Source organism: Mobula birostris, chromosome 9, assembly GCF_030028105.1.
Source record: "Mobula birostris isolate sMobBir1 chromosome 9, sMobBir1.hap1, whole genome shotgun sequence".
NCBI classification, from domain to species: domain Eukaryota; kingdom Metazoa; phylum Chordata; class Chondrichthyes; order Myliobatiformes; family Myliobatidae; genus Mobula; species Mobula birostris.
The window spans coordinates 83,696,290-83,840,468 of record NC_092378.1 but is presented as its reverse complement, the minus strand read 5'-3'; the positions used below and the strand labels follow the sequence as shown (position 1 = coordinate 83,840,468).

Below are 144,179 nucleotides of genomic sequence, written 5' to 3'. Positions count from 1 at the left end.
TGCCTTCATCAACTTTCCTAGTAACTTTCTCGAAAAACTCTACAAGAATGGTTAGCTATTACCTGCCATACATGAAGTCATGCTGACTATCCTTGAGCAGTCCATGTCTATTCAAATACTGATATATCCAGTCCCTCAGAATACCTTGCAATAACTTTCCCACAACTGATGTCAGACTCACTGGCCTATAATTTCCTGGTTTATTTTTAGAGCCTTTCTTGAACAGTGGAACAACATTGACTATCCTCCAATCCTCTGGTACCTCACTTGTCACCAAGGATGATTTAAGTATCTCCTCTATGGCCCCAGCATTTTCTGCACTTGCCTCCCAGGGTCCGAGGGAGCATCTTGTCAGGCCTTGGGGATTTATCCACCTTAATTTGCCACAGAGCAGTAAACATCTCCTCCTCTAATCTGTATAGGGTCCATGAAGTTGATACCATTTTGCCTTACTTCTTTAGACTCAGTGTCCATCTCCTGAGTAAATACAGATGCAAAAAATGTATTTAAGATCTACCCCATCTCTTTTGGCTCCACAAATAGATCACATTCTGATCTTCCTGAGGACCAATTTAGTCCCTTGCAATCCTTATTCAGGTCATAATATTCATATTCATATGCATTATTATTATAATGTTTGGGTCTATTTCTTTCAGAGCAATGACCCCCCCCCGCCGCCACTTAGCAGTACGTATTGATCTGATTTCCGTGCTTGCACATTGTGTTCTCTCTCTCCCATTGCAATGTGAATACACCAATTAAAACCATCTCCCATGTGTGTGCTTTTATTTAATTAATATGTAGTTGTACACAGGTACAACAATCATAATCTACATTTTTGTTTGCTTAAATGCTATTAGTACTAGAATTGTCCAAACTCATAAGACCACACGACATAGGAGCAGAATTAGGCTATTTGGCCCATCGAGTCTGCTCCATCATTCAATCATGATTGATCCTTTTCTCCTGTCTTTGGCCTTTTCCCTGTAATGTTTGATGGTGTGTCCAATCAAGAATCCATCAATCTCCATCTTAAATACACCCAAATACCTGGCCTCCACAGCTGCCTGGAGTAACATATTCTACAAATTCACTAAAGAAATGTCTCCATATCGCTGTTTTAAATGGACACACCCTCTATCCTGAGGCTCTGCCCCTTTGTCCTAGAACCTCCCACACCCACCATGGAAAATAACCTTTCCACATCTACTCTGTCTAGACCTTTCAATATTCGAAAGTTTTCAGTGAGATTCCCCCCCCCCATTGTTCTAAATACCAGTGAGTACTGGCCCAGAGCTATCAAATGTTCCTCATATGATGACCCTTTCATTTCCAGAATCATCCTTGTGAATTTGCTCTGAAGCCTCTCCAATGCCAGCACATTTTTTCTTAAAAAAGCAGCCCAGAACTGTTCACAGTACTCAAAGTGAAGCTTCACCCAGTGCCTTATAAAGCCTCAGCATCACAATCCCTGCTCTTGTATTCTAGACCTCTTGAAATGAATGCTAACATTGCATTTGCCTTCCTCACCACCATCTCAACCTGCAAGTTAACCTTCAGGATGTTCTGCACAAGAACTCCCAAGTCCCTCTGTATCTCAGATTTTTGGATTTTCACCCTGTCTAGAAAATAGTCTGCACATTTAGTTCTACTACCATAGTGCATGATCATTGACATTGTATTTCATTTGCCACTCTCTTGCTCATTCTCCTCATCTGTCCAAGTCCTTCTTCAGCCTACCCATTTCCTCAACACTACTTGCTCCTCTGCCAATCTTCGTATCATCTGCAAACCTGGTAACAAAGCTATCTATTCTATCACCTACAGCATAAAAAGAAGTGGACCCAACACAGACCCCTGTGGAACACCACTAGTCACTAGCTACCAACCAGAAAAGGATCATTTTATTCCAACTCGCTGCCTTCTACCAATCAGCCAACGCTCTAACCATGTTAGTAACTTTCCTGCAATACGATGGGCTTCATGTGTGGCACCTCTTCAAAGGCCTTCTGAAAGTCCAAAAATACATCAGCCGCTACATCCCTTTTATCTATCCTACTTGTAATCTCCTCAAAGGATTCCAATAGATTTTCGCTTAAGGAACCCATGCCGACTTGGTGCTATCTTGTCCTGTGTCGCCAAGTACTCCATAACCTTATCCTTAACAATTGACTCCAACATCTTCCCAACCACTGAGTTCAGGCTAACTGGTCTATAATTTCCTTTCTGCTGCCTTCCTTCTTTGTTAAAGAGTGGAGTGAAATTTGCAACTTTCCAGTCCTCTGGCAGCATGCCAGAGTACAATGATTCTTGAAATATCATTACTAATACCTCCACAATCTCTACCGCTACCTCTTTCAGAACCCTAAGGTGCAGTTCATCAGGACCGGGTGATTTATGTACCTTTATTCTTACAGTTTTTTTGAGCACCTTCTCTCTTGTAATAGCAACTGCACTCACTTCTCTTCCCTCACACTCTTCAACACCTGTCACACTGCTAGTGTCTTCCACAGTGAAGACTGATGCAAATCTTCTTGGATCTCGTTATTATTTCACCTGCCTCATTTTCTAGCAGTCCTATATCCACTCTCCTCTATTTTTTTTAAAACATACTTGAAAAAGCTTTTACTATCCACTATCATATTGTTGGCTAGCTTGCTTTCGTATTTCATTTTTTCCCTCCTAATGATTCTTTTAGATGCCCTCTGTTAGGTTTTGTCTGTCTTCTAACTAATTTTTGCTTTGTTGTATGCCCTCTCTTTTGCTTTTACATTGGCTTTGACTTCCCTTGTCAGCCACGGTGTATTATTTTGGCATTTGAGTATTTCTTCATTTTTGGAATACATCTATCCTGCACCTTCCTCATTTTTTTCAATAACTTACACCGTTGCTGCTCTGCTATCATCCCTGCTAGCAGCTCCTTCCAATTTACTTTGGCCAACTCCTCTCTCATGCCAATGTAATTTCCTTTACTCCATTGAAATACTGCTATGCCAGACCTTCCTCTCTCCCTATTAAATTTCCAGTACAACTCAATCATTCTGTGATCACCCTTCCCAAGGGTTCCTTCACTTTCAGCTCCCCAATCACCTCTAGTTCAGTACATAACACTCAATCCAGTATAGCTGATCCCCTAGTAGGCTCAATGACAAACTGCTCTAAAAAGCTATCTCTTAGGCATTCAACTAACTCACTCTCGAGATCCATTACCAACCTAATTTTCTCAACCTACCTGAATGTTAAAATCTCCCGTGACTACCATAACATTGCCCTTTTGACTCGCCTTTTCTATTTCCTGTTGTAATCTGTGGTCCACATCCCAGCTACTGTTGGGAGGCCTGTATATAACTGCCATCAGGGTCCTTTTTACTTGCAGTTTCCTCACTCGACTCTTCCGATCCTGTGTCATATCTTTCCACTGATTTGATGCCATTCTTTACCAGCAGACCCACGCCACCCCCTCTGCCTACCTTCTTATTCCTCCGATACAATGTGTAACTTTGGGCATTCAGCTCTGAACTACAACCGTCCTTCAGCCATGTTTCAGTGATGGCCACAACAGCATACCGGACAATCTGTAAAAGTGCAACAAGATCATCCGCCTTATTTCTTATACTCATGTATTGAACACTGAGTACTGTATTTGCTACCCTTTTTGATTCTGTATCCCTAATGCACTGATTCTCACCCTGCTGACTGCAATTTTGTCCGATCATCTGCTTACCCTTCCTGACAGTCTGACTGCATGCTGTCTTTGTTTTTATACCATCTGGCCTACCTGAGTTCCTTCATTCCAATTCCCACTCCTTGGCAAATTAGTTTAAACCTTCCCTAACAGCTCGAACAAACCTGCCCGCGAAAATATTGGTCTCCCTCAGGTTCAGGTTGAACCCATCCCTTTTACACAGGTCATACCTCCCCCAGAAGAGATCCCAATGATCCAAGAACCTGAAGCTCTGTCTCCTGCACCAGCTTCTCATTCACATATCATCTTGTTTCTACCCTCACTGGCGCGTGGCAGAGGTAGCAATCCAGAAATTACTACCCTGGAGGTCCTGCTTCTCAGCTTTCTACCAAACTCTCTAAATTCTCTCTTCAGGACCTCACTGCTTTTTCTTCCTATGTCTTTGGTACCAATACGTACCAAGATATCTGGCTGCTCTCCCTCCCTCTCCAAAATGCTGTGGACATGATCAGAGATGTCCCTGACCTTGGCACCTGGGAGACAACATACCATCTGGGTATTCCATTCCCCTCCACAGAATCTCCTATCTGTACCTCTGACTATTGAGTGCTTTATCACCACTGCTGCCCTCTTCTCCTCTTTCCCTTCTGTACCACAGACCATGCTTAGTGCCAGTAACCTGGTCTTCATGGCACTCCCCTGGTGGGTCATCCCCCACAAAGGTATCCAAAACAGTATATTCATTACTGAGGGGAATGGCCACAAGGGTCCTCAATGCTAACTGCCTATTTTCCTTCCCACTTCTCCTGGACATCACCCAGATAGTCGCCTCCTGCAACTTCGGGGTGACTACTTCCCTATAACTTTGATTGATGATCTGCTCACTCTCCCGTACAAGCCAAAGGTCATCCAGCTCCAGATCCTTAACACGGTCTTCAAGGAAACGTAGCTGGATGCACTTCGCGCAGATGTAGTTCCCTGAAAGACTCTAGGTTTCACGACTCCAACATCCAGCACGAAGAACACACAGCAGCCATTTAAACTGCACCTGTCATACGGGGGCACTGAAGGAATGGACCCAAATGCAAGACACAGACACTAAGGTACTGGGAACTGGACTGGACTAGAGTTAGGGATGGGACTGGACACAGACTAGGAACTGGGACAGGAACACAGACTTGGGCTAGGACTTTGGCTGGGAAAGCAGGACCAGGACAAGAAACTGGGAACTAGGAGCCTGGGCTTGGACCTGGATCTTGACTTGGGCTCGGACCCCGGAACTAGGCGAGGACAGGGTTCTTCGAGGCTTGGCAACAGGACTAGGCGAGGACAGGGTTCTTCGAGGCTTGGGTTCTTCGAGGCTTTCCTGGGCAGGACGAGGTACTCCTTCTTAGAGCACAGGGCTGGGATGCTTTTGCAGGGCTGGGCCCCTTCCTTGGACGCCGAGCCGGGATGACTGCCGAGGTAAACCACCAAGGAAACTGACAGGGATTCAGATGGGGAAGGGAAGAGAACAGGTAATGGCAAAGACAGCCTGGTTTACCCAATGGAGGCAAGAACAGAAAGGGACAGATCCCACGATAGGGTAATGGCAAAGACAGCCTGACTTACCCCACGGAGGCAAGGACAGGAAGGGAGCTCAATCCGGGGTGGCTCCAAGTCTCAGGGCAGCCAGCAACCTTGGCTGGCTATGGAAACAGCCGAATCCATATCCAGCTCAGAGTGGCAGACGGCCAGTCAGCTGGCCCCAGAAACAGCTGAATCAATACCACGATGATTGCTCCGATGAGAGACAACAAGACTCCTTGAAGCGGTGGTCCTCTAAACAGGCCTAGAGATCACAAATGGCTGCTCTAGCCTTCCACCAGCAGGTTGCTTCAAGGGGATACTGACAAGACAAACCAGCACCCACACTCGCTCCCAGGGCCACTTATATTCCCAGCCCCAAGAAGAGTATCAGGTGCCAACTGAAACAAGGGACAGCCGGAAGACCTGGAGTCTGGAGTCCACGGACCAAACCGTGAACCGAAAGGCGAATTTCACGGACTGGACCAATCCAGTACCCCTGACACAGTAAGAAAAAAGGAAACTGAAACTTATCGAGACAACTTACCCAGAGCCAATGACTCTTCCGAGCTGAAGCTTCCTTTGAGCCAAAAGGTGATACTTCTGCACTTTTATTTATTCTTCTCTGTGCTACTCTTGCCAACATGTGAGAAACCATGTCACTGTGCACTGCTCTCACCGCTACTGCGCTGCCGGAATGATATCAAATGCCTGCAAAGCTCTCTTTTTAAACGAGCGTCGCCAACCTGCGAGGGAAAACCTTGCTGCTCTCGCCACCCATATAACGGTTCCTGATGTATCCAATGATAACATAATATTGTAAATGCTTTTAAGAACATGTGTACTCTTTGATATTATGCAATTGAAGTTGTTTTTGATTATTCTGTAATGTAGATATTTAAGTATTTGTTTTTTAAAATATTTGAGATATTTAAGTATTGTGTAGGTAGTCAGAGGCTTTTTCCCAGGGTGAAATGGGTAACACGAGGGGGCATATTTTTAAGGTGCTTTGAAGTAGGTGCAAGGGAGATGTCAGGGGTATGTTTTTCACAGAGTGGTGGGTGCATGGATTGTCACCTTGTCACGGTGGAGAGGCTTGTGTGGTCCTGAGATCCTGAGAGCGATGCCATCTGGAGCTATGCTTCTGATAGGGTCATCCATGGCGGTAAGGTCGAGGGTGAGGTCCCTGACAAAGAACAATCCAACCAAGACCTCAACTGTGGAACAGGCGGACGAAGTTACTTTGAACTCAACGGCTGTGAAGGTGGATGAAGGCCGCAACAAATCCATCAGCTCCAATCGTCATGGTTTCCATGCCATTGAAATCAGTTGGTTGATTTGTGAAGTATCATGTGCTTCTTGGAGTGCAACACCAAGTACATGTTAAACAAATACACGCACAAGTGTCTTCACTCTGTGTGCCACTTCTTCAAGTCTTTTGGCGATCAGGGGAGGCCGACGGGAGCAGGCAATGCAAGAACCGGCACAAATTTGAGGAAGGACGTTCTTGCTATTGAGGGAGTGCAGCATAGGTTCATAAGGTTAATTCCCGGGATGGCGGGACTATCATATGTCAAAAGATTGGAGTGACCGGGCTTGTATACTCTGGAATTTAGAAGACTGAGAGGGGATCTTATTGAAACATATAACATTATTAAGGGATTGGACACGCTGCAGGCAGGAAGCATGTTCCCGCTGATGGGTGAGTCCAGAACCAGAGGCCACAGTTTAAGAATTAGGGGTAGGCCATTTAGAACGGAGTTGAAGAAAAACTTTTTCACCCAGAGAGTGGTGGATATATGGAATGCTCTGCCCCAGAAGGCTGTGGAAGCCAAGTCTCTGGATGCTTTCAAGAAAGAGATGGATAGAGTTCTTAAGGATAGCGGAATCAAAGGTTATGGGGATAAGGCAGGAACTTGATACTGGTAGTGGATGATCAGCCATGATCACAGTGAATGGCGGTGCTGGCTTGAAGGGCCAAATGGCCTACTCCTGCACCTGTTGTCTATTGTCTATTGAAAGCGGTGAATACTTGATTCAGTCGCTCAACATTTGGACAGAAGCGGGAAAGTTGTTCAGCAGCAATATTCACATCTGAGCAGCCCTATTTAGGAACCACTCTGCTCACCCTGAACTGGGAAGGGACTAGGGAAGGTGCCCTAGAAATAGTCTGCCTCACCCTATTCTGTCTGGAAAGCCACATCCAGAAGGATCACCATCATGCGGTCCAAAAACATCGAGAAGTGAAACTATGAAATTTGGAACCTGGAATATACGAACTCTGAACTCAAACTCAGACTGACCAGAGAGGAGAACTGTCTTTGTTGCCCGGGAACTCCAAAAATTCAACTTTGACTTTGTTGCTCTGAGTGAGACCCGCAGAGCTGGAGAAGGGCAACTAAAGGAAGAGCAAGGTCAATACACCTTTTTCTGGAAAGGACTTGATCCTGAACAACTGAGGATCCATGGAGTAGGTTTTGCCATCCGAAACAGCCTGCTTCAGAAGCAGACAGAGCAACCACTGGGAATCAACATTGGTCCCAAGAGCCATAAAGAATGGGTCTTGTAAGGTTCTATGGTAATTTTAAGTCACCATCAAACCAGTACTGAAAGTAGATCGGTAACTTCTGCTCAGGATAGAGGATATCTTTGCAAACCTTTCTGGAGGAAAACACTTCAGCAAAGTGGACTTACCGAAGACCTGCATATAGATGGAAATGGTATAAGAGTCCAAAGTATTACTCAGTGTAAGCACCTGTAACCCTCAGGCTCGCCCAGCTCATGTTCGTCTAGGGGAAATTAGCCTTCGGCCCCGCCAAACGTTTGTGTGGATGCTGTGTAACATACCCCCAGTTACAAACCCACAACGCAAAATATCAGACAGTACACCATATGCAATTAAATGATAGACTTTATGAATCTTAATCTGAATATAGGATTAGAAATGAAAACAAACAAAACAAAAAAAAGGGCCTAAGTCACAGTCAAAATTACGTTGGAGCTCTCTCAGTAGTCATTCTTCCAGCATATGTCTCCGCCGAACGTCGCCGACCTTCTTCAGATCTCAGTCCACTCCGTCCGGTGGTCTACCAGCTCTCTCCACATGCGTCTTCCCTCTTCATCTGTCCTCGACAAAAGACCGCGAAAAACCCGGCTCCCAGACACACAAGAAAGAACATTTCTCCCATTGGATAGCCACTGAATTCCAAAGTCCTGTTATCTCTAAACATTGCTGCTGTAGAGAAACCATTACCTTAATAGTGGAACATTACATAGAAGCCATTACATTAGCCTTAGCAGTGAAACCTTACAGGATTCCTTCAGTTTCCATGCAATCTAGCTCAATGGCTACTTTATCACAGATGGTATAAGGGACTGGATGGGCTTTTGCAAAACATGGATGTGGCATTTTCATTTAGCACTATTTTTACCCTTGGTATGTTTGAGTTAAAAGTTCAGAGTTGAAAGTACATTTATTATTGAAGTATGTATACAGGCTACATCTCTGAGATTTCATCCTCCTGCAGGCAGCCACAGAACAAAGTTTTCCCATATCATCCTTGAACACTGCTGTGGCATCATCCAGTACCTTTGTAAGTTCACTTTCAGTTGACTCTTTTGCAGGGAATATTGCATGCAAATGGTGGATGGATTGCCAATCAAGTTGTGGTTGTCTCACTCCAGCCCTCCTGTTTTTACCAAATACCAGCCCAATGTGACTTATTGGTTGTTGCATTTCACTGTCATTCCCATAGGAATCACCTTTTCTCCGGTATAAATTCTTAGTTGGATATCTGCAGGCATCTTTGAAATGCCATTTTGTGGAATGATTGAAACAGTTGAGCCAGTTTCCAATTCCATTTTAATTAGTTTGCCACACATTTCTAGTGTAAGCCATATTGCTTGTCTTTTATTAGTTTTCACATTGTAAATCTTAAGACTCCTCAGTCCTCTGTCATTTTCATCATTATCAGATTTTTCATCAACAGCATGCAGATGAGTCCTCTTTTTGAAACTGTAACTTGACTTTTTATCTTTATCTCTTCCCTGTGCAGTTCATTTATTTTTGTTGCCCAACATGCTCTTTGTATGTGTCCTTCTTCAGTTAGGAAGCATTTTAATTGCTTTCTTGTAAGATTCCATAAACTATACAATCTGTCATGAAGCCCACTAGCAAACAGACAATCTCTTCAAGTTAGTCACATATGCTGAAACAAACTCCCCTTCCTATTGATTCCGCTTATGAAACCTAAAATGTCCTGAAAATAACAATAGTTTCGGTTCTAAATGTCCTGCATTACTTTCACAATATCAGCAAAACTCATTTAGGCTGGCTTGGTTGCAGCAAACTTCGAAGCAAACTGTATGTGTTTCTACCCAATGCACTCAGCAAAACTGGTAGTTGTTTCTCGTTGGCTATTCCATTAGCTTTAAAATATTGCTCAATCCATTCAGTATGCAAAATTCAATTTTCTCTTCTGCAATTGAACACATTTATCTTTCCGCTATAGCCAGCTATTTGTTCTTTTTTTTTTAAAATTATGATTATCACATTGTACTCACGGTTTATGAATCAGTGAATTTGTCCATTTTCTGCCTTATTAAAACTTGACTGCCTTTCTCTACTTGCGATGAAAAAAATGTGCTGTGCTGCGTTAGTTTAATGGACTATTTTCACTGCATTTTTTAAAAAACTTGAACATCTTGCTGCACTTTAACAGGGAATCATCTCAGATTTATTTAAAACTTTTTTATTGCAACTTTGTCTTCAATCCCGCCCCGGCAGCCGAGCAACAAGCAAAGCCGAGGACTTGGGGCCATTGTCTATCTTTATTATTTCTTCAAAGAATTCAAACAGATTTGTCAGGCAAGATTTCCCTTTAAGGAAACAATACAGTTTTTGGGCTATTTTTTTCCATGTTCCTCCAAGTATCCCAAAAACTCATCTTTTACAATGTACTCCAAAATCTTCCGAACCACTGAATGAAGGCTAACGGGCCTATAATTTTCTTTCTTCTCCCTCCCTCCCTGTAGTATTTACTGTGTAGATCCTGCAACATCTCATACTTGTCCAGTTTAAATTCCATTCATCATTCCTGGGCCCACTTTTCCAATAAAGAACCAACAACCCTGTGAATATAGATGGAATTAGACAATGAGCCATGCACTGTGTTTTATACTTGTATATATTTTGTATATACTTGTTTATACTTGTATATACTTGCAGCATGGGCAACTGCTGGTCTTCCATACAACCTTGCCCAGGCCTACGCCCTGGAAACCTTGCAAGGCGCAAATCCATGGTCTTATGAGACTAATGGATGCCCATATATATTTTGAATGAATTAAGTCTAGTTTTGAAATTTAAAAAAAAAGATCTTTGTAGTGGGGTGGCTCTGTGGGACTGAATGAGCCCAGACCTGCTGATATGTACAGTGATTCCAGCTGGCAACATGTCAGAATGCATGTGGAAGGGCACTGAAGTGGGAGAAGGTGATGACTAGATATCCAAGACACCCCTCACTGTTAAATGTAGATTATAAAATTCAGTTCAAGGTCATTAATAGGCAGGATAAATTTATTCTGGGACATATGACCCACCTAGACCAGATCTATACTGTATCCCGAGCTCTTGAAAAGCTCGGGGATATCATCACCGACATGGAGGACAGGGGAGACAGGTGTCTGCTCAAAATGGAATAGAAGGCCCTTGACAGAAGCCTGCATGGAGGAGGAGGAGAAGATGGCGGCGCGACAGAACGCGCAGTGGTCACTCCGGTGAATGATATCTATAATCTGTCAAGTAGGGTGCCGTGCACAATCCTGATTTGATGGAGACAGGTGTGAGAGCACGGAGGAACATCTGAAATGCCTTCTTCGCTGCTGCTGCTACTGTGTGATCCAGAATCTCCGGAGGAGAAGGCCCCAAGTCCTCGGCTTTGCTTGTTGCTCGGCTGCCAGGGCGGGATTGAAGCGCTCGGCAGAGGATGGTGCTCGGGAGGCTGTATTGGAGGGGCTGGTCGGAGGCACGAAGACTTCAGACGGACTCAGAGTCGGCTGTGGTCGGGTACTTCCAATGCATCGGCAATTGTTGACGCCTGGAGGTTTATGGCAGGGAGAGCTTCTCCCTTCTGCTGCCTGCTATGGAGACAATTGGGAGTCGATCGGAACTTTGAGACTTTTTTTTTTTACCGTGCCCGTGGTCTGCTCTTTATCAAATTGCGGTATTGCTTTGCACTGCTATAACTATATGTTATAATTATGTGGTCTTCTCAGTGTGAGTCTTTGGTTTGTTCTGTTTTTTTGTGATAGCACTCTGGAGGAACATTGTATCATTTCTTAATGCATGCATTTCTAAATGACAATAAACGAGGACTGAGTGTCCTCATAATCTAATCTAATCTAATACGTACATGATATTTGGACAGGAAAGGAATGGAGGGTTATAGGCCGAGTGCAGGTCGGTGGGACTAGGTGAGAGTAAGAGTTCAGCATGGACTAGAAGGGCTGTTTCCGTGCTGTAATTGTTATATGGTTTGGTTATGATAGACAAACTCTCTAAAATAGGCTTTGATGAGGGAATCAGCAAATGCAACAACTGCTCTACATGAGCATCAGTAGCATAGACCAAACTAATGGGAGTTCCCCTTTTAATGCTGGATTCATGCAAGGCTCGCCACGTTGTTTGTGCATTGTTTCAAACCTTTTCCTGAATCAGTAAGACCATGGGCATTAGAGAGAAAGATGATGATGTCGCACAGTGGGGGTCATTCAGATCAAAGCCTCTCTCAACATGGACAATGTCACTATATTCTACTTAGATCCACAGTCAGTTTGCAGATGGTGCGGCAATTGTGACCTGGAGGGTCAGAACCAACTACAGCAAGAGGAAGGCCACATTCTTTGGCAAATAGCCCATCTGAAGCTCTGTTCTGTTTGCCATTAGGTCTGACTACCTGAAGATGTTGGGAATCTGCAGCACAAGAACTTAGGTCTGTGGCAAGAACTGACTGAAGCAGACAGCAAGCAGAAATAGAAACTGCAAATGTGGGAGTAGTTCTCTGTCTCAATGGTGTTCAAGCACCTGGTCAACTGCCAGGTGCTCTTGTTGTCACTGTGCATAATGCAACCATATCAAACCTTAAACTATGGCCAGCAAGAAACTATGGAGCATAGAATCCTTGGAGAGCTATTGGCTCAGAAGTAGGAAGAGGGTGGTAGTTGAAAGATGTTCCTTGGAATTGGGGTCGGTGACTAGTGACAAATGCCACGTTAGCATTCATTTCAAGAGGTCTAGAATATAAGAGCAAGGATGTGATGCTCTTATAGTCAAGGATGTAAGGCACTGGTGAGGCCACACCTTGAGTATTGGGAACAGTTTTGGGCCCCTTATCTTAGAAAAGATGTGCTAGCATTGGAGAGGTTCCAGAGGAGGTTCACAAGGATGATTCCAGGAATGAAGAGGTTATCATATGAGGAACGTTTGATGGCTCTGGGTCTGTACTCACTGGAATTCAAAAGGATGAGGGGGGTCTCACTGAAACCTTTCAAAATATTGAAAGGCCTAGACAGAGTAGATGTGAAAAGGATGTTTCCCATGGTGGGAGAGTTTAGGACAAGAGGGCACAGCCTCAGGATAGAGGGTGCCCTTTCAAAACATAGATGCCGAGAAATTTCTTTAGCTAAATAGTGGTGAATTTGTGGAATTTGTTGCCACATGCAGCTGTGGAGGCCAGGTCATTGGGTGTATTTAAGACAGATTGATTGGACATAGCATCAAAGGTTACTGGGAGAAAGCCGGAAACTGGGGTTGAGGAGGAGATATTAAAAAGAAGGATCAGCCATGATTGAGTGGCGGAGCAGACTTGATGGGCCAAATGGCCTAATTCTGCTTCTATGTCTTATGGTCTTGTTATTTATTTACATAAGTGGCTTTGATGTGAATGTAGGCTAGATCAGTGTGTTTATGAATGACACAAAGTTAGATGTTGTTGATAGTGAAGAAGGTTATCATAGATTACAGGGGATCCTGATCAATTAGGCAAGTGAGCCAAGAAGTAGCAAATGGACTTTAATACAGATAAGTGTAAGGTGATGCAGTTTGGAAAGTCAAACTAACATAGAACGTATACCAATAATGACAGGGCAGTGAGGAGTGTAATAGAACAGAAGAACTCAGGAATATAAGTGTATAGTTCAGAAAAGATCACAGGTAGAAAGATTGGTGAAAAAAGCAATTAGTACACTTCATCAGTCAGTGCATTGCATATAGAAGCCAGGGCTGACTTTGCATGCTAGGACAGGTATGTCCCCATGCCACCAGGACATGAAACCACTGGCTACACCCAGTTGTTGAAGCACTGAGCTGTGGCTGCTGTCACATGCAAACAGCTACTTGGAGCCACAGGTGACAGCTGAGTGTCTGTTGGGGACCAAAGGTGAGCAAACTGCCCCGGATGAACAAGACAAACCCCTTCACCAGAGGTGCTACCCCATGCGCCCCAAAGAGGAGGTACATTAGAGTCATAAGGAAGTACAGCACATGAACGGGCCCTTCAGCCCATCTAGTCCATGTCAAAACAATTTAAACTGCCTCTGCCTATTAACCTGCACAGGGATCATAGCCCTTCAACCCCCTACTATCCAAACTTCTCTTAAACACTGAAATTGAGCTCGCATGCACCACATGCTAGCACCTCATTCTGTACTCTCATGGACCTCTGATTGAAGACGTTTACCCTCATGATCCTCTTGGATTTCTCACCTTTCACCCTTAAGCCATGAGCTCTGGTTGTAGTCCCACCCACCATCAGAGGAAAAAAGCCTGCTTGCATTAACCCCATCTATTCTGCTCATAGTTCTGTATAGCTCTATCTGAATCCTCTAAATCTTCTACATTCTAAAGAATACAGTCCTAACCTATTCAATTTTTCCTCATAACTCACAACCTCCAGACCCAGCATCATCCTTGTAAATTTTCTCTGCACTCTTTCAACCTTTCCTGTAGGTAGGTGACCGAAACTGCTCACATTACTCCAAATTAGATCTCACCAATGTTTAGATTATGAGAACACTCAGTCCTCTTTTATTGTCATTTAGAAATGCATACATGCATTAAGAAATGATACATTTCTCCGAAGTGATATCACAGAAAACAGGACGAACCAAAGACTGACACTGACAGAACCACATAATTATAACATATAGTTACAGCAATGTAAAGCAATACCATAATTTGATGAAGAACAAACCATGGGCATGGTAAATAAAGTCTCAAAAGTCCCCGAGTCGATCAACTCCCAAGTCCCCGATAGCAGGCGGCAAAAGGGAGAAACTCCCTGCCATAAACCTCCAGGCACCATCAACTTGCCGATGTCTTGGAAGCAGCCGACCACAACTGACACAGAGTCCATCCGTCTGAAAACTTCGAGCTTCCGACCGGCCCCCCCCCGATACAGCCTCCTGCGTGCCATCCTCTGCTGAGCGCCTTTGACCTCGCCCCGGCCACTGAAACACGCAAAGCTGAGGATTTCGGGGCCTTCTGCTCCGGAGATTCCGGTTACCACACAGTAGCAGCGACAGCGAAGTGGGCATTTCAGAAGTTTTCCAGATGTTCCAACGTACTCTCACGTCCGTTTCCGTCAAAGCAGAATTATGCATGGTCCCCTACTTGACAGATAACAGACATCACCACTGAAGCCTCCATCTTCTCCTCCTTAATGTCTTATACAATTTCAACATGACATCAATTTATGAAGGTCAATGCACCAAAAGCTTTCTTTATGAACCTATCTACATATGACACATTTAGTCGGGCATGTGGCCAAGTGGTTAAGGCGTTCGTGTAGTTATCTCAAGCTCGCTAGTTCGAGCCTCAGCTGCGGCAGCGTGTTTGTGCCCTTGAGCAAGGCACTTAATCACACATTGCTCTAGTCTGTGTGAGGAGTGGCGCCCCACACAGACTTCCAATATGCGCCTTGTAAGGCATGAAAATGCCCAACGCAGGCCTCTCATGGTCTGAGTCAACGTTCCCTCCCCTACCTATGACGACATCTTCAATGAATTATGGACCTGTATTCCCAGCTCCCTTTGTTCTACCCTCTCCTCAGTGCCCTACTGTTCACTGTGTACCTTATGGAGGTTTATCAAATTATGAGGTAACAGTCTTTTCATCATAGTGGGTGAATCCATATCTAATGGGCATAGATTTGGGGTGAGAGGGACAAGAAAGTACCTGACAGGCAACTTTTCCATGTAAAGGTTGGCAAGTATATGGAACAAGTTGCCCGAGGGAGGTACCGCAGCATAATTTAAGAAGCACTTTGAAAGGTACATAGAGGGGTAGGTCTTAGAGGGATATAGCCCGAACATAGGAACTGGGACTAGCTGGATAGGAAGTGGTCGGTATAGACGTGTTGGGCTGAAAGACTTGTATGTGATGTACATGTGCCTTAGGGTTAGGCTCTGTGGGAGATGTCAGCAAATTCTGTGGGGCTGTTTCTCTGTCAGAACACTGGAGCAGGCATCCAATTGCAGACAGTACTGTGCACAGAGTGATATTAATTGAGTAACAGATCCCGAGGTGCAAACAAAGTCAGCGTCAAAGTTCAGGCAGAAACCAAAACATCTGGAGAAATCCAAAAAACCAGAATTGGAAAATAGGCAGAGTCGATATTCAGACTGACAGAGTACAGATACGAATGCTGGAAAGGCTCAGGAAAATTCACTGGCACAATCTGGCAACAAACAAGTGAAAACACAGGACTGAACTACATTGAGCAATAAACAGAGAGGAAGATGATAGGTGGAGCACAATGAGACACAGGTGGCAGCAATACAGGTAATAATGAAAAACAGATGACAGACAGAGTACTTCCATCTAATACAGGGGCTGGAGTAGAGCAGGAGAGTGGACAGGAGCATATTGCAATACAAAACCATAGACTGACAGCTAGGGGAAAAACACACAAAAAGACAGTTCAACTGAAGGAACACACATAAAAGTTGCTGGTGAACGCAGCAGGCCAGGCAGCATCTCTAGGAAGAGGTACAGTTGATGTTTCGGGCCGAGAAGGTTTGCGTTCAACTGGAGGTACAGACGGTACACCACCCCTTCTCCCCCCGGACACCTCCTGACATCACAACAGGTAGAGGTGGGTGCTGGCGATGAAAGTCTCTGATGAGAGAGGGGTCCAGGATGTTATGGGCAGGGACCCAGCACCTCCCCTCAGGACTGTAGCCCTTCCAGTCCTCAAGGTACTGGAGGCCACGGCCCCGGCGACAAACATCCAGTAGTCGACGCACCGTGAAGGTCTCTGACCCATCAATGAGCCGTGGAGGGAAGATGGTTTGGGGACAGGACACAGGGGGTGGCTCATGAAAGGCTTGATCCAGACACATGGAAGGTGGAATGAATGCAGTGGAGAGTGGAGGGGAGCTTGAGACAGACAGCAACAGGGCTGATGACTTTAGCAATGGGAAAGGGGCCAATGAAGCGAGGGGCGAGCTTGCAGGAATTCACCTTGGGGGGCAGGTCTCAGGTTGAAAGCCACACACGCTGTCCCTGGTGGTAATTGTGGGGCGACGGCGGTCAGCTTGACACTTGATCCTAGCAGAGGCATAGAGAAGGGCCTCCACGTCCGCTGACAGATGGAACGCCAACCTCCTCCTCCTGGGTAGGAAGCAGTGGAGGTTGGTAGCCAAGGCAGCACTCAAAAGGGGACAGACCGGTGGATGAGAACAGATGAGAGTTTATGGTGTACTCGGCCCAGGGTAGCTGCTGACTCCACGTGGAGGGGTTCTGGGAGTCCAGACACCACAATACAGTCTCCAGCTGTTGGTTAGCCCGCTCGGTCTGTTCATTGGTCTGTGGGTGGAATCCTGAAGACAGACTCACGGAGGCACCCAGAAGATTACAGCCCTCCAGAAGTTGGATGTGAATTGAGTGCCCCTATCTGACACAACATCTACAGGTAAACCATGCAGTTTAAAAAAACATGCAGTGCTAGTAATTTGGTTGTTTCTTTGGCCGAGGGGAGTTTAGGTAAAGGAATGAAGTGTACAGACTTGGAGAAACAATCAACTACTGTGAGAATGGTGGTATTACTATCTGATGGGAGAAGACTAGTGCAAAATCCAAGGCAATGTGGTACCAGGGTCCCTTGGGAATAGACAGGGGTTGTAACAGACCAGCAGGTGACCGGGTAGAGTTCTTGCCTTGAGCACAAACCGTGCAGGCTGAGACAAAGTTGCAGATGTCATCTCCCATGGAGGGCCACCAGAACTGCTGATTGATAAAGGCCTGAGTACACTTGTTTCCAGGGTGACAGGATAACCAGGAAGAATGACCCCACTGCAATACCTGTGAGCAGACAGAGCTGGGAACATAAACACGGTTAGTGGGGCATTGACTAGGGGCTGCCTCGCTCTGTTGAGCAGTTTGCATCATGGGTTCAATGTCCCATTGCGTTGCACCCACGAGACAGTGAGCAGGGAGGATGACATCGGGGTCTCAGAGAAAGGAAATCTTCGGGAGAGGGTTTTTCATTCTTGGAACTGGGGCGGAAGGACAGGGTAAAATTGAATCTTGAGAAAAACAGGGATCAACGAGCTTGATGGGAGTTGAGATGCTTGGCCTTGCAAATAGACAATAGACAATAGGTGCAGGAGTAGGCCATTCAGCCCTTCGAGCCAGCACAGCCATTCACTTTGATCATGGCTGATCATCCACAATCAGTACCCCGTTCCTGCCTTCTCCCCATATCCCTTGACTTCGCTATCATTAAGAGCTCTATCTAACTCTTTCTTGAAAGCATCCAGAGAATTGGCCTCCACTGCCTTCTGAGGCAGAGCATTCCACATCGAGAACATGTTTCCTGCCTCTAGCATATCCAATCCCTTAATAATCTTAGATGTTTCAATCAGATCCCCTCTCATCCTTCTAAATTCCAGTGTATACAAGCCCAGTCGCTCCAATCTTTCAACATATGACAGTCCCGCCATCCTGGGAATTAACCTCGTGAATCTACGCTGCACTCCCTCAATAGCAAGAATGTCCTTCCTCAAATTTGGAGACCAAAACTGTACACAATACTCCAGGTGTGGTCTCACCAGGGCCCCGTACAATTGCAGAAGGACCTCTTTGCTCCTATACTCAACTCCCCTTGTTATGAAGGCCAACTTGCCATTAGCTTTCTTCACTGCCTACTGTACCTGCATGCTTACTTTCAGTGACTGATGAACAAGGACACCTAGATCTCGTTATACTTCCTCTTTTCCTAACTTGATACCATTCAAATAGTAATCTGCCTTCCTGTTCTTGCCACCAAAGTGGATAACCTCACATTTATCCACATTAAACTGCATCTGCCATGCATCTGCCCACTCACCCAACCTGTCCAAGTCATCCTGCATTATCGCAACATCCTCCACACATTTCACACTGCCACCCAGCTTTGTGTCATCTGCAAATTTGCTAATATTACTTTTAATCCCTTCATCTAAATCATTAATGTATATTGTAAATAGCTGCAGTCCCAGCACCGAGCCTTGCGGTACCCCACTAATCATCACCTGCCATTCTGAAAGGGACCCATTAATCCCTACTCTTTGTTTCCTGTCTGCCAACCAATTTCCTATCCATGTCAGTACCCTATCCCCAATACCATGTGCTCTAATTTTGCCCACTAATCTCCTATTGGGGACCTTATCAAAGGCTTTCAGGTACACTACATCCACTGGTTCTCCCTTGTCCATTTTCATAGTTACATCCTCAAAAAATTCCAGAAGATTAGTCAAGCATGATTTCCCCTTCATAAATCCATGCTGACTCGGACCGATTCTGTTACTGCTATCCAAATGTGCTGCTATTTCATCTTTTATAATTGACTCTAGCATCTTCCCCATCACTGATGTCGGGCTAACTGGTCTATAATTCCCTGTTTTCTCTCTCCCTCCTTTCTTAAAAAGTGGGATAATATTAGCTGCCCTCCAGTCCTCAGGAACTGATCCAGATTCTATAGAACATTGGGAAATGATTACCAAAGCGTCCACGATTTCTACAGCCACCTCCTTAAGTACCCTGGGATGCAGACCATCAGGCCCTGGGGATATATCAGCCTTCAGTCCCACCAGTCTATCCAACACCATTTTCTGCCTAATGTTAATCTCCTTCAGTTCCTCCGTTACCCTAGGTCCTCCGGCCACTATTACATCTGGGAGATTGTTTGTGTCTTCTCTAGTGAAAACAGATCCAAAGTACCTGTTCAACTCGTCCACCATTTCCTTGTTCCCCATAATAAATTCACCCGTTTCTGTCTTCAAGGGCCCAACTTTGGTCTTAACTAATTTTTTCTTCTTCACATTCCTAAAGAAGCTTTTACTATCCTCCTTTATATTCTTGACTAGCTTGCCTTCCAGATATATTCCAGATTCTTGTGATCAGTCCAGACTAAGAATGGCACCTTTGCCTCCTCCAGCCAATGCCTCCACTCCTCCAGAGCTAGTTTCACAGCCAGCAGCTCCCAGTTTCTAACCGTAATTCTGCTCCGTGGGAGTGAGGCGGTGAGAGAAGGCGGCACAGGGGTGTACCTTCTCATCTTTGGCCAAGCGCTGAGAGAGAACAGCTCCTACACCAAAGTCAGATGCACGAAAACAAATTGGTTCAGCATGTCCCTAAGAACATCATTTACCAGGGCTTGGAAGACGACAGGGGCATTGGTGAGACCAAATGGCATGACCAGATACTCGTACTGGGCTCACCTGTGTACTTTTCTGGAGGAGGCAGACGGGGCTCTTGGATGGGAGGAGCATGCAAGGACACGGAGGGCAGGGTGGAAGGTGCAGTCGCAGAATGTTGATGGGTGCTCTGGGACAGCTGGAGTGACTGAGTCTGGGCCACAAGATTGGCTACATTGGCAGAAAGCGACTCTACTGCCCTGAACATGGAGTCCAGCTGGTTCTGGTGTCTCCACAGCATCACTCCCTGTTGTTCCAGGGCAGCTCTCAGACAATCAGGGTCTGCTGAATCCATTCTGGCCAGATTGTACCGTCAGGACATTGGAGCAGGGATCCAATTGCAGACCCAATTCTGTGCACAGAGTGATATTAATTGAGTAACAAATCCCAGTGCAAACAAGGTCGGCATCAAAGTTCAGGCAGAGATCAAAACATCCAGAGAAATCCAAAAACCAGAATCGGGAAACAGGCGGAGTCGATATACAGACAGACAGACACAAATACTGGAAAGGCTCAGGAAAATTCACTGGCACAACCTGGCAACAAACAGGTGAAAACACAGAACTGAAATACACTGAGCAATAAACAGAGAGGCAGATGATAGACACCGGTGGCAGTAATACAGGTAATAATGGGAAACAGATGAGAGGTGGAGTACTCAGTAATACAGGGGCCGGAGTAGAGCAGGAGCGGTGACAGGAGCACATGGGGCATGGAAACAAACAAGAGCATATGGCAATACAAAACCACAGACTGACAGCTAGGGGTAAATATACAAAAAGACAGAGTTCAGCTGGAGGCACTGACGTTCCCATATAAAAGTCAAAAGTCCTTGCTAAAACAACAAATCCAAGATTTCCCCATTAGATCCTCCCAGCATTGATTGGAGTTCTCAAATCCACTGCCCTCGAAGTGGCTGTGATGTGGATGAGGCAATCGTCCACTTTCTACTAGAAGTTGCATTTGCCATGGTGTGTAAAGGGATGCAATGTTCCTCATCAAGGTTGATCTGAGCAGCTGCATAACACAGGAATACAAATACCAACTACTGCAGGAAAATCATCAACTTCTTAAAGAGCACATCCTAGTCTGCCCAAAGCCCGTTGGAGATGTAAGGAATGTTGTTGCCTGGCACATTTCAGGGGTTGCAGTACATGCTGAGGGATGCACTGAAGCTCATCTGTGGGGAAGGACCACAGTCAAGTGTCCTGCTCCACTAGAGACTGAGGTAGATCTGTGTAACAAGGATCTTCAAGGAGGCATTATGTAAGAACGAGAATGCATTGAATTGGTTACAAGAAGAGAAAATCTGCAGATGCTGGAAATCCGAGCAACACACACAAAATGCTGGAGGAACTCAACAAGCCAGGCATCATCTACGGAAAAAACTAGTCAACGTTTCGGGCTGAAACCCTTCAAGAGGACTCAATTGATGGTAGAATTAGTAGAGAGAAAGATATGTCCTGGTTGTAAAAAAAAGTGGCCTTTGGTCATGGAGAGTGACCTTGGAGCCAATCATATGTTGTTAAGTATTTTCGCTTCTTTATAATTCATACAATATAGCGACAGACTGGATTACGTTCTAAGTGTCCTTTAGTTTGGTAGGTGAGCTCAGTCCCATGGGTAGTACAGCTCAGCAATGTGGGGATGACTTAGGAAAGGTGAAAAAGTTTAAAGGGAACCTAAGGGGAAACTTCTTCACACAGAGGGCTGTGAGAGTGTGGAATAAGCTACTAGCACAAGTGGTGCATGCAAGCTTGATGTCAATGCTGAAGGGACATGGATGGGAGGGGTATGGAGGACCATGGTCCCAGTACAGGTCGATAGGAGTAGGCAGTTTAAGTGGTTTTGGCATGGACTAGATGGGCTGAAGGGCCTGTTTCTGAGCTGTACGTTCAGATGACTCTGCCCAAGTGAGTATATCTGCAGAATGCACCTCCAATTTAAGCACTTGGTTTCAGAACTTGTGTGGCACATTTAGTCAAGTTTGCTGCCTCTCAGCTCCAGTGACCTACATTCAATCATGACCTCTTGTGCTATCTGTGTGGAGTTTGCATGCTTCCTGTGACTGAGTGGGTTTCCCCGGGCTCTGGTTTTATTCCACGTTACAAAGTTGGTTAAGTTAAAAAGTCACTGTAAGTTGCCCCTAGGTGAGTAATAGAATATGTGGGGAATTGATGGGAAAAGGGGAGAGTAAAAATGGGATTGATGCAAATGGATGTAACTGTTGTGGCCTGTTTCCATGCTATGTGATCTATGACAGAAGCACTACAATTCACCGACAAGGCGACAACTTAGATATGGAGAGCACAGTCTGATTACTTGGGAGCTAGAGGAAAAGCATCAGAGAGAGAAAGTGTAACCACTGGTCAGAAAAAGCAAGGCAGAAACCCTTTGAATATAGTACACTTCCCTTTGAATATAGGACAGGTGACAAGTTTTTTTTTTCACAGAAGTGTACAAAACTAGATGGTGAATGAGGTTTAAAGGTGTTCAAAGGGAATCTCAGAATGAACTCCCCCCCCATCCCCGAGGTAGAATCCAGAACAGATTACATGAGGTGGTGGTAGAGGCAGAGACTCTCACAACATTAAAGTATCTGGACAAGCACCAAGTGGGCTACGGACTGGTGCAAATAAATTGTATTAGTATAGATTAAAGAAGGTCAGCTTGGACGCAGTGGGCCGAGGATTTTGCCTCTGTGTTGCAATACTGTTGAGGTGCAGAAAATGAGCAATGGGAAGCAATGAGCCCATCCTGGTGGGGCAGCTTGAAAGTCCACCGGGCAAAATACCTCTCGCAGATGAAGGGAGCTGCAGCGTTACCATTGAGGAGGAACATGGCCTGCCCTGGTGGGAAACGTAAGGTCACCTTACCTCAGCTCCAGCGGGGCTGATATTAGCCAACCTGGACAACATGTGGCTTCACAACATGAGGAACTGCAGCAAAGAATACTTTGCTTCAGTATTCACTACGAGAAAGGATCTTGGCAATTGTAGGGATGACTTACAGCAGACTGAAAAGCTTGAGCATGTAGATATTAAGAAAGAGGATGTGCTGGAGCTTTTGGAAAGCATCAAGTTGGATAAGTCACTGGGACTAGATGAGATATACCCCAGGCTACTGTGGGAGGCGAGAGAGGAGATTGCTGAGCCTCTGGCAATGATCTTTGCATCATCAATGGGGATGGGAGAGGTTCCGGAGGACTGGATGGGTTGCAGATGTTGTTCCCTTATTCAAGAGAGGAAGTAGAGATAGTCCTGGAAATTTCGACCAGTGAGTCTTACTTCAGTTGATGTAGAAGATCCTGAGAGGTAGGATTTATGAACATTTGGAGAGGTATAATATGATTAGGAATAGTCAGCATGGCTTTGTCAAGGGCAAGTAGTGCCTTACGAGCCTGATTGAATTTTTTGAGGATGTGACCAAACACAAGAGCAGTAGACGTAGTTTATGGATTTCAGCAAGGCATTTCATAAGGTACCCCATGCAAGGCTTATTGAGAAAGTAAGGAGGTACGTGATGCAAGGGGACATTGCTTTGCGGATCAAGAATTGGATTGCCCACAGAAGGCAAAGAGTGGTTGTAGACGGGTCATACATGGAGGTCGGTGACCAGTGGTGTGCCTCAGGGATCTGTTCTGGGACCTCTTCTCTTCGTGATTTTTATAAATGACCTGGATGAGGAAGTGGAGGGATGGGTTAGTAGATTTGCTGATGACACAAAGGTTGGTGGTGTTGTGGATAGCGTGAAGGGCTGTCAGAGGTTACAGTGGGACATTGATAGGATGCAAAACTGGGCTAAGAAGTGGCAGATGGAGTTTAACCCAGATAAATGTGAAGTGGTTCATGTTGGTAGGCCAAATATGATGGCCGAATATAGTATTAATGGTAAGTCTCTTGGCAGTGTGGAGGATCAGAAGGATCTTGGGGTCCGAGTCCATAGGACACTCAAAGCAGATGTGCAGGTTGACTGTGTGGTTAAGAAGGCATACAGTGCATTGGCCTTGATCAATCGTGGGTTTGAGTTTAGGAGCCAAGATGTAATGTTGCAGTTATATAGGTCCCTGGTCAAACCTCACTCGGATACTGTGCTCAGTTCTGGTCACCTCACTACAGGAAGGATGTGGAAACCATAGAAAGGGTGCAGAGGAGATTTACAAGGATGTTGCGGAACATGCCTTATGAGAATAGGTTGAGTGAACTCAGCCTTTTCTCCTTGGAGCAATGGAGGACAAGAAGTGACCTGATAGAGGTGTATAAGATGATGAGAGGCATTGATCATGTGGATAGGCAGAGGCTTTTCCCCAGAGCTGAAATGGCTAACACGAGAGGGCATAGTTTTAAGGTGCTTGGAGAAGTCAGGGGTAACTTTTTACATGCAGAGAATGATGAGTGCATGGAATGGGCTGCTGGCGACGGTGGCGGAGGCGGATACCATAGAGTCTTTTAAGAGACTCCTGGATAGGTACATGGAGCCTAGAAAAATAGAGGGCTATGGGTAACCCTAGGTAATTTCTAAGATAAGGACATGTTCCGCACAACTTTGTGGGCCAAAGGGCTTGATTACGCCGTAAGTTTTCTATGTTTCCGGCGATGGGCGGGGAGAAAGGCGCATGTCACCTTCGCTATCAGGGACCTGGCGGGAATTGTGACGTCACAGCCCCTGTGTTGGGCTACGGGAAACCCCTGGCGTTATTGCGTTGGAGACGCCATTGTTGTGGAGGTGGTGTTGGTTTGAAGGTGCTGGAATTTGCTGTCTGCCGTCCGCTCCCTGCTCCTGGATCGTGGAGATTGTTCGCCTGCGCCCTTTCACCTGTTTCCGAGTGCGGTCGGCGGTTAAGGCGAGTGAGCGCTGCACTGCGACGATGTACGTGGGAGCACAGGGCCGGCCTTTGGCCCACAGCTGATCCGGGCGCGGCCCTGTCGTCTCGCGTCCCGGGTCCTTGCCCACTCTACGTGCCCCCATACCCCTGCTACCGTCTGCCCGCTTGCCCATGGAGCTAGCTGGTGCATGAGGATTCGCCGAGGATTAGGAGCGCGGGGCCCGCCCGCTGCCGTCCGTGAACCTTCCCGAGAGAGGCGGTGTTCGCCCGGAGCTGGGCTCCTCTCGCCACCCAGTGTCCGCGACGAGTAGCACCTGGAGATCGCCGCTGCAGCACCGTTCCGAGGAGGGTACGCCGAGACGCAGACGTGGACCTTTTTGTGTTAGATTTAAACAAAAACTCTGGCCAGACTTGCTGCATTGCGGCTTTGTCAGAAAACAGACCGAAGGAAAACTGCATTGTTCGGATTATTTATTTGGGAGATAAATCTTTTGGACTTCTTGGACGTTTAAACTATACCATTAAATTTTGAGCTATCTGGTTTATTAGTGAGTAAATCAGCTAGTATATAATTTTTTATGCAATGTGAAGTTAAAAAGGAAGCTGGTTGCTTATTGATTTCGGGCAAGATTACTACAGATTATTTTCTTAAACATTACTATACAACAAAGTCTAAATACTTGAGTTTCACATTTGGGAATTAAATTGTGTGTTTTGCCAGTGTTAAAAAGGGTAATTTATTTTGTGGGTAAGGCTTGTCCCATTCAAAAAAAATGTCGTGTATACATTACAAATTTCTCTTAAACTGAACTATGACACGGTCACTTTCGATGGGCTTCACATTTCTTTGAGTGATCTAAAGAAGACAATAATGGCCCGAGAGAAGCTGAAGGCAGCAGACTGCGATTTACAAATCACCAATGCACAGACGAAGGAAGGTAACTGAACTACCGTAACTTTATACTATTTCAGGATTTTTCTGTCCTTTTGTTTTATTTTCTCAAACCGCGTTCTGTGTAGACAAGATGGCGCGTGTTGCTGGACTTGCCTCATTAGACATTAGCTTACACGTTTGAAAGAGCAGCAGTCCAATACACAGGAAGCCGAAAGCTTTAAAAATATACTGGATGACATATTTGTCTTGCTCCTTTCGATTTACTTAGCAGTTCTTATTTTTTTTATTGTTACTCGTTTTTTAAAATATGAAAATGCTTTATTCACGGATTGTCTTTCTGCCTTGGAAGGGTTTATTTAGAATACTATAGTAAGCTTTTCATTTACCCGAGAAAGAGCTTCGTGGAGGTCACACAGTCTCTGCGCCCAACTATAACTCATCAGGATGACGGATAGGAAATTACAAAACGCCTAAACAAGGCTTCGAGGCATGCTGGAGTTGTAAAGATGATTTGAATCCTCATGAATAAAGTAGTTTTGAAAACTGGGAAGTACATTCTGGATAACATTACAAGTTACATGTAATTAGGTTATGCAGGTTCAAAATTCATAAAGGCTGCTGGTTTAGGTGCTCAAGTATTTTAGAGAGACTGATAGACTTTTATTTTTAATGACTAGTTAGTAAGATTAGTTTGTGGTAAGGTTGACTGAGTCAGAACAGTATGTAAAAAACACAATAATTTAATAAGGACTTGTGGCAGTTAATATTTAAAATAAAGTTGCTCAACTTAGCCCATTTCTTACTAGATGCAAAGATCTACATCACAATTCTTCGACTCCATATCCTGGCAATGCACTATTTGTGCATCTTCCAGCAATACACTACAAACTACCACTGGATGGGGAGGGGGATATCTCTCAGTGCCATCCCAATTCTTCCAATTTTCTGATTTTTGACCCCTCTATTCTTTCTTATTTTTATGGGATCATTTTAATTTAGAAGATCTCCATTTGGTCTAAGACACTTCCAAATAAGTTCTGTTCTCTGTCTATCCAATTTTTCTGTGTATATTTTTCTAGTGATAGCAACAAACGAGTCTCCTCTATGCCATCTTTAGAGCAACCACATCTTATTCTACACTCAGTAGCCACTTTATTAGGTACCTCCTGTTCAGTCTTCTCTTGCAGTAGCCCATCCACTTCAAGGTTCAACGTGTGTTCAGAAATGCTCTTCAGTACACAAAGGTTGGAGGTGTTGTGGATAGTGTAGGGGGCTGTCAGAGGTTACAGTGGGACATTGATAGGATGCAAAACTGGGCTGAGAAGTGGCAGATGGAGTTCAACCCAGATAAATGTGAAGTGATTCATTTTGGTAGGTCAAATACGATGGCAGAATATAGTATTAATGATGAGACTCTTGGCAGTGTGGAGGATCAGAGGGATCTTGGGGTCCGACTCCATAGAACGCTCAAAGCAGCTGTGCAGGTTGACTCTGTGGTTAAGAAGGCATACGGTGTATTGGCCTTCATGGCATTGAATTTCGGAGCCGACAGGTATGTTGCAGCTATATAGGACCCCAGTCAGACCCCACTTGGAGTGCTGTGCTCAGTTCTGATCGCCTCACTACAGGAAGGATGTGGAGGCCATAGAAAGGGTGCAGAGGAGATTTACAAGGATGTTACCTGGATTGGGGAGAATGCCAGGTTGAGTGGACTCGGTCTTTTCTCCTTGGAGCGATGGAGGATGAGAGGTGACCTGATAGAGGTGTATAAGATGATGTGAGGCATTGATCATGTGGATAGTCAGAGGCTTTTTCCCAGGGCTGAAATGGCTGCCACAAGAGGACACAGGTTTAAGGTGCTGGAGAGATGTCAGGGATAGTTTTTTTGCCCAGAGTGCATAGAATGGGCTGCCGGCAATGGTGGTGGAGGCAGATACAATAGGTTCTTTTAAGAGACTTCTGGATAGGTACAAGGAGCTTAGAAAAATAGAGGGCTATTGGTAAGCCTGGTAATTTCTAAGGTAGGGACATTTTTGGCACAACTTGGTGGGCCGAAGGGCCTGTATTGTGCTGTAGGTTTTCTATGTTTCTAACTGGTGTAATGTGTGGTGGTTAGAATTAGTGTTACCTTGCTGTCAGCTTGAACTACTCTGGTCATTCTCTGACCTCTCATTAGCAAAGCATTTTTGCCAACAGAACTGCACTCACCAGATGTGTTTTGTTTTTCACATCATTTTCTGTAAACTAGAAATGTGCATGAAATCCTATGAAGTCAGTCGATTCTGAGATACTCAGAACACCCTGTCAGACACAAACAATGATTGTATGTTCAAAGGCACTTGGATCACATTTCTTCCCCATTCTCAAGTTTGGTTTACACAACTACTGAAACTCTTGAGCATTTCTGCATGCTTTTATGCAATTGAGTTGCTGTCACATGATGGTGTGAGTAGATATTTACGTTAGAGGTGTTCCTAATGAACTGGTCACTGAGTGTATAACCTTCTAAAGTCAAAATGCATTATTCTTCCTGTCAATTAAGTGACCAACATTTTGTCTGTAAATTTTGTATCAATTTCTCAATAATTAAGTCTAAATCATTAATCTAAACAAAAAAAATTGAGTCTTGAGCCTTGAGGAATCCCACTGTTAAAGAGCCTGTCAGCCATGAAAAACATCTTTTCTCTGCCAGTTTGCTACTTCCTTGGATCCCAGGTACATTTGCTATTTTGATAAACATACATAATGTAATAAAAAACTTCAGTGAAACCTGCATAAACTGCACAAAACAGATTAGTACTCATCTTTTAATATTCAAAACAAAATTGAATGGTTGTTAGAAAATCTTTGCATTCCAGAAGTGGCTGATTTTATTATTCTGCCTTTCTAACTGAAAACATCAGATTCTTTCTCATCAGGTTACGAAAAGTTGCCCCCCCCCCCCCCCCCCACCAAAAAGAAGTTTTCAACTGGCTTGGTTCATCCATTGCTTTTTAAACAGTAGTCCTGATGATCTCAAGTTTTCCGGACATGGCTATGCATCCTCTTTTTAAGACACTTGATACTTTTGTGTCTTATTGATGTTATAATTCACTCATCTTCCTTAGCAAATAGAGGGACAATGCCAAACTTTTTTTAAAAAAAAGCTACAGGATCCTCGTCTTGAGAACCCGATCAAACAGTCTTGACACAAGGTTAAGACTGATCCATTGGTTCCTATGGACCTACCCTTCCTTCAATAGCCAGCCCTATTGTGAATGCTCCAGATGTGCATTACTGTCCTTTTTGTTTGTAGTACCAAGTTTATGCTAAACTATAGTTTCCTCAAATATTTCCTATTTTTCTGAAGCAAGAAAATATTTGGTATACATTGATTATCATTCTGAATCTGATCATATTAAATTCCTGCTTCTCATTTGTCTTCATTATTTGGTTAACTACATCATTCATTTCCAAAACTTCATTGCCAACCAAGTAAGAATATTGTCACTGTAGGAGGTTTTTTAAAATCTTGATGTATGTTGAACTCAAACTGATCAGTTGGTCTCTTTTTTTCTTACTCTGATTAAACTCAAGCTTGCCATAAACACTGCAGTTTGTCCTAATTTGTACAGTGTTCATCTTCCCACCATCTCTAGTTGCCTACATTGATAGCCTCAACATCTCACTTTTTAGACTTTGGGTCTGTTTGTGGTTTTGTTTCTTCAAATGAGCAATCCAGATAAGTACTTTATTCTTTTGTGCTGCATCCTTTTTGGTTTCCTACCATATGCAGGCATCCATACCAAGTGTTCCCCAGGTTTCTATCCACTAGCTTTCTACTTTTGTGACATTTTGAAACCTGACCTATCATATCACTAGAGCTAATTTTGTTTCAGGTTGTCAGCATTCTCCTGTGAAATGTTTTGCACATTTTGTGATTGCTGCATACTACACTACATTGATAGTTCCATAAATGTAAATTGAATAATCAGGGTTAAGTCAATCAAGATGCATGCTCTGTTACATCTTATTGTATGTGCGGTCTTCTAAGGTGTCTGTAGTGTTATATTCTGTTCAGGTTAATTGTGCATCTTCTTTGAACTTGGTTTTACAGGTGTAGGATTGAAAAATGTGCTATCTGTCATTTTGCATTCTGCTGATTGAAAGGCAGGCAGACTGGACATGGTTGTTATTTTATGATTTTTGCATGTTTTTTGGGGCTGTTTTTGCATCCATAATTAGATGGACTGTCTAGAATTGGCAAAAACACATGGATTAATTTGATGTCTTGAGGCAAATTGAGATGGCTAGGTCTCTTGGACTGATAAAGTTCTTCCTTGGGTCTTGTAGGAGGTTAGTGCAGAAATTGTAGGGGCACTGGGAGGGGTATTTAAACTGTCCTTAGCCACAGTTGAGGTGCCAGCAGACTGGAAGATAAATACTGTTCAGTTGTTCAAGAAAAGCTGTAAGAATAGGGTGGGAAATTATAGGCTGGTGAGTTTGACACCAATTACGGGTAAATTACTGGAACATTCTAAGGGACTGAATATATATGTAGCTGGATAGTCAGAGTTGTAAGAGATTGTTGCCCCTCTAACTGCAGACCTGCGATTGATGGTGTGCTGCAGGAATTGGTGCTGGGTCTGTTGTGTGTCATCTATATTATTGATATAGATAACAATGTCTTTTTATCCTTTTTTCTCCCCTGTGCACTCCATTTATTTTTGTCTACCTGACATGATCTTTGTATGTGCCATACTCTGTTGCATTTTCTGCAAGTTTCACACTGAAACCTGCATTGGTCTGGTGTATATGAGCCCCTACCACAACGGTAACACAGTTTGTTAAGCTAGACTGGTTTCTGTTTAGACGTTGCAGTGTTATTCACACTCATTTTTATTGACTGCAACTCAATTGTGTCTGCTGTTTCCATTGATACGGCAATTTGAAATGTAAGTTGTGCTTCAGTTAGGGACTTTTTTTGAATGCTTGCTTGTAAGAATCCACAGATAATCTCTCAGTCCTTCATTAAGCCCATTACCTAATTGACAATGCTTAGACAACTTTAATTCAGCCATTACACTGAAGTAAACTTCCTTTTGAATTCACTTATGAAACCTAAAGCATTCTGCAATCAAAAATGGTTTCAGTTCTATATATTCAAGCATTACTTCCATGATACCAGCAAAGCTCATTTCGGCTGGTTTGGTTGAAGCAGTTAAAATTCTACATGAACTGTATGCATTTAAATCCAGTGCACTCAACAAAGTTGTTACTTGTTTCTCATTGGCTATTCCCTTTGCTTTAAAACACTGCTCAAGCTGTTCCGTATATAAAACCACTTTGGTTGTGTAATCAAATGCGTTGATTTTTCCATATCCAATCACTTCTCTTTCGATGATTATTTTCACCCAGTGCTCTATGAGCCTGTGAATTTGTCTGTTTTCTACTTTTTTTTAACTTGACCAACTTTCTACCTTTGCAAAGGGGGGGGGGGGGGGTCTGCACTGCTTTTTTTTACCGGAATGCCTAGCTGCTGTTCCAACAGGTAAGTAGTGGTTTCAGGTTTGATTAAAGTTTTCATGTCGCTACTGATATGTTCTGTAACTCTAAAGCATTAAAACTAATTAAAAGTGGTATAAGGAGCTAGGAAATGCTCATTCACATTTGTCTTTAACTGTGTGACCTGGTAGCATCATGACATATTCAATTTACTTAACTATGTATAGCCCATAAAGAATTATTTAAGCAAAGAATGCTTAAGCAATATATTTACTCAAGCAATATTACTCCAATATTGCTGAAATATTAAATGCTCAATAGAAGTGAGTGGGTTGGGATGGGAGATGAAATGAGAAGCTGGGAGGTAATAGTTGGAAATGATAAAGGGTTGAAGTAGTAGTTGCTTGATTGTGTAGACTGAGTTTGGGAGAAAGGGATGGAGGAGGGGTACCAGGTGAGGGTGTTAGGCAAATGAGAAGAGCTGAGAGTGGGAAAGAGAGGAAGGAATCACCAGAAGTTGATATTCATACCGTCAGGTCAGAGACTACTCAGATGGAATGAGGTGTTGCTCCTCCATCCTGAGAGTGGCCTTGTCATGGCTATAGAGGTGGCCATGGGCCACCATGTCAGAATGAGAATGGCCAGTGGAAGTAAAATGATCAGCAACGAGGATATCCTGCTTGTTATGGACGGAGCATTGTCTTATCACTGCATGAGCCTCTAGTGCATCATTCTCTGCAACATCTATCTTCAATGGGATTCTATGAACAAACCCATGTCTTCCCCCCCCCCCACCACCCGAAAACACACATCCCACTTGACACAAGAATCATTCTTTGTGTTTCCCTAGTCCATTCATCCTGCCACTACTCTCCCTCCTATCACTTATCCCTGCAAGCAGAAGACAGGCCACCACCTCCCCCACCACAATTCAGGGCCCCCAACCAGTCTTTCTAGGCAAGGCAACAATCTGTCGGGGTCATGTGCTGTTTCAGGTGCAGCCTATCTACATAATGAGACCTGACATAGATAGAGGGATTGCTTTGTCAAACACATTTGCTCTGTGCAACAAGCAGGATTTCCTGTGGCCAACCATTTAAATTCACTGCCCCTTCCCATTCCAACATATTGGTCCATGGCTGTTTTTGCCATGATGAGGCCACTCTCATGACAGTATTTAGTCTGGAAAAGCGCCAACCTGATAGCTTGAACATTGATTTTTGTAACTTCTGATAATTTCTTGCCCTTCCACCTTCCTTTCCTTTTTTTTGCACTCACCATTCTAACTCCCTTCTTACCCTATTTCTTCTTAATTGCTTTTGACCTTCTTCTGGTGCTTTTCCTTCCCTTTCTCCTATGGTCCAATTTCTTATATTAGGTCACTCCTTCAGCCCTATAGCTTTTCCACCTATCACTTTCTAGCTTCTCAATTAATCTTAACCTCTCCTGCACCACCCACCTACTGTCCCCCTCAACTGCCTCCACCTATCAGTATCTACTCCAGCTTGTACTACTTCCTTCATCCCAACATCTTATTCTGGCAACTTCTCCCTTTCTAGTTCTGATGAAGGGTCTCGGAGGAAATGTTTGACCTGCTGATTTCCTCCATTAGTTTTTTTGTTGGGTTTTTGGACTTAAAAGCATAATCTACAAAATCTCTGGTACAGTCTGGATCCATTGTCAGCTTTTCTGGCTGTAAATTGATGATACAGAAATTTTGTTACTTTAAAAAAACTTTTATTGGAAAAAAAAAGTAACTTCAACTGGGAAAGAAAAATAATTTGAGGCAAGGAATTTTACTTCCTGGGTTTGCATTCCTTCAAAATGAATTGAAGCCTGGGCACTTATGTATCCTCGTTGAAATATTGAATGACTGGAATATAGAAAATAACTCTATTTTGGATCTTAATAGATTCTTTTCAGAATTAGAAACTAGAGTGTTGACCCCAGGGGTTTAAACAAACAACCAAATAATAAGACAAAATGACACAAGAAATTAACCCATGAGTGAGGTTTTCCTACATTGGCAATATAGCTATGTCTCTTGTTCTGTAAGCAGTGCTCCTATTTACTAATCTGTATTCCAAGATGTTTTATGCTGATCAACTGTTCATAATCCTGTGTACTAGCTCTAGATGAATCAGCCCTGAAATCAAATGAACTTTATAGTAGTATGCTTTAGGTTTGTATGCAAATTTTTTCTAGTCTCAGGCTTCTAATCAAACAAACCGAAGTACCCACATATTTAATGCTCATAATCTTTTGTTTTTCTTGGTTGTATTGCAACCATCTACCAGATTGTTTCAATAACGCCAACTGCTTTAATATTTTCCTATCATTGATCAAGTCTCAAGGCACCTTATCCAAAAGGTATTGCTGGAGGAAAACATGACATCCATTTAGTTGGTAAATGAATTGATAAACAAGTGAATGTGATAGATATACTTGATACAACTGAAGGGTGAAGTTTGAATGTTCTTGCTTTTATTTTGACACTTGGATAATAATGGTATGCTAATTGTTCACAGAATATACAGATGATAATACTCTAATACCCAAGAATTCATCTGTCATTATAAAAAGAATTCCAATTGGAGGTGTGAAATCTGCTGGCAAATCATTTGTCATGTAAGTCTGTCATTTTGATTTTAACTAACTTTTACATGTTAAAAGGGAGAGAAATTCAAACAAATTTGACAGGGTTCTTTATGTTGAATGTATTGTTGAATTCTATTTTTTCCATTTAACTTACAGTTTACAAATTTCATAAGGGGTGCAATTTTACATCTATATTACCACTCAGTTGTGATTTGTGAAAGTAAAAAGAATTGTGAAATAGACACTGCATAGTCTTTAATTTCTTGATTCTTTGTGTAAGGTTTTACTTTTTTTGTGTAATGTGGCAATATTTTGATGACAATTTTGATTCGACCAATAGGGTTGGGGTTTGTGTCTGAACTTGAGATGATAAACCAAACCCTCCACAAAGATTTGAACCAAAAATGAAGGGGACCACTTATGATGTTGAGTGTATGACCGCTGTGATGTTGAGTGTGATAGAAATTACTGAGGTAGTGCTCTTGGGATGAATTGATAATTAAATGCAGAGGGTGTTTCAAGAAACAGTATTGAGTGATCTATAGTGGCGAATCATTAAACTTTAATCATTATCAAACAAATAAACTGATCTTCTTGCCATTAAAAATATTTTGTGGCCATTATGAAAAATTAGATGCTACATTAACCACATTACTCTGATTACATTTCCAAAGTACCTCATTCTTTCTAAAGTGAGTAAAGACATCAGTGCTCCAGGTATGCTGTCAAAATGAACATGATATTTTATTATTTATGTTAGGGAAAATCTGAAATTGAGATGGTTTCAAAACCAAGCAAAAATATAACTGATTCAGTTTCAAATATGTTATGTAAAATTTGGCATTATCTTAATGTCATTAGTAAATTCAGTACATTTAGAGCAAAGCACAAGCTTGCAGAATGAGTAAGTTTTTTTTCAAACTAATTGAAAATAAATACATCATTTTGCTCAGAATGGATTTGATTTCACAAAGACCAAATAACCTCCTGAATATATTGAGAAACTTGAAGTCTAGAAAGAGAGGAACCAAAAGGAATCAGAATTAAATAGTAGTAGGAAAGCTAATGGGGCTAAAGACTAACAAATCTCCAGGCTCTGATGACTCACATCAAGAAGCCCTGACTTCTTCCCCTTTCCAGTCCTGATGAAGAGTCTCAGCCCAAAATGTCTGTTTATCCTTTTCCAGAGATGTTGCCTTACCTGAGTTTCTCCAGCACTTTGTGTGTTACAATGGATTTGCAATATCTGCAGAATATTTTGTTTATAAATAGTATGAGAGTAGTATTGTTAATCTTTGGAATCTTGGTTACTTGAATGTGTATATTTCTCATTACACATAGCTTGTTGCTGGCGGGAAGGTTTGAGAACTTGAATGAAAGAATAATAAGCTGGAGTTTTAGGAAAAATGTAAATGTGTGAGGTGGTGTTTTTTTTAAGATCATAGATGAACCTGATGAAGACTGCATGGACCAGAACTGGTTTATTTTTCTTAATTTATGGCATATATGTATAGCAGGCAAGGCCAATAGTTCCTTGAAGAAGATGGTCTAGATCTTACCCAAACCTTAACCAAAACATAGAAGCATCATAAACTGACGAAGGTGCTTCCAATTCTGGGTAAGATTTAGACCAGTAGTAATAACTGAGCATCATTCTCTTTTTGGTTTGGGTGGTGAATGGGAAGGAGTCTACACATGGTAATATTTGCATGTACCCGTTGTTATGATGGAAATAACAGATTTAGGAGGCCTCATGAGTGCCATAAAAATAAGGCAGTAGGAAATTGGGATGAAATTTCTTCACTCGTGAGTGTTGAGAAGGTGGAACTTTGCTGTCACAAGGAGAAATTGAGGTAAATAATGCTGATGAGTTTTAGGTCAGTCAAAAGCAATAAAACAATGGTACAATGGGTTTTAATGGATTTATGGGAAGGTTGGATTAGAAATAATTGGGTCATGTGTTTATCAGCATTAATTGTGTCGTGTGTTTTTGAATACTGTATATGCTGATAATTAATAAGAGGAGAAATAGGCAGAATTGATAATGTTGAGTTTTTGGTTATTTAGATTTTGAGTAAGTTCAGTTGTGACATTTTTAATTGTTGTGAGAGTCATAGAGTAATATGCAAATTGACATTTTGTTCAGTAAGTCTATACCAACTTGCGCTTGGTCTTCTATGCCAGGGTGATTCTGGACACTTAAGTTTATTTTCACCACTCTCCAGGTACTCACTGGTGTCTGTGAGGAAAGGACAGCTAGTAGCCACCCTGCCCTCCTCCCTCCCCCCAATAAAATCCTTGGTTCTTAACATAAATCTATGTTCCCTAGCCTTATCTATCTTTGATATATGAAATGCTCCATTTAAATTCACTCTGGTGAACCTTCTCTGTGCCCTTGAGTGCTGTCACAATCTCCTTGGGGTTTGATTGTGTTGCTGGTTAAGAGTAAAATTTTCTACTCTTGGCACATCATGAACTTGTAAACATTTATTTGAACCACTGAAATAGGTATCACCCCAGTTGGCATCAAGTGTACAAATACATCAATAGAATTTTAATTAAGAAGCTTTAGTGGCATGTTGCTTTTTGTTTGTAGAGTAGTTCGTAACTTCTGGCAAGATGGCGCCGCCTGCCAATGGTGACCTACTGCAGGCAGATCACAAAGCTGCTAAATATTCTTTTAAGTGCAGTTCCGCTGAATTGTAATCGATTGCAGCCTGTAATGACCCTTTTAATGATGTAACTTTAAGCCAACTAAACAACCTAGCACTTCTGCGATCTCTTGGAGGATTCTGCTTGGGTGAGAGGGGAGAGTGCAGTTACGGCTATTGCTAGGGGTGTGTGCTGTGTCAATTCCTAATGGGCGGTACACAAGCCTGTGGTTAGATCCATTACGCTGTACAGATTAAAGCATCAAGCAAGATTGAAATCATCAAAAAGGAGACAGAAAATAAACAGGCTGCCTGTGTTTGACCGTTCTCCTCTTGCTGCTTCTGGCAGACAGAAGGTGCAGGAGTCTTGCAACCCATGACACTGGAAGTAGCTGTTGCCCTGCAGCCATCGGGTTACTGGTCGATTTTTCACTCACCTGAAGGCACTCTGCAGCTGCAGATTCACTGTAGGGAATTCTGCAGTTCATGTTTCTTGTGGTTTTTAGATCATAAGACCATAAAACATAGGCCCATTGAGTCTGCTCAGCCTTTTTATCATGGCTGATCCTTCTTGACCTTATTCTCTTGTCCTCCTCTCTCCCCCCCGCCCCGCCACGTAACCTCTCACGCCCTGACTTAACTAGGATCTCTCAACCTCCCCCTTAAACACACTCAATAACCTGACCTCCAATTCCACCTATGGCAACAAATTCAACAGATTCATCACACTCTAGTTGAAGAAATTCCTCTCATCTCCATTCTAACTGAACATCCTTCTTTCTGAGGTTATGCCCACCATGGGAAGCATCCTCTTCATATCCGTTCTGTCTAGGCCTTTCAACATTCGATTGGTTTCAATGATATCACCTGTATTCTTCTAAGTTCCAGTGAGTAAGGGCCCAGAGCCATCAAAATAAGAGGCTGAAAACTGCTCTCAATACTTCAAGCAAGGCCTCACCAGTAGCTTATTACATCCTTGCTTTTGTATTCTAGATAACATTGCATTTGCCTTTCTCACCACTGACTCAATCTGCAAATTAACCTTTAGGGAATCCTGCACAAAGGCTCCTAAGGAATCAATAAACCTGATTCTGAAGTCCCTTTGTACCTCAGATTTTTGGATTTTTTTTTCCTTGTTTAGAAAATAGTCGATGCTTTTTTTTCCTTCTACCAAAATGAATTACCATATACTTCCTGAGACTGTGTTCCATTTGCCATTTCTTTGCCCATTCTCCTAATCTGTCCAAGTCCTTCTGCTGCTTCCCTCCTTCCTCTTTAATACCTTCCCTTCCACATATATTATGTGCAAACTAAATCACAAAGGCATTGATTCTGTCATCCAAATCATTGACATCTAATGTGAAAAGATGTGGTCCCAACACTGTTCCCTGTGGAACACAGCTAGTCTCCGGCAGCCAATCAGAACAGGCTCCCTTTATTCCCACTCTTTTCCCCCTGCTAATCGGTCAATATGTGATCCATGTTAGTATCTTTCCAGTAATACCATTGGCTCTTAACTTGTTAATCAGCCACATATGTGGCATTTTTTTAAAGGCCTTCTGAAAACCCAAGTACACAACATACACTGATTCTCCTTTGTCTTTTCTGTTTATTTCCTCAAAGAATTCTTATCAGATTTGTCAGAGGTAGGATTTTCCCTTAAGGAAACCATGCTGACTTTGGCTTATTGTAGCATGTGCCTCCAAGTACCTCGAAGCCACATCCTTAACAATAGATTCCCAACATCTTCCAAACCACTAAAGTCAGGCTAACTAGCCTATCATTTCCTTTCTTTTGCCTCCCTGCGGCCTTGGAGCAACATTTGCAATTTTCCAGTCCTCTGGAACCATGTCGTAATTTACTGATTTGTGAAGGATCATTACTAATACCTCTGCAATCTCTTCGGCGACCTCTCTTGGATCCACCATACTGTTTGTGTCTTTCACAGTGTAGTCTGATACATAGTTTGTTGGCCATTTCTGTAGTGCATTTACTATGTTTCTTTTTCATTTTGGAGCACTCCATTATGTACTGTCACCTCCCTTTTACTCTTTATATAGCTGAAAAAACTTGGTTTTCCTTTTGGTATTGTTGGCTAGCTTGCCTTCTGTGTGTTTGTAGAAGTTTTGTAATCCTCTAACTGACCACTAATTTTTGTTGTATTATGTGACCCCTCTTGATTTTATGTTGGCTTTGACTTCCCTTGTTAGCCACAGTTGCGTTATCCTGACTTTAGAATACTTCTTTGGGATGTATCTATCCTATGTCTTCCGAATTGCTCCTTAAAAACTTCAGCCATTGCTGCTCTGCCGGCATTCCTGCTTCCCCTTCCAATCAATTTTGGCCAGCTCATCTCTCATGCCTCTAATTCCCTTTACTCCACTGTAATACTGATATATCTGACTAGCTTCTCCCTCTCAAATTCCAGGGTGAATTCAATGATACTATGAACAGCCCCTCTTAAGGTTTACCACAAGCTCCCTAATCAAATTCCATTCGTTACACAACACCCAATCCAGAATAGCTGATCCCCTAGTGGGCTAAATCTCAAGCTGCTCTATAAAGACATCTTGTAGACATTCTACAGATTTTCTCGCTTGGGATCCAGCACCAACCTAATTTTCCCAATCTACCTGCATATTGAAATTCCTCATGACTATTTGACTTTCCATTTCTGTCTTGTGTTGCATTTGTAGCGCACATTCTGGCTACTGTTTTTGATTTTTGTTTACTTTTGTGTATTTTTGGTGTTGATTTGTCATAGAAACATAGAAAATAGGTGCAGGAGTAGGCCATTCGGCCCTTCGAGCCTGCACCGCCATTCATTATGATCATGGCTGATCATCCAACTCAGAACCCTGCACCAGCCTTCCCTCCATACCCCCTGATCCCCGTAGCCACAAGGGCCATATCTAACTCCCTCTTAAATATAGCCAATGAACTGGCCTCAACTGTTTCCTGTGGCAGAGAATTCCACAGATTCACCACTCTCTGTGTGAAGAAGTTTTTCCTAATCTCAGTCCTAAAAGGCTTCCCCTTTATCCTCAAACTGTGACCCCTCGTTCTGGACTTCCCCAACATTGGGAACAATGTTCCTGCGTCTAGCCTGTCCAATTCCTTTAGGATTTTATACGTTTCAATCAGATCCCCCCTCAATCTTCTAAATTCCAACGAGTACAAGCCCAGTTCATCCAGTCTTTCTTCATATTGTCAAGGTGCTTCTGCCCCTGGACTGATTATATGACTGCAGCTTGTACCCATTGGGCTCTTGGACTAGCTTTACTTGCCTCAGCAGTTCTGTGGCTGTGGACTCAATTTTGGTGACTCTGGTTAATGTTAATTTATTTACTTTTTATTTGCATGATTTTTTTTCACACATTGGGTGATCTTGTGTAGGGTTTTCTTTAAACTGGAAAATTAATCTCAGTTGCATATTTTTATAACCAAAGTATGTGTAAAATGTACTTTGAACTTCAATATGTGGCTATTTTAGATAAATGATTTTAGTATTCCAAGTTCTTACAATGTTAATCCCCAAAGATGTATTTTTAAGTTTTCAGTTAATGTGGAAAAGCCCAAAAATAATTTCAAAGTAAGATTCTGCCACTCACCACACAATAACATGAGTTAACATGCAAGTACTTGGGATGTTGAAACCAGAATACTTGGAGAAAGCTCATAAGGTCATGGCGTATGTAGGCAAACCTCATGCAGACAGCACTAAGTCAGGATTAAACCTGGGTCTCTGACACTGAGGCAAAGTGGATTTATATCTAGAAACACAGAAAACCTACAGCACAATACAGGCCCTTTGACCCACGATGCTGTGCTGAACATGTACTTATTTCAGAAATTACCTAGGGTTATCCATAGCACCCTATTTTTCTAAGCTCCATGTACCTATCTAGGAGTCTCTTAAAAGACCCTATCGTATCCACCTCCACCACTGTTGCCGGCAGCCCATTCCATGCACTCACCACCTTCTCCTTAAAAAAAAACTTGCCCCTGACATCTCTGTACCTACTTCCAGGCACCTTAAAGCTGTGCCCTCTCATGTTAGCCATTTCAGCCCTGGGAAAAAGCCTCTGACTATTTCAAGATTTATTACCTGAAATCCATCTATTGTCATTTAAATAACTTCATACAAGAGGATAAAGAGCAAAATTACTGAGTTTTCAGTAATTGTGTTAATTCAGGAACACTTTTCTCAATGAAGGTGAATTGTGCTCATTTTTACAGTTACAGATGATCTGGTTTTTAAAACTTCCATACTCGCCCAATGATCCTCAAACCTTAAGCTCATTGTCGCAAAACTATCATTGAGAATTTGCACAATACAACAAATCCCTAATTCACTTTGTTGTGTACTATGACAGGAAATCTTTTCAGATAGTGTTAATTGCTAAATGAAAATTGTATGACTATAACAATATATTTTTGCTTTCCAGAGATCGTTTTGAACCAACAAGTGGGACATCGAAAGCAGTATGTAAAACAAAAATACAATCTGAACCTTTCTATTGGTTAAATTTAAGTTGCACTTTAATACATGCTAATCATAAGTCATAATGTTAATGGTTTTGAGTAATTTTCAAAATGCTCAAATGGCATGATATATCTGGCAAAGTAATGTTTTGTAATGCCTACCAAATTAGAGAACATTTTAAAACACTGTTGGATAACATTTAGTAACAGTTGCCTTATCTGCACATTAATTGTGTGTGTGTGTCCTGATAGTGCAAGGTTTAAGCACTGTATTTCATATTGAAACTGCAAATTAACATAATTAGGATTCAGTCTGTACAGATCAGTGTATGATTTTTAGAGTCTGGTTCAACAGTTTGCTGTGGTGAATATGGAAGTTTCCTGTGATGTCTTGTCTTTTTTAGTATTATATGTATAGGGTATTTTGTGCATTTTCCTTCAAATAAAGAATGTTTGAAGTGTATTATCTTCCATTTCACATTGTATCACTCCAAGTTTTTAATGCTTTTATAGGTGTAATTTAATGGTAAAATGGGTTGCTTTACACTATAAGGCATGTGAAAACCAAGCTAGGCTGTTACAATTAAAAATGAATTGCTGAATTTTGTGCAGTTCAACAATTCCTCCTGTAATTTATGTTTATAACAACATATTATATTTACTTTGAGCTTAAAAAAATTAAAATATCACATGCATCAAGAATACTGTTTTTATTTTTTTTTAATCTGTTGTTTTGATTATTTTCCTTTTCCTGGTCATAGTTTCAAAATGAAAGTTAGTAGGCTTTTGTGGTGCTCTTAACTTAAATCAGTGTATTTTTATGTATGTACTAGTATCAAGCTGGTGGTTCATACATTATGTACTTATTCTTGCTGCACACCACAGAAATCTCCTGACTTGTCAATTTAAAGCTTAGAGCTGACTGTTTTGTTATTTTGTGATCTTGATGTAAAGTTGATTTTGGTTGAGCCATATAAAATATGAATTCCTTAAGAGATCACATTAAACTTATCTAGTCATGCACACATGGAATTACATTGTCTCCTAATAAATATATTACTGAATGCTTGATTTGATTTTCTATATCCTCACAATAGACTGCATTAGTTTCTAACCTGATAGTTTTATTGAGAGCTTATTTTGCATTGTTACTGTAACAATTTAACAAGCAATTATGTGCCACGTTTGTTGCTTTGTTAAATTGCTTGTTAGTAATGTTTAAAAAGAAAAGCAAGTTTTTCCATTAGACTTGAAAATTAGATCAGTTAATATTTTTGTATCACTGACTTTATGAACAAGGCTTAGGTTTATCCATTGCAAAAATATTTAGTGCTTCATGGATGTCAACAGAGTTGTGGTTTTTCGCTTGAAGCTAATGATTTTAGGATGTTAGCTTTGGGGAGAAGAATTGGGAGTTCAATAAAGGTGGCATTGACATGTCTGCATGCCATACTGATTTTGCTGTAAAATTTCTAAGCAATTGCCTTGTCCTTTATCGTCATGGTGGAGTAGTTTAATTGTACATTTACTAGATAAATTCTGATATTTAACTGAGGTAATGAAAACTTACGGTGTTTCAAAATAAATCAGCCTTGTATCAAAGCTGGAAGTGTTTTAGGAGTGGTTTACTTTGAATTCCAGCATCCACTTTACAGTTTTTACCAAAGATAAAAGGGACCAACAAGTCTCTTACTTGTTGCAATATTATAACAGTATTTCCAAGTCTGGGAAGCTACAGAGGTGGTGTGTTAAATGAGATCAGTCACCAACCTATTAAAAATCTAACCTAACAAAGAGCTTATCAGTTTCAAGGGTTGGCAGAGGTTGAGGGAGAGAATTGCTAAGATAAGAGGCTAGCTAGTTTGACTGAAATAAGTGAAAATCAAATAGGTGCACCAAAAATTGGGTTGTAAGACTTGAAGTAGATGAGATCAAAACTTTAATGTAAGTGCAAAGATAAAATTTGTTTAGCTGGTTGTATAAAAAAACACTACAAAATGATGGAAAAGTTTTTAACAGCTCAAGCAGTATATGTAGAAACAAGTAGTCAACATTTTTGGGCTGTGACTGTTGGTCAGGATGTTGTCCTGACTTGAGGCTCATTAAGTTAAGACGTATCTTTATATATAACTTTATTTTTATAAATTCTTCCAACATTCTCAATAACCTGCACCTGCTTTCTTTAAACTAGAATCAATTGTTAGTGTTCAAGTAGGCTACCAATCTGTAGGTCTTGAGGTGTGGGAGGAAACTGAAGCACCTGAAGGAAGACCACATCTTGAAAAATATATTTGGATAGGGTCCAAAATCAGCGTTGAACCCAAGTCTCTGCTGCTCTGAGACAGCAACTCTTATCAGCTGCACAATTGCCACTCTATTACTGAGCCAATTCATTGTCCCATCAGCTGGTAAATCGAGGGATGTGATTTAGAATAAAATACCCATAGTTTTGGATATGTTTTCAGATGGAAAAATGAGGAGAGTTTGAGGAAGTAGGTTTGACAAATGAATTGATTAGTGCTTCAGTAGGTGAGAGCAGAGCCAAACAATGTCATAAAGGTGACACGTTCAAAGATTGGAGTCAGTTGAAGCACTAAGATGACAAGTGATCTGGTTCATCATCTCTAGATGATTGTTGGCTGAGGCAGTGATTTGGTGAAAGAGTAGTCTTAAGTGGGCTAAAGATGATTTGAAGGAAGTTCCTGTTCAGCAGAACCTTGACGCCAATGGTGTGATATTTCAGTGTGTGTGACTCAGTTCAAGGAAAGGTAGTGGGGCCCAGACATGTTATGAATTATGTAGACGGGTGACTGATTAACACTGGAAATGTGGAATACCACGTATGAAGAGAAGTTGTAGCAGGTTTTGGATGGTTCTTGGAATGGAATCACGTGTAATGCCTTGGCCAGCTAGAAGATGATTGAGAGGTTTTGGTAAATATTGTAAAAGATTGGAAGAGGAGGAAAATGGGCATACTCATACAAGACATGGTCATTTTGATTGTGACTGCTTTGGTACCTTACTTGGACAAAAATTTGATTGAAGGACTTCAATTGTGGAGCTATTGTGATTTGAAAGATGGTGGTATTTCTGGGGAAGAGTTTAGTTTGAACTACGTGGTGAGGTGACTGTTGTAATATGCATGGTTATGGTTCTTTTAGAATGTATAATACCTACCGCCCACAAATTCCATGGGTACACATGGAAAAGCATTACGGTCACCAGTCCCTAGTCAAGGAGAGACAGCAGAGAAATTGGCCCTTTGGCACATCAATTTTATGTTGATCATTAGCCATGCATTTAATATTAATCATAACTAATTATTCCTCCCATATTCTCATCAACTTCCCCCAATTTCAACCACTCATCTATACACTGTGGGTGATACAGAATGGCCAAGTATGCTACCATCCCATAACTTTGGTTATGGGAGAGTTTCGGTGAACCTAGGGGAAATTTATTGGTCACAGGGAGAACATGCAAACTTTGCTCAGATGACGCTTGAGGCTGGGATTTAATCCAGGTGTGGCATTGTATGGCAACTGTTCTATTACTGTGCTGCCCTTTGGTGTTTTCTAAGTAGTAATGTGTTTCCTTGAGAGCTTGTCTTTACTTTGGTGTTTTAAATATGTCCTGGGTTTGATATTTTTGACATCATAATCTAAATTTGACAAGTTTTTAGAAACCTGTATGTGTAATGTTCAATTTGTTTGATATTTGTACCATAGTCTTCCTTGCAAATACCATTTGTGCATAGTTTTATTAGTGCTTCAAAATTCATAGTTTTTTTTAATTCTGTTTTGTCAAGATATATCCCTTTGGTCAGTGGAGCTGCAGGGGAAAGCAAGAGAAAGAGGTGTCAGACCTAGTTGCCAGACTGCAGGGAAAACTAAACGAGGTCAGTGTTGAGTAGTGATGTAGAGTAGAGGAATGTAGAGTGCATTAAATAGGTGAACTGTGGAAGAAAACAGAGAAAGTAGATTGTATTTCAATGGAAAGGCAGTTGTAGCCTATGTAAGATGGTCTCTTGTCTACTTAAAACCTTTCATCCAGGTGAAGACTTTCCTTGATGAACTTGCTGTTCTGGATTCAGTAACTTGCAGGTCTAAAACCACATATTGTTATGTTTAAGCCTTTAATCTCTGGAATTATTGCTTTTAATAGAAGTTATTTATAAATGAGGCTCGGAAACTGAAGAAATGTTTAGTCCTACTACATTTCCCCAACATTTGCTTAAATTGTATTCCTTTTATAGCACCAGGCCTTTATTCAGTACTTAGAGTCATAGAGCCCTAGAGAAGTACAACACAGAAACAGGCCCTTTGGCCTGACTAGTCCATGCTGAAAACATTTAAATTGCCTACTCCCATCGACCTGCACTATGACCATAGGCCTCCATATCTACAATCCATGTGGAGCACCTATCTAAACTTCTCTTAAATGTTGAAATCAAGCTTGCATAGACCACTTGTGCTGGCAGCTCATTCCACATTCTCCTGACCTGAATGAAGACGTTTCCCTTCATGTTCCCCTTAAACTTCTCACTTTTTATCCTTAAAATATGACCGCTGGTTGTACTACCACCCAGCCTCAGTGGAAAAAGCCTGCTTACATTTACCCTATCTATACCCCTCATAATTTTGTGTGTCTCTATCAAATTTCCTTTAAATCTTCTGCGTTCTAAAGAATACAGTCTCTGTCTGTTCAATCTTTTCTGATAACTGGGCATTTCCAGATCTGGCAACATCCTTTCTCTGCAAGTTTTCAACTTGTTTACATCTTGCTGTAGGTAGGTGACCAAAACTGCACCCAGTACTCCAAATTTGGCCTCACCAATGTCTTGTACAGCTTCAACATAACATCCCATCTTCATTGATTTATGAAGGTCAATGTGTCGAAAGCTTTCTTTATAACCCTATTTACCTGTGATACCATTTGTTCTACCACTCTCCTCAGTGCCCTACCGTTCACTGAATAAGACCATAGGATATAGGATCAGAATTATTTGGCCCATTGAGTCTGCTCCCCCCATGGGTGATCCAGTTTTCCTCTCAGCCCCAATCTCTTGCCTTCTCCCCATATTCCCTTTGTGCCCTGACCTTAAATATACATAAAGACTTTGGCTCCATAACTGCCTGTGGCTAAGAATTCCACAGATTCACTACTCTCTGGCTAAAAAAATTCCTCCATCTCTGTTCTAAAAATATAATCCTCTTCACATCCACTCTATCAAGGCCTTTCACCATTTGATAGGTTTCAATTAAGTCACCCCTCGTTCTTATGAATTCTATTGAATACAGACACAGAGCCATCAAATGCTCTTCATGTGACAAGCCGTTCAATCCTGCCTTGCACCCTCCAGTTTCAACAAAACCTTTCTAACATGAGGGGTCCAAGCCTGCTCATAATACTCCAAGTGAGACTTCATCAGTGTTTTATAAAGTTTCAATATTACAGCCTTGCTTTTATATTCTAGTCCTCACTCTATCCTTGTTTGTCTTACTGGAAGTGCAAAACCTCATACTTGTCTGTATTAAGCTCATTTTCAGCCCATTTTTACAGCTGATGCAGATTCCTCTTTCAAGTCATGATACCCTTCCTCACTGTCCACTACACCCCCAATCTTGGTATCATCCACATATTTGCTGATCCAGTTAACCACTTTATTCTCCAGATCACTGATACAGAAACATAGAAACTTACAGCAGATTACAGGCCCTTCAACCCACAATGTTGTGCCTACCATGTAATCTACTCTAGCAGCTGCCTAAAATTTCCCTACCACATGGCCCTCTATTTTTCTAAACTCCATGTACCTATCTAAGAGAATCTTAAAAGCCCCTATTGTATCTGCCTCTACCACCTTCACTGGCAGTGCATTCCATGCCGCCACCATTCTCTGTGTGAAAAACGTACCTACTTCTAAGCACCTTAAAACCATGCCCCCTCGTGTTAGCCATTTCAGCTCCGGGTAAAAGCCTCTGGTTATCCAAACAATTGATGCCTCTCATCGTCTTATACACCTCTGTCAGGTCACTTCTCATCCTCCATTGCTCCAAGGTGAAAAATCCAAGTTAACTCAAGGCACGCTCTCCAATCCAGGCAACATCCTTGTAAATCTCTGCGCTCTCTATAGTATCCTCACCATAGTGAGGTTGTCAGAACTGAACACAGTACTCCAAGTGGGGTCTAACTAAGGTCTTGTGTAGTTGTAACATTACCTCATGGCTCTTGCATTAAATCCTACGATTGATGACGACAAACACACCTTTTTAACAACACTGTCAACCTGCACAGCAGCTTTGAATGCCCTATGGACACCACCCAAAGATCTCGCTAATCCTCCACACTGTCAAGAATCTTACCATTAATATTATATTCTGTCTTCAAATTTGACCTACCAAGATGAGCCACTTCATACTGATCTGGGTTGAACTAAGTCTGCCACTTCTCAGCCCAATTCTGCATCCTATGGGCATCACACTGTAACCTCTGACAACCCTCCAGACCATCCATGACACCCCCACTTTTGTGTCATCAGCAAATTTACTAACCCACCCTTATACTTCCTCATCCAGGTCATTTAAAAAAAAATCACAAAGAGGAGGGCTCCCTGAACAGATCACTGGTCACTGTCGTCCATGCAGAATGCGAACCATCCGCAACCACCCTTTGCCTTCTGTGGTCAAGCCAATTCTAGATCCACAAAGCAAGGTCTTCTTGGATCCCATGCCTCCTTACCTTGTGAATGAGCTTTGCAAAGGGAACCTTATCAAATGCCTTCCTGCGTCCATAGACATAGAAACATAGAAAATAGGTGCAGGAGTAGGCCATTCGGCCCTTCGAGCCTGCACCGCCATTCAATCAGGTTCGTAAGGCATAACCTGCCCTTAACAAAGCCATGCTGACCATCTCTAATCAGATTATAAATGACAAACAACAAAGGACACAGCACCAATCCCTGCGACACACAGGCCTCCAGTTGGAAAGGCAACCCTCTATTACCATGCTGTGGCTTTTTCCGCTAACCCAATGCACTCGATTTACTACCTCATCCAGAATACTGAGCGACTGAACCTTCTTGACCAGTCTCCCATGTGGGACTTTGTCAAATGCCTTAGTAATGTCCACAACTGCCTTGCCTTCATCCACTTTCCTGGTAACTTCCTTGAAAAACTCTCAAAGGTTAGTTAGACATGACCTATCATGCATAAAGCCATGCTGACTATCCTTTATCAGTCCATGTTTATCCAAATACTGATATATCTGGTTCCTTAGAATACCTTCCAATAACTTTGCAACACTGATGTCACACTCATTGGCCTGTAATTTTATGATTTATTTTTAGAGCCTTTCTTGATCAGCGAAACAATATTGCCTATCCTCCAATCCTTTGGTACCTCTCCTGTCGCTAAGGTAACTCTCCTGTCGCTAAGGATAGTCTGCTGGGCCCTGGCAATTTTTCCACTTGCCTCCCGTACTGTCCGAGGAAACACCTCGTCAATCCAGATACGCCTCAAGGTAGCAAACACCTCCTCTAATCCATGAAGTTAATGCAGCATTTTCCTCACTTCTGTAGATTGTGTCTGTATCTATCTCCTGAGTAAATACAAATGGAAAGAATGCATTTAAGATCTTCCCCATTTTGTCCCTGGTGATCTTTTTTGCTCTTAACATACTTGTATTCTCCTTCACCTTGTCTGGTAGAGCAACTTCATGCCTTCTTTCAGCCTTCTTGATTTTCTTTTCTTGTGTTCTCGTGCATTTCTTGCACTTACCTGCCTATACATGCTATATGGCTCTTTTTTTCCCCTCTTAATCAGGGCCTCAATATCTCTTGAAAACCGAAGCTCCCCACACTTACCTTTTTTTCTGACTGGTGCATATAAGCTTTGTATTCCCAAAATTTTTTTTTTTAAAAGACCTCTGACTTTCCAAGTACCTTTGCCAGAAACCAGCCTGTCCCAGTCCACACTTGCCAGATAATTTCTGATACCATGGAAATTGGCCTTTCTCCAATTTAGAATATCAGCCAGCGCCGGCTGGTGGCGTAGTGGCATCAGTGCTGGATTTAGGGGTGAGAGGTCCAGAGCTGGAGTCTGGCCGGTTCCCTTGCACGCGCTCCATCTGTGCCTGGGTTGAGTGTCGAGCTAACAACTCAACTTTGTAAAAAAAAACACCTGGATGGGGATGGGCTCCACCAGGTTTCAGATGCCCAAGACACGCCGTACAATGAGCATACCAAAAAAGCTTGTCATGACGGTGCCTGACGACTTCACCAGGAGTTAGGGCACCCCCCCCCCCCCCCGGACCAGGCCTATTTCTTAGCATATTTACTTTGAAATTAATGGCATTGTGGTCACTGGATGCAAAATGTGTCAAACTTCTCTCACTTGCCCCCCCTCTTTCTCTAATAGTAGATCCAGTATCGCACGCTCTCTCATTTGGACTTCTACGTACTGGTGAAGGAAACTTTCCTGAACCATTTGACTAACTCTATGCCATCCAATTCTTTTACAGTATCGGATTCCCAGTCAATATGTGTAAAGTTAAAATCACCTACTATAACAACCGTATGTTTCCTGCAACAGTCTGCGATCCCTTTATAAATTTGTTCCTCTAAATCCCTAGGGCTGTTGGGTGGTCTGTAATATAGCCCTATTAAGGTGGTCATACCTTTTTTATTTCTCAGTTCTACCCTTAACTTACTAGCGGAGTTCTCCAGTCTGTCCTGATGGAGCACTGCTGTGACCTTCTCCCTGACTAGTAACGTCACCCATCCTTTTACCCCACCCGTCACATCTACAACAACGGAACCCCAGAATATTGAGCTGCCAGTCCTGCCCCTCCTGCAACCAAGTCTCACTACTGGCTACGATGTCTTAATTCTAGGTGTTGATCCATGCCCTGAGTTATCTGTCTTTCCTATGATGCTGGATTTGTACTACGATACAAAATTTATCCACATCCATGTGGCTGGCAAGAAAGGCGAAGACACTGATGCATAAAACCTCTTAATTAGCATGTGTCTTTTTGTTCAAAAAAAAATCTGATGCAGAAGATTTTCGTTATGTCAAAGGTGATTGTGTGAAACCAGATGGTGCAAACTGATCTTTGATGGGCAGTGAGGGTAGTAAGTGCAGGAAGATCAGAGCCCTCTCTTTGTTGTGTTGGCTGTAGATAATGGAAATGCCAGTGATCGTCATAGAGCAAGAGGAAAGGCCGACCATCAAACACCTATAACATACCCAATTTATTTGCTTCTCAATCCGGTCAATCATGCTGGGGCAATTTACAAAGCCAGTTAAACTACCAATGTGCATGTCATTGATATTTGGCAGGAAGTCAAAGCATCCTGCATATGAAGCAATCTGCACATAGTACTAGAGATGAGGATTGCTGGAGTTGTGAGGCTGCACCTCTACGATCATTGTTGCTTTATTTTTAAAATCTGCTTCATGTTCTTCAATTTATGAATGTCATAGCATTCACAGATGTTTTGGAAAAAAAAACTTTTGACAGCTTTTAATCCAGGAAAGCATTCCTGGGATGTCTGAATTTTTCATCCTTTTCCAGTTAGCCCCTGTCGCAGTGAATTATTGTGGCAGTTTAGTTTCTGGAATGCTCAGGTATTGAACACCTGGTGTTAGGGATTATTCCTTATTTTTGAGCCTGGATATTTATATTAAAAAAAAATGTGGAAATGCTTGCGGGTTGGGCAACTTACGACAAATAGAAATATCAAATGTTCCGCTGCCTAACCTGAGTTTTCCTCGTACTTTTTATTTGTGTTCCATATTTTAGCTGTTTATGGTTTTTATTGATTTTCATTCATTGGAAATTGTTTTTAAAATGTATTTTTATTAATGGATTGATTTTTGGATAGTGCAATGTTTAAAAATTAAATGCTTGAATTACTCGGTTGTGAAATTGTGTGTTTCCCTGTGATGGAGATATCCTGAGCCATTTGGAATATAACTAGCTAGTTTAGGAAGAAATAGGTCATCAAATGTAGAAAGGCTGTTCTTCAGTCATTTAATGATGCAGATCAGGCGACCATCCTGTGAGCAGGATGTAACCTCTGGCCTGTGTGCTGCTGCAGCATCATGTGGTTTAAAATACCTTGTTTCGGAAGAAGGTATTTAAAGAATTAATTGCTAATTGATCTGAAATGCTTTAACAGGAAACTAAAATGAGATGGAGGTTCCTGTTGGTCTGATGACTTCATTGAGGTGCTTCTCGCCTTATCACCAACTTTATCTCCTGTACCTATGATCATGTCCTGTTCTATCATCAAATGGAGGTTATAGAGCAAGATTCTTGGATGTCGGCTGAAAGTATGCAGGGAAAGGTTGCGAATGGGGAGTGGCTATCACAGTGCGTTAACTGAGCTGAATTGCTTTTTATACTAGGGCCTGGTGTAAGTAGCTAACCCAGTTTAAAGTTTTAATTTAGCATTTTGGTGTCTACTAGACCACATTGGAAGCTACCTTTAATCAGCCCCATTGTTGAAACATCTTGAACTATTATCCATGGTCTGGATTAAATCCTACAATAGAAGAATTTAAATATGAATGAAACTAGTATGAAAAACTGTGATAGTAACTGTTCAGCTTTTAACTACTAAACCTGTGATTTACTATTATCTTTAAGGAAAGGAAATCTGTCCTTCTGGGTTAAGAAATTTTAATTGTTTCAAGTCACATGAATGCTACGGGGAAGGCCAATATTGTTTTTGCTAGTTGCTCTTTGAACTTGTATGTATATGGCATTAACCAGATGGTGGTGAGTCAAATACAAGGACAGCAGATTCTTTTGCCAGCAATTCCCTCTTAACTTTGCAGTTATGCTCATTATATTATGGTGTTCAAGCTTAGTTGTTAGCAAAAGTAGAACTGAAATTATTTTGGGACTTGTCATTAAAAAAATTACAACATGAAAATGAGCCCTGTAGCCCAACTGGTCCATGCCAATCCTAGCATCCTCCAGTTGCCCAGGTTCAACCCATAACCCCTCTAAGTTGCTCCCATCATACATTTATCCAAATGTTGCATTTCTACCCACTGACTGACAGTTCAGTCCAGGTACTTACTAACTCTGTGTAAGCAAGTTACCTCTCAAGTCTTGTATTTGTGGATGCTCCCAACTCTTGAGAAAAAAACCATGCACCAGATTTATAAACTTCTGAGATAATCCCTTATTCTCCTATGGAATAAAGATTCACTGTGGCCAACCCTCACTATAATTTAGATAGCATCCACGTAAATCTCTCTTGCATCCTTGTCACTGATTGCAACATAATTTTCCTAACCCAAACTGGATGCCCTCACTTATGAAGGCTAGCATGCTAATAACACCTTCTTCACCACCCTGCCTGCTTACACAGCCACTTTCTGCGAACTGTGCACTTAGACTCTTCCACAACACTTGTCTGTGTCCTGCCAGTCAGTCAACAAGGCCTCCCTTCGTTTGAATGTCCAAAATGCATCACCTCACACTTGTCCAAGTTTAAATCTAGTTGCCATTCCTCAGTTAATCTCCCCAATTCGTCAATCATAATCTGTTTGCCGTTCATTGTACTCATTGTAATTTTAGCAAACTTGTAAAGCTCATTTTGGTTTCATTTGGCCATGACTGGATTGCATCCAAATTATTAAATTATTAACTCTGCCATTTCATAGAGGGCTAATATCTCTGGTTTGGTTAGCTCTTGTTCCTGAATATACTCTAGTTGTGATTTGGGTGTTTTGTATCGGGTGTCACCCACTCCTCTGGAAATTCTTAGTCCATTTGGAGCTTATGCTGCCTGTCTTTGATTTTGGGATCTGGTGCCTGTACAGCCACTTTAAAAGCTATTTATTAAACATTGATTAAAATTCTAAATATTCATTTGTACAAACTTCAAAACTGGAATGTTCTTTATCATTTTATCATTGTTAAAATTGACTGCGCTAACAGGGCGTGTAGTCCTCGACTCCCAAAACAGGTATAATACAGCTTGTGTCATTCTATGGGTGAAGTTGGTGCAATTGAGTAAACCTGGTCTCTATCAAATCTTCCCTTGTTATTTCAAGGAAGTTCATAATGGTAACATCCAGACTGTAGACAGGGCCCGTATCTGTTGCTGCTAACATGGATGCTGAATTGTGTGAAAGCAGCTTAAATAAAACAACTTTGCCATAAGGAATCCTGTCTCTGTCTAGCACATTGATAATCTGTTCCTTCAAAAGAAGGCTGTGTTATTGCCCTACCAATTAAGTGTACACTTAATGCGGCAGCATCTACTAGGTCACTGTTCAATTGTTTTTAGATTGATAACGCTTTTTCAAATGTTAACCTTTGAAAATATGTTTTTAAAGTTGCTAGATACGTAGTTTCACAATGAAAACATTCATTTACAGGTTATTGCTAACATTGTACAAGGAAACTGGCCAGCAAACAAAGAATTGTAATTGCTTACATCTGTAATTGATGAACTTTAATAATTTTCAGGCTAGTGTTAATAATGGGGAATGCCTTGGTAGATAAATCAGTTCAAGGTGAGAGTGAGCAAATTTTATTCAAGTACAGGCCCTCCTATAATGAGCAAGCATTGAATATGGAACAGCAAACCTGACCAAGCGAGATGCCTACAACTACTGTTACAACTATCGTTGAGTACTCCTTATCCAAAATGCTTAGGGTGGAAAGAGTTTTGGATTTTGGAATAGCTTGGGATCGCCATTGTTTCTGATCTGAATTTATGTGCTACCGGTAAGCAGTCTTTGTCTTACACTTATTAATCACACATACGTGCTGATGCAGCATGTTAGATTTTCATCAGTGAAGATATTGTCAACTCATCAATGACTTGCGCTGCTGCTTCATGATCAGCAGTTGCTTTATCACCACAAATCTTTAAAAAAATTAATGCAGTGACTTTTCTTAAATTGTTGCAATCAGAATATTCATGATTATCTTTAATTTTCAACGCAACTTGATTTTTGTTTGTTTCATGATCAGCATACCATTAAGCAGCATATGTTCATTCCACTGACAAATCCACTCTTTCAATACACTATTGAGATCTTAATGTTTTTGCTTCATCCAGTACATTTTTATTAACTTCTGTTCATTACATGTGTGACATCGCTTCTCAGAACATGTCTGTGGTGCACAGCGACTTGTGTATCACCTGGGAACCTTCCCAGCACCTTACGGAATTTTCCATTTGTGACATTATGTCACTGCTCAAAAATTCAGATTTTGAAAGTTTATAGGTTATGGAATTTTGGATAAGGGTTACTCAACCTGTATTAGTTGTTATGTGTATATCGTGGAACATGACATACATTACAATACAGCACCTAGCTTCAGTGAAATTTTAATGTTAATCTTTTACTAGATAATCTTTGCTAGACCGTAGTTGGCCATTCTGTGAAATGTCAATAGATCAGTTGTGTATAAAGCATCAAGGGGACTTGAAATGTCATTATCAAAGTGTCAAGTGCTGTGCAGGAAAGGATCTAGCAATGCAGCACTCGCTACTGTTCTGAATGAATTAATTAAAATTCAGGAAGAAAAGGAATCTTGAATCCCCAATTACATCAACATGTTCAAGATTGCGTTGTGAAGGTGACAGGATAAATCGAAAGCTGTGTGCTTGAAGACCATCCGCAATGCTTTCAAAGTGTTGCCTATCATGTATGTATTTACGATCTATTTTTCTGAAGCCATAAATGAGGCATTATGCAGTGTTGGAGCATCAGGTCTGTAAGCCCTTTATTCCAACTACATGACACTTCCATATTGTTAACAATATTTTTTCAAAATGACAAGCTATTTTACTATTTTGGGATTGGCAGAATTCTAGATTCTATGTCCTTAATATGTAAGTAAATGTTTCTGGTATATCTGTGATACCTGCAAGCAAGTTCTCTTATTGTTTTATTAATCATTCATTCCTTAAACTATAATTGACTTGACAGAAAATGTTTTGTCCTTATCCCATTTATTATTCCCGTAATCGGTTGTCATCTTAGCAAGTCTTTACTCTCTTGTATACACTTCCTGTAATATGCCACAAATTGTCTACAGCATTCTACATGAATTAAAAAAAACTAAAACAAAGATTAATGATCTTTCCTTGTATTTTTTTTCCATCCAAAGTGGAAAGATGATTCCAACTTTCATAATAATGCTTGACTTTGTATATCCTTTAGCAATCTGCACAAAAATGTGCCTTTCAGTTCACAGAAGAATGTGTGGAACATCAAACAGCAATTCTGCTTATCCAGGTTTAGTCTCATCAACTCTCCAGCCTATTTGCGTTCAGGACAATCTACAACAGCACCTATTTGCACTCAGGGCAATCTACAACAGCCAATTAACCTACCAACCAATAAACCTCGGGATGTTGGAGCATCCAGAGAAAATAGGGAGTTCATCGCCCTTAACTCCTTAACTTTTAATGTAAATGCCTTTTCCCATATCAAGCGGTAGTGTCTCCATTTAAATTTTGCATTAACTTGTATCTTCTGCCTATTGCTTTTTCTTATTACGATGTTATTTCAATCCTTTTTGTATTAATTCCTGATTTTCAAGATCGTACTAACTATTCAGGTGCAAAACAAATATTAAGTGGATCTGCAAGGCTCCAACCATAGGAAAAATGTTTTTTTTAAGTTTTGTCACTTCAAATTTGCAAATGCAGCAGTACCTATTTTTGAGACATTTAAGTGTGATTGAATAAAAATACTTCCATCAGAAGTATGTTTACTGCTGTCTGTGCAAGAAGAAAAAGTTTTACCCTCTGGAATGTTTAAGGATCTTGCTTTGGTCTGAATGTAACATTATCTGCACTTTATCTGAGACAGATGACCTGTTAGGATAGTACAGAAATAAGTGGTCAACCTAGACTTCGAGCACTTGAAGCTCAGTAACCAGTTGATATTTTAATATTGTGAATGAACAATTTTACCACTATCGTTTGGTTTTGACTTTTTACGGGGAAGGGCCCTGAAGCTTTAAGCTGTGCCCTTCCTTAAAAATAACCAAAATCATAAATGGAGAGGTGCGGAGACAAATAATCAAATGGGTCTTATGGTTTAAGTTTAAAAGGTAGTTTCAGTCCAGCTGCCAAAATATTTACCACTGTAATTAAAAGTAAATGTGTTGTTTATTTAATTGCTGTTTTGTCAATGAATGTTTTTAAATATATTCAGAAATTTGAATTAGAAGTGGCACAGTAATCATTACAATATACTTTTATGCAAAATTTTAATCTTTTGGGATGCTCCAAGGTGAAGAGAAAAATAGCTAACTAGCATATATAGCTTCAATTGTCCTGTCAGCTTTTAAATTTCTCATTCTTGTCCATATTAATAGAAATTGCCCATTTCAACATTAGCAGTGATTGCACTTTGCAGTTAGTTTTGAAACAGTGCCTTCATATCTCCAAAGTATTCTATGTTCCACCTTAATCTGCTTTCCAAATACCTCTGTTTCTTACGTAAAATTTTAAAAATATTAAAAATTATTAGCTTGTGTGACTTATGGGAGACGATACAGAATTTACCTGTGCCTTTCTACGCAGGTCACATAGGAAAAGTTGTTTTAGAAATTTCATTCAATTCTAATGTTGTTTTTCCCCATTATAAATAATTTTGTCTTGTCACCTTCCAGGTGATTATCCATGCTGCAGAGGTATTTCAGTGTTGCAAATAGTGTTGCAAATAATAATAAAATTATCCTTAGAACGTTCTCTCTTTCTCCTTCTATCACAGTTTCTCTTAACCAAAACTGTTAATTTTATTTATCATGTTGGACTTGAGTATCTTGAGCGTTTTTGTCTTTATTTCAAATGTTAACATCAGCAGCGCTTTTCACTAGGCTCATGGTTTATAATGCCCTGGTCATTGTCATGGTGCATCTGGAACACATTCTTCATAGGCACTGTTCTTGCATATCAATTTCCATTATTAAGTTATGTGGATTTGGATATAAAAGTACTTGGTTTTTCAAGATTGTTCATTCTGACCATTTTCAGCCTACCTTGTGTTTGCTTGACATACATAAAGATAAAGCTCTTGCGTGTACAAAACTTTACTGTGAAAACTCATTGTGTTAGATTTAAAATCAATTAAGTAATAGGTTGAGTAATACTTAATCACTATTTTAATTTCTGCGTAGATTTTTTCGTATTCAAAGCAGCTTTAAAACTTGCTCGAAGCATGCTTTTTTCATTGTATCGCATAACTGAAAATTCAATATCGTGTAAATATTGCTTCCTTTGGTATTTGTTTTCTGCAAGCTGCACTTCAAATCCTTCTGTGCTGAAGCAACTGTATGGATTCACTTGCTGCATAAGATTTAGGAGCAGAAGTAGGCTATTCAGCCCATTGAGCCTGCTCCACCATTTCATTATGGCTGATGCAGGATCCCACTCGACCCCATACACCTGTCTTCTTGCCATATCCTTTGGTGCTTCAACTAATCAGGAAACTTATCAACTTCGGCTCTAAATACACCCACAGACCCTTGTCCTCCACTACAATCTGTGGCAGAGCATTTCACAGATTCACTACTCTCTGGCTATTAAAAATTACTCCTTACCTCTCTTCTAAAAGGTCACCCCTCAATTTTGAGTCTGTGCCCTCTAGTTCTAGATACCCACGCCATAGGAAGCATCCTCTCCAAACGCACCCTATCTAATCCTTTCAACATTTGGTGGACTTCAATGAGGCCCCGCCCCACATTCTTCTAAATTCCAGTGAGTACAGGTCCAAAGCTGTGAAAGGCTCCTCATGTATTAACCACTTAATTCTCAGAATCATCCTTGTTTATCTCCTCTGGACTCACTCCAATTTCAACACATCCTTTCTGGATATGGGGCCATATATATATCATATGTGCATTTTATGTCAGATGAGTTTATAATAGGAACTTTAGTGACCAGGCTATCTGTTTGGGTAAAAATATGTGCCTTATCATGGTTTAAATGTGAATGTCTGTATTTAATTCCATTAACAGATTGATGACTCTGGAACCTCTATCTCACTGGCCCAGCTTACAAAGGTAGAAAATGTTTTTTTTTGTTGTTGTTAGTGGTGATCTTTTTCCTGCAAATTCAGTTCATTATGATTTAATTGTATTAATCAACCTTCTAATCTGTATTGTGATATGTTACACAGCAAATTTTCTTCAATGCCTTGTATTACTTTGTGTTACGTTATATGTGCAAATGCATCATTTATTTTGTCACTAAAGAATTTGTAATTGTGTGTATATGTTAATAATGGAGCATTATATATTATGAATATGAATATCCTGTAAAGAGTGAGTGAAATAGAGGTAATGGATGGGGTGTCCCTTGTTAGACTTATCTGGCTACTGCAGTATTCATCTATTTTGGTTAGTTTTGAAAGTACAAGTTAATCCTTGCCTTAATGTTGTCTTTTTAATTTGAAATGTGATTACTAAGCTGATTATTCACCTTTGGGTTTAAATACTTTGCCAGTAAAGGTGTTAGAAGAATGAAAAAGCCCGAATCACTGGATTCAGTGATTGATGTGAAGGTTCTTACCTTTTGCATAATCAAATTCATGTACAGCTGTAAATAAGACTGTTATCACTGCAACATATCCAAGAATTGAAAAAAGCTTCTGTGATGTCATTGAAAGTATAAATTCTGTGTGTAATCTTTATCTGATTTTTAAAGGAATGTCAATATAGTCAAATAAATCAATTTATTAAGTGTATGGCAATCCCCAGTGTTGTACTCATCCATTTTAGATTTGATCATGTAAATGTAAAACACTAAATAAAATAAAATTTATTTTCTCTAAGACCATATGTTGGAGAGGATGTATATGGGTAATCATTTGTTTGAACACAGACTGTAAACCAATGTGAAATTCATTTGCTGACTCTTTATGTAGTTGATTCATAGGAAGGGGCTTGTGTTATGTTCACAGATACTTGTGGCATACGGTTTATAAAGGTATACATTTTAGTTACTGTTTAGTGTGTTTACATAATTGTTTGGTATTTAGCTTTCCTGATAGTCTGAATTGAAACCAAGTGTGCATTAAGCACATTCCCATTTATAGACCTGCTGAACCATATGCCCAGTATAACCAGTATCTGCAGGTCACAGTGACATTCAGTGAAGTTGCTGTTTGGGTTCAAGCAAATCTGTTTGCATAATTAGTACAGTAAAACCTTTGTAGGATCATTTGCTGCATCATAGAACTAGAACTAAAATATCTGGAATGTGGGTGAGCAGTGAGGTTTTCTCATCTGTCGGGCTCAATGTTGCATTTCTCAACATTGTGTTATTAAGTATTCCAGTGGGAATTTCTCTCTTAAGTACTGAGATTTGTACACTTAAATTGTGAATTACCTTTGTATGATGTTTTTTGTTAATAGTTTCTGAAATAAATTGAAATGTGAATTCTTCTCAAACTGAAGAGGTGGTACGTGAGCGTAGTGTTTATTCTCAGCAGCACAAATCTGATGGTCCATTATGACATAACAATATTTCAAAGGCACGTAGCGTCCCTCCCTGTCGGTTTTAGGAGTATGCCACATGAATTTTATCGTCTATCTTCATGGGTTGCATGTACTTCCTGGATGAGTATGAACACTTTATCTGAGTTAACATTGTCTCTGAAGGCCAGGACCTGGCTTGGAAATTTGAGCAACCATCAAGAAGTCATTTCCTGTTATGGCCAGTGTTCTGCTTATGTACTCCTGATACTGTCAAATTTTGAGGATAACAGGAAAATTATCTGCAAAACTGAACAGTGGTACATTCAAGTGCATAAACCCAAGAAAGAATGTTTTCTATCCAGATGACTTGAGTGCTTTAGGAAAATTGGAGAACATGTTTATTACGGTATTAGCACTGGACAATGCTGAGACGGCATTTAGGGTGACTGAGATGTAATTGATCTTTCACAACTAAATATAAAATCTACTAAGCCCTTTTTACTGAAGAATTAAATCTGCACCAGAATATGAAGGTAAGTGGTGCATTGATATCCTGGTTTCTTACTGTGAAAGGTTTTAGTCTTCTGGCAAATAGGAAATAAGACTTACCACTAGCTCTGTACCCCAACCCCTCCCTTCTCTGAAGCATGCATTCCAAATCTGTATCACAAAGAAATAAAAACAATCTGTGCTGCTGTGCAGACTTGCTGTTTAATAATTGCCTATTAATATTATAAGATTAATATTAACAATATGTTAATAATTCTTCATGTGAAGAAACAACAATATTTGAATGTTGGCCGAAACTTCTGAAGACAATGTTTGTCTTCCAAATAGTTTTCGTTTGACTTGATTTGTAATTTTCTTGAAATCACTTTTCAGTCTTTACTTCTAGAAGAGTCTTGCCATGTGGAACACAAACCTAAAATTAATATTTTTCTCTTTATTGATATGACACCTGTATCCTGTAAAACAAGGAAATGTTTTCTCTTTGAAATTAGTAATGGCTTTAAAAAAGTATGTTCCTCGTTTTTCATATGAATATTTCTGACCGCAAATTATCTATATATCCTTTTTTGGTGATCCTCTCCTGATGTGATATCTCTATTGTCTTCTACCAAGTTTCAGCATGGCAATGTGGAGTTTAATAATGACCTGGTGGTGTTGTTATTTATAAGTATTAGCTTTTTGATCCTTTTATATGCAAATCAGATTTCTGGAGATCATTGTAGGAGTACAGCTTGAGCAATTGAAGTCCCCTCCCATCAATATGCACTGAGATCATAGCCTTCCATACTCCTACCTTCCATTTACCTGTCCAAACTTCTAATAAATGCTGAAATTGAGCTTGCATGCACCACTTGTGCTGGCAGCTCATTCCACACTTGCACAACCCTATGAGTGAAGTTTTCGCTTGAGTTCCCCTTAAACCTCTCACCTTTTACCCTAAACCTGTGACCTCTGGTTTAGTCCCACCAAACCTCAGTGGAAAAAGCCTGCTTGCATCTACTTTGTGGAAAATATTTTGCCACAAATCTGAAAGTAGGAAGGTACTCCAGAAGGAAACCAGTAATATGCTGTTTAGCAGTGTCAGTACTTCTGAATGAAATAAAGTTTAACCATTGTGTTTATCATTTGTTTCACTGGAAAGTATATTATCAAGCAGATAGGATGCAAGGGCTTTACTTGATTGTGAAATCCCATTGGAGTTGTGTTGAATTGTCAAGTTGAAGAGACTGCCTTTTTAAAAAAAACACAACTGGATTTGCATCATTTATCTCTTTCGGGATATCCTAAAAGTCTTGGCTACTGAAATACTTATGCAAAGCAGTTACAGCTTATAAACTCCATGAAAGACAACACGAGTAATGAGTAATCTGCATTGTATAAAGGAATGGCCTTCAATTAGGTTGCAGTAGGAACTAGCTCTTGATATACAGTGCCTATAAAAAGTATTCATCTGCTTTGGAGGTTTTTCATATTTTATTGTTTTATAACATTGAGTCAGTGGATTTAATTTGGTTTTTGACACTGATCAACAGAAAGACTGTCATGTCAAAGTAAAAACAGATCTCTACAAAGTGATCTAAATTAATTACAAATCTAAAACAAAATAATTGATTGCAAAAGTATTCACTCCCTTTAATATGACACACCAATTCATCACTGGTGCAGCCAATTGGTTTTAGAAGTCACATAATTAGTTAAATAGAGCCGTGAAGCATGGTAATGGCTGTATCATGCTGTGGGGAATGCTTTACTGCAGTAGGCCCTGAACGCCTGTGAAGGTAGAGGGTAAACTGAATACAGCAAAATACAAGGAAATCCTGGAGGAAAACCTGATGCAGACTGCAAGAGAACTGCAACTTGGGAGAAGATTTGTATTCCACCAAGACAATGACCCCAAACATAAAGCCAAGTTACACAGGAATGGCTTTAAAAGAACAAAATTAATGTCCTGTAGTAGCCAAGTCAGAGTCCAGACTTCAATCAATTGAGAATTTGTGGCTGGACTTGGAAAAAGTCTGTCACTCAGGATCCCCATACAATTTGACAGAGCTTGAGCAGTTTTGTAAAGAATGGGGAAGAATTGCAATGTCGAGGTGTGCAAAGCTGATGTGGACACACAGACTCAAGGCTGTAACTGCTGCTAGTGGTGCATCTACTAAATACTGACTTGAAGGGGGTGAGTAATCGATTATTTTGTGTTTAACAATTGTAATAAATTTAGACCAATTTGTAGAAATTTGTTTTCACTTTGACACAAAGAAGTATCTTCTGTTGGTCGGTGTCAGAAAAGCCATTTTAAATCCAGTGTGAATCAATGTTATAAAACAATAAAACATGAAAACTTCCCGGGGGGGTGGGGTGAATACTTTGTATAGGCACTATACCTAAATCTTTTGCATCCATAAAAGATGCACAGGTTACGTGAGTTATGATAGAAATTGTGTTGGCCAGTGACCAACCTAACCTTTTGCACGTCATGAAAGCCAGAAAGACACAAATAACTATTCATTCACTAGTGCGATCAATAACTCATGACCACAGTGGTGTAAAAATGAGCTCCATTAAAACTTACAAATGGAAAGTGGATTAGAAGAAAACATTCATAGAAAGTATGGGGCAGTTGGTGATGGCTCCTCTAGTGTTATCAGGTTGTTAGATTTCATAATTGGATGATGTAATTAGTTGTGGAAGTTTATTAATAGTGGGCTTGCTGTGTTGGCCCCAAATTGTGCAGTGACACCTGTGGTCTTCCCCCTGCATACCCTCTGGTGTTATCACAGTTGACGCAGTTCACTCTTGATGTACATCTGATAAATAGTCTTGAATCCATTAAATAACAAAATTATTTTTGGGTTAAGATTTAGAGTGCTCTGGTTCTGGTGATAAATATAGTAGAGAGAAATGATGCTTATTTATATTTTTGTGAGACAGACTCAATTTTTGGAGTCAGTTTGATGATTAGGCTTTGGAAGTTTACCATGTTCAAGAGGCATTCTTTGTATATAAAGCAAAATAACCAGAAGTCCAGCATGGGCACAGTGGGCTTAAGGACTTGTTTCTCAAGTTCTGATCATTTGTTTTTAAGACGAATACGTTCTGTGGAAATGTGCAAATTCCAAATGTTTTGGAAGATTTTAATAATTTTGAAGTGTTTGGTGTGAGCAGGATTGTCTGTCTTGTGCTGCTTTCACTGCAGTAAAATCCCACTGGAAAATAATCTCTAATAACCAATGTTAATGAGAGAACTTCATTTACTGCTCCCCTGTTACTCTGCTTTGTTTCTTTATAAACGCATGCACCCCATTTAGAGTTATCTAGGATTCATGGGCTTACCAATACGAATTAGGTATTGATGGGCCTACTTTCTCATCTTTTTTTTTCCTCCTTTCCCTTCCAACACTAAAAATTACACTCTCTCCTTTGGTGGCACCATGGCAATCCAGACTAGAGAAATTTTTAAAAATTTGCTCTATAGCATGTTATTTATAGTCTGTTGCTCCACAATGCAGTTTGTTATAGCCTTCAACCTAGCTATCGACGTGCACACTGGCATTGCAATAAAAAAAGGCACACAGGTTTGAATATTCAAATTTTCTCTTGTTATTAAAAAAACAGGATGCTCAGAAATTAGCATTGTCCTTGTCAGTAGGGTTTGTAAGGAAGCAAATCTTAATTCCAATAAAATGTCAGCCGAATTGATCTTACCAATGGTTTTACTGTATATGTGTATGTTTACTGTTTGTGTCTGAGAGGGTGTAGAACCCAAAGAGCCAGCTATAGAAGCATCAAATTTTTTTTTATTATAAGCTCTTTGTGAGCATAACACTTAACTAATTTTAGTAAAATCTCTGCAATTGCTTTTTAGAGTTATTTTTGATACTGTAACTCATTCTGTGGCCTTGATTCTGAAGTTATAGTAATACAGCTTTAGCCATTGATTGAAGTTTTTCTCCATTACCAAGTGTTAAAGTTCTTTGAACCAAGGGCCTTATTTTGACTAGCCAAGAAGCCCCAAATAATCCAGTTAAGTATTTAAATTAATGAAATTTCAATACTCATTTAAAGTTTCATTGAACTTATTCAAATACAACACTTTTTAAATAATTTTTAAAGTTTTTTTTTGGCTGAAGAGTTTTCGGTTGTGGATGTTTCAGGAACTGAGGAAAAAGGAATCTCATGAGCATCCATGATAATGAGATGCTGATAATTTCATTGGGGCCCTGAAGTTGATGTGTGCACGATGTTTCTTTGAAAGTATTAAAATTAGCTACAGGCAGCAGGCTTAAGAAACTCCCACCCTAACTTCCTACCTCTTCTACCATTTCCTCCTCACAAGCCAGCCTCTTTTTTTCCCTAGCATTTTGGCAAACTGGATTAAAGGTGTTACTTTTTAAGTGAACTTGTTGATATCATACTAGTCATAAATACAAAGCTTCATGCTGCTCTTTACAGGATGTGGACTGGATTATATAAATTCTGGGTAACTCTTTTTTTGTAACACACACCTGTCAAACAGACGGCCAATCTGGCTGAAGCTAATGCCTCAGAGGAAGATAAAATTAAGGCAATGATGACTCAGTCGGGTCAAGAATATGATCCAGTCAAGTGAGTTGGAAAACTGTAACTTAAAATTTGCTCATATTTACTATTGTTTTTTAATTCACTGATGCAATTGATATTAACTGTTAAATTTCCTTTCCTAGTTACATGAAGAAACCTCTGGGTCCTCCACCTCCAACGTATACCTGTTTTCGTTGTGGAAAACCTGGTCATTACATTAAAAATTGCCCAACTAATGGGGTGGGTAAAACAATTTTCTTCTATCGCTGTTGTAATAGTAATGTGCAAAGCTAAAAAAGATGCTGGACATCTTGGGGATAACAATATTGTGGAGACTTTCAAATCAAGCAGCATCTGTGGAGAGGAAATTAGTATTTTTATTGGTTTGCTGAGTATTTCCATATTTTCCATTTTATGTAGCTCTTGAAGGATTGCTTCCTGCCTTCTCTGGCTCAGTGTTGCAAAAGTCAACCGACAAAGTGGTCTGGTGGGAAATATTTCAGAAAAGTAAACAGAAGAGCAACATTTTAACAGGCTGTTTTCAAAAGCAGTTGCTGTTTCTAGTCACTTGTATTCAAATGGAACAGATGTTAATGCAATCCCCACTGTGGGTTCACAACTGCGTTTTAATAATGGTAAATGAGCTTCTAAGTTGAGACTGGGGCTCTACAATAGATGCTCAAGTAGAAACTAAAGTCTTTACTGTTACACATAATCACTAACATTGTTGTCTATTTATGAAATTCGGTGTTTATTTTTCAATTTTTTTTAATTATGTGAAATATTTAGGACAAAAATTTTGAAGCTGTGCCAAGGATTAAGAAGAGCACAGGCATTCCTCGCAGTTTCATGGTGGAAGTTGATGACCCAAATATGAAGGGTGCCATGCTGACCAACACAGGGAAATATGCTATACCCACAATTGATGCGTAAGTACTGTAATGTTACTGAATTCCTGATGTTATTTATTGAAGGGGCTTTTAATTAATGTGGTACAAGGGTTAAATTGCTTGGGTCTGAAAATCTCCACTTAAACCATTTCCTATGTAATCTTATGCTGCCAGTCTGCACATATTTAAACAAAAGCTGTGTGGGAATTTAGCAGGTATATGAATGAGGAAAGGTAGGGGAGTTAATGATTTACAACATAAAGCTAAATTATGTGAAATCAGAATTCAAACTGAATGCCAATTTGAACAATACTTGGAAATTAGTGCAAAGAATGTGTCGTTCTTCAATAAATTAGGAATATAAAATGTATAAGAATGGGGTTGGCTCAATCAGAGCACCATTAATAAAGGTTTTGTAAAACGGATTGAACTCATGCCCTGTTCATGATTCCTGTGCCTTGTGGGAGCCTGAAGACAGAGTCTGAGGTCAGGCCTGTGGAAGTTGTACCAGATTTTATATTTTATGTTCCACTCCATAACTATAGACTGACTCTTCAGAAAACAGGAATGAAATATATCTTCAAAATGTGTGTCTCTAAGACTAATACTCATGTTTGTGATGAGGGGTGATAACATCTTGGAGTGTAGTCCATTCAGGAAAAAAAGGTATTATGTGAACTGAGAGGCTAAGCGACATAAGTGAATGAAATCTAACATAACTAAAAACATGAGTAGGCTATTCACCACAGTTCATTAAGACCACAGCAATTCCTATATTGACTTGTCTGTGCAAGAACAGTTGGGGAGCAGTAACCAAATGACTACTAGTGAAATGGAATAGTGGATGGCAGTTTTTTGGTACAAGCAAGGTACACATTAACAAAAGGGAATGCATGGCGTCACACACTTATGTAAGAAAAATATGTGAGTGGCATATGAGTGAAGAACAGGGAAATCTAGGTGCTCATGCTCAAATCACAAAGTTAACAGGCAACTGGAACAAGTGGTGAATTAAGACAAATGATACATTGTTAGACAAAGGAGTTCATAGGAAAGAAAAGTTACAACTGCTCAAGGACCTAACGAGGATGTATCTGTGCAGTGCCATGGAGGCAGTCCAAAAGAGATTCATTTAATGAATTCCTAGAATCAAGAGTGTATTATCACAAGCAGCCAAGGATATTAATGTGTATTTTTAGTATTGTGAAGAAGCTGAGCAAGTCTTGTACAGTACTTGCCTGTTACTGAGACGTACAAGATCCTGAGAGGAAATATGAACTATATTTTATTAGGAGCTTGAGGAGACTTCATATGTCACCAGACTCAAGTCAATTTCTACAGATGTATTGTGGAGACCATTCGAACTGGTTATCTTACTGTCTGCTAAGGAGGGGCATAAGATTGGAAAAAGTTGCAAACTCAGCTAGCTCCACCATGGGCACCAGGCTCCCCAGCGTCGAGGACATCTTCAAAGAGCAATGCCTCAAAAAGGTGGCTTCCATCATTAAGGACCTCCTTCACCCAGGACAATGCCCACTTTTCATTGCTGCTATCAAGGAGGTTGTACAAGAGATACAGACTTGAAGTTTTAGGAATAGCATCTTCTCCTCTGCCATCAGATTTCTGAACAAACAATGAACCCATGTACACTAACTCACTTCTTTCTTTGCTTTCTTTTGCACTACTCAATTTTTATTTATTTATTTATTTTATAATTTATAGTCTTGCTATTATGTTTCCACCAGGAGGAGACATGGTTAAAATGTAAGACAATAATTACAAACGTTTGTATTTAAAACTGAGATGCATCAGATCATCTTGTAGTTCATGATGAATCTTTTGAATTCTCACCTGGAGTTGTAGAGGCTGGATCACTTGGTATTTAAAAAGGAAGTAGATACATTTTCAAATAATGAGGAAGGAAATTGAAGGTTATGGGAAGTGGCATAGATGAAGAGATGAGAGCTGGAATGAGTCTGCTGTGAAATTGAATGGTGGGCAGACTTGAGGGACTGAGTGACCATTATGTTCTTAAGCCGATACTATGAGAATTTTAGGAGAAGTAGTGTTGGGGGTGAACAAGGGAGTTTAGAAAAACCAGTTTTGCTCAAAGTGAACAAGTCACCTGTTCTGGAAGGGATGCATCCATGAGAACAGGGGGCTGGAGCTTGAGGAAGGGTTTACTGTAATTCTCTTGAGTACCAGGAAGGGCCCAGACAACTTGGAACTAGCAAATGTAAGTGTTGAAAAGAGAAAGTGGCTAACAACCAGCTTAGGAATTCTAACATAGAAAAAAAATTCTTGAAGCAATAATCTAAAGAAAAATGTCAAGGTCAATTTAGCCAAACTAAGATCATTGGAGTTGAAAAGTTTAGGTTGGCTCCTTTTAGTCTGAAGGCTTGTCAGTGCAGGGATCACTACTTTTGCTGTTGTGACTGAGCAGTCACATGCCAGAATGTTGGTTAATTAATTATAACAACTAATCAAGTATCAGCTCATTCAGTTACTGGAGCACTTATGATTCTAAAAAGCTATACTACTTGATTTATATTTTTTATTGTGAATGGAGGGTAAAATTAAAGTCATCCAGCTGACAGTTACTTCGCCATTCTTTAAGACAGTTCAATTGATATTTTTGTGGGTTGCCTTCAATGAAGAGACCCAACCCAACTCTCATATCTTGTATTCCAGAGAAGCATATGCACAAGGCAAAAAAGAAAAGCCACCATTCCTGCCAGAGGAGCCCTCATCTTCATCAGAAGAGGAAGATCCAATTCCTGATGAACTGTTGTGCCTTATCTGCAAAGACCTCATGAATGATGCTGTTGTCATACCATGCTGTGGAAACAGTTACTGTGATGACTGTAAGTGATTCTGAGCAATCAAGCAAAATTCAGTGCTTTAGAGTTCCATGGGGGACATAATGTTATGGTCCATGCAGGAACATAATATAGAAGGAATGCGGGTAGAGGATCTCTAGAGCAACAGGGTCCAGGCAAGAAACAGCCATAAATATTTATCTGAGTATTAAGTGAGATGCACGCAGATTGTGATTGGTTCACTTATGTCAATGGGTGACGAGGGAAGAGGGATGCTTTTGAATAATTAGAATTGGTAATAAAGCAGTGTATTAATATGAATAATAAACTTACAAGATATAAAGCAGTAAATAATACATCAGCAACAAATGTCTACATGGAAAAGAATGGTTAAAAGAAAATTTAGTGCTTTAGTTGAATACACATACAGACAAACGTTTCAGATGGGACATGAGTTTCAAAAGAGGAGGGGACTTGCATGGTTAATGATAGGGCATTGCGGAGTGCAGTACAACAGGGATCGGAATACAGATCCATGATTCTTTGGAAGTGATGTCACAGGTAGATAGGGTCATTAAGAGAACTTTTGGCACATTAGTCCACATAAATGAAAGTACTGAGTACAGGATTTGGAGTGTGGAACTTGTGTAAAATGTTGGTGAGGCCTAATTTAGTATATTGTGTGCAGTTCTCGTCACGTGTGTACCCACTGGAAAGATATCAGTAAGCTTGAAAGAGTGCAGTGTAAACTTACAAAGATGTTACAGGGTCTTGACCTGAGTTATAGGTTAGGACTTTATTCTATACTAGACAATGGGGTGACCCGTTGGGGCACCCTTTGAGAGAAGGGTAGTGCAGTCTGATGTGACCAGAATGAACATTAAATTTTCCTGAATGCTATTGGTATCGCTTTGCTTTGAAAACTGAAGTAGAAAACCTCAGTTTATTAAAGAAGAATGACGCCTAGCAAAACAAATATAGCTGCTGCTCATTTAACGAAGCACACTTTTGATGGTATTATTTCTGGTTTATCTGCCACCCTTGTGCCTCTTGTTGTCATTCTGGAGACATGCAGCCCTTTCATCCCCTGTCTCTTCATCTCTTCTGCTGTTTGTTGTTTATCTCTGATCCTGGAGCTGTGCATGCCTCTCCTCCTCTGTCTCTTCTTCTCTCATCTATTTTATGTCCTTACTCTTTGATCCTGGAGTCGTGTGGCCCTGGCCTCATCCGATTCTTGTTCTCTCCCTCTCCTTGCCACTTCCCGACGATGTTTGGCGTCATCTCTTGACCATAATGTTCCCCTTCCCTTTCCACGCGGCATAATTAGGCTGACCATTTTTTTTTCAACCCTACTGCTGGATAGAAGATACGAAACAGTAACACCAAAGGATGCTGATTATTCTTGATGTGGTTGACACTCTCCTAAATGGACGTGATATAGTCACCGCTGTCTTTTGACTGCAGCAAAGGGTTTTATGGGTGTCTCGAAGTACGTCATTACAATAAGATTTAATTATCTCTTATTGATGGGTGGCAGTTAGATCTGTCCCAATCCTGCACATGCTGATGGTGGTGATTAGTAGAATGTGACCCCACGAAATAGAGCTGCCCTGCCCTTTTGCTCCGGTCGGTGTTGCTGCTGAGACTGGCCATGCGCATGTGTCGGGCTGTCGCGTCCCGATTTCCATGGTGGCTGATCGGATCTCGGGTTGAAAGGGGGCCTGTTTATTTTGGCAAATGAGCAATTTTATACGAATATATAACCCTGAACTTTGTCTGCATTCCGTAAGTTAGTGCATTTTAATTCGATTTAGCCAAAAAAAAGTGCCGCTGTAATGCACCATTTACACTAATTGAGGTCACAAACAGACAGAGCATGAGTGTTTTAGTAGTATATAGATTCCACAGGTGAATGAGGGGAGAGTGATAGAAGTGTGCAAATTTGAGGGGTATAGATAAGACAAATAAAGCAGGCTAGAACTGGAGGTCATGGGTTAAGGAACAGAGGTAGGCCATTCGGCCCATCGAGTCTGCTCCACCATTCAATCATGGGCTGATCCAATTCTTCCAGCTATCCTCACTCCTCTGCCTTCTCTCCATGCCCTTTGAGGCCCTGGCTAATCAAAAACTTAACCTATCTCTGCCTTAAATGCACCCTGTGACAGCCTCAACAGCCACTTGTGGCAACAAATTCCGCGTGCTTTAGTCCTGAAGTCGTGCCCTCTTGTCCTAGACACCCCTACCATGGGAAATAACTTTGCCATATCTAATCCGTTCAGGCCTTTTAACACTTGGAATGTTTCTATGAGATTCCCCCTCATTCTCCTGAACTTCAGGGAATACACCCAAGAGCTGCCAGATATTCGTCCTACGGTAACCCTTTCACTCCTGAACCCTCTCCAATGTTGGTATATCCTTTCTAAAAATACAGAGCCTAGATCTGCACGTAATACTCCAAGTGTGGTCTCACGAGTGCCTTATAGAGCCTCAACATCACATCCCTGCTCTTATATTCTATACCTCTACAAATGAATGCCAACATTGCATTCGCCGCCTTTATCACCTGGAGGTTAACCTTTAGGGTATCCTGCACAAGGACTGCCAAGTCCCTTTGCAACTGTGCATTTTGAATTCTCTCCGCATCTAAATAATAGTCTGCCCGTTTATTTCTTCCACCAAAGTGCATGACCATACACTTTCCAACATCGTGTTTTATTTGCCACTTCTTTGCCCATTCCCCTAAACTATCTAAGTCTCTCTGCAGGCTCTGTTTCCTGAACACTACCTGCTCCTCCATCTATCTTTATATCATTGGCAAATTTAGCCTCAAGTCCATTAATCCCCTAGTCCAGCGGTCCCCAACCACCGGGCCGCGGACCAGTACCGGGCCGCAAAGCATGTGCTACTGGGCCGCGAGGAAACAATATGATTTGGCGATATGAGTCAGCTGCACCTTTCCTCATTCCCTGTCACGCCCACTGTCGAGCCATTACGCATGCGAGGTCACTACCCGCGCGTTATCCGTGTCAGCGCGGGAAGGAGACCAACTCCTCGAGCTTGCAAATGACGGCGGGCTGAAAATATTTTTGACATAACATCTCTGCCAGTATTCTGAATCAAAGTCAAGGCTGAATATCCTGAGATAGCCACAAAAGCACTGAAAACGTTGCTTCCATTTCCAACATTTTTCTGGGAAGTGGAGTTTTCTGCAATGAATGCAACGAAAACTAAATTGCAGAATAGATTGGACATAAGGAACCCCCTTCGAGTATCACTGTCTAACATCACCCCGCGACGGGACCATCTGTTGCAGGGAAACAAGCCCAGGGCTCCCACTGATTCACCGATATTGATGTGTTGCAATGATTTTATATGTTCATACGGGGAAAATATGTGCTGTGTGTTTAATATCCAAACATTACTTAAAATGTTATGATGCTATTGACTTACTTATATAACCATATAACAATTACAGCACTGAAACAGGCCATCTCGGCCCTTATAGTCCTTGCCGAATGCTACTCTGACCTAGTCCCACCAACCTGCACTCTACCCATAACCCTCCATTCCTTTCCTGTTCATATACCTATCCAATTTAACTTTAAACGACAACATCGAACCTGCTTCTACTACCTCTACTGGAAGTTCGTTCAACACTTCAAGCTCCCCTGTCCTCCCCTGATAATTAACTTATCACTATATTCATGCGAGGAAAATATGCACTGTGTGTTTAATATTAAATTCGTTAGATAAACCCTTTTAGAAGCGAAATTCAGTGTATTAACCACTTATCACTGATATTCTGGTCGTGATTAACACCCCCCCCCCCCCCCAACAGAATGGCCAAAAACGATTTGCAGGAAAAAAAATTGGCAGGTACACGCATGCGCAGGTCACGCATGGGCACTGGTGCCGTGCAAAGCTTCATGGTCATTGTAGTCTTTACCTGCGTAAACAACGTATTTGACCACTACTCTTGTCCGTTGGCAACCCCACCCCCAGTAGGTTGGTTCGCAAGAATATTGTCAATATTAAACCGGTCCACAATGCAAAAAAAGTTGGGGACCCCTGCCCTAGTCCAAATCATTGACATACATTGTTAAAAAAAAAACAGCGCTTCCAACACCGACCCTTGTGGAACTCCACTGGTAACCGGTAGTCAGCCAGAATAGGATCCCTTTATTCCTATTCTCTGTTCTCTGCCGATCGGCCAATGTTCCACCCATGCAACTAACTCCCCTGTAATTCCATGGGCTTTTATCTTGCTAATCAGTTTCATGTGCAGCACCTTGTCAAAGACCTTTTGAAAATCAAAGTACAGCACATCTACTGCATCTCCTTTTTCTACCCTGCTTGTAATTTCCTCAAAAAATTGCAGTAGGTTAGTCAGGCAGTATTTTCCTTTTAGGAAACCATGCTGCCTTTGACCTATCTTGTCGTGCCTCCAGGTGTTCCGTAATCTCATCAGCAACTATCAATTCCCACAACTTCCTAGCCACTGGTGTCAGGCTAACAGGTCTATAGTTTCCTTTTTGCTGCTTCCCACCTTCTTGTATAGCAGAGTAACATTTGCATTTTTCCAGTCATCCGGTACAATGCCATAATCTATCAATGCTTGAAAGATCATTGTTAATGTCTCGGCAATCTCTCCAGCTGCTTCCTTCAGAACCTGAGGGTGCATTCCATCAGGTCCAGGAGATTTATCCACCCTCAGACCATTAAGCTTCCTGAGCACCTTCTCAGTCGTAATTTTCACTGCACATACTTCACTTCCCTGACACTCTTGAATATCTGATATACTGTAGGTGTCTTCCACTGTGACAAGTGCTGCAAAATATGCATTCAGTTCCTCTGCCATTGCTGCGCGTCTCATTACAATATTTCCAGCGTTATTTTCTATTGGTCCTATATCTACCCTCAACTCTCTTTTACCTTTTATATACTTAAAAAAGCTTTTAGTTTTTTCTTTGATATTAGTCGCCAGCTTCCTTTTGTAATTCATCTTTTTCTTCCTAATGACCTTCTTAGTTTCCTTCTGTAAGTTTTTAAAAGCTTCCTAATCCTCTATCTTCCCACTAGCTTTGGCTTCCTTGTATGCTCTCTCTTTTGCTCTGACTTCACTTGTTAGTCATGGTAGTGTCCTCCTTCCGTTAAAAAATTTCTTCTTATTTGGAATGTATCTGTCTTGCACTTCCCTCATTTTTCACAGAAACTCCAGCCATTGCTGCTCTGCTGTGCTTCCTGCAAGTGTCCCTTTCCAGTCAACCTTGGCCAGTTCCCCTCTCATCCCATTGTGAGTTCTTTTATTCCATTGAAATAGCGACACATTGGAATTTAGTTTCTTCTCAATTTCAAAGTGAACCCGATCATATTGTGATCACTGTTCCCTAAAGATTCGTTAACCTTAAGCTCTCTGATCACCTCCAGATCATTACACCACACCCAATCCAGCTCAGCCGATCCCCTAGCAGGCTCAACAACAAGCTGTTTTAAAAAGCCATCCCTTAGACATTCTACAAATTCTTTCTCTTGAGGTCCAGTACTGGCCTGGTTTTCTCAATCTACTTTCATGTTAAGATCCCCAACTATTACCATGACAATTACCCTTCTGACATGCCTTTTCTATCTTAAACTGTAGTTTGTAATCCACATCCCGGCTGTTGTTTGGAGGCCTGTATACAACTGCCATTAGGGTCCTTTTACCCTTGCTGTTTCTTAACTCAATCCATACAGACTCTACACTAGGGGTCGCCAACCCGTCAATAGCGATCGACTGGTCAATCTTTGAGACTTTCCCAGTAGATCCCGAAAAAAATCAAAAATAAATACACAAATACTGTTGTAATGTGAGCATTATAAAAATAAGTAATACTAATTAGGATAATGGTGATATAGCAATACTTTTGCTACAAAGCTGTTTGTAAAGAGAGTGTGGCGACCCACTTTCTAGCACACACGAACCAGCTCACGAAACAGCGCGCGCAGAGAGGCCGGCCCCAAAAAGGGCGCCAGTCCATCTTCAGCAGGGGGAAAATCCCGCGCACGGAAAGAGTCTGGGAATATGCAATCCCCACAACAGTCCTGCCCAGGGAGGGTGGGAATGGGAAGGCTTTAAAGCCGGCCGCGAAGTTTGAATAAATCTTTTTTATCGCAACTCCAACTCACCGACTCCGTGTGGTTATTCTAGCGCTGTGTGTAGCACACCGCTACAATTGGTGACCCCAACGGCCCAAATGATATTTGGGCCAGAGATGACCGACGTTGCATATGTTCACGCAGCTTCGTTACAACTGCCAAGCTTTTGGCCGCTGAGACCCCGTCTGTGGTTTGAACAGGCACAATTCCACATTCGGCAGGTAACCTCGGAGTCCACTCATTACTACTACGTGCTGAGCTCCCTCGACCAAGAGACTGCTGCACAAGTTGAGGAGTTTATACAGTGGCCCCCGGAGAACGGCAAATACACAGCATTCAAAGCCCTGCTCATAAGGTCTTTTGGACTGTCACGGCGCGAACGAGCATGCTGCTGAATGCACCTGGACGGTTTAGGAGACAAGCCGCCATCGGCATTAATGAACGAAATGCTGGCCCTGGCTGAAGGACATAAACCCTGCCTCGTGTTTGAGCAGGCATTCCTAGAGCAACTGCCTGAGGACATATGCCTGCTGCTGTCCGACGCAGATTTCAGCGACCCCCGGGAGGTGGCGGCCCAGGCAAATGTGCTGTGGAATGCCAAGAAGGAGAGAGGGGCATCCGTCGCACAGATCACCAAGCCGTGTGCCCAATGGCAGACCAGACCAGGCCCGGCAGCAGAGCCCAACGAACAATGCTGCTTCTACCACGAGCGGTGGGGCACAGAGGCCCACCGCTGTAGACCACCCTGCAAATTCCCGGGAAACGCCAAGGCCCAGCCGCAGCCGATCGCTACGGTGGCTGGCCATTAGGGCAGCCTCCTGTACGTCTGGGACAAGCAGTCAGGATGCCAATTTTTGGTCGACACCGGAGCGGAGATCAGTGTTTTACCTCCAACTAGTTACGACACCCGCAACAGAGAACTGGGACCCACCCTGAGGGCCGCAAATGGCAGCACAGTACGAACCTACGGCACCCGTACCATGCGGCTACAGTTCTGCTCCAGCCGGTTCACTTGGGACTTCACACTGGCCGCCGTGGCCCAACCACTCCTGGGGACGGATTTTCTGCGAGCCCACAGCCTGCTGGTCGACCTGCAAGGGAAGCGATTAGTCCATACCAAGCCTTTTCAAACGTTCTCCCTGGGTGAAGCAAAGTTGCCAGCCCCACACCTGGACTCCATCACGCTGTCCGACAATGAATTCACCAGGGTCCTGGCGGATTTCCCATCAGTACTGACACCGCAGTTCACGGCAGCCATGCCCAGACACGGAGTACAGCACCACATCCCGACCCAGGGGCCACCCTTTCACGCCCGTGCTCGAAGGCTTCCCCCGGACAAGCTCCGACTGGCGAAGGAGGAGTTCAAGAAGATGGAGGAATTGGGGATCATATGATGGTCCGACAGCCCATGGGCCTCCCCCCTGCACATGGTGCCCAAGGCAACGGGGGGGGGGTGGCTGGAGACCATGCGGTGACTACCGCAGACTGAACGAGGCTACAACACCAGACCGCTACCCTGTGCCGCACATTCAAGACTTCGCAGCAAACCTACACGGCGCAAGGATCTTTTCCAAGGTTGACCTCGTCCAGGGACACCATCAAATCCCGGTGCATCCGGACGACATCCCAAAACAGTACTCATCACCCCGTTCGGACTTTTCGAATTCCTCTGAATGCTGTTTGGTCTAAAGAATGCCGCACAGACGTTCCAGCGGCTAATGGACATGGTGGGACGCGATCTGGACTTTGCATTCATCTATTTGGACGACATCCTCACAGCCAGCAGTAGTCGGCAAAAGCATCTGTCCCACCTCCGCCAGCTCTACTCCCGCCTGAGCGAATTCAGCCTTACAATCAACCCAGCCAAATGCCAGTTTGGACTCGACACCATCGACTTCCTGGGCCACAGGATTACTAAAGAGGGGGCAACCCCGCTGCCCGCCAAGGTAGATGCGGTCCACCACTTCCCCCGACCCAACACAATCAAAGGCCTGCAGGAATTCGTGGGTATGGTGAATTTCTACCACAGTTTCCTCCCCTCAGCAGCCCGAACCATGCGCCCCCTGTTCACTCTGATGTCGGGTAATGGCAAGGACATTACCTGGGACGAAGAGGCTGCAGCCGCTTTCGTTAAAGCCAAAGAAGCCTTGGCAAACGCTGCAATTCTAGTGCACTCTAGAACGGACATTCCTACTGCCCTTACGGTGGACGCATCCAACACAGCAGTCGGTGGAGTGCTGGAACAACTCATCGAGGGTCGCTGGCAACCCCTGGCGTTCTTCAGCAAACACCTACGACCACGCGAACTCAAATACAGTGCTTTCGACCGGGAACTATTGGCACTATACCTGGCAATCCAGCATTTCAAGTACTTCTTAGAAGGTAGGCCCTTCACCGCGTTTACAGACCACAAACCACTTACCTTTGCGTTCACGAAGGTGCCTGACCCCTGGTCATCCCGCCAGCAGCGACATCTGTCCTACATCTCTGAGTACACGACGAACATCCAGCATGTCTCGGGAAAGGACAACGTCGTGGTGGACGCACTGTCCAGACCTACCGTACAGGCCCTGTCCCAGGGGGTGGACTGTGCAGCACTGGCAGAGGCACAGCAGGCAGACGCTGAGATCCCCAGTTACAGGACTGCAGTCTCCGGTTTGCAGCTCCAAGACCTCCCTGTAGGCCCAGGTGAGAGGACCCTACTATGTAACGTCGCTACCGGCCAACCCCGCCTCGTCATCCCAGCAGCCTGGCGCCGGTGGGTTTTCGAATCCATTCACAACTTAGCGCACCCCTCCATCAGGACAACCGTCCGGCTGGTCTCCAACAGGTTCGTGTGGCATGGGCTTCGTAAACAGGTCAGTGAATGGGCCAAAACATGCATGCAGTGTCAAACAGCCAAGGTGCAGCGGTACACCAAGGCTCCGATGCAGCAGTTCGAACCCACCCGCTGAAGGTTTGACCACATTCATGTGGATATCGTAGGGCCCCTGCCAGTGTCATGAGGAGCGCGGTACCTCCTAACTGTCGTAGACCGGTTCACCAGATGGCAAGAGGCAGTCCCACTCACCGACACCACCTCTGAATCCTGCGCCCGAGCACTGATCGCAACCTGGGTAGCCCACTTCGGGGTACCGGCCCACATTACCTCCGACAGGGGCCCCAGTTCACCTCAAGCCTGTGGTCAGCTATGGCCAGCCTTTTAGGAACACAACTACACCACGCAACTGCCTACCACCCACAGTCGAACGGACTAGTGGAGCGTTTCCACCGTCACCTGAAGTTGGCTCTCATGGCCCGCCTGGAAGGGCCTAACTGGGTGGATGAACTTCCCTGGGTCCTGCTCGGAATCCGCACAGCGCCCAAGGAAGATCTACACACCTCGTTGGCCGAGTTGGTGTACGGCGCACCCTTGATCATCCCAGGAGAGTTCATACCAGCCCCAAGGGGGCAAGAGGAAGAACCCACAGCAGTCCTGGACAGACTACGTGAGAGGCTCGGTAACCTGGCCCCCATACCCACTTCACAGCAGCCCGACCTGCCTACCCAAAGACCTGCAGAACTGTAAGTTTCTTTTTGTACGACGAGGCGGACACCGGGCACCGCTACAGCGGCCCTATGAGAGGGTGTTTAAGGTGATCAGGAACAATGCGGCCACATTCGTGCTGGACATTGGGGGGAGGGAGGAGGTTTTCACGGTGGTTGGACTCAAACTGGCCCATGTGGACTTGGCGCAGCTGGTCCAGGCTCAGGCACCGCGGCGCAGGGGCAGACCTCCCAAACAGAGGCCGATCCAGACTGTGGACATTGGGGGAGGTATCGCCGGTTCTGGGGGGGGGTGGTTATGTGACAACCCACTTTCTAGCACACACGAACCGGCTCACGAAACAGCGCGCGCAGAGAGGCCGGCCCCAAAAAGGGTGCCAGGCCATCTTCACCAGCAGGGGGGAAATCTCGCGCGCGGAAAGGGTCTGGGAATATGCATTCCCCACAGCAGTCCTGCCCAGGGAGGGCGGGAATGGGAAGGCTTTAAAGCCGGCCGCGAAGTTTGAATAAATCTTTTTTATTGCAACTCCAACTCACCGACTCCGTGTAGTTATTCTAGCGCTGTGTGTAGCACACCGCTACAAGAGATTGTTTCTGGGTTGCGGGGTTTTAGTTCCGTTCTTTCTGCCTCGTGCACATGTGTGTAGCACCCCCGCCACGAACTGCGTTTTCAGCGTAGCTTGTGCTGCATCAAAGTGACCAATTAAATTAGATACGCAGTGGTCCCCAACCACTGGGCCATGAAGAATGCAGCGGTAGTCAGAATGCACCCAGCACATCTTTAAGAAAAAAGCTGAAATAAAAATGACCTGGATGAGGAAGTGGAGGGATGGGTTAATAAGTTTGTTGATGATATAAAGGTTAGAGGTGTTGTGGATAATGTGGAGGGTGGTCAGAGGTTACAGCGGGACATTGATGGGATGCAAAACTGGGTTGAGAAGTGGCAGATGGAGTTCAACCCAGATAAGTGTGAAGTGGTTCATTTTGGTAGGTCAAATATGATGGCGGAATATAGTATTAATGGTAAGACTCTTGGCAGTATGGAGGATCAGAGGGATCTTGGGGTCCGAGTCCATAGGATGCTCAAAGCAGCTGCACAGGTTGACTCTGGTTAAGAAGGCATACGGTGTATTGGCCTTCATCAATTGTGGAATTGAATTTGGGAGCCGAGAATGTTGCAGCTATGTAGGACCCTGGTCAGACTCCACTTGGAGTACTGTGCTCAGTTCTGGTCGCCTCACCAGAGGAAGGCTGTTGCCTGGATTGGGGAGCATGCCTTATGAAAACAGGTTGAGTGAACTCGGCCTTTTCTCCTTGCAGCGACGGAGGATGAGAGGTGACCTGATAGAGGTGTATAAGGTGATGAGAGGCATTGATGGTGTGGATAGTCAGAGGCTTTTTCCCAGGGCTGAAATGGCTGCCACAAGAGGACACAGGTGTAATGTGCTGGGAAGTAGGTACAGAGGACATGTCAGAGGTAAGTTTTTTACTCAGAGAGTGGTAAATACGTGGAATGGGCTGCCGGCAACGGTTGTCGAGGCGGAAATGATAGGGTCTTTTAAGAGACTTTTGGATAGGTACATGGAGCTTAGAAAAACAGAGGGCTATGGGTAAGCCTAGTAATTTCTAAGGTAGGGACATGTTCGGCACAACACATTAGGGGGAATCATCACTCAGAGGGTAGTGAGAGTGTGGAACAAGCCGCTAGGGGAAATGGTGAATGCGGTTTTGACTTCAACGTTTAACAAAAATTTGGATAGGCGTATGAAGGGCTGTGGTCCATGTGCTGGGTATTAGGACTGGACAGAATAACAGTTTGGCTGTCCTAAGAGCTGAAGAATGCCCAGTGTTCTACGTCCTTTGATAGAATTCACGTAGCAGTTTGAGAGGAAGAAACTTAAATCAGTATTATTGTGGAGTATAGAAAATTAGAAACATGGCATTGATTGGAAGGGGAAACTAGCTGTGATGACAGAGCTAGTTTCTGGGGGGGAAACTCAGAAGATGCAGGAAAGATAGATCCCAAAGATGAAGTAGTATTCTAAAGGAAGGATGAGGCAACCATAGCTGACATGGTAAGTCATAGAAACAAAAGTAAAAGAGAAAGCATGTAATAGAGCGAAGATTAGTGGGAAGTTAGGGGATTGCAAAGCTTTTAAAAACCCATTGGAAGATAATTTTAAAAAAGCCAAAAGGAGAGAAAAGTTAAAATATGAAAGTATACCAGCCAGTAATAAAAAAAAGTTTTTCAGATGCAAGTAAAAAAAGTGAGGGTAGATATTGGATTGGTGGAAAGTGACACTGAGGAGGTAGTAATGGGGAATTAAAGAAATGGCAGACGAACTAAATAAGTATTTTGTGTCAGTCTTCCTGTGGAAAACACTAGTAGTTTGCCGGAGATCTGAGTGTCGGGGGAGAGTGAACATAGTGGTTGATATTATTAAGGGAAAGCTGAAATGTCTGAATGTAGATGACTCACTTCGACTACACCCCAGGATTCTGAAATATGTAACTGAAGAGATTGTGGAAGCATCAGTAGTTATGAAGGACTGGAAAATTGCAAATGCCACTCTATTCTTTAAGAAGGGAGGGAGGCAGAAGGTTAGCCTGACTTCAGTGGTTGGGAAGGTGTTGGAGTCCATTATTAAGGATGAAATTTGGGGACACTTGGCACATGATAAAATAGGCCAAAGTCAGCATGTAGCGAGATAGATCAGCAAGTTGATTGGTGTCGCAACAACAACCTTGCACCCAAGGACAAGGAATTGATTATGGACTTCAGGAAGGGAAAGTCAAGGAAACACGCATCAGTCCTCATTGGGGGCTCAGCAGTAGAAAGGGTGAGCAGTTTTAGGTTTCTATCCTATCTATCCCGGGCCCAGCATATTGATGCAATTACAAAGAAGGCTTGACAGTGCCGATATGTCATTAGGAGTTTGAGGAGGCTTGTTCTCTTTGCAATGCTTCAGTGTAGCGGTCCTGTTGCAATGTTCTTTCTCCCTACCCCCACCCCTGACCTGAAACATCTAATGATTAAGAGACCATTCTACTTACCAAGAGAGTTCTCCGTGATCCTGACTGCAGTTTAGTATACCACTAAAGGCAGATGTTCTGCAAGAACAAGTGCAGTGAATAGCAAACAAGAAACAGCCTAGCTGATACCTTTCAAATCAATGTTGGGGACTTCAGTCAAGCTTGTTGGAAGAAATCTTTGCCCAATTATTAACATATGACTTGCAACACCTAAGGTCCCAACCTATACTTACTAATGTCTACAGTTCCATGCCTAGATTACATTTTGGGAAAGCTGCCCCTCCCACCTGCAGAGGCTGAGGCTAAACAGCAAGGCTCCAGAGATGAGAATAACAGAGGTGGTCATGGGAGGCAGAGGAGTGGCTGTGGGATTGCTTTGATTTGGTAGACAGGGCTGCGTTCAAGGATTTTTCAGAGGATCTGAATGAATACATCATAGTTGGTGTGGACTTAATATATTTTTTAAAAAGTCAGAGAGAGTGTCCTCAATGTGCGTATGGCAGGTCTTGAATGCTATCATCTCCTACAGAGTAAAACTATCAATAAGCTTCATGACCTAGATAGGCCTTAATACCTCCTTGTGCAAATGGATCCTCGATTTCCTAACTTGCAGACCACAGTCAGTTGGGATTGGCAACAACATCTTCATAATCTCCATCAGCACAGGGCTATGTGCTTAGTCCCCTGCTCTACTCACTGTATACTTCTGACTGGCTAAGCACAGCTTCAATGCCATATTCAGGTTTGTTGGTGATACCACTGTTGTGGACCGAATCAAAGCTAGTGATGAATCAATAGTCGGAGGGAGATTGAAAATCTGGCTGAGGAGAGACCAGAGGTCCATTAGGTGGTCCTCATTGGTGGATCATGAGTGGAGAGGGTTTAAATTACTTGCTGCTATCATTTTGGAGGACCTGTCTTGGGCCTAGCATGTAAATAAAATTATGAAGAAAGCGCAGCAGCACCTCTACTTAGAAGTTTGGGAAGGTTGGCATTCATTTAAAACTGTAAGAAACTTCTATAGGTGAATAGTGGAGCATATATTGACTGGTTGCGTCACGGCCTGGTATAGAAATGGAAATGCCTACAAAAAGTGTTGGACATCCCAGTGCATCTCAGGTAAAACCCACCTAAACATTGAACATATCTTCAGAGAGTATTGTCACAGGAAAGCAGCATCCACCATCCAAGCCATGCTCTACTGCCATCACGAAAAAAACACCACCAGGTTCAGGACCCAGCATGTCTTGGGCCCAGCATGTAAGTAAAATTACGAAGAAAGCGCAGCAGCGCCTCAAGTAGAGACCAAGATCACTTAAGAAGTTTGGGAAGGTTGGCATTTATTTAAAACTGTAAGAAACTTTTATAGGTGAATAGTACCCTCAACCATCAGGTTCTTGAGCCAGAGGGGATAACTGCACTCAAGTTCACTTGCCCCATCACTGATCTGTTCCTACAGCCTATGGACTTAAAATTTTTGACACTTCATTTTATTCTCTATATATTTTTGCTTACTTATTTATGTTCATTATTTCTTTTTTGTATTTGCAGTTTGTTATCTTTTGTACATTGGTTATTCGTTCATCCTGTTGGGCAGTCTTTTATTGATTCTATTGTGTTCTTTATATTTACTGCGAATGCCCACAAAAAATGAATCTCAGGGTTGTATGTGGTGACATGTATGTACTTCAGTACTTTGATAAATAAGTTTGCCTTAGGTGGTCTTTGCAGGTTAGAAACATAGAAAACCTACAGCACAATATAGACCCTTCGGCCCACAAAGCTGTGCCAAGCATGTTCTTACCTTAGAAATTACCTAGGGTTACCCGTAGCCCTCTATTTTTCCAGGCTCCATGTAACTATTCAGGAGTCTACTCCAATAATTTGTGAGCAGTAAATCACTGGGCACGTTTTCTTTTTACATCAGTGATCTCACTATCCTTTTTTTTTGTGTTTTACTGCTAATGAATTGGTTGTTTTTCTCCTACCTGCAGGTATCAGAACATCACTGCTTGAGTCTGATGAACACACCTGCCCTACTTGCCACCAGACAGATGTTTCTCCTGATGCTTTAATTGCAAACAAATTTTTAAGACAGGTATACTTCAGAATTGATGGTCTGCTTGAATTGAAAATTTAATGACCAGTATTTTATCAATCCAAAATCTAATGAGTTAAGAGATTAATCCCTAAGCATTTATTATTCATTAGTCTGTAGTGTAAGCAAAATCCCTGTTATCATTAAAACAAAATTCTATAAACTTAACCAAGGGAACAGGAGGGTGAAATTTCTGAACAATTATAGAGGAAAAATCCTTTGTTTTACAGGCTGTCAACAACTTCAAAAATGAAACTGGCTATACAAAAAGAACTCGTAAACAGCAGCTGACCCAGCAGCATCAACGGCTAGCTTCCCATCAATTGCAAAATCAGCAGCCCAGCTTGAGACCATTGCCTCCCATCAACCCTCAGGCTGTTTTGCCCTTAACCAGACCAGCCATCTCAAAGTCAGTGGATGTGCCAGTCACCAATGTTCCTGGGCACGTTTCTATTCCAGTCTCCCTTCCAAGTGCAGCCTCCGTCCCAGTACGTGCTTCTTCGCCTGTGAAAGTGAATCGAGATTCCTCTGCTGCGAGCATCCCTGCTCCAGATGTTTTAACGGCTGCTGTTCATATTCATCGGTTACCTTCAAAACACGAGGAAGGAGACATTCAGTAAGTTACATTATTGTAAGAACATCTTAAAGATTATAAAATCATCTTATGAAAATTATTTAATAAGCCATTGGTAAGAATAAGGGTTTCTGTGCAGGAGTAGCTGTCGGTCCATTGTGTCTCTCTGCATATTCAGTTACGTGGTTCTTTGCAATGCTTTCATCAGTATTTCATCATCCTTTTCCTTCAGTATAGAGAGTGACAAGATTTAGCTGTGCAGCTAATTCTTAGACAATGAAAGAGAGTAAGTAATTATAGACCAATGAGACTGTCTTCTGTGGTGGGCAAATTATTGGAAAAAATTGCAGGATTGGGTACCGATGGTAGTGCAGTAGTTAGCACAATGCTGTTACAGCAAAGGACTTTGCAGAGTTTGGAGTTCAATTCTGGTGCTGTTCTGTGAGAAGTCCTTCTTGTGTCCTTCTTGTGGAATGTGTGGGTTTTACCCCGGTGCTCCGGTTTCCTTCCACAGTCCAAAGACGTAAGATAATTAGTAATTGTAAATTGTCCCATGATTAGGTTAGGGTTAATCGGGTTTGTGGGGAGTTGCTGGGGATGGGTGGCACTAAGGGCTGGAAGAGCCTACACTGTGCTGTATTGCTAAGCATACAAATTTACAAACATTTGGAGAAGCATAATCTGATTAGAAATACTCAGCTGGCCCTTGAAGGTTGGGTCATGCATCAGGAGCCTGTTTGAATTGCTTGAGTTATGATGAAGCACATTGAAGGTAGAGCAGTGGTTGTGGTGTATGTGTATTTGATGAAGTGTGCCATGATAAGCTCATTCAGAAAGTCAAGAGGCATGAGCTCCAGGACAAAGTGGCTTTGTGGATATAGAATTGGTTTACCCATAGAAGGCAGAGGATGATTCTAGATGGTGACCAGTGGTGTTCTGGGATCCTTGCTTTGTCATGTCTATAAATGACTTGAATGAAGAAGGGTAGGTTAGTTAGTTTGCAAATGACATGAAGGTTGGTGGAGAAGTAGATAGTGTACAAGGTTGTCAAGGGTTACAGTAGGACATTGAGGGATGCAGTGTTGTGCTTAGAAGTGGCAGGAGTTCAACCCAGACAAGTATAAACTGATTCACTTTGGAGGGTCTAATTTGAAGACAGAATTCAGGGTTAATGGCAGGATTCTTAGCAGTGTGGAGGAATAGATGGATCTTGATTTCCACATCCATAGATCGCTCAAAGTTGCTGCACAAACTTGGAGTTCTTAAGAAGGTGTATGGTGTGTTGCCCTTCATTAGTCGGGGATTGAAATCAAGAACCATGAGATAATGTTGCAACTCTACAACCCTAGTTAGACCACTCTAGAAATATTTTATTCAGTTCTGGTTGACTTATAGGAAAGATTTGGAAGCTTTGGAGAGGGTGCAGAGGAGATTTACTGGGATGTTGCCTGGATTAGAGAGAATGTCTCGTGAAGAAAGCTTGAGCGAGCTTTGGGCTTTTGTCTCTGGAGAGAAAGAGGATGAGAGGAATGCAAGATAAGGTTGTATGGATAGCCAGGGACTTTCCAAGTACGGAAATGGTTAATACGAGGAGACATAATTTTGAGGTAATTGGAAAAGAGTATGGCGGGGGGGGGGAATGTCAGAGGTAGGTATTTTACAGAGTGCAAAGATCATTGAATGTTCTGCCAGGGGTGGTGGTAGAGGCAGATATATTAGGGATAATTAAGTTCTTCGATATGCAGTGGATGATGGAAACATGGAATGCTATGTGGGAAGGAACGGTTAGATTGATAGTAGAGTAGGCTATAAGGTCGGCATAACATCGTGGGTAGAAAGGTTTGTACTGTGCTCTTATGTTCTATGTTCATAAGTTGGTAAAAAACCATGAAGGAATCACAATATTAACCTGCCAGTCTCTTATCCATCCACTGAAGTTCGTATTAGGTTGTAAAAGCCTCTTGAACAATTCCAAAGTCTGCCCATTCTGATTTCTAGTAGACCATTCAGAAGCATTTGAGATGCCACAGTTTGATAATGTAATCATGATTATGAAGACAAGTAGTCCTCTTTTATTGTCATTTACTAATGCATGCGTTAAGAAATGAGACGTTATTTCCTCTGGTGTGATATCACAAAACACAGGACAAACCAAGACTGAGAAAGCTGACAAAACCACATAATTATAACATATAGTTACAAACAGTGTAACAATACCATAACTTGATGAAGAAGTCCGTGAGCACAGTAAAGTTCAAAGTTTCTCAAATGTCCCACATCTCACGCAGACGGGAGAAAGAAGAAAAACTCTCCCTGCCATGCCGACCACAATCCGACTCTGAGTCGTCCGAAAACTTCGAGCTCTGATCAGCTGTCCGACACCGAGTGCTGAGCATGGCGCTGTTGGAAGGATTCAATCTCCTTCTCAGTTGCCAAAAGCAGGCAAGGCCAGGGATTTTGAGGCCTACCCTCCGAAAGATTCCTGACCACAGAGTAACGACAACAGCGGACGGGCGTTTCAGAAGTTTCTCCAGATGTTCCTCTGTGCTTTCACGTCCATTCTCCATCAAATCAGAATTGTCCATGGCCCCTATTTAACAGATACGACATCATTTTTCACCAGAGAGCTGCGCACACGCAGGCGCGCTGCCATTTCTCCTCCCGCCTAATTGTGCATTTTGTTGGTAGCCATTTTATTAGGTATGTCTGTGTACCTCGTTAATGCAAATACTAATCACCCAATCATGTGGCAGCAAGTCAGTGCAGAAAAGCATGCGGACGTGGTCAAGAGGTTCAGTTGTTCTGGACAAACATCAGAATGGGGAAGAAATGTGATCTGAGTGACTTTGACCATGGAATGACTGTTGGTGCCAGGCAAGGCTGTTAGTATCTCAGAAACTGCTGATATGGGATTTTCACACATAGCAATCTCTATAAAATCTAGAGACTGTTACGATAAACAGTCCAGTGGGCAAAAATGCCTTGTTAATGAGAAGTGTTAAAAGTTCAGGCTGACTGGAAGGTAGAGTTCAAGGCCAACTGTGATGGGGAAGGTCAGAATGGCAAGAGGTTTTGAAGAGTTGTGGAAAATATAAAGTAAAGCATATTACTGCTGTAGGCAACTGGAAAAGGGAGTCATTGAGGAATATGAACAATATAGGAAATTACATAAAATTGATTTAGAAAAAACACAAGGGGGCCCTGATAGAATCATTGGCAGACAATGTTAAACATAGAACATAGAATAGTACAGCACAGTACAGGTCTTTCGGCCCAGTGTTGTGCCGACCCTCAAACCCTGCCTCCCATATAAGCCCCCAACTTAAATTCCTCCATATACCTGTCTAGTAGTCTCTTAAATTTCACTAGTGTATCTGCCTCCACGACTGACTCAGGCAGTGCATTCCACACACCAACCACTCTCTGAGTAAAAAACCTTCTTCTATTATCCCCCTTGAACTTCCCACCCCTTACCTTAAAGCCATGTCCTCTTGTATTGAGCACTGGTGCCCTGGGGAAGAGGCACTGGCTATCCACTCTATCTATTCCTCTTATTATCTTGTACACCTCTATCATGTCTCCTTTCATCCTGCTCCTCTCCAAAGAGTAAAGCCCTAGCTCCCTTAATCTCTGATCATAATGCATATTCTCTAAACCAGGCAGCATCCTGGTAAATCTCCTATACCCTTTCCAATGCTTCCACATCCTTCCTATAGTGAGGCGACCAGAACTGGACACAGTATTCCGAGTGTGGCCTAACCAGAGTTTTATAGAGCTGTATCATTACATCGCGACTGTTAAGCTCTATCCCTCGACTTATGAAAGCTAACATCCCATAAGCTTTCTTAACTACCCTATCCACTTGTGAGGCAACTTTCAGCGATCTGTGGATATGTACCCCCAGATCCCTCTGCTCCTCCTCACTACCAAGTATCCTGCCATTTACTTTGTACTCTGCCTTGGAGTTTGTCCTTCCAAAATGTACCACCTCACACTTCTCTGGGTTGAACTCCATCTGCCACTTCTCAGCCCACTTCTGCATCCTATCAATGTCTCTCTGCAATCTTTGACAATCCTCTACTCTATCTACAATACCACCAACCTTTGTGTCATCTGCAAGCTTGCCAACCCACCCTTCTACCCCCACATCCAGGTCGTTAATAAAAATCATAAAAAGTCCCAGAACAGATCCTTGTGGGACACCACTAGTCACAATCCTCCAATCTAATTGTACTCCCTCCACCATGACCCTCTGCCTTCTGCAGGCAAGCCAATTCTGAATCCACCTGGCCAAACTTCCCTGGTTCCCATGCCTTCTGACTTTCTGAATAAGCCTACCGTGTGGAACCTTGTCAAATGCCTTACTAAAATCCATATAGATCACATCCACTGCACTACCCTCATCTATATGCCTGGTCACCTCCTCAAAGAACTCTATCAGGCTTGTTAGACACGATCTGCCCTTCACAAAGCCATGCTGACTGTCCCTGATCAGACCATGATTCTCTAAATGCCCATAGATCCTATCTTTAAGAATCTTTTCCAACAGCTTTCCCACCACAGACGTAAGGGTCACTGGTCTATAATTACCTGGACTATCCCTACTACCTTTTTTGAAGAAGGGGACAACATTCGCCTCCCTCCAATCCTCCGGTACCATTCCCATGGACAACGAGGACATAAAGATTCTAGCCAGAGGCTCAGCAATCTCTTCCCTCGCCTCGTGGAGCAGCCTGGGGAATACTCCGTTAGGCCCCGGGGACTTATCTGTCCTAATGTATTTTAACAACTCCAACACCTCTCCCTTAATATCAACATGCTCCACAACATCAACCTCATTCATATTGTCCTCACCATCATCAAGTTCCCTCTCATTGGTGAATACCAAAGAGAAGTATTCATTGCAGGCCTTGCTCACTTCCACAGCCTTCAGGCACATCTTCCCACCTTTATCTCTAATCGGTCCTACCTTCACTCCTGTCATCCTTTTTTCCTTCACATAATTGAAGAATGCCTGCAACACACATCAAAGTTGCTGGTGAGCGCAGCAGGCCAGGCAGCATCTCTAGGAAGAGGTAGAGTCGGCCTGAAACGTCAACTCTACCTCTTCCTAGAGATGCTGCCTGGCCCGCTGCGTTCACCAGCAACTTTGATGTGTGTTGCTTGAATTTCCAGCATCTGCAGAATTACTGTTGTTTGAAGAATGCCTTGGGGTTTTCCTTTACCCTACTCACCAAGGCCTTCTCATGCCCCTTTCTTGCTCTTCTCAGCCCCTTCTTAAGCTCCTTTCTTGCTTCCCTGTGTTCTTCAATAGACCCATCTGATCCTTCCTAAACTTCTTGTATGCTGCCTTCTTCCACCTGACTAGATTTTCCACCTCACTTGTCACCCATGGTTCCTTCACCCTACCATTCTTTATCTTCCTCACCGGGTCAAATTTATCCCTAACATCTGCAAGAGATTCCTAAACATCGACCACATGTACATAGTACACTTTTCTGCAAAAACATCATCCCAATTCACACCCGCAAGTTCTAGCCTTATAGCCTCATAATTTGCCCTTCCCCAATTAAAAATTTTCCTGTCCTCTCTGATCCTGTCCTTTTCCATGATAATGCTAAAGGCCAGGGAGCGGTGGTCACTGTCCCCCAGATGCTCACCCACTGAGAGATCTGTGACCTGACCAGGTTCATTACCTAATACTGGATCTAGTATGGCATTCCCCCAGGTGGCCTGTTCACATACTGTGACAGGAATCCGTCCTGGACACACTTAAACTCTGCCCCATCTAAACCCTTGGAACTAATCAGGTGCCAGTCAATACTAGGGAAGTTATAGTCACCCATGATAACAACCCTGTTATTTTTGCACCTTTCCAAAATCTGCCTCCCAATCTGCTGTTCTGTATCTCTGCTGCTACCAGGGGGTCTATAGAATACCCCCAGTAGAGTAACTGCTCCCTTCCTGTTCCTGACTTCCACCCATACTGACTCAAAAGAGGATCCTGCTACATGGAGGAAAATTAAGGAAAATCCCATGGAATTCTATAAAAATCATGAGTGGAAGAATAACCAGGATATGAGTAGGTCCCCTTAGAGATTGAAGGGACAATCTCAAAGTTCAAAGTTTATTATCAAAGTGCATATATGTCACCATATATAACCCTGAGGTTTATTTTCTTGGCATGCTCAATAAATCTATAGAAAAATAATAAACAGATTCAATAAAACTGATCTGCAACCAAAGTCTACAACTTTGAGCAGTGCATATTGTCACTTTAATCTGTAATTTGGTTTCCATTTTTCTCCCCCCTTCATACCATTACAATTTAACATCCAATTGTATATTCAGTTATAATGAGACTGTCAAGAGACGCCTCCAGATTTTTTTCGGTTGTCTTTAATGTATGTCGACGGCAGAATTAGGTCTTGTTCGTTATGTTGCATGGATGATTTATTGCCTTTTGTGATGATCTGGGGTGGAAAATCCTTGTATACTTTGAACTTGGTTACAGATCTTATCTTCCCACAGTAACTAGTAAATCTTGTTTGTATTTGAAAGCAACAAATGATATTTCTATTTCAGTGAAATTGGCAAATCAACTGTGACCGTTACTTCTGGAATAACAACTGCTAATCCATCCATGTCCACAAGCAGTACTTCAGCACTTAAGGTATTTACAGATCTTGTCTGTTATAGTATATGGCACTGATGAATGAAGAAAGATTACATAGGAGGAAGTGTACATCTCTGCCAGTGTGAGACCAGAGTTGCTGTCGTGACGAGTTTTTGATAATGCCATCTGGTTGATACGTTAATTATTGCACTTCAAAAGTATGTTTTCCCTTCCCCCATTTCTAATGAGGGGTCTATGACCTGATACATTTAATTATTTTCCATGCTCTGCTTAATCTGCTGATTTCCTGCATTTTTATCTCTCCAGTATCTGCAGCTTTATTTACTTCACTTATTCAAAAATTTCCTGAGTTTTTGTAATGTCAATGGCATCATTAGATCTACATAATGATGAGTTGTAAATATTAATCTAAAACTGGTTGGAGGTATGCACATTTAAATGTGATGTTTCTTTGTAGTCTGTCCCACTAATAATTTATTTATCTTCTACCTGTCAAGAAGTTGATATTTTCTTTTGGTGGATTGTTGCAAAGTTGTAACTTTTGGTCACTTCTGAAGTGAAGTATGAAATTATATTTTGAGACTGGAGGTATTTGATATTTTGTGCACTTAGAGTTTGGAGTGTGGGTTAGTATTTAAATCACTAGAATTCTCCAAAGTGAATACTTTTGGAAGAGCATAGTTCACTGCTCTATATGTGTTTGAAATTTTTAACTCTGGATTCAAGATCAGTACTGCATTGAGCTACACTGAACTCTCAGCGCAGCAATAGAGTCATAGTCGTAAAACAGGCTGCACAAGGAACATACTTTGGCCTATCTCATTCATGCCGATTGCAAAATGCATTTGCTTGCATTAAGCCCATATGCCTCTACATCTCTCCTTTCTGTATGCCAGTACAAATGCCATTTAAGCAAGAAAATTGTATCTGCCTCACCTCCATCAACTCTGGCAATTTGGGGAATTAAAGCAATCTAAAAATAAAGATCAATTTCATAGTTAAAACTACTAGATTATCATTGTTTTATAGAGCTTTAATGGACTTCAGGGATGACCAATAATTGTTAATTCCAGTTTTGGTCTATTTCTATTTCCTAGTCAGTGATGTATACCATTAAGCTTGATTGTTATTGTATTTTCAGGGTTATCAGGTTCCTGTTCTTGGTCATCCTGCTTCACATGGACAATCCATACCTACAACAGGTATGGTGTATACTTAGGAAATGCTTGTCAGATTGACTTCCAATTGTAAAATCTAGTTAAACATCCATTACTTTTTTTTTAGTTCAGCCAATGAGAACAAGTGGTGTTCGGCCACCAGGAAACAGATCAGGTTGGGAAGTGTAAGTAAGAAAGACTGCATCCACACTCTGGAGTTGTATCTTCTGGCTAGAGAACCATGAAATGTTAGGACTTCTGTTGTCTTTCCATAGCTGTATTCCTATGTAGAGGCCAAACAGCTCATATTCCATCTAGGTAGTCTCCAACATGATGGTATGAACATCAATTTCTTTAACTTCTGCTAATTTCCCCCCTTTCTCTCCTCTTTTTCTGTTTCTCATTCTGTTTACCCTCTCACCTGCCTATCATCTCACTCTGGTTCCCCTCCTTCCCTTTCTTCCATGGTCCATTGGTCTCTCCTATTAGATTTATCCTGCTTTAGTCCTTTACCACCTCCATTTATCTACTCTCAGCTCCCTACTTCATTCCCCAACCCTATCACCTGGTCTTGCCTATCGCCTTGTAATTTGTACATCCTTCCCCTCTACTTCTGCTCCCTTCCTTTCCATTCCTGATGAAGGGTCTCTGCCCAAAACATGGCAGTACTTAGTTGAAAATGCTTAAGAATAACTTGTATGTCTGTATTTACGGCAACTGCACTAAGTATTGACAATCAGTTTTGGGTACTTGTGTATCTGCAGGTTCTTTGTCTCATCATTTGATATTTGTTTTTAAATCTGCTTCACTAGACCATCCAACAGAGGGCATCAGAGTGATCGAGTTCCACGAAGTCGGACACAGGGAATCGCAAACCCTCCCCCTGTCTATGTGCCTCCCCCAACCCTGTACCCTCCTCCACCTCACCCAGTTCCTCTTCCTCCAGGCGTACCTCCTCCTCAGTTTCCTCCACAGTTTCCTCCAGGCCAACCCCCTCCTACAGGATTTACTGTCCCTCCTCCTGGATTCCCTCCAGCACAGGCTACAATATCTGCCCCATGGATACCTCCTGCTACACCATCAGCTCCTGCCAGTGTCATACCTACTGTCACGCAAGCACCTCCACTGTCCAGGGAGGAGTTCTACCGGGAGCAACGACGGCTAAAGGAAGAGTAAGTGAATGAACATTGGTTTCAGAGTCTGTAGTATTTGTCAAAACACTTGGTTTAAGTTTTAGCTTTCTATGTGTTAGTGCTCCACAGCTTGTGCAGTAGGGCAATTTAAGGGATATATACTAGCTGTAATTAAGCTCTTAGTGTTACCATAGTTCAGCTGTATTGCAAAATTAATTGAAGAATACATAGGCTTTAAACCACTACAGGTGTATCTGCAGTTACAAATACTTGCAATGATATGCACTTTGACGTGTTGGGTTGTATAATTCAGCAGCAAACACATTATAGAGTGATAAAATCACAGAAATGTATGGCATGGAAATAAGCCCTGACAGCCCATCTCTTCCATGCCTATTATTTATATTCTTATCCTATTTGCTCAGATTTGGGCATATATCTATACTCCTTTCCTATCCATAGAAACATAGAAAATCTACAGCACAATACAGGCCCTTCGGCCCACAAAGTTGTGCCAAACATGTCCCTACCTTAGAAATTACTAGGCTTACCCATGGTCCTCTATTTTTTTAAGCTCCATGTACCTATCCGAAAGTCTCTTAAAAGACCCTATTGTATCTGCCTCCACCACCGTTGCCAGCAGCCCTTTCCACACACTCACCACTCTCTGCATTAAAAAAAAAACACTTACCTCTGACATCTCCTCTGTACCTACTCCCAAGCACCTTAAACATGTGCAGTCTGTGGCAGCCATTTCAGCCCTGGGGAAAAAGCCTCTGACTATCCACATGATCAATGCCTCTCATCATCTTATGCACCTCTATCAGGTCACCTCTCATCCTTCGTCGCTGCAAGGAGAAAAGGCTGAGTTCACTCAACCTGTTTTCATAAGGCATGCTCCCCAATCCAGGCAACATCCTTAAATCTCCTGCACCCTTTCTATGGTTTCGACATCCTCCCTGTAGTGAGGTGACCAGAACTGAGCACAGTACTCCAAGTGGGATCTAACCAGGGTCCTATATAGCTGCAACATTACCTCTCGGCTCCTAAATTCAATTCCACGATTGATGAAGGCCAATATACCTTATGCCTTCTTAACCACAGAAGCAACCTGCGCAGCTCCTTTGAGCGTCCTATGCACTCGGACCTCAAGATCCCTCTGATCCTCCACACTGCCAAGATCCTTACCACTAATACTATATTCTGCCGTCATATTTGTTGTTGTTGTAGTAGCCGTCGTCGTCGTCATACTGTGTTGATCCTGGGGGAAATTGGTTAAACCTACCAAAATGAACCACTTCACACTTATCTGGGTTGAACTCCATCTGCCATGTCTCAGCCCAGTTTTGCATCCTATTAATGCCCCACTGTAACCTCTGACAGCCCTCCACACTATACACAACACCACCAACCTTTGTGTCATCAGCAAATTTACTAACCCATCCCTCCACTTCCTCATCCAGGTCATTTATAAAAATCATGAAGAGTAAGGGTCCCAGAACAGATCCCTGAGGTACCATTGGTCACCGACCTGCATGCAGAATATGACCCGTCTACAACCACCTTCCGTGGGCAAGCCAGTTCTGGATCCACAAAGCAATGTCCCCTTGGATCCCATGCTTCCTTACTTTCTCAATAAGCCTTGCGTGGAGTACCTTATCAAATGCCTTGCTGAAATCCATATACACTACATCTACGGTTCTACCTTCATCAATGTGTTTGGTCACATCTTCAAAAAATTCAGTCAGGCTCATAAGGCACAACCTGCCTTTGACAAAGCCATGCTGACTATTCCTAATCATTTTATGCCTGTCCAAATGTTCATAAGTCCTGCCTCTCAGGATCTTCTCCATCAACTGAAGTAAGACTCACTGGTGTATAATTTCCTGAGCTATCTCTACTTCCTTCCTTGAATAAGGGAACAATATCCGCAACCCTCCAATCCTCCAGAACCTCTCCCGTCCCCATTGATCATGCAAAGATCATCACCAGAGGGTCAGCAATCGCCTCCCACAGTAGCCTGGGGTACATTTCCATGTCCAGGTTTCTTTTAAACATTAATATCTCCAATACCTTCTCTGAAATCTCATTTTTAAATATTCACTACTCTGTGAGGGGATGGATGATAAATTATTCGGACCTCTAAATTTCTCACTCCTCACCTCAAAATCTAGTTCTGGGGAAAATATGACCATCTCTTCCAGCTAATTTAAAGGGATAAGGGCAGACAACAGTGGTTAGAGTTTCTGGGAGTAATTTGAAAGGTAAATTACATTCTAAGATATAAGAATGTAAATGGAAAGCATTCTAAAAGGAGGACAAGTCAACTGTGGCTGACAAAAGAAATCAAAGACAGCATTCAAGCGAAAGTGAGGACATGCATTATAGTAAAAATTAGTGGGAAACTAGAGGATTGGGAAGCCTTTAAACACCAACAGAAGGCAACTAAAAGGCAATGAAGAGAGAAAACATGAAATATGAAGGTAAGCTAGCCTAATACAAAAGAGGATAGCAGAATTTTTTTTCAGATATGTAAAGAGTAAAAGAGAGACGATAGAAGATCTCAGACCACTGATAACGCTGGAGAGGTATTAATGGGAGCCAAGGAAATAGTGGACAAACATATTTTCCCCCTGTCTTCATTGTGGAAGATACCATCAGTACGCCAGAAAATTGAGATTATCAGTGATAGAAGTGAGTGTAGTTGCTGTAACTAAGGAGAAGGTGCTTGAGAAGCTGAAAAGTCTGAAGGTAGATGATTCATCCGGACCAGATGGTCTACCCTGCAGGCTTCTGAAAGGGGTAGCTGAAGAGATTGTGGAGGCATTAAATAGATACTGAATTGATCCCAAAGGAAATTACAGTGTCGTAGCATTGCAAGTGCACAGATATAGATATTGGAAGAGAAGTAGAAAGGGAAAAAAAGTTACCACAAGCAGTCTAATTGGAGCAGGTCATCAGTTCTCCAGTTGTAGGTTGACCTGTTATAGAGCCTAATGGCCGAGAGTAAGAATGACCTTGTATAATGCTGTTTGGACCAGTACTGTTGTCTTAGTCTATTACTAAAAGTGCTCCTCTGTTCAGCCAAGGTGGCATGCAGAGGGTGAGAAATATTGTCCAGAATTGCAAGGATTTCCTGTAGGGTAACACACATAAAAAGTGCTAGTGAACGCAGCAGGCCAGGCAGCATCTATGGGAAGAGGTACAGTCAACGTTTCGGGCCGAAAGCCTTGCCATAAGGACAAACTGAGAGAAGAGATGGAAAGAGATTTGAAAGTGGGAGGGGAGGATCCGAAATGATAGGAGAAGACAGGAGGGTGAAGGATGGAGCCAAGAGCTGGACAGGTGATTGGCAAAGGGGATATGAGAGGATCATGGGACAGGAGGCCCAGGGAGAAAGAAAGGGGAGGGGAGCCCAGAGGATGGGCAAGGAGTGAGAGGGAGAGAGAGAGAAAAAAATAATTAAAATAAATAAATAAGGGGTGGGGTACAAAGAGGAGGTGGGGCATTAACGGAAGTTAAAGAAGCCAGTGTTCATGCCATCAGGTTGGAGGCTACCCAGACGGAATATAAGGTGTTCCTCCAACCTGAGCATGGCTTCATCTTGACAGTAGAAGAGCCAGGCCGTGGATAGACATATCAGAATGGGAATGGGACGTGGAATTAAAATGTGTGGCCACTGGGAGATCCTGCTTTCTGTGATGGAGAGCGTAGGTGTTCAGCGAAACGGTTTCCCAGCCTGCATCTGCTCTTGCCAATATATAGAAGGCCGCACCGGGAGCACCGGACGCAGTATATCACCCCAGCCAACTCACAGGTGAAGTGTCGCCTCACCTGGAAGGACTGTGGGGCCCTGAATGGTGGTGAGGGAGGAAGTGTAAGGGCATGTGTAGCACTTGTTCCGCTTACAAGGATAAGTGCCGTGAGGGAGATCGGTGGGAAGGGATGGGGATGACGAATGGACAAGGGAGTTGCGTAGGGAGCGATCCCTGCAGAAAGAGGGGGGAGGGAAAGCTATGCTTAGTGGTGGGATCCCGTTGGAGGTGGCGGAAGTTACGGAGAATTATATGTTGGACCTGGAGGCTGGTGGGGTGGTAGGTGAGGACAAGGGGAATAAGGGAGGATGGAGTGAGAGCAGATGTGCATGAAATGGGAAAGATGTGTTTGAGAGCAGAGTTAATGGTGGAGGAAGGGAAGCCCCTTTCTTTAAAAAAGGACATCTCCTTCGTCCTAGAATGAAAAGCCTCATCCTGAGAGCAGATGCGGTGCAGACGGAGAAATTGTAAGAAGGAGATGGCATTTTTGCAAGAGACAGGTGAGAAGAGGAATAGTCCAGGTAGCTGTGAGAGTCCGTAGGCTTATAGTAGGCATCAGTAGATAAGCTGTCTCCAGAGATGGAGACAGGAAGATCAAGAAAGGGGAGGGAGGTGTCGGAAATGGACGAGGTGAACTTGAGGGCCGGGTGAAAGTTGGAGACAAAGTTAATGAAGTCAACGAGCTCAGCATGCGTGCAGGAAGCAGCGCTAATGCAGTCATCGATGCAGCAAAGGAAAAGTGGGGGACGAATACCAGTATAGGCTTGAAGCATGGATTGTTCCGCAAAACCAACAAAAAGGCAGGCATAGCTGGGACCCATACGGGTGCCCATGGCTACACCTTTAGTGTGAAGGAAGTGGGAGGAGCCAAAGGAAAAATTATTAAGAGTAAGGACTAATTCCGCTAGACAGAGGAGAGTGGTGGTAGAGGGGAACTGGTTAGGTCTGGAATCCAAAAAGAAGCGGAGAGCTTTGAGACATTCCTGTTGGGGGATGGAGGGACATCCATGGTGAAAATAAAGCGGTAGGGGCCAGGGAACTTAAAAATCATTGAAAAAATTCAGAGCGTGGGAAGGGGTTGAACAAGGGAGAGATAAAACAGTGTTGAGGTATGCAGAAATGATTTCAGTGGGGCAGGAGCAAGTTGAGAGAATGGGTCTACCTGGACAGGCAGGTTTGTGGGTCTTGGGCAGGAGGTAGAAAGAGGAAGTGCGGGGTGTGGGAACTATAAGGTTGGTAGCAGTGGATGGGAGATGAGGTCATGATCGAGGGGTAAATAAGAGGAGGTATCTGCGAGTTGTCGCTGTGCCTTGGCAAGGTAGAAGTCAATACGCCAGACTACAACAGCACCCCCCCGCCCCCATCGGCGGATTTTATAGCAAGGTTAGGATTAGTGTGGAGGGAGTGGAGAGCGGAGCATTCAGAAGGGTTGCGGTTGGAATGGGAACAAGGTGTGGTGAAATCGACGGTTGATGTCCCGTCAGCAGTTAGCAATAAAGTGATCCAGAGCAGGCAGAAGATCAGAGCGGGGTGTCCATGAAGAGGAGGAGGGTTGAAGATGGGAGAAGGGGTCATCAGTGGGGGTGGGAGAGTCCTTGCCGAAGAAGTAGGCTTGAAGATGGAGCCGGCGGAAGAAGAGTTCAGCGTCACGGCAAACGCGGAACTCACTGAGGTGTGGGCGAAAGAGGACAAAATTCCTGTAGGGTACTTTGTTCTACCACAGCCTCCAGTGTGTCCAGTTTCACTCCTATAACAGAGCCAGCCTTTCTAATCTGTTTATTGAGCCTGTTGGCATCACCCATGTTGATGCCATTGCCCCAGCACACCACCACATAGAAGATTGTACCGGCGACAACACACTGGTAGAATGTGAAGGAAAGGCCTGCATACTCCTAACGACTTCAGTCTCCTCAGGAAGAAGAGGTGACTCTGGTCGTTGTACACAGTGTCTGTTTTGGTGCTCCACCCAAGTCTGTCATCCAGACAGTGGAAGAAAATGTCACTGCTCTGTTTAAGAAGGGAGGAAGGCAAATGTCAGGGAATTATAGGCCATTTCGCCTGACATTGGAGTCCATTATTAAGGTGAAGTTTCAGGGTACTTGCAAGCTGGTGACAAAATATATCAAAGTCAACATGGTTTCCTTAGGGAATATCTTGTTTGACAAATCAGTTGGAATTCAGAATAGACAAAAGAGAGTCGGTGATTTTGTTTACCTGGATTTTCAGAAGGCTTTCACCAAGGAACCACCCATGAGGATCCTTTTCTGGTTGGCTGCTGGTGACTAGTGGTGTTCCAGAGGGACTGCTTCTTTACATGTTATACTATATCACAATGATATGAATAATGAACTGATGGCTTTGTGGCCAGGTTTGTAGATAGGTGGAGGGGCAAGTAGTGTTGAGGAAGCACAGAGTCTGCAGAACTCCCTGAACAGAATAGGAGAAGGGGCAAAAAAGCAGCAGATGGAATACCAGTGTGAGTTGTGTATGGTCATGCAGTTGATAGAAGAAATAAAAGCAGAGACTATTCTAAATGGGGAGCAAAATCAGAAATCAGGTGGAAAGGGGCCCACTGCTGGATTCCCTAAAATTTAAGTTTCAGGTTGAGTCAATAGTAAGGACGAAAAATGCAATGTTAGCATTCATTTCAGGAGGACTAGAATATACCATATAACCATATAACAATTACAGCATGGAAACAGGCCATCTCGGCACTTCCAGTCCGTGCCGAAGTCTTACTCTCACCTAGTCCCACTGACCTGCACTCAACCCATAACCCTCCATTCCTTTCCTGTCCATATAGCTATCCAATTTAACTTTAAATGACAACATCGAACCTGCCTCAACCACTTCTGCTGGAAGCTCGTTCCACACAGCTACCACTCTCTGAGTAAAGAAGTTCCCCCTCATGTTACCCCTAAACTTTTGCCCTTTAACTCTCAACTCATGTTCTCTTGTTTGAATCTCCCCCACTCTCAATGGAAAAAGCCTATCCATGTCAACTCTTATCTATCCCCCTCATAATTTTAAATACCTCTATCGAGTCCCCCCTCAACGTTCTACACTTCAAAGAATAAAGACCCAACTTGTTCAACCTTTCTCTGTAACTTAGGAGGTGACACATTCTAATAAATCTTCTCTGTACTCTCTCAATTTTGTTGACATCTTTCCTGTAATTCGGTGACCAGAACTGTACAGAATACTCCAAATTTGGCCATACCAATGCCTTGTAGAATTTCAACATTACATCCCCACTCCTATACTCAATGCTCTGATTTATAAAGGCCAGCATACCAAACGCTTTCTTCACCACCCTATCCACATAAGATTCCACCTTCAGGGAACTACGCATCATTATTCCTAGATCCATCTGTTCTACTGCATTCTTCAATGCTCTACCATTTACCATTTATGTCCTATTTTGATTAGTCCTAACAAAATGTAGCACCTCACATTTATCAGCATTAAACTCCATCTGCCAAAATAAAAGCAAGGAGATAATGCTAAGATGTTATAAGGCATTGGTCACACCACACTGTGGAGTATTGTCGGCCATTTGGGGCCCCTTCTGTAAGAAAGAAAATGCTGGCATTGGAGAGCGCATAGGAGGTTCACGCAAATGATCCCAAGAATGAAAGTGTTAACAGATGTGTGCTTGATGACTCTGGGCTTATACTCATTGACGTTTACAAGAATGAGAGGGGAATTTGATTTGAAACCTTTCAAATATTGGATGTGGAGAGGATATGCCTAATAGTGCCTGCAGTCTAGGACTAGAGGGCACGGCTTCAAAATACAAGGACATAAGATGAGGAGGAATATCTTTAGCCAGAGGGTGGTGAATCTGTGAAACCTCAATAAATAAGGTCACTTCTCCTCGATGTCTGTTCCAGTGAGAATAAATCCGGTATATAGTGTAACGGCCAGAACTGTACACATAACTCCCAAGTGTAGCTTAATCAATATTTTGTACAACTGTCCCAATTCTCATACTCGGTGCCTTGGCCCATGAAGTGAAACATTCCAAGTGTTTTTCTCATGACTACCCATCTGTTAAGTCACTTTCGTAGAGTTATGGGTTTGCACCTCTGTCTCTCCATTGCTGCTAAGGTCTCAACCCTTAATCTACATCGTCTAACAGAATCTGGCCTCCAAAAGTACAATATCTCTCTAATTTTATAATTGGATACTATCTCTGCTGTTGCTCCACCCAACTCTAGGTGATTTATGTGCTGCTGTATCTTTAAATTCCTTGTTGCCTTTGTAATCTAATTTTGTATCATCTACAGACTTAATCATATCCCTTATATTCTCATTCAAATAATTTTTATAACTTATCTAAATAATATGAGCAACCAAGATCCTAAGTACTGACCTCTTGCACACTAAATGTCAAGGAAACACGTGTCCACCACTACCCTTGCTTCCAATTTCCAATTTCCCCCGGGATCAATAAAGTATGACTATGGCTTCCTATCACCCAGCCAATTTTGGATCCATTTCACTAGCACAACTCAAATCCCTTGTGCCTCACCCTTCTGGAGTAGTCTACCAGACGGAAGCTTGTCATTAATTACTAAAGTCCATATAAGCAACTTTCTTCACTATCATGATAAATTGAATCCCTACAACATTAGCTATGCTTCTGTGTTCTGGTACCTTGCCAATGGCCAACAAAGACAAAAAAAAACTGTGACCCCACCTTGGCTTCCTTAGTCAGGTCCTGGGGATATACCTACACTTATTCCTTTCTGATATGGATCATAAATATGATTGCTGGGTGGAAGATTTGAAGTCCCTCAATTATTGATTTAATTTTTTTTTCTCTTTCATCTTCTCCGTACCTCAGAGAGAAGAAAAAGTCAAAACTTGATGAGTTCACAAATGACTTTGCTAAAGAATTAATGGAGTACAGAAAAATACAAAAGGAACGGCGGCGCTCCTACTCCAGGTAATTTATTCTAATAGGGTCTATGAATAGTTTTGAGTTCATCCTGCGGCAGGTTACAAAATAGAAATTCTGAAGCTCTGATATTTGTCCTCTAAGTGGAAGCATAAGCTCATGGAAGTACAGGCATAGGAAAACTGGCAGTCTTGGGAAATGAAAGCTCCTCACCAATTTGCTATTTTCCCCCATTTTTTTGCTTCGTTATGTTGTTTTTGCATATGGTGTATTTATCACTATCATATACTGTATACTCTACAAGGGTGATGCAAGCAAGGAATTTCATTGCACACTGGTTTACATAACAAGTTTGAAATCTTCCTGGAGAAGAGATGCATCTCGGCCTCTGCCATTTCTGTGATGGTGTTTGAGTGAATGCAATGATATGGAGTTAATCACTTTTCAAAGGTTTCAAAGGTACATTTAATGTCAGAGAAATGTATACATTATGTATCGCGAAATGCTTTTTCTTTGCAACCATCCATGAAAAACAATAAATGACAGTTAAATGTTAAAACCCCAAAGTCCCCGCCAGCTCCCCTCCCTCCTGGCATAAGCGGCAACAAGCAACGATCACCCCTCCCCACACCGGCAAAAAAAAGAAACACCCACCACTGAGCATTCAAGCATGTGCAAAGCAATAGCAAAGACACAGACTTGCAGTATACCAAAGACTCCTCATTCACCCAGTATTCGACATACCACTGGCACTCTCTCTCCCTAATAAGGGAGGAAGGGGTGCCCCCATTTCACAGTGGGGAGACATAACAAACAACTCGCTGGTTTACGCAGGTCCATTGTGTCGCTTTTTCCGAGGCGTCTCCAGGCTACACAGTCTTAGCTAAATCTTCCGACTCTCACAACACACTGACCTCCAATCCTCCTGTCTTCAGAGCCATGAAATATCCGTCATCTGAAGGCGAGCAAAGCTCTTAGGTTGCACTCCTGGTGTGCCGAATAACGGCCAGTTGTGAAACCCCTAGAGCAGGTCCCATTCCCGCAAAGAACCGTACTCAGTGTGTTCAAGGTCAGGGTCTTAAAAAGAACCCTAAGGGAAAAATCGAGAAAGATGGAAATAGAGCTGTTTCAGAAGATGCAAGCACAGGAATCACCGTTAGGCACCATTGGTTCTCCTAAGCTGCTCCTCCTTGAAGTTCCTGGGAAACTTCTTTCCTGGGACTTTCTGTAGATCCCAATATGCCATAGTTTGAAATACAGGTGTCCCCCGCTTTTTGAACGTTCCCTGGATTTCAGTGCTTTAAAAGGGATAGAGAGGGCGGAAAAAGGGGAGGAGGGGTGGCATTACTGGTCAGGGATATTATTACAGCTGCAGAAAGGGTGGGTAATGCAGCAGGATCCTCTTTTGAGTCAATATGGGTGGAAGTCAGGAACAGGAAGGGAGCAGTTACTCTACTGGAGGTATTCTACAGGCCCCTTGGTAGCAGCAGAGATACAGAGGAGCAGATTGGGAGGCAGATTTTGGAAAGGTGCAAAAATAACAGGGTTGTTATCATGGGTGACTTTAACTTCCCTAATATTGATTGGCACCTGATTAGTTCCAAGGGTTTAGATGGGGCAGAGTTTGTTAAGTGTGTCCAGGATGGATTCCTGTCACAGTATGTGGACAGGCCGACCAGGGGGAATGCCATACTAGATCTAGTACTAGGTAATGAACCTGGTCAGGTCACAGATCTCTCAGTGGGTGAGCATCTGGTGGACAGTGACCACCGCTCCCTGGCCTTTAGCATTACCATGGAAAAGGATAGAATCAGAGAGGACAGGAAAATTTTTAATTGGGGAAGGGCAAATTATGAGGCTATAAGGCTAGAAGTTGCGGGTGTGAATTGGGATGATGTTTGCAGGGAAATGTACTATGGACATGTGGTCGATGTTTAGAGATCTCTTGCGGGATGTAAGGGATAAGTTTGTCCCAGTGAGGAAGATAAAGAATGGTAGGGTGAAGTGAGGATGACAAGTGAGGTGGAAAATCTAGTCATGTGGAAGAAGGCAGCATACAGGAGGTTTAGGAAGCAAGGATCAGATGGGTCTATTGAGGAATATAGGGAAGCAAGAAAGGAGCTTAAGAAGGGGCTGAGAAGAGCAAGAAGAGGGCATGAGAAGGCCTTGGCGAGTAGGGTAAAGGAAAACCCCAAGGCATTCTTCAATTATGTGAAGAAAAAGATGACAGGAGTGAAGGTAGGACCGATTAGAGATAAAGGTGGGAAGTTGTGCCTGGAGGCTGTGGAAGTGAGCGAGGTCCTCAATGAATACTTCTGTTTGGTATTCACCAATGAGAGGGAACTTGATGATGGTGAGGACAATATGAGTAAGGTTGATGTTCTGGAGCATGTTGATATTAAGGGAGAGGAGGTGTTGGAGTTGTTAAAATACATTAAGACAGATAAGTCCCAGGAACCTGATGGAATATTCCCCAGGCTGCTCCACGAGGCGAGAGAAGAGATTGCTGAGCCTCTGGCTAGGATCTTTATGTCCTTGTTGTCCACGGCAATGGTACCGGAGGATTGGAGGGAGGCGAATGTTGTCCCCTTGGTCAAAAAAGGTAGTATGGATAAGTCCGGGTAATTATAGACCAGTGAGCCTTACGTCTGTGGTGGGAAAGCTGTCGGAAAAGATTCTTAGAGATAGGATCTATAGACATTTAGAGAATCATGGTCTGATCGGGGACAGTCAGCATGGCTTTGTGAAGGGCAGATCGTGTCTAACAAGCCTGATAGAGTTCTTTGAGGAGGTGACCAGGCATATAGATGAGGGTAGTGCAGTGGATGTGATCTATATGGATTTTAGTAAGGCATTTGATAAGGTTCCACACGATAGGTTTATTTAGAAAGTTAGAAGGCATGAGATCCAGGGAAGTTTGGCCAGGTAGATTCAGAAATGGCTTGACTGCAGAAGGCAGAGGGTGGTGGTGGAGGGAGTACATTCCGATTGGAGGATTGTGACTAGTGGTGTCCCACAAGGATCTGTTCTGGGACTTTTTATGATTTTTATTAATGACCTGGATGTGGGGGTAGAAGGGTGGGTTGGCAAGCTTGCAGATGACACAAAGGTTGGTGGTATTGTAGATAGAGTAGAGGATTGTCAAAGATTGCAGAGAGACATTGATAGGATGCAGAAGTGGGCTGAGAAGTGGCAGATGGAGTTCAACCCAGAGAAGTGTGAGGTGGTACATTTTGGAAGGACAAACTCCAAGGCAGAGTACAAAGTAAATGGCAGGATACTTGGTAGTGTGGAGGAGCAGAGGGATCTTGGGGTATATGTCCACAGATCCCTGAAAGTTGCCTCACAGGTGGATAGGGTAGTTAAGAAAGCTTATGGGGTGTTAGCTTTCATAAGTTGAGGGGTAGAGTTTAAGAGTTGTGATGTAATGATGCAGCTCTATAAAACTCTGGTTAGGCCACACTTGGAGTACTGTGTCCAGTTCTGGTCACCTCACTATAGGAAGGATGTGGAAGCATTGGAAAGGGTACAGAGGGGATTTACCAGGATGCTGCCTGGTTTAGAAAGTATGCATTATGATCAGAGATTAAGGGAGCTAGGGCTTTACTCTTTGGAGAGAAGGAGGATGAGAGGAGACATGATAGAGGTGTAAAAGATAATAAGAGGAATAGATAGAGTGGATAGCCAGCACCTCTTCCCCAGGGCACCACTGCTAAATACAAGAGGACATGGCTTTAAGGGAAGGGGTGGGAGTTCAAGGGGGATATTAGAGGAAGGTTTTTTTACTCAGAGAGTGGTTGGTGCGTGGAATGCACTGCCTGAGTCAGTGGTGGAGGCAGATACACTAGTGAAGTTTAAGAGACTAGTAGACAGGTACATGGAGGAATTTAAGGTGGGGGGGTTATATGGGAGGCAGGGTTTGAGTGTCGGCACAACATTGTGGGCCAAAGGGCCTGTACTGTGCTGTACTATTCTATGTTCTATGTATGTTTACAAAACCTCGCTGTTACGAAAGACCAACATTAGTTACCTGTTTTCGCTAACAGAAGGTGTTTTCACTGTTACGAAAAAAGGCAGTGCGCAGAAAAAAGGCAGCATGCACCCCGAACAGCCAAGCTCCTCCCCCCGGATTCGGAACTGCATTCTAGCCGGTATTGCTTAAACATGTGCCTGTGAGGAGCTGTTAGCAAGATGAGTTCTAAGGTATCGGAAAAGACTAAAAAGAGCTCGTAAGGGTGTTACACTTAGCGGAAAACTAGCGTTTCGATCATGGTGAATTTGGCAAAAGTGAGTTTGGCTTGTGGAAGCTGACACAGCTGATGTTGAAGAGGTTTTGGCATCCCATGACCAAGAACTGATAGATGAAGAGCTGATGCAGTTGGAAGAGGAAAGGATAACAATCAAAACCGAATGCAGTAGCAAACGGACCGAAAGTGAAGTCGTCCAGGAACTGAACGTGAAGCAACTGCATGAGATTTTCGCTGCAATTATTGCAGAAAAGTACGACTTTAATTTTGAAAGAGTATGTCAGTTTAGGGCATATTTGCAAGTTGGTTTGAGTTCTTACAAAGAACTGTATGATAGAAAAATGCGCAAGGCTAAGTAGTCAAGCATACTGTCATTTTTCAAGCCTGCCACAGCAGACGACGATCCTGGACCTTCGACATCGAGGCAGGCAGACATAGAAGAAGATGACCTGCTCGCCCTGATGACACCCCAGTGTCCTGACACCCCAGCCCCCGGGCCGCGGACCGATACATTGTCGCGGAGAATGCAGCGGTAGCCGGGATGCACCCAACACCTTTAAGAAAAAAGGTGAAATAAACAAGCTAGTTAATTATGTGCCACTCAGCACCTAATCAGCTTGTTTATTTCGGCTTTTTTCTTAAAAGATATGCTTGGTGTGTTCCGGCCACCACTGTACCACTGCATTTTTTGCGGATCGGTATCGATTTGGGGTGAGGACCACTGCACCACCCCAACCTCCGACAACTCAGCCTAACAAACCATCATCAGTGTGCTCGGCGCTGTCTTCCCAATTCCCGTAAGTGATACTACACTGTGTTACATACATTATTTCTACTTTATATAGGCTGTGTAATTTTATGTGTTATTTGGTATGATTTGGCAGCTTCATAGCTTAAAGATTACTGGAGAGAGTGTTTCTGCCGAGAGTGCTTCCGTGAGATTTTCGCTACTGAGAACAGTGCGGCAATGATTGTAGAAAAGTATTTCTACTTTATATAGCCTGTGTATTTATCATATCAATCCTGTTTGTACTATATGTTACTGTTATTTTAGGTTTTATGTGTTATTGGGCATGATTTGGTAGGTTATTTTTTGGGTCTGCGAATGCTCACAAATTTTTCCTATATAAATATAGCTTCTTCACTTCACGACATTCTGGCTTACGAACAGTTTCATAGGAACGCTCTACCTTCGGATGGCGGGGGAAACCTGTACTTGTATTATAAGTTGCATTAAGCAATACCAGGTGTAACTTTAGAATAAACTCAGCATTATTGTTTTATTGTTCAAGAAGGGAAATCTGGATTATCCTGGATTGGAGAGCTACTGGAGAGTTTTCTGAGGGTATGAGCAATTTGAAAACCATGCCCAGTTAGCATTGCTTTTCGTGGGGCAAGTTGTGCCTTACAAACTTCACTTGAGTTTTTTTGAGGAGATGACAAAGGTGATTGACGGTAGAGTTGTGGATGTTGATTTTTGTCATTTGACAAGTTCCATTTGGTGGGCTCATTCAGAAGATTAAGCTGAAGGGCATCTTTAGTGACTTGGCCATTTGGATTCAGAATTGGCTTACTCATAGAAGATAGAGGGTAGCACTTACTCTACCTGAAGTTCCATGACGACTGGGTTCTGCAAGGATTCACGTTGGCATCTCTGTTTGTGATACATATAAATGACGCATAAAATTGTGAATGGGTTTGCAGATGATACAAGTATTAATGATATTTTGGGTACTGTAGGATGTTGCCAAAAGATGCAACGGGATTTAGATCAATTCTAGCTATGGACAGATGGAGTTTAATCTGGCCAAGTTTAATAGGGAAATCAAATGAAATTGTGCACTGTATATTGCAGGACCCTTAACAACACTGATCTACAGAGAGATTTTGGGAAGTCCAAGAGCCTAGCTCTCTGAAAGTGGCTGCATAAGTTGATTGGGTGGTATAAAGAAAGCATCTGGCATGCTAGTCAAGGCATTGAGTTCAGGTGTGAGGAAGTTGCAGCTTTATAAAACTCCTGATGATGGGTCTTGGCCTGAGATGTTGACTGTTTATTATTCATTTCTGTATCTGCTACCTGACTTGCTCAGTTCATCCACTATTTAGCATAAAACTAGTTGGGCTGCATCTGGGGTATTACATTTGATTCTGATTACTCCATTATAAGAAGGCTTTGCAGGGAGTAGAGAGATTTACTAGAATGCCTGGATTAGTGTGCTGTGCTAGAAGGAGAAGTTGGACAAAAAGGGGTTGTTTTCTGTTATGTTGGGGTAATTATAGAAGTTTACTGTATATTATGAATGGCATAGATACAGAAGACAATTGACATCTTTTTCCCAGGGTCAAATGCCTACTTTAAGCTGGCATTTTAAGGTGCTAGGGTTAAATTTAAAGGAGAATTTGAAGTAAATGTACAAGGCAATTTCTTTTGAATGGTGGGTCCTTGAATGTACTGCTGGGTTGGTGGAAGTGTAACAGTTAGTGTGACACTATTACAGTTAAAGGTGTGTTCCAGAGGTTAGAGTTCAATTCTGGTGCAGTTCTGTAAACAGTCTCTGTCTGTCCTCCCTGTGGAATGTGTGAATTTTCTCTGGGTCCTCCTTTCCTCCCACAGTACGAAGATGTACTGGGTAGGTTAATTGGTCATTATAAATTGTAGGGTTAATCTGGCGGGCAGTGTGGCTTAAAGGGCCAGAAGGGCCTACTCCGTACTGTATCACTGGGGAAAAAACAAGCAGGGCACCTGGGCACATGAATGTGCCGGGAATGATTGTATAGGGACGTAGTGTATGTTGAAGGGATTATTTATTTAGGCATTTAATGTTCAATTAGCCTGGACCAATATTGTGTGCTGAAATCCCTGTTCATGTGCTGTACGGTTCCACATTCTTAATTCCTATTATTCCCTGCTATTTGAGCAAATCAAATCTGGCCCTTCCAGTACTTGGAAGTTCTGAGGCCAGTCAGCCCTGTCGGTGTGCCTGGCTGTCTGTAATAGTGTTCACCAAAATAAGAACTGTTCCAGTATCTTCAAACTTTTATAACAGGTACTAGTCTCAGTAACTGGTTTCAACAAGCCATTATGTGGATTTAAGTTTCAATATGCACCTTTAGATCATCTTAAATATCTTCGATTTTTCTCCCAGCAAATTATTCTCATAATATTTGAAATTTTCACCTTTTTATCTTGATCTTTTAAGTTTTATGTCCAATTGTGATGACCCCTCTTCTACATGTAACATTGTCAAATATAGCTTTAATTTTCGAAAACCTCCGAAATTCTAAAATATCACACCTCAGTAAATCTAATAATGCTTCATTGATAAGAATCTTTTCCTGTAAGTTGGCTACATCATTGTTTTAAGTCTCCTATGTTATTATTTGTTTCGTTTGAACTACAGCATCTCAAACTTCACTTTTATTCACTTCCTGCTCAGGTCCCGATCACGTTCATATAGTGGATCGTCGTTCAGTGGCAGCTCCTACTCATATTCCAAGTCAAGATCTCATTCCTCACGGTCATATTCTCGATCAGTCAGTCGATCTCCAAGTCGTTCGTATTCGAGGTCACCTTCATATCGACGAGGCAGTGGGAAGAATAGAGGCTATCGATCAAGATCCAGGTCTCGTGGATTTCATAGATCCAGGTCCAGGTCACCATCTTACAGAGGATATCGCTCCCGCTCCCGATCTCCAAACTACAAGCCCCATTCTCCTTACAAAAGAAGTATCCCTCAGAGTGAAAATGATCGTGAGTATTATGATCGTTACAGAGAACCGTTACCACCATTTGACTACAGAGAACTTTATGATAGACCTCGTGATCCAAGAGACTCTTTTGAAAGGGAGCGGTACAGAGAATGGGAGAGGCGATGCAGAGCATGGTATGAATATTATAAAGGGTACAATGGTGGTAATCAACCACGACCTCGTTCTCCTACAAGTAAGGACCATTTCTCTCCTGAGCGTTTTGTCCTACCTGGCACCAGGCGTGATAATTCACCTCACGTTCGGAGTCGCAGAGATGAATATGCAACGGAACAGTTACCACGAGGGCGTAATTTGGGAGGTGCAAACAATTATCCAGAAAAGTACTCTTACAGAGAAAGTCACTCTGGAAAGGAACTGAGAGGGTCCAAAGAAAAGGAAACAACAGTAAGCCTTCGCCCTGATTCAAAAAGTGCAAAACACAAAAAACACAGGAAGAGGAAAAAAGACGAAACTGAGTCAGTCAGTAACCTGATGTCTTCTCGAGATGGAAGAAAAGCTGTAGAGACTACTGGTGATGATAGTAAAGGGTCTTCCTTGTTTCTGCCTCCCTGCAGAGATGATGCCACACCTGTGAGAGATGAGCCCATGGAAGGAGATTCGGTTGCTTATAAAACTCCATCTGACAAAGACAGGAAAGAAAAATCAAAATCAAAAATGGAAAAGATGAAGCGGAAGGCAGAGAGTAGCATGCTGAAAAAGGAATCCTCTGGGAAAACCACAAAAGCACCCCAAGAGAAGCCTCTAGAAAAAGAGCGGGAGAAATCACCTCACAGTGAGCCCAGCATTAAGAAAAATAGGGAGGAATGTCCTCCCAAAGTTGAAGGTGTGAAAATCCAACCCCTTCCAAAAAGTGAAAAGTTCTTTCTGCCAAGGAAGCTGCAGCTCAAAATGGGACGAGAATATAAAGAAATGAAAACTGCAAAGGAGGAAAAACAAAAGAAAGATTATCCCAGGGAGGAAACAAAACATGAGAAAACTGTGAACAGGGAGGAAAAATTAAAAAAAACAGTCAAAGCAGATGATAAGCCAGGTAAGGCAGAAGCAAAAGCTGACAAGCGTAAGCGGAAAAATGATGAAAAGATGACTGACAGAGAGCTTGGAACACCTCCAACTAAATCATCAAAAGTGGAAATGCAGGAGGCAGCAAAACCTTCAACAAAGCTGAAGTCCACATCTGCTACCGAGAAAGCAACAGGAAATCTTGTAGAATTATCTTGTGAAAATGAGAAAGTCACTCCAACAAATTTGCCAGTGAGGAAGATTAAAATAAATAGGGAAAGTGGCAAAAAGATTGTGAGTGGGGAATCCCCAGCTGCTCAGGAGGAGGTTTCCGAGTTACTGGAATTAAATGGTGGAAAATCCAAATCAGACAAAGTGAAAACCAAGGCGAGGAGGAAAGTGACGGGCAGCGAGACAGCTGGTTCAGTTCTGGTAGACTATACAAGGTTAGCACTTTTCTTTATATTTTTTGATACCAGGTGATTTAGGTTCTTGGGAGCTAAGGGCAAATCTTTTGGTTATGGTTGTCTGGTTAGTATTAAGTATGTAACTTTGCTGATACTGGATTTGCTCTGAAAGTTAATTTTCAATGTAGGAGTGTTGCACTCTATCTTCCAGTGTTGCACACAAACTGCATATTCGGTTGTCACTACTTCCCATTTGTAACCCTGTGCCATTGACCTTAAAGATTGCAGTCAATCTTAAATTTAATCAAAGCACATTACTGAATGCTTGGTGGCATTGCTCAGGAAAATGATGGGTACACCAAATTCTCAGTGTTTTTGATGCTTTATTGAAGATATATGAGCATATTGTAAATGTATTAAGCATGACTGAGAAGACCGACTGTTCCCCAGGTTTCTATACTTTTTTTTCTATTTGCACAAGTTCAGATTCCAAGTGTGTTCCTTAGTACAGCAATACATCCTAGGATTTTAATTCACAGCGCTGACATTCATTCTGTTGTATTGGGGTTTCCAATGGGAAGCATGTTGGTCAGTTTGTTGGTGTTTGCATCAATTGGCTGAGCCTACATGTGGAAATTGTAGCTATTGAAGTAAAAGGATATGGTGCTGACAGTAAAAGTGTAATCATCCTCTTATTTTTTCTGTCTCAGCACCAGTTCTGCTGGAGGGAGCCCCATTAGGAGAGCTGAGGAGAAGCTGGATGCAAAGAAAACCGTGATAAAGACCATGGAGGAGTACAACAGTGATACCAGGCCCCCAGCTGAAGATGAGATTGTCATTGTCCAAGTCCCTCGGTCCAAGTGGGAAAAGGAGGATTATGAGACGGATGAAGATGAAGGAAAGGCAGCAGCTGCACTAAACGCTGGGAAACCCAACAGTTCTGGGCAAGGTGTGAAGCCTGCCAACCCAGCAAAGCAAACTGAGAAAGATGCTGTTTTTGTAGAGAGAGTTCCAAAAACTACTAAAGAGTTGAACATGGAAGAAGCCCAGCAGGAGGCTAAACCCCCAGGTAAAAGCTATGTGCTGAATGAAAAATCTGCAAGGACTAAAGATAAGGAACATGGTATGTCAGACAGAGAGATTTTGGAGAAGAAGAAAGCAGCCATTCAGCTAGACAAGCCAACGGTTACTGAGAGAGTGATTGAGGCAGCAAGCGGAAAGAATCCGCCTACAAAAGAGCACCAGGCTGAAAAACTGGAGCCAGGTAGCCGAGGTGCCTTAAACAAAGACCTGCTTGCTAATATTGACAGTAAGATGGATGGCAACAACAGGCATGGCTCAACCAACAAGCAGAGAGAGGAACGAAGCCGAGATGCAAGAAGGCGAGTCTCCCCCAGTAAGTGTGAAGAACTGACATATGGTCAAAAGGGAAGAGAACAACATACAGAGAGCAGAAGAGGCAGTATTGAGCCCAGGAAAATTGATCACAATGCTGAGAAAGACAAGAAATCACAGACGGACCACAGAAGTGGGTCGGAGTGCATAAGTGGCAGTGAAGAGGCAAGATCAATCTCCTTTAGCCGAGGCAAGGAGAAACATATTTTTGAAACCAGAAGCAATAAGGACAGTCAAGTAAGTGGGAATAAGGTGCCTCATCAGACTGAAGGATCAGCTGAAAAGAACGAGCAGGAACTTTCTTTGAGCCGAGGTGAGAAAGATCACAGCCGCTGTAGACTTCCAGGATCCCTTAGTCGTTCATCCCGATTATTGCGCCATTCCTTAGATGTAGCCAGGGAAACAGACGAGGCTGCCTTTGAACCAGATTACAGTGAAAGTGACAGCGAAACTGAAGCTGAGCTAAACGATGGAAATAACACAAAAGAGATCACAGATGAACCAAAGGAGGTCATGGGTGTGTCTGCAGCTTCCAGGAACAGTGGAACTAAAAGTCACACCCAAAGCAGCCCTAGCCCCAGTTGTAGTCGCAGCTACAGCCCTAGTGAAAGTCAGACACGCAGTCACAGCAGTAGTGCGAGCTCAGAGGATACACAGGACAGCAAGAAGAAGAAGAAGAAAAAAGAGAAAAAGAAGCACAAGAAACATAAGAAGCACAAAAAGCATAAGAAGCACCTTGGGGTTGACTCAGAGTCTGATAAAACTCAGAAACACAAACACAAAAAGAAAAAGTCCAAAAAAAGCAAGGACAAGGATAAAGATAAAGAAAGTGACCAAAAGGTCCGATCGTCTGTCATTGTGCGAACTGCAGAAACGGATTAGACAGATGTCTAGAATGTTTTGTCAAACTCTGCCACAATACTTGGAAGCTTTGTAAATATTTACTCAGACATTGCTATTCTGCGCTGAGTCTACTAAACTGCAATTCTGGAGATATTGTTTTCTGTAAAATTGATGGTTTATAAATTAGCAATTTTTGTACAGAATTATGTTTGACCGAAGTATGGTCAGATTATGCTGCAGCATTTTTAAGTGAACTGTCAGACTACACTGGGAACTACTGTGAAATTCTCACTGTACTTTTTTATAGCTGTGTATACAAGCTGACAGTGTAATTAATGTAAATGTTTTGCTTGATGATTTGCAGTACAAAGCCCCATTGTGTCATCTTTTGACTGAATAAATTTTCATTGAATTCAGTACAGTTGCAACAAATACTCTTTCTCCCCATTTCCAGATAACACAGCCAAAGACAGTTACTTTTAAAGTCAAAATAGGATTTTTGAGTACTGGGCTAATAGTCTTAAATTATGGGGTTATGTAGCAGAGAAACATGTCCTTTGAACCATCTCTAACAAGTTGTCTACTTAAGTTAGTCCCATTTGCGTGTGCTTAGACCAAATCCCGCTGAGATTTTCCTATCCATGTCACTGTCTAAATGCCTTTTTAATATCATAGAAACATAGAAAATAGGTGCAGGAGTAGGCCATTCAGCCCTTCAAGCCTGCACTTCCATTCAGTATGATCATGGCTGATCATCCAACTCAGAACCCTGTACCAGCCTTCCCTCCATACCCCCTGATCCCTTTAGCCACAAGGGCCATATCTAACTCCCTCTTAAATATAGCCAATGAACTGGCCTCAACTGTTTCTTGTGGCAAAGAATTCCACAGATTCACCACTCTCTGAAGAAGTTTTTCCTCATTTCGGTCCTAAAAGACTTCCCCTTTATCCTCAAACTGTGACCAGTCGTTCTGGACTTCCCCAACATCGGGAGCAATCTTCCTGCAACTAGCCTGTCCAATCCCTTTAGGATTTTATACGTTTCAATAAGATCCCCCCTCAATCTTCTAAATTCCAGAGAGTATAAGCCTAGTCGATCCAGTCTTTCATCATATGAAAGTCCTGCCATTCCAGGAATCAATCTGGTGAACCTTCTTTGTACTCCCTCTATGGCAAGGATGTCTTTCCTCAGATTAGGGGACCAAAACGGCACACAATACTCCAGGTGTGGTCTCACCAAGGCCTTGTACAACTGCAGTAGTACCTCCCTGCTCCTGTACTCGAATCCTCTTGCTATGAATGCCAGCGTACCATTCGCCTTTTTCACCGCCTGCTGTACCTGCAAGCCCACTTTCAATGACTGGTGTATAATGACACCCAGGTCTGATTGCACCTCCCCTTTTTCTAATTGGCCACCATTCAGATAATCTGTTTTCCTGTTTTTGCCACCGAAGAGGATAACCTCACATTTATCCACATTAAATTGCATCTGCCATGAATTTGCCCACTCACCTAACCTATCCAAGACACCCTGCATCCTCCTCACAGCTAACACTGCCGCCCAGCTTCGTGTCATCTGCAAACTTGGAGATGCTGCATTTAATTCCCTTATCTAAGTCATTAATATATATTGTAAACAACTGGGGTCCCAGCACTGAGCCTTGCGGTACCCCACTAGTCACCGCCTGCCATTCTGAAAATATTGTACCCGCCTCTACCCCTTTCTCTGGCAGTTTATTCCACATCCCTATCACCCGGAATGTGGAAAAAGTTATCCCTGGGGTCCCCTTTTAAATCTCTCCCCTTTCACCTTAAAACCTATGCTTTGTAATTTTTATCTCCACTACCTTGGGAAAAAGACTGTGACCTTTCACCGGACTGATTCTGCTCATGATTTATCTATGATGGTAACCCTCAGCTGCCCACGTGCTAGACAAACTCCCAGCCTACCCCTCCAGGAGACTTCCCCTTATAACTCAAACCCTCCAATCCCGGTAACATCCCTGTGAATTTTTTTTTTTTTAATTTGCACCCTTTCTGGCGTTATGACATCCTACCTGTAGGCAGTCAGATCTGCACATATTGCTGGTCTTGCAAAATTTTTCTGTAGTTGTAACATGTTAATGCCTTGACTAATGAAGGAAAGCATGCCAAGTGCCATCTTCACCATACTGTATACTGTGACGCTGTCATGGAACTACATACTTGTATCCCTAGTTCTACAACACTCCTCAGGGCCACGTCATGCTTGTGGAAGTCCTGTCCTGATTTAACTTGGCAAAATACAACATATCACACTTGTTTAAGTTGGTTATTCCTTGGCCCATTTTTCAATTTATCCAGATCCAGTAGTAATGGCAGATAATCTTCACTACCCACTGCACCATTTTTTCTGTCACAAGTGAATTGGTCGTCATGTCAGTTGATTGATATAGTGAGCATTTATTTCATCAGGGCTCTGATTCACTCTCCAACATCTGTTGGATCTTTACTACTCCACATAACGATGGAATGGTGATACGTTTCCCAAAATGGGGCGGTGTGATTCTTGGAGGGGATGGTGTAACCATGCACTTGCTGCCTTTGTCCCAGATGATAGAAGTTGTGGGATTGAAATTTCATAACAGCTATAAACTGTCGTCATCACTGTGGTAGTAGGGAGTGAATACTTGGGTGGTAGATGTTGGTTGGTGCCCTGAATAAGAGGGCTATTTTGTTTTGATTGTGTCATGGTTGTGAGGCTGCATTAATCCAGAAGTATGCGCTCCTGCTCCCAACTTGTAATTATAGGTGGTGAAAAGGCTTTGAAAAAACCAGTGGTTTATTATTAAATGCACAAGTATATGTATGAAAAGATGCAATGAAAAGTTTGCAGTAACATCACAGGTGCATAACATTCAATGTAATTTATTTATTATACTGCAGCAATACACTGCAGAGTGGGCCCTTCTGTCCCTTTGAGCCCCAACAACAGCTCAGATCTAATTAACCTTAACTGGATCACAGGACAATTTACAATGACCAATTAACTGACCCAGTATGCCTTTAGACTGTGGGAGGAAATTGGAGGACCCAAAGAATACCCACTCATTCCACAAGGAGGACCTACAAAGACCTCACAGAATGGTGTTGGACTTGAACTCTAAACTATGGAACCCCCTGACCTGTAATAGTGTCGTGCTAACCACTACACTACTGTGGTGCCCAAAAACATAATTATGCACCATTTTGCCAAGAGGACAAATTAGAACAAAAATAGCAGTCCATTGTAGTGCAAAGTGGTCATATTGTTGTGATAATGGGGTTGTGCAGATTGGATCAAGAACTGAATAGTTGAAGGCAGGTAGTCATTCTTGAACCTAACAGCACAGGATTTCAGGCTTCTGTTCCTTCTGCCTAATCGTAGCTGCAAAAGGATGGCATAGCCTGTCTGGATGGTGGGATTCTTTGGATTCCTTGAGGCAGTACCCTGTGTTCATGCCACTGATGGTGGTGGTGGGGGGGTTGCCAATGATGTGTGAAGCTGACCTCACTGTTCTGTAGTTTATTGCATTCCTGCACATTTGAATTGCTGTACTAGTGGATGCAATCAGGATATTTGCATCTTCAGAAGTTTGATAGTGATCAGTAACAAGTCGAACCTCAATGTTTTAAGAAAGTAGAGATTCTAATGTGCCTTCCTTGCGTTTGCATCAATGTGCTGGGTCTAGGACAGATTATCGATATGCTAACGTCCTGGAATTTAGAGCTGCTGACCCTCTCTACTGCCAGTCCACCAATGTAGACAGGTGCATGTTTATCCTTCCCCTTCAAGTCTTTGATCAGTTTAGTTTCACTGAGGTTGAGTTTCACTGATGGTTGTTGCGGCACCAATTATCTTGGTGTCTTATCTTACTCCTGAAGGCTAATTCATCACCACTTAAGTGATTGTTCCAATAACAGCACTGTTGTCAGTAAATTTGTATAGCTACAGAGAATATGTGCAGAGCAGAGGGCTAAGTGCATGAGGTGATAGGTTTTCACTGAGCTCTCTGTCAATGACGAAGTAGAGGATTCACTTACCGATGGAGATGCATATCCCCAGATCTTGAAGCCTAGTAATAAGTTTGGGTGGGATGATGGTGTTGAATGCTAAATTGTAGTCAAACAGCACCTGTTATCCAGATGGTCCAGGGTAGAGCGAAGAACCAGAGAAGCTGCATCTGTTATTGGACTTGTTGCAGCAATAGGCAAATTGAAATGGATTCAAGTCATCTGAGGCAGGAATTGATTCATGCTATAACTAACCACTCTAGCAACTTAATTAAGGTTGGTGATGCAACCAGTTAGAATATTCTCCACAGTATATCTTTAAATATTTGTGACTTTGGTGACATAACTAAGTCTCCTCAAACTCCTAATGAAATGCAGCCACTGTTGTGCCTTTTTGTAATTGCATCAATATGTTGGACCCAGGATAGATCTTCAGAGATGTTGACACTCAGGAACTTTAAACTGCACACCTTTTCCACGGCCGATTCCTCGATGAGGACTGGGGTGTGTTCCCACAACTTCCCCTTCTTGAAGTCCATGATCAATTTGTTGCTGTTGTGACACCACTCAACTAGCAGATCAATCATTGCACTTTGTGCATTCATACTGAAACTGCTTATGATGGCAGTGGAATTAATCTATGGATGTATAATGGAAAATATCCTAATTATTTACATTACAACTTGGTATAGAAACACCAATACCCAAACATGGACATCTCTACAGAAAAAGCTGATGCAGCTCAGTCTATCACAGGAAAAGCCCTCCCCACCAGAGAGCATTTCCATGGGAATACTGCCACAAAAAAGTTGCATCTGTTAATAAGTAACCCCCGCCCCTCCACCATCTAGGCTATGGTCTCTTCAGTGGTACTATTAAATATATTGAAGAATTTATTTTAAATAGAAGGAAAGTAACTCAAATGTTCTCCATACAATGCTTTGACATTAAAAGAAGTATACATTTCAATTTTACACAAAAGTACAGACTGCAAATCTGATGGAAACATCTTAACTTCCCATATGATTCCGAGTTGGTTGAAACCTGTTTCATGCCTCCGCTCTTCAAGATAAAAACGTTGTTTTCTCAGTGCATGCAATGTATTCAAAGAAGTATACATTTCAATTTTACTCAAAAATACCTACTGCAATCCTGTTTTATGCCAGTGCTCAGTAAGATAAAAAAGTTATTTTCTCAGTGCCTACAATACATTGACATTAAAAGAAGTACACATTTCAATTTTACTCAAAAGTACAGACTGCAAACCTGATGCACACATCTGAACCTAACTTCCCATATGATTGAGTTGTTTGAAACCTGTTTCATGCCTGTGCTCAGTAAGATAATAAAAGTTGTTTTCTCAGTGCATACAATACATTGACATTAAAAGAAGTACACATTTCAATTTTACTCAAAAGTATAGACTGCAAACCTGATGCACACATCTGAACCTAACTTCCCATATGATTCTGAGTTGTTTGAAACCTGTTTCATGCCTGTGCTCAGTAAGATAATAAAAGTTGTTTTCTCAGTGCATACAATGCTTTGACATTAAAATAAGTATACATTTCAATTTTACTCAAAAGTACGGACTGCAAACCTTATGGAAACATCTTAACTTAACTTCCCATATGATTCTGAGCTGTTTCAAACCTACTTCCTGCCTGTGCTCAGTAAGATTTTAAAAAAATGTTTTCTCAGTGCATACAATGCTTTGACATTAAAAGAAGTATACCTTTCAATTTTACTCAAAAGCACAGACTGCAAACCTGATGGATACATCTTAACTGAACTTCCCATATGATTCAGAGTTGTTTGAAATCTGTTTCATGCCTCTGCTCTTCAGGATAAAAACGTTGATTTCTCAGTGCATACAATGCATGCACATTCAAAGAAGTATACTTTTCAATTTTACTCTAATGTACTGGCTGCAAACCTGATGGAAACATGTTAACTTCCAATATGAATCTGAGTTGCTTGAAAACTGTTTCATGCCTGTGCTCTTCAAAATAAGAAAGTTGTTTTCTCAGTGCATACATTGCATTGACATTAAAAGTATGCATTTCAATTTCACTCAAAAGTAATCACTGCAAACCTCATAACTTAACTGTCCATATGGTTCTGAGTTGTTTGAAACATGTTTCATGCATGCGCTCTTCAAGATAAAGAGTTGTTTTCTCTGCATGCAATGCATCAATATGAAAAGAAGTATACATTTCAAATTTACTGAAAAGTACAGACTGCAAACCTGATGGAAACATCTTAACTTCCCATATGATTCTGAGTTGTTTGAAACCTGCTTCATGCCTGTACTCGGTAAGATAAAAAAGTTGTTTTCTCAGTGCAAACAATGCTTTGACATTAAAAGAAGTATACATTTCAATTTTACACAAAAGTACAGACTGCAAATCTGATGGAAAAATCTGAACTTAACCTACCATATGATTCTGAGTTGTTTGCAACCTGTTTTATGCCTCTGCTCAGTGTTACGTACCCCGTAACTGGGTTGCCAAACCAGCAGAAATGGGTCACTCAGTTGGAGTCTGGATTACTAGAACTAAGAAAGTTTTATTAAAGAAACAAGCAACACAGTGCTCTAATCAAAAGGATAATAAATGCAACAGTTCAGCAATGATAAACACACATGTACACAGAATTAGGATAACAGGATCAATCAAGCTCTATCGTCGTCTAGGGGTAAATGACCAGTTTCAAAGTGACGCAAAGTTCAGTTCAATTTAGTTCAGTTCAGTTCACAGTAATCACTGCCGTGGGAGATGGACAGTGGGGGGAAGCAGAGAGAGAGCAAAACAAATGAATATTCAAGTGGCTTCTACACAGACCTTCGATATTCTTCGCAGTCAGCTTTCAGGCGAGCGCTTTGTGATGTCTTCTGAGGTCACCGACCGTGACCCTTCCATTTCCAGATACGATCGTTTCTCTGCGGTGAACCTGGCACCCAGGCAAGGGCACACACACCAGGTTCCCGCCGATTGTGCCTTTCCACCCAGTGCATCTATGGCTTGGTCCCGCGACCAGCCCTCCAAAACTTCCCACCGACTTATGGGAGGCGCACCGCTTCCAGGGTCTCGTTACCTCGTGGTGTCGTGTGTGTCTTGCCTTAGCGAACCTGTCCCTTTTTATCCCCCTGCTGGGGTATCGCCTGTCCATCACTTCAAACAGTTCAGGGTTCAAAGGGGGAGACGATCTTGACAGCTCTCCTTCCGTTAAAGTCTCCCGTCCCTTCATTAACATCTCCAAATGCTGCTCCATTGTTTTCCTTATCTCTCTTTCTCCTGAAGACAGGTGGCAGACCAACTGCTGATCCCACTGGTGCCAGCACAGGACAGCTAACATCTTAATCTATATGTATTCTCATCACATCAGTAAGATAAAAAAAAGTTGTTTTCTTAGTGCATACAAAGCTTTGACATTAAAGGAAGTATACATTTCAAGTTTACTCAAAAGTACAGACTGTAAACCTTTGGGAAACATCTTAACTTAACTTCCCATATGCTCCTGAATTGTTTGAAAGCTGCTTCATGCCTGTACTCAGTAAGATAATAAAAGTTGTTTTCTCAGTGCATACAATGCTTTGACATTAAAAGAAGTATACATTTCAATTTTACTCAAAAGTACGGACTGCAAACCTGATGGATACATCTTAACATCCCATATGATTCTGAGTTGTTTGAAACCTGTTTCATGCCTCCTTCTTCAAGATAAAAAAGTTGTTTTCTCAATGCATACAATGCATGCACATTCAAAGAAGTATACTTTTCAATTTTACTGAAAGGTACTGACTGCAAACCTGATGGAAACATGTTAACTTGAGTTCCGATATGATTCTGAATTGCTTGAAACCTGTTTCATGCCTGTGCTCTTCAAAGTAAGGAAATTGTTTTCTCAGTGCATACAGTGCATTGACATTAAAAGAAGTATGCATTTCAATTTTACTCAGAAGTAATCACTGCAAACCTGATGGAAACATTATAACTTAACTGTCCATATGATTCTGAGTCGTTTGAAAGCTGCTTCATGCTTGTGCTCAGTAAGATAAAAAAAAGTTGTTTTCTCAGTGCATACATTGCATGCGCATTCAAAGAAGTATACATTTCAATTTTACTCAAAAGTTCCTCCTGCAATCCTGTTAGAAACATATTAACCTAACTTTCCATATGATCCTGAGTTGATTGAAAACTGTTTCATGCCTGTGGTCTTAAAGGTAAAAAAGTTGTTTTCTCAGTGCCGGCAATGCATTGACAGTAAAAGCAGCATACATTTGAATTTTACTCAAAAGTAATGACGACAAACGTGATGGAAACATGTTATCCTAACTACCCATATGATTCTGAGTTGTTGGAAACCTGTTTCATGCCTGTGCTCTTCAAGATAAAAAAGTTGTTTTCTCTGAGCATACAATGCATCCACATTCAAAGAAGTATGCATTTCAATTTTACTCAGAAGTACTGACTGCAAACCTGATGGAAACATCTTAACTTAACCTCCCATATGATTCTGAGTTGCTTGTGTAACGTACCCCGTAACTGAAGAAATAAAGAAATAAGTAACACAGTACTATAATCATAAGGATATAAATGCAACAGGTTAGCAATGATAAAACACACATGTACACAGAGCTAGGATAATAAGATCAATCAAGCTCTATCGCAGTCTAGGGGTAAAATGATCAATCTCAAGTGACGCAGAGTTCAGTTCAGTTTAGTTCAGTTCGCAGTAATCGCTGTTGTGCCATTGGGGAGAGAGAGAGAGAGAGAGCGAATGATGATATTCAAATCAGATTCAAACAGACCTTTGATATTCCTCGCAGTTAGCTTTCGGGCGAGCCCTTTGTAATGTCTTCGGAGGTCACCGACTGTGACCTCTCCATTCCGGATACGATCGTTCTCCTGCGGTGAACCCGACACCCAGGCAAGGGCGCACACACACACGAGGTTCCTGCCGATCGTACCTTTCCACCCTGTGCGTCTATGGTCAGTCCCACGAGCAGATCTCCAAAACTTCCACCAACTTGTGGGGGGGGGGGGGTGCACAACCCACTTCCAGGGTCTCGTTACCTCGTGGTGTCGTGTGTGTCTTGCCTTAGCGAACCTGTCCCTTTTTATCCCCCTGCTGGGGTATCGCCTGTCCATCACTTCAAACAGTTCAGGGTTCAAAGGGGGAGACGATCTTGACAGCTCTCCTTCCGTTAAAGTCTCCCGTCCCTTCATTAACATCTCCAAATGCTGCTCCATTGTTTTCCTTATCTCTCTTTCTCCTGAAGACAGGTGGCAGACCAACTGCTGATCCCACTGGTGCCAGCACAGGACAGCTAACATCTTAATCTATATGTATTCTCATCACATCAGTAAGATAAAAAAAAGTTGTTTTCTTAGTGCGTACAAAGCTTTGACATTAAAGGAAGTATACATTTCAAGTTTACTCAAAAGTACAGACTGCAAACCTTTGGGAAACATCTTAACTTAACTTCCCATATGCTCCTGAATTGTTTGAAAGCTGCTTCATGCCTGTACTCAGTAAGATAATAAAAGTTGTTTTCTCAGTGCATACAATGCTTTGACATTAAAAGAAGTATACATTTCAATTTTACTCAAAAGTACGGACTGCAAACCTGATGGATACATCTTAACATCCCATATGATTCTGAGTTGTTTGAAACCTGTTTCATGCCTCCTTCTTCAAGATAAAAAAGTTGTTTTCTCAATGCAAACAATGCATGCACATTCAAAGAAGTATACTTTTCAATTTTACTGAAAGGTACTGACTGCAAACCTGATGGAAACATGTTAACTTGAGTTCCGATATGATTCTGAGTTGCTTGAAACCTGTTTCATGCCTGTGCTCTTCAAAGTAAGGAAATTGTTTTCTCAGTGCATACAGTGCATTGACATTAAAAGAAGTATGCATTTCAATTTTACTCAGAAGTAATCACTGCAAACCTGATGGAAACATTATAACTTAACTGTCCATATGATTCTGAGTCGTTTGAAAGCTGCTTCATGCTTGTGCTCAGTAAGATAAAAAAAAGTTGTTTTCTCAGTGCATACATTGCATGCGCATTCAAAGAAGTATACATTTCAATTTTACTCAAAAGTTCCTCCTGCAATCCTGTTAGAAACATATTAACCTAACTTTCCATATGATCCTGAGTTGATTGAAAACTGTTTCATGCCTGTGGTCTTAAAGGTAAAAAAGTTGTTTTCTCAGTGCCGGCAATGCATTGACAGTAAAAGCAGCATACATTTGAATTTTACTCAAAAGTAATGACGACAAACGTGATGGAAACATGTTATCCTAATTACCCATATGATTCTGAGTTGTTGGAAACCTGTTTCATGCCTGTGCTCTTCAAGATAAAAAAGTTGTTTTCTCTGAGCATACAATGCATCCACATTCAAAGAAGTATGCATTTCAATTTTACTCAGAAGTACTGACTGCAAACCTGATGGAAACATCTTAACTTAACCTCCCATATGATTCTGAGTTGCTTGTGTAACGTACCCCGTAACTGAAGAAATAAAGAAATAAGTAACACAGTACTATAATCATAAGGATATAAATGCAACAGGTTAGCAATGATAAAACACACATGTACACAGAGCTAGGATAATAAGATCAATCAAGCTCTATCGCAGTCTAGGGGTAAAATGATCAATCTCAAGTGACGCAGAGTTCAGTTCAGTTTAGTTCAGTTCGCAGTAATCGCTGTTGTGCCATTGGGGAGAGAGAGAGAGAGAGAGCGAATGATGATATTCAAATCGGATTCAAACAGACCTTTGATATTCCTCGCAGTTAGCTTTCGGGCGAGCCCTTTGTAATGTCTTCGGAGGTCACCGACTGTGACCTCTCCGTTCCGGATACGATCGTTCTCCTGCGGTGAACCCGACACCCAGGCAAGGGCGCACACACACACGAGGTTCCTGCCGATCGTACCTTTCCACCCTGTGCGTCTATGGTCAGTCCCACGAGCAGATCTCCAAAACTTCCACCAACTTGTGGGGGGGGGGGTGCACAACCCACTTCCAGGGTCTCGTTACCTCGTGGTGTCGTGTGTGTCTTGCCTTAGCGAACCTGTCCCTTTTTATCCCCTTGCTGGGGTATCGCCTGTCCATCACTTCAAACAGTTCAGGGTTCAAAGGGGGAGACGATCTTGACAGCTCTCCTTCCGTTAAAGTCTCCCGTCCCTTCATTAACATCTCCAAATGCTGCTCCATTGTTTTCCTTATCTCTCTTTCTCCTGAAGTCAGGTGGCAGACCAACTGCTGATCCCACTGGTGCCAGCACAGGACAGCTAACATCTTAATCTATATGTATTCTCATCACATCAGTAAGATAAAAAAAAGTTGTTTTCTTAGTGCGTACAAAGCTTTGACATTAAAGGAAGTATACATTTCAAGTTTACTCAAAAGTACAGACTGCAAACCTTTGGGAAACATCTTAACTTAACTTCCCATATGCTCCTGAATTGTTTGAAAGCTGCTTCATGCCTGTACTCAGTAAGATAATAAAAGTTGTTTTCTCAGTGCATACAATGCTTTGACATTAAAAGAAGTATACATTTCAATTTTACTCAAAAGTACGGACTGCAAACCTGATGGATACATCTTAACATCCCATATGATTCTGAGTTGTTTGAAACCTGTTTCATGCCTCCTTCTTCAAGATAAAAAAGTTGTTTTCTCAATGCATACAATGCATGCACATTCAAAGAAGTATACTTTTCAATTTTACTGAAAGGTACTGACTGCAAACCTGATGGAAACATGTTAACTTGAGTTCCGATATGATTCTGAGTTGCTTGAAACCTGTTTCATGCCTGTGCTCTTCAAAGTAAGGAAATTGTTTTCTCAGTGCATACAGTGCATTGACATTAAAAGAAGTATGCATTTCAATTTTACTCAGAAGTAATCACTGCAAACCTGATGGAAACATTATAACTTAACTGTCCATATGATTCTGAGTCGTTTGAAAGCTGCTTCATGCTTGTGCTCAGTAAGATAAAAAAAAGTTGTTTTCTCAGTGCATACATTGCATGCGCATTCAAAGAAGTATACATTTCAATTTTACTCAAAAGTTCCTCCTGCAATCCTGTTAGAAACATATTAACCTAACTTTCCATATGATCCTGAGTTGATTGAAAACTGTTTCATGCCTGTGGTCTTAAAGGTAAAAAAGTTGTTTTCTCAGTGCCGGCAATGCATTGACAGTAAAAGCAGCATACATTTGAATTTTACTCAAAAGTAATGACGACAAACGTGATGGAAACATGTTATCCTAACTACCCATATGATTCTGAGTTGTTGGAAACCTGTTTCATGCCTGTGCTCTTCAAGATAAAAAAGTTGTTTTCTCTGAGCATACAATGCATCCACATTCAAAGAAGTATGCATTTCAATTTTACTCAGAAGTACTGACTGCAAACCTGATGGAAACATCTTAACTTAACCTCCCATATGATTCTGAGTTGCTTGTGTAACGTACCCCGTAACTGAAGAAATAAAGAAATAAGTAACACAGTACTATAATCATAAGGATATAAATGCAACAGGTTAGCAATGATAAAACACACATGTACACAGAGCTAGGATAATAAGATCAATCAAGCTCTATCGCAGTCTAGGGGTAAAATGATCAATCTCAAGTGACGCAGAGTTCAGTTCAGTTTAGTTCAGTTCGCAGTAATCGCTGTTGTGCCATTGGGGAGAGAGAGAGAGAGAGAGCGAATGATGATATTCAAATCGGATTCAAACAGACCTTTGATATTCCTCGCAGTTAGCTTTCGGGCGAGCCCTTTGTAATGTCTTCGGAGGTCACCGACTGTGACCTCTCCATTCCGGATACGATCGTTCTCCTGCGGTGAACCCGACACCCAGGCAAGGGCGCACACACACACGAGGTTCCTGCCGATCGTACCTTTCCACCCTGTGCGTCTATGGTCAGTCCCACGAGCAGATCTCCAAAACTTCCACCAACTTGTGGGGGGGGGGGGGTGCACAACCCACTTCCAGGGTCTCGTTACCTCGTGGTGTCGTGTGTGTCTTGCCTTAGCGAACCTGTCCCTTTTTATCCCCCTGCTGGGGTATCGCCTGTCCATCACTTCAAACAGTTCAGGGTTCAAAGGGGGAGACGATCTTGACAGCTCTCCTTCCGTTAAAGTCTCCCGTCCCTTCATTAACATCTCCAAATGCTGCTCCATTGTTTTCCTTATCTCTCTTCCTCCTGAAGACAGGTGGCAGACCAACTGCTGATCCCACTGGTGCCAGCACAGGACAGCTAACATCTTAATCTATATGTATTCTCATCACATCAGTAAGATAAAAAAAAGTTGTTTTCTTAGTGCGTACAAAGCTTTGACATTAAAGGAAGTATACATTTCAAGTTTACTCAAAAGTACAGACTGCAAACCTTTGGGAAACATCTTAACTTAACTTCCCATATGCTCCTGAATTGTTTGAAAGCTGCTTCATGCCTGTACTCAGTAAGATAATAAAAGTTGTTTTCTCAGTGCATACAATGCTTTGACATTAAAAGAAGTATACATTTCAATTTTACTCAAAAGTACGGACTGCAAACCTGATGGATACATCTTAACATCCCATATGATTCTGAGTTGTTTGAAACCTGTTTCATGCCTCCTTCTTCAAGATAAAAAAGTTGTTTTCTCAATGCATACAATGCATGCACATTCAAAGAAGTATACTTTTCAATTTTACTGAAAGGTACTGACTGCAAACCTGATGGAAACATGTTAACTTGAGTTCCGATATGATTCTGAGTTGCTTGAAACCTGTTTCATGCCTGTGCTCTTCAAAGTAAGGAAATTGTTTTCTCAGTGCATACAGTGCATTGACATTAAAAGAAGTATGCATTTCAATTTTACTCAGAAGTAATCACTGCAAACCTGATGGAAACATTATAACTTAACTGTCCATATGATTCTGAGTCGTTTGAAAGCTGCTTCATGCTTGTGCTCAGTAAGATAAAAAAAAGTTGTTTTCTCAGTGCATACATTGCATGCGCATTCAAAGAAGTATACATTTCAATTTTACTCAAAAGTTCCTCCTGCAATCCTGTTAGAAACATATTAACCTAACTTTCCATATGATCCTGAGTTGATTGAAAACTGTTTCATGCCTGTGGTCTTAAAGGTAAAAAAGTTGTTTTCTCAGTGCCGGCAATGCATTGACACTAAAAGCAGCATACATTTGAATTTTACTCAAAAGTAATGACGACAAACGTGATGGAAACATGTTATCCTAACTACCCATATGATTCTGAGTTGTTGGAAACCTGTTTCATGCCTGTGCTCTTCAAGATAAAAAAGTTGTTTTCTCTGAGCATACAATGCATCCACATTCAAAGAAGTATGCATTTCAATTTTACTCAGAAGTACTGACTGCAAACCTGATGGAAACATCTTAACTTAACCTCCCATATGATTCTGAGTTGCTTGTGTAACGTACCCCGTAACTGAAGAAATAAAGAAATAAGTAACACAGTACTATAATCAAAAGGATATAAATGCAACAGGTTAGCAATGATAAAACACACATGTACACAGAGCTAGGATAATAAGATCAATCAAGCTCTATCGCAGTCTAGGGGTAAAATGATCAATCTCAAGTGACGCAGAGTTCAGTTCAGTTTAGTTCAGTTCGCAGTAATCGCTGTTGTGCCATTGGGGAGAGAGAGAGAGAGAGAGCGAATGATGATATTCAAATCGGATTCAAACAGACCTTTGATATTCCTCGCAGTTAGCTTTCGGGCGAGCCCTTTGTAATGTCTTCGGAGGTCACCGACTGTGACCTCTCCATTCCGGATACGATCGTTCTCCTGCGGTGAACCCGACACCCAGGCAAGGGCGCACACACACACGAGGTTCCTGCCGATCGTACCTTTCCACCCTGTGCGTCTATGGTCAGTCCCACGAGCAGATCTCCAAAACTTCCACCAACTTGTGGGGGGGGGGGTGCACAACCCACTTCCAGGGTCTCGTTACCTCGTGGTGTCGTGTGTGTCTTGCCTTAGCGAACCTGTCCCTTTTTATCCCCTTGCTGGGGTATCGCCTGTCCATCACTTCAAACAGTTCAGGGTTCAAAGGGGGAGACGATCTTGACAGCTCTCCTTCCGTTAAAGTCTCCCGTCCCTTCATTAACATCTCCAAATGCTGCTCCATTGTTTTCCTTATCTCTCTTTCTCCTGAAGTCAGGTGGCAGACCAACTGCTGATCCCACTGGTGCCAGCACAGGACAGCTAACATCTTAATCTATATGTATTCTCATCACATCAGTAAGATAAAAAAAAGTTGTTTTCTTAGTGCGTACAAAGCTTTGACATTAAAGGAAGTATACATTTCAAGTTTACTCAAAAGTACAGACTGCAAACCTTTGGGAAACATCTTAACTTAACTTCCCATATGCTCCTGAATTGTTTGAAAGCTGCTTCATGCCTGTACTCAGTAAGATAATAAAAGTTGTTTTCTCAGTGCATACAATGCTTTGACATTAAAAGAAGTATACATTTCAATTTTACTCAAAAGTACGGACTGCAAACCTGATGGATACATCTTAACATCCCATATGATTCTGAGTTGTTTGAAACCTGTTTCATGCCTCCTTCTTCAAGATAAAAAAGTTGTTTTCTCAATGCATACAATGCATGCACATTCAAAGAAGTATACTTTTCAATTTTACTGAAAGGTACTGACTGCAAACCTGATGGAAACATGTTAACTTGAGTTCCGATATGATTCTGAGTTGCTTGAAACCTGTTTCATGCCTGTGCTCTTCAAAGTAAGGAAATTGTTTTCTCAGTGCATACAGTGCATTGACATTAAAAGAAGTATGCATTTCAATTTTACTCAGAAGTAATCACTGCAAACCTGATGGAAACATTATAACTTAACTGTCCATATGATTCTGAGTCGTTTGAAAGCTGCTTCATGCTTGTGCTCAGTAAGATAAAAAAAAGTTGTTTTCTCAGTGCATACATTGCATGCGCATTCAAAGAAGTATACATTTCAATTTTACTCAAAAGTTCCTCCTGCAATCCTGTTAGAAACATATTAACCTAACTTTCCATATGATCCTGAGTTGATTGAAAACTGTTTCATGCCTGTGGTCTTAAAGGTAAAAAAGTTGTTTTCTCAGTGCCGGCAATGCATTGACAGTAAAAGCAGCATACATTTGAATTTTACTCAAAAGTAATGACGACAAACGTGATGGAAACATGTTATCCTAACTACCCATATGATTCTGAGTTGTTGGAAACCTGTTTCATGCCTGTGCTCTTCAAGATAAAAAAGTTGTTTTCTCTGAGCATACAATGCATCCACATTCAAAGAAGTATGCATTTCAATTTTACTCAGAAGTACTGACTGCAAACCTGATGGAAACATCTTAACTTAACCTCCCATATGATTCTGAGTTGCTTGTGTAACGTACCCCGTAACTGAAGAAATAAAGAAATAAGTAACACAGTACTATAATCATAAGGATATAAATGCAACAGGTTAGCAATGATAAAACACACATGTACACAGAGCTAGGATAATAAGATCAATCAAGCTCTATCGCAGTCTAGGGGTAAAATGATCAATCTCAAGTGACGCAGAGTTCAGTTCAGTTTAGTTCAGTTCGCAGTAATCGCTGTTGTGCCATTGGGGAGAGAGAGAGAGAGAGAGCGAATGATGATATTCAAATCAGATTCAAACAGACCTTTGATATTCCTCGCAGTTAGCTTTCGGGCGAGCCCTTTGTAATGTCTTCGGAGGTCACCGACTGTGACCTCTCCATTCCGGATACGATCGTTCTCCTGCGGTGAACCCGACACCCAGGCAAGGGCGCACACATACACGAGGTTCCTGCCGATCGTACCTTTCCACCCTGTGCGTCTATGGTCAGTCCCACGAGCAGATCTCCAAAACTTCCACCAACTTGTGGGCGGGGGGGGGGTGCACAACCCTCTTCCAGGGTCTCGTTACCTCGTGGTGTCGTGTGTGTCTTGCCTTAGCGAACCTGTCCCTTTTTATCCCCCTGCTGGGGTATCGCCTGTCCATCACTTCAAACAGTTCAGGGTTCAAAGGGGGAGACGATCTTGACAGCTCTCCTTCCGTTAAAGTCTCCCGTCCCTTCATTAACATCTCCAAATGCTGCTCCATTGTTTTCCTTATCTCTCTTTCTCCTGAAGACAGGTGGCAGACCAACTGCTGATCCCACTGGTGCCAGCACAGGACAGCTAACATCTTAATCTATATGTATTCTCATCACATCAGTAAGATAAAAAAAAGTTGTTTTCTTAGTGCGTACAAAGCTTTGACATTAAAGGAAGTATACATTTCAAGTTTACTCAAAAGTACAGACTGCAAACCTTTGGGAAACATCTTAACTTAACTTCCCATATGCTCCTGAATTGTTTGAAAGCTGCTTCATGCCTGTACTCAGTAAGATAATAAAAGTTGTTTTCTCAGTGCATACAATGCTTTGACATTAAAAGAAGTATACATTTCAATTTTACTCAAAAGTACGGACTGCAAACCTGATGGATACATCTTAACATCCCATATGATTCTGAGTTGTTTGAAACCTGTTTCATGCCTCCTTCTTCAAGATAAAAAAGTTGTTTTCTCAATGCATACAATGCATGCACATTCAAAGAAGTATACTTTTCAATTTTACTGAAAGGTACTGACTGCAAACCTGATGGAAACATGTTAACTTGAGTTCCGATATGATTCTGAGTTGCTTGAAACCTGTTTCATGCCTGTGCTCTTCAAAGTAAGGAAATTGTTTTCTCAGTGCATACAGTGCATTGACATTAAAAGAAGTATGCATTTCAATTTTACTCAGAAGTAATCACTGCAAACCTGATGGAAACATTATAACTTAACTGTCCATATGATTCTGAGTCGTTTGAAAGCTGCTTCATGCTTGTGCTCAGTAAGATAAAAAAAAGTTGTTTTCTCAGTGCATACATTGCATGCGCATTCAAAGAAGTATACATTTCAATTTTACTCAAAAGTTCCTCCTGCAATCCTGTTAGAAACATATTAACCTAACTTTCCATATGATCCTGAGTTGATTGAAAACTGTTTCATGCCTGTGGTCTTAAAGGTAAAAAAGTTGTTTTCTCAGTGCCGGCAATGCATTGACAGTAAAAGCAGCATACATTTGAATTTTACTCAAAAGTAATGACGACAAACGTGATGGAAACATGTTATCCTAACTACCCATATGATTCTGAGTTGTTGGAAACCTGTTTCATGCCTGTGCTCTTCAAGATAAAAAAGTTGTTTTCTCTGAGCATACAATGCATCCACATTCAAAGAAGTATGCATTTCAATTTTACTCAGAAGTACTGACTGCAAACCTGATGGAAACATCTTAACTTAACCTCCCATATGATTCTGAGTTGCTTGTGTAACGTACCCCGTAACTGAAGAAATAAAGAAATAAGTAACACAGTACTATAATCATAAGGATATAAATGCAACAGGTTAGCAATGATAAAACACACATGTACACAGAGCTAGGATAATAAGATCAATCAAGCTCTATCGCAGTCTAGGGGTAAAATGATCAATCTCAAGTGACGCAGAGTTCAGTTCAGTTTAGTTCAGTTCGCAGTAATCGCTGTTGTGCCATTGGGGAGAGAGAGAGAGAGAGAGCGAATGATGATATTCAAATCAGATTCAAACAGACCTTTGATATTCCTCGCAGTTAGCTTTCGGGCGAGCCCTTTGTAATGTCTTCGGAGGTCACCGACTGTGACCTCTCCATTCCGGATACGATCGTTCTCCTGCGGTGAACCCGACACCCAGGCAAGGGCGCACACACACACGAGGTTCCTGCCGATCGTACCTTTCCACCCTGTGCGTCTATGGTCAGTCCCACGAGCAGATCTCCAAAACTTCCACCAACTTGTGGGGGGGGGGGGGTGCACAACCCACTTCCAGGGTCTCGTTACCTCGTGGTGTCGTGTGTGTCTTGCCTTAGCGAACCTGTCCCTTTTTATCCCCCTGCTGGGGTATCGCCTGTCCATCACTTCAAACAGTTCAGGGTTCAAAGGGGGAGACGATCTTGACAGCTCTCCTTCCGTTAAAGTCTCCCGTCCCTTCATTAACATCTCCAAATGCTGCTCCATTGTTTTCCTTATCTCTCTTTCTCCTGAAGACAGGTGGCAGACCAACTGCTGATCCCACTGGTGCCAGCACAGGACAGCTAACATCTTAATCTATATGTATTCTCATCACATCAGTAAGATAAAAAAAAGTTGTTTTCTTAGTGCGTACAAAGCTTTGACATTAAAGGAAGTATACATTTCAAGTTTACTCAAAAGTACAGACTGCAAACCTTTGGGAAACATCTTAACTTAACTTCCCATATGCTCCTGAATTGTTTGAAAGCTGCTTCATGCCTGTACTCAGTAAGATAATAAAAGTTGTTTTCTCAGTGCATACAATGCTTTGACATTAAAAGAAGTATACATTTCAATTTTACTCAAAAGTACGGACTGCAAACCTGATGGATACATCTTAACATCCCATATGATTCTGAGTTGTTTGAAACCTGTTTCATGCCTCCTTCTTCAAGATAAAAAAGTTGTTTTCTCAATGCAAACAATGCATGCACATTCAAAGAAGTATACTTTTCAATTTTACTGAAAGGTACTGACTGCAAACCTGATGGAAACATGTTAACTTGAGTTCCGATATGATTCTGAGTTGCTTGAAACCTGTTTCATGCCTGTGCTCTTCAAAGTAAGGAAATTGTTTTCTCAGTGCATACAGTGCATTGACATTAAAAGAAGTATGCATTTCAATTTTACTCAGAAGTAATCACTGCAAACCTGATGGAAACATTATAACTTAACTGTCCATATGATTCTGAGTCGTTTGAAAGCTGCTTCATGCTTGTGCTCAGTAAGATAAAAAAAAGTTGTTTTCTCAGTGCATACATTGCATGCGCATTCAAAGAAGTATACATTTCAATTTTACTCAAAAGTTCCTCCTGCAATCCTGTTAGAAACATATTAACCTAACTTTCCATATGATCCTGAGTTGATTGAAAACTGTTTCATGCCTGTGGTCTTAAAGGTAAAAAAGTTGTTTTCTCAGTGCCGGCAATGCATTGACAGTAAAAGCAGCATACATTTGAATTTTACTCAAAAGTAATGACGACAAACGTGATGGAAACATGTTATCCTAATTACCCATATGATTCTGAGTTGTTGGAAACCTGTTTCATGCCTGTGCTCTTCAAGATAAAAAAGTTGTTTTCTCTGAGCATACAATGCATCCACATTCAAAGAAGTATGCATTTCAATTTTACTCAGAAGTACTGACTGCAAACCTGATGGAAACATCTTAACTTAACCTCCCATATGATTCTGAGTTGCTTGTGTAACGTACCCCGTAACTGAAGAAATAAAGAAATAAGTAACACAGTACTATAATCATAAGGATATAAATGCAACAGGTTAGCAATGATAAAACACACATGTACACAGAGCTAGGATAATAAGATCAATCAAGCTCTATCGCAGTCTAGGGGTAAAATGATCAATCTCAAGTGACGCAGAGTTCAGTTCAGTTTAGTTCAGTTCGCAGTAATCGCTGTTGTGCCATTGGGGAGAGAGAGAGAGAGAGAGCGAATGATGATATTCAAATCGGATTCAAACAGACCTTTGATATTCCTCGCAGTTAGCTTTCGGGCGAGCCCTTTGTAATGTCTTCGGAGGTCACCGACTGTGACCTCTCCGTTCCGGATACGATCGTTCTCCTGCGGTGAACCCGACACCCAGGCAAGGGCGCACACACACACGAGGTTCCTGCCGATCGTACCTTTCCACCCTGTGCGTCTATGGTCAGTCCCACGAGCAGATCTCCAAAACTTCCACCAACTTGTGGGGGGGGGGGTGCACAACCCACTTCCAGGGTCTCGTTACCTCGTGGTGTCGTGTGTGTCTTGCCTTAGCGAACCTGTCCCTTTTTATCCCCTTGCTGGGGTATCGCCTGTCCATCACTTCAAACAGTTCAGGGTTCAAAGGGGGAGACGATCTTGACAGCTCTCCTTCCGTTAAAGTCTCCCGTCCCTTCATTAACATCTCCAAATGCTGCTCCATTGTTTTCCTTATCTCTCTTTCTCCTGAAGACAGGTGGCAGACCAACTGCTGATCCCACTGGTGCCAGCACAGGACAGCTAACATCTTAATCTATATGTATTCTCATCACATCAGTAAGATAAAAAAAAGTTGTTTTCTTAGTGCGTACAAAGCTTTGACATTAAAGGAAGTATACATTTCAAGTTTACTCAAAAGTACAGACTGCAAACCTTTGGGAAACATCTTAACTTAACTTCCCATATGCTCCTGAATTGTTTGAAAGCTGCTTCATGCCTGTACTCAGTAAGATAATAAAAGTTGTTTTCTCAGTGCATACAATGCTTTGACATTAAAAGAAGTATACATTTCAATTTTACTCAAAAGTACGGACTGCAAACCTGATGGATACATCTTAACATCCCATATGATTCTGAGTTGTTTGAAACCTGTTTCATGCCTCCTTCTTCAAGATAAAAAAGTTGTTTTCTCAATGCATACAATGCATGCACATTCAAAGAAGTATACTTTTCAATTTTACTGAAAGGTACTGACTGCAAACCTGATGGAAACATGTTAACTTGAGTTCCGATATGATTCTGAGTTGCTTGAAACCTGTTTCATGCCTGTGCTCTTCAAAGTAAGGAAATTGTTTTCTCAGTGCATACAGTGCATTGACATTAAAAGAAGTATGCATTTCAATTTTACTCAGAAGTAATCACTGCAAACCTGATGGAAACATTATAACTTAACTGTCCATATGATTCTGAGTCGTTTGAAAGCTGCTTCATGCTTGTGCTCAGTAAGATAAAAAAAAGTTGTTTTCTCAGTGCATACATTGCATGCGCATTCAAAGAAGTATACATTTCAATTTTACTCAAAAGTTCCTCCTGCAATCCTGTTAGAAACATATTAACCTAACTTTCCATATGATCCTGAGTTGATTGAAAACTGTTTCATGCCTGTGGTCTTAAAGGTAAAAAAGTTGTTTTCTCAGTGCCGGCAATGCATTGACAGTAAAAGCAGCATACATTTGAATTTTACTCAAAAGTAATGACGACAAACGTGATGGAAACATGTTATCCTAACTACCCATATGATTCTGAGTTGTTGGAAACCTGTTTCATGCCTGTGCTCTTCAAGATAAAAAAGTTGTTTTCTCTGAGCATACAATGCATCCACATTCAAAGAAGTATGCATTTCAATTTTACTCAGAAGTACTGACTGCAAACCTGATGGAAACATCTTAACTTAACCTCCCATATGATTCTGAGTTGCTTGTGTAACGTACCCCGTAACTGAAGAAATAAAGAAATAAGTAACACAGTACTATAATCATAAGGATATAAATGCAACAGGTTAGCAATGATAAAACACACATGTACACAGAGCTAGGATAATAAGATCAATCAAGCTCTATCGCAGTCTAGGGGTAAAATGATCAATCTCAAGTGACGCAGAGTTCAGTTCAGTTTAGTTCAGTTCGCAGTAATCGCTGTTGTGCCATTGGGGAGAGAGAGAGAGAGAGAGCGAATGATGATATTCAAATCGGATTCAAACAGACCTTTGATATTCCTCGCAGTTAGCTTTCGGGCGAGCCCTTTGTAATGTCTTCGGAGGTCACCGACTGTGACCTCTCCGTTCCGGATACGATCGTTCTCCTGCGGTGAACCCGACACCCAGGCAAGGGCGCACACACACACGAGGTTCCTGCCGATCGTACCTTTCCACCCTGTGCGTCTATGGTCAGTCCCACGACCAGTCTCCAAAACTTCCACCAACTTGTGGGGGGGGGGGGGTGCACAACCCACTTCCAGGGTCTCGCTATCTTGTGGTGTCATGGTGTATCCACTTGCCTTAGCGAACCTGTTCCTTTTATCCCCCTGCTGGGGTATCGCCTGTTCATCAAACTTCAAACAGTTCAGGTTCAAAGCAACCAGTCTGACAATACTCAGAACTGTGTCTCTTTTTGTTAATCTGTCTCGTCTCTCTCTTATTAGCATTTTGAATGTTTCCCCCATTTGTCTCTCTTATCGGCATCAATCTTCTGATAACTTGGTCTTTTGTCGCACCCCTACCCTTCAAAGGATTTTTACCGGGGTAAAAATTATAGGCATGAATACACTATTAGATACACACAAATGTACATGTTCATCAGTTATTTGGCTAATACAGAGAACTTTAAGTTGTCAACACCTTGACAGACAGTCAGCAATCACATTTTCTGTTCCTTTTATATGTTATTTTAATAATCCTCTAAGACCAGGCTCCAACTTAGCAAATTTCATAGTGGCCAAAAACACTAATGAGTTGTGATCAGTGTAACTTCTCAGTGGTTTTCGTTCCGGACACAGATAACAAGGGTCGTTCCACACCAACTTAGCATTCTTTGGCAAGGGCTTAGTAAGAGGGTGGGTAATATCCGCAAAGTTTTTTTTTTGCAAAACTTCCAATAGTACCCCACCATCTCCAAGAAACTTCTCAGGGCTCTCTTGTCTGTTGGGGTGGGGACTTCAGAGATAGCCCGCACCTTAGCTTGCATCGGAGCCAGCTGCCCCTGTCCTACCACAAATCCCATATAAGTGACCTTCGCGTGGCCCAATTCACTTTTGCGAGGTTCACTGTCAGGCTGGCTTCAAACAGCCATTTAAGCAGTGCCACAATGTGCTCCTCCCACGTGTCACTCCAGACCACTACATCACCAATATACGCTTCTGCGTTCTTTAGCCCTTTTGTCACTGAATTAATCATCCTATAGGGGTGTTGCTCACTAGGCTGACCTGATGTGACAACAATCCCATGTCCCGGCTCTTTGCATCACCTTGGGACATTCGGACATACGTGTGCGTGCCGTTTAATTAGCTTGGGCGGCAGCTGGGTTTGTTTGGGGGTTAAGTGAGAGAACTCATCAGCAAAGCTGGTCAACACAATTGAGTTCTCCCATCTGGTCCGCACCACACTTATCTTTTCAAAATGGGTCCTCCCCTTATCAGGTGGCACCCTAGCCTCATTAATTTTCATGATAACACCGACTAGGTTTGTTTGCCTATCGTGGCAAGCTGTTAGCATATCAAAAGCCTCTAACTGTGTTAACTCATGTCTACAATAGTCAATAACATCCTTCCTCCTGTGTGACCAGTAAAGCTCTTTCATGATTCTACCGACTGTTTTCCTCCCCTCAAAATGTCCACCGAGGGGTAGCTTGTGGGCCAGGTTAAGAATCTCATCCCCATAAATTTTTGGCACCACCCCCCATTCCTCATCTGTGGGCATGGGACTTGGTCTCCATTTCTCCCTTAGTACTCCCTCCTCCACACAATAGCCCATTGGCTCCCTTTTTAATTCTGCTTCAGAGAGAGCTGTCTCCGCCAAAACCATCAGCTCCTCGTCTCGCTCCTGTGCCTGTACAAATTCCTTCCTTGCTAATGATAAATCTACCTTAATTTCCGTTTCACTACGCTGCTCCTCACTTTCTAATCCCTTCTGATACAAGGCTGGTAAAAACGTCTCCGCTAAATCTATATTCACTTCGGCAGCCTTTCTGGACACACGCCGAGTCACTGCACAAACAGGATAAACCTGTGAGTCCATGGGCGGGGCCTCAATGCTGGCAGGCTGGCTTGTCAACCTTACTGCTGGGTACACCTCTCCGCCGGCGAGGTCATTACCGAGTAAGACCTCCACGTCTTTCATCGGTAGTTCGGGCCTCACCCCGATCGTGACCGGTCCGGAGACCAAGTCGCTTTTTAGGTGTATCTGGTGCAAAGGTATTGCTTCAGTTCCTTTCCCAATTTCTTTTATGACCCTGACCTCCCCAGTCTGGGTCTCTGAACTAAAGTCTAACACATTCTTTAATATCAATGACTGACAAGCTCCAGTGTCTCTCCAGATCCATTCTGGAACTGGGTTTAACCCCTCCTTCACCGACACCAATCTTGCCGAGATAAACCTCTCGCACCCTTCCTGAACTTTACCAGACCTCTTCTCTCCTAGTGGATACCAGCTCAATACAGCCAGTCGGAACCACCGTTTTTCCTTTCCTCGTCTCCTTCTTTGGGGCAAAGCACCTGGATGCAAAGTGTCCAACTTTCCCACAATTATAGCATATGACCCCAGGAGACTTCCTACCAAACTGCTCCCAGTCTACCTTATCCTTCTCACTAGTCCCCGGCTTACTTTCTGACTTTTCTGGCGGACTTTCTCCGCCGTCCTGACTACCCTTCTGGTAGCCTTTACTCGGGGCAAACTTCGTTTTATGTGTCAACGCGTACTCATCCGCTAACTTAGCAGTTGCGGCTAAAGTGTCTGCCTCTTTCTCATCTAGGTAGGGTTTCATACCTTCAGGGACACAACCTTTAAACTGCTCAATCAGGATGAGCTGTAGCAGTCTGTCATAATCCCCATTGACCCCTTTCGAGGCGCACCAATGCTCACAATATGTCTGCAGCTCACGGGCAAACTCTAAATACGTGCGGCCCCACTGCTTCCTCGCATTCCGCAACCTCTGCCGGTATGCCTCCGGGACCAACTCCTAAATCCTGAGTATGGCCTCTTTCACCACCTCATACCTCTGGGCATCTTCTGCGGACAAAGCTGAGTAAGCTTGTTGGGATTTTCCTTTAAGTACACTCTGAAGCAAAACAGCCCACTTATCCCTCGGCCAGTCCTGACTTGCAGCAACTTTTTCAAAATGGAGAAAGTACCGATTAACATCGGTCTCGTCAAATGGGGGAACCAGCCTAACCTCCTGATCACCCTGAACCCTCCACCTTGGATCGGCATGGGCCCCTGTGCTGCCATCATCTTTAACCTCTCCAGCTCAAATTCCCTTTTCCTCTGTTTCTCCAACTGCCTCTCTCTCTTCTCGTTGTCGTTCTAACTGTTTCTCTTCGTGCTCTAGCTGCCTTACCCGGAACTCGTGCTCAAGTCTCAATTTTTCAATCTGCACCTGTACTGCGTCTCCACCAGGTTTTCCAATAGATATCACCTCCAGCTCCCCTTGGGGTCGACTTCCCCTTAAAAAGATTCAACCGTTTGGCCACAGCGGCCAATTCTGCTTTCTTGGCATCCTCTAATGCCTCCAAGGTCGGCGCTTTTAGAAATTCCTCAATCTCCATTTCTGCTGTTTGCCTTTTCTTTCTTTCTGGAATTTTAACCCAATCAATTTACCCAGTCCCAAATTTCGTGTCCAAAATCCCAGACGAGAACCCCACTTATGTTACATACCCCGTAACTGAGTTGCCAAACCAGCAGAAATGGACTACTTAGTTGGAGTCTGGATTACTGGAACTAAGAAAGTTTTATTAAAGAAATAAGTAACACAGTACTCTAATCATAAGGATATAAATGCAACAGGTTAGCAATGATAAAACACACATGTACACAGAACTAGTATAATAGGATCAATCAAGCTCTAACGCAGTCTAGGGATTAAATGATCAATCTCAAGTGACGCAGAGTTCAGTTCAGTTTAGTTCAGTTCGCAGTAATCGCTGTTGTGCCATTGGGGAGAGAGAGAGAGAGAGAGCGAATGATGATATTCAAATCGGATTCAAACAGACCTTTGATATTCCTTGCAGTTAGCTTTCGGGTGAGCCCTTTGTAATGTCTTCTGAGGTCACCGACTGTGACCCCTTCGTTCCGGATACAATCGTTCTCTTGCGGTGAACCCGGCACCCAGGCATTGGCGGACACACACACTAGGTTCCCACCGATCGTACCTTTCCACCCTGTGCGTCTATGGTCGGTCCCGCGACCAGACTTCCAAAACTTCCACCAACTTGTGGGGGGGGGGGGGGGGTGCACAACGCACTTCCAGGGTCTCGTTATCTCGTGGTGTCATGGTGTGTCCGCTTGCCTTAGCAAACCTGTTCCTTTTATCCCCCTGCTGGGGTATCGCCTGTTCATCAAACTTCAAACAGTTCAGGTTCAAAGCAACCAGTCTGACAATACTCGGAACTGTGTCACTTTTCGTTAATCTCTCTCGTCTCTCTCTTATTAGCATTTTGAATGTTTCCCCCATTTGTCTCTCTTATCGGCATCAATCTTCTGATAACTTGGTCTTTTGTCACACTTGCAACCTGGTTCATGCCCCTGCTCTTCAAGATGGAGAAGTTGCGTTCTCAGTGCATACACTACATGCATATTCAAAGAAGTATACATTTCAATTTTACTTAGAAGTACTGACTGCAAACCTGATGGATATATCTTAACTGAATTTCCTATATGATTCCGAGCTGTTTGAAACCTGTTTCATGCCACTGCTCTTCAAGATAAAAAAGTTGTTTCTCAGTGCATACAGTTCATTGAAATTAAAAGAAGTATACATTTCAATTTTACTCAAAAGTACAGACTGCAAACCTTATGGAAACATCTTAACTTAACTTCCCATATGATTCTGAGTTGTTTCAAACCTGCTTCCTGCCTGTGCTCAGTAAGATAAAATAAACTTATTTTCTCAGTGTATACAATGCATTGACATTCAAAGAAGTATACATTTCAACTTTACTCAAAAGTAATCATTGCAAACCTGATGGAAACATCATTAACTTAGCTGTCCATATGGTTCTGAGCTGCTTGAAACCTGTTTCATGCCTGTACTCTTCAAGATAAAAAGAGTTGTTTTCTCAGTGCATGCAATGCATTGACATTAAAAGAAGTAAACATTTCAATTTTAACAAAAGTACAGACTGCAAACCTGATGGAAACATCTTAACTTAACTTCACATATAATTCTGAGTTGCTTTAAAACTGCTTCATGCCTGTGCTCAGTAAGATAAAAAAAAAATATTTTCTCAGTGTAAACGTATTCTTATTTCAATGCCAATGCACTGCATGCTTTGAGAAATCAACTTTTTTTTATCTTGAATAGCTAAGTGATATAACAGGTGTCAATCATCGTAGAATCATGTGGGGAGTTATGTTAAGATGTTTCCATCAGGTTTCCATTCAGTACTATTGAGTAAAATTGAAATACATACTTCTTTTGATGCCAATGCTCAGTGTGCACTGAGAAATCAACTATTTTATCTTGAATAGCTAAGAGATGTAACAGGTGTCAAGCATCTCAGAAACATATGGGGAGTTATGTTAAGATGTTTCCATCTGGTTTGCAATCAGTAGCTTTGAGTAAAATTCAAATGTATACTTCTTTCAATGCCAAAACACTGTATGCTTTGAGAAATCAACTTTTTTATCTTGAATAGCAAAGTGATATAACAGCTCTCAGACAACTCAGAATCATGTGGGGAGTTATATTACAATGTTTCCATAAGGTTTGCATTCAGTGTTATTGAGTAAAATTGAAATATATATTTCCTTTAATGCCAAAGCACTGTAGGCACTGAGATATCAACTTTTGTATTTTGAAGAGCTGAGTGATGTACCAGGTCTTAAACAACTCAGAATCATATGCGGAGTTATGTTAAGATGTTTCCATGAGGTTTGCAGTCAGTACCTTTGAGTAAAATTGAAATGTATTCTTTTTTCAATGCCAATGCACTGTATGCTTTGAGAAATCAACTTTTTTATCTTGAATACCTAAGTGATATAACAGGAGTCAAACATCTTAGATACATGTGGGGAGTTATATTAAGGTGTTTCCATAAGGTTTGCATTCAGTATTTTAGAGTAAAATTGAAACATATCCTTTTAATGCCAAAGCACTGTATGGACTGAGAAATCAACTTTTATGTCTTCAATAGCTAAGTGTTATAACAGCTGTCAGACAGCTCAGGATCATGTGGGGAGTTATGTTAAGACGTTTCCATTAGGTTTGCAGTCAGTGCTATTCAGTAAAATTGAAATATATATTTCATTTAATGCCAAAGCACTGTATGCACTGAGAAATCAACTTTTTTTATCTTGGATATCTGAGTGATATCACAGGTGTCTAACATCTCAGGATCATGTGGGGAGTTATGTTAAGATATTTCCATTAGGTTTGCAGTCAGTAGTTTTGAGTAAAATTGAAATGTATACTTCTTTCAATGCTAATGCACTGTATGCACTGAGAAATCAACTTTTTTTTATCTTAAATAGCTAAGTGATATAATAGGTGTCAAACATCTTAGAATCATCTGGGGAGTTGTGATAAGATGTTTCCATCAGGTTTCAATTCCGTACTATTGAGTAAAATAGATATATTTACTTTTAATGCCAAAGCACTGTACGCACTGAGAAATCAACTTCTTTTGTCTTGAATAGCTAAGTGGTATAACAGGTCTCAAACATCTCAGAATCATATGGGGAGTTATGTTAAGATATTTCCATTAGACTTGCATTTAGTACCTTTTAGTAAAATTGAAATGTATTCTTCTTTCAATGCTAATGCACTGTATGCACTGAGAAATCAACTTTTTTATTTTGAATAGCAAAGTGATATAGCAGCTCTCTGACAACTCAGAATCATGTGGGGAGTTATATTAAGATGATTCCATGAAGTTTGCATTCAGTGCTATTGAGTAAAATTGAAATATATATATCCTTCAATGTCAAAGCACTGTATGCACTGAGAAATCAACTTCTTTCTCTTGAATAGCTAAGTTGTATAACAGGTGTCAAACATCTCAGGATCATGTGGGAAGTAATGTTAAGATGTTTGCATCACGTTTCCAGTCAGTACCTTTGAGTAAAATTGAAATGTATACTTCTTTCAATGCCAATGCTCTGTATGCTTTGAGAAATCAACTTTTTTTTATCTTGAATACCAAAGTGATATAACATCTCTGAAACAACTCAGAATCATGTGGGGAGTTCTATTACAATGTTTCCATAAGGTTTCCATTCAGTACCTTTGAGTAAATTAAAAATGTATCCTTATTTCAATGCCATTGCACTGTATGCTTTGAGAAATCAACTTTTTTATATTGAATAGCTAAGTGATACAACAGCTCTCAGACAACTCAGAATCATGTGGGGAGTTATATTAAGATGTTTCCATAAGGTTTGAATTCAATACTTTAGAGTAAAATTGAGATATATACTTTTAATGCCAAAGCAGTGTATGCACTGAGAAATCAACTTTTTTGTCTTGAATAACTAAGTGATATAACAGCTCACAGACATCTCAGGATCATGTGGGGAGTTATGTTAAGGTATTTCCAACAGGTTCCATTCAGTACCATTGAGTAAAATTGAAATACATAGTTCTTTTAATGCCAATGCACTGGGAAATCAACGTCTTTATGTTGAATAGCTAAATGATATAACATGTGTCAAACATCTCAGAATTTTGTGGGGAGTTATGTTAAGATGTTTCAATGAGGTCTGCAGTCAGTACATTTGAGTAAAATTGAAATATATATTTCCTTTAATGCCAAAGCACTGTATGCACTGAGAAATCAACTTTTTTTATCTTGGATATCTGAGTGATATCACAGGTGTCTAACATCTCAGGATCATGTGGGGAGTTATGTTAAGATATTTCCATTAGGTTTGCAGTCAGTAGTTTTGAGTAAAATTGAAATGTATACTTCTTTCAATGCTAATGCACTGTATGCACTGAGAAATCAACTTTTTTTTATCTTAAATAGCTAAGTGATATAATAGGTGTCAAACATCTTAGAATCATCTGGGGAGTTGTGATAAGATGTTTCCATCAGGTTTCAATTCCGTACTATTGAGTAAAATAGATATATTTACTTTTAATGCCAAAGCACTGTACGCACTGAGAAATCAACTTCTTTTGTCTTGAATAGCTAAGTGGTATAACAGGTCTCAAACATCTCAGAATCATATGGGGAGTTATGTTAAGATATTTCCATTAGACTTGCATTTAGTACCTTTTAGTAAAATTGAAATGTATTCTTCTTTCAATGCTAATGCACTGTATGCACTGAGAAATCAACTTTTTTATTTTGAATAGCAAAGTGATATAGCAGCTCTCTGACAACTCAGAATCATGTGGGGAGTTATATTAAGATGATTCCATGAAGTTTGCATTCAGTGCTATTGAGTAAAATTGAAATATATATATCCTTCAATGTCAAAGCACTGTATGCACTGAGAAATCAACTTCTTTCTCTTGAATAGCTAAGTTGTATAACAGGTGTCAAACATCTCAGGATCATGTGGGAAGTAATGTTAAGATGTTTGCATCACGTTTCCAGTCAGTACCTTTGAGTAAAATTGAAATGTATACTTCTTTCAATGCCAATGCTC

The 144,179-nt window shown here is 41.9% G+C and overlaps 1 protein-coding gene across 1 annotated transcript; it reads left to right on the top strand.

The window, feature by feature from the left end:
* The first annotated feature begins 24,667 nt into the window (after positions 1-24,667).
* LOC140202854 (E3 ubiquitin-protein ligase RBBP6-like) lies at positions 24,668-113,284 on the top strand. Its single transcript, XM_072268318.1, is given in 18 exon segments — positions 24,668-25,607; positions 25,610-25,750; positions 33,720-33,819; positions 40,889-40,925; positions 57,936-57,980; positions 64,423-64,511; positions 64,610-64,706; positions 65,256-65,395; positions 68,048-68,220; positions 82,884-82,987; positions 83,218-83,603; positions 90,147-90,234; positions 91,340-91,400; positions 91,483-91,540; positions 92,168-92,527; positions 101,153-101,254; positions 108,891-110,669; positions 111,341-113,284. Coding segments are annotated over 18 exon segments (5,349 nt in total). The 5' UTR covers positions 24,668-25,585; the 3' UTR covers positions 112,908-113,284.
* The last annotated feature ends 30,895 nt before the right edge of the window (positions 113,285-144,179 follow it).